The 106,375-nt window shown below is 31.5% G+C and overlaps 17 protein-coding genes, 2 long non-coding RNA genes, 1 other non-coding gene and 4 pseudogenes across 32 annotated transcripts; 11 read left to right on the forward strand and 13 right to left on the reverse strand.

Moving 5' to 3' along the window:
- The first annotated feature begins 1,795 nt into the window (after positions 1 to 1,795).
- On the forward strand, positions 1,796 to 3,318 carry LOC111294609 (uncharacterized). The gene has a single exon (XM_022888035.2). The coding sequence runs from the start codon at positions 2,228 to 2,230 to the stop codon at positions 3,218 to 3,220; it is 993 nt and encodes a 330-aa protein (XP_022743770.2). The 5' UTR covers positions 1,796 to 2,227; the 3' UTR covers positions 3,221 to 3,318.
- Positions 3,319 to 6,492: 3,174 nt separating this feature from the next.
- Positions 6,493 to 7,816, forward strand: LOC111294202 (DNA damage-repair/toleration protein DRT102-like). The gene has a single exon (XM_022887432.2). It carries the CDS (start codon positions 6,681 to 6,683, stop codon positions 7,608 to 7,610), a length of 930 nt encoding a protein of 309 aa, XP_022743167.2. The 5' UTR covers positions 6,493 to 6,680; the 3' UTR covers positions 7,611 to 7,816.
- A 971-nt stretch (positions 7,817 to 8,787) lies between these two features.
- Positions 8,788 to 11,674, forward strand: LOC111295109 (uncharacterized). Its single transcript, XM_022888483.2, has 3 exons — positions 8,788 to 8,968; positions 10,252 to 10,622; positions 10,717 to 11,674. Exons 2-3 carry the CDS (start codon positions 10,263 to 10,265, stop codon positions 11,383 to 11,385), a joined length of 1,029 nt encoding a protein of 342 aa, XP_022744218.1. The 5' UTR covers positions 8,788 to 8,968; positions 10,252 to 10,262; the 3' UTR covers positions 11,386 to 11,674.
- A 4,030-nt stretch (positions 11,675 to 15,704) lies between these two features.
- Positions 15,705 to 17,561, forward strand: LOC111294507 (uncharacterized). Of its 2 annotated transcripts, XM_089743090.1 has the most exons (3): positions 15,705 to 15,974; positions 16,179 to 16,256; positions 16,342 to 17,561. In XM_089743090.1, the coding sequence occupies exon 3, from the start codon at positions 16,419 to 16,421 to the stop codon at positions 17,319 to 17,321; it is 903 nt and encodes a 300-aa protein (XP_089599216.1). In that variant the 5' UTR covers positions 15,705 to 15,974; positions 16,179 to 16,256; positions 16,342 to 16,418; the 3' UTR covers positions 17,322 to 17,561. The 2 variants fall into 2 exon arrangements, with proteins under 2 accessions (XP_089599216.1, XP_022743592.1); XM_022887857.2 differs by lacking the exon at positions 15,705 to 15,974 and having other exon boundaries at positions 16,003 to 16,256.
- A 3,052-nt stretch (positions 17,562 to 20,613) lies between these two features.
- LOC111295706 (protein NDL1-like) lies at positions 20,614 to 25,898 on the forward strand. 4 transcript variants are annotated; one of them, XM_089743092.1, is made up of 13 exons: positions 20,615 to 20,787; positions 20,918 to 21,017; positions 21,372 to 21,469; positions 21,584 to 21,672; positions 22,078 to 22,113; positions 22,320 to 22,380; positions 22,477 to 22,563; positions 22,633 to 22,710; positions 22,784 to 22,840; positions 23,102 to 23,157; positions 23,365 to 23,500; positions 23,666 to 23,911; positions 25,770 to 25,898. In XM_089743092.1, exons 1-12 carry the CDS (start codon positions 20,728 to 20,730, stop codon positions 23,903 to 23,905), a joined length of 1,098 nt encoding a protein of 365 aa, XP_089599218.1. In that variant the 5' UTR covers positions 20,615 to 20,727; the 3' UTR covers positions 23,906 to 23,911; positions 25,770 to 25,898. The 4 variants fall into 4 exon arrangements, with proteins under 4 accessions (XP_022745070.1, XP_089599218.1, XP_022745069.1 ...); XM_022889334.2 differs by lacking the exon at positions 25,770 to 25,898 and adding an exon at positions 23,994 to 24,218; XM_022889333.2 differs by lacking the exon at positions 25,770 to 25,898 and having other exon boundaries at positions 20,616 to 20,787; positions 23,666 to 24,218.
- Positions 24,819 to 30,312, forward strand: LOC111295704 (protein tesmin/TSO1-like CXC 2). 4 transcript variants are annotated; one of them, XM_022889329.2, is made up of 11 exons: positions 24,819 to 24,998; positions 25,770 to 25,933; positions 26,004 to 26,754; positions 27,043 to 27,130; positions 27,222 to 27,372; positions 27,454 to 27,528; positions 28,515 to 28,695; positions 29,047 to 29,142; positions 29,219 to 29,285; positions 29,467 to 29,605; positions 29,690 to 30,312. In XM_022889329.2, exons 1-11 carry the CDS (start codon positions 24,942 to 24,944, stop codon positions 30,015 to 30,017), a joined length of 2,097 nt encoding a protein of 698 aa, XP_022745064.2. In that variant the 5' UTR covers positions 24,819 to 24,941; the 3' UTR covers positions 30,018 to 30,312. The 4 variants fall into 4 exon arrangements, with proteins under 4 accessions (XP_022745064.2, XP_022745067.2, XP_022745065.2 ...); XM_022889332.2 differs by having other exon boundaries at positions 29,808 to 30,312; XM_022889330.2 differs by having other exon boundaries at positions 27,046 to 27,130.
- Positions 30,313 to 30,688: 376 nt separating this feature from the next.
- On the reverse strand, positions 30,689 to 32,569 carry LOC111295708 (small ribosomal subunit protein eS1y-like; annotated as a pseudogene). Its single transcript, XR_016327227.1, has 7 exons — positions 32,442 to 32,569; positions 32,303 to 32,350; positions 32,076 to 32,181; positions 31,476 to 31,613; positions 31,182 to 31,367; positions 30,896 to 31,096; positions 30,689 to 30,768 (listed from the first exon to the last, which is right to left on the reverse strand). The product of XR_016327227.1 is annotated as a small ribosomal subunit protein eS1y-like (transcript).
- Positions 32,570 to 33,259: 690 nt separating this feature from the next.
- LOC111295707 (uncharacterized) lies at positions 33,260 to 37,181 on the reverse strand. Its single transcript, XM_022889337.2, has 9 exons — positions 36,830 to 37,181; positions 35,943 to 36,007; positions 35,394 to 35,442; positions 34,965 to 35,059; positions 34,771 to 34,856; positions 34,604 to 34,663; positions 34,421 to 34,502; positions 33,866 to 33,979; positions 33,260 to 33,690 (listed from the first exon to the last, which is right to left on the reverse strand). Exons 1-9 carry the CDS (start codon positions 37,014 to 37,016, stop codon positions 33,526 to 33,528), a joined length of 903 nt encoding a protein of 300 aa, XP_022745072.1. The 5' UTR covers positions 37,017 to 37,181; the 3' UTR covers positions 33,260 to 33,525.
- Positions 37,182 to 39,046: 1,865 nt separating this feature from the next.
- Positions 39,047 to 39,983, reverse strand: LOC111294218 (uncharacterized). The gene is made up of 3 exons (XM_022887448.2): positions 39,647 to 39,983; positions 39,355 to 39,527; positions 39,047 to 39,271 (listed from the first exon to the last, which is right to left on the reverse strand). Exons 1-3 carry the CDS (start codon positions 39,827 to 39,829, stop codon positions 39,196 to 39,198), a joined length of 432 nt encoding a protein of 143 aa, XP_022743183.1. The 5' UTR covers positions 39,830 to 39,983; the 3' UTR covers positions 39,047 to 39,195.
- A 10,374-nt stretch (positions 39,984 to 50,357) lies between these two features.
- LOC111294960 (uncharacterized) lies at positions 50,358 to 52,236 on the forward strand. Its single transcript, XM_022888267.2, has 6 exons — positions 50,358 to 50,655; positions 50,773 to 50,934; positions 51,031 to 51,111; positions 51,219 to 51,344; positions 51,447 to 51,521; positions 51,894 to 52,236. The coding sequence occupies exons 1-6, from the start codon at positions 50,430 to 50,432 to the stop codon at positions 51,968 to 51,970; spliced, it is 747 nt and encodes a 248-aa protein (XP_022744002.2). The 5' UTR covers positions 50,358 to 50,429; the 3' UTR covers positions 51,971 to 52,236.
- A 1,635-nt stretch (positions 52,237 to 53,871) lies between these two features.
- On the reverse strand, positions 53,872 to 55,333 carry LOC111294259 (putative ribose-5-phosphate isomerase 3, chloroplastic). Its single transcript, XM_089743094.1, has one exon. It carries the CDS (start codon positions 54,767 to 54,769, stop codon positions 54,068 to 54,070), a length of 702 nt encoding a protein of 233 aa, XP_089599220.1. The 5' UTR covers positions 54,770 to 55,333; the 3' UTR covers positions 53,872 to 54,067.
- A 7-nt stretch (positions 55,334 to 55,340) lies between these two features.
- LOC111295011 (PITH domain-containing protein At3g04780-like) lies at positions 55,341 to 58,318 on the forward strand. Its single transcript, XM_089743095.1, has 8 exons — positions 55,341 to 55,561; positions 55,879 to 55,965; positions 56,184 to 56,307; positions 56,506 to 56,554; positions 56,649 to 56,706; positions 56,821 to 56,867; positions 56,962 to 57,039; positions 57,994 to 58,318. The coding sequence occupies exons 1-8, from the start codon at positions 55,520 to 55,522 to the stop codon at positions 58,040 to 58,042; spliced, it is 534 nt and encodes a 177-aa protein (XP_089599221.1). The 5' UTR covers positions 55,341 to 55,519; the 3' UTR covers positions 58,043 to 58,318.
- Positions 58,319 to 60,754: 2,436 nt separating this feature from the next.
- LOC111295541 (acetyl transferase 1-like) lies at positions 60,755 to 63,035 on the forward strand. The gene is made up of 2 exons (XM_022889070.2): positions 60,755 to 61,184; positions 62,043 to 63,035. Exons 1-2 carry the CDS (start codon positions 60,762 to 60,764, stop codon positions 62,970 to 62,972), a joined length of 1,353 nt encoding a protein of 450 aa, XP_022744805.2. The 5' UTR covers positions 60,755 to 60,761; the 3' UTR covers positions 62,973 to 63,035.
- A 564-nt stretch (positions 63,036 to 63,599) lies between these two features.
- TRNAG-GCC (transfer RNA glycine (anticodon GCC)) lies at positions 63,600 to 63,670 on the reverse strand. The gene has a single exon. It is a non-coding gene; the product is annotated as a tRNA-Gly (tRNA).
- A 535-nt stretch (positions 63,671 to 64,205) lies between these two features.
- LOC111294610 (perakine reductase-like) lies at positions 64,206 to 66,642 on the reverse strand (annotated as a pseudogene). The gene is made up of 7 exons (XR_016327209.1): positions 66,319 to 66,642; positions 65,871 to 66,037; positions 65,492 to 65,705; positions 65,155 to 65,327; positions 64,839 to 64,935; positions 64,577 to 64,730; positions 64,206 to 64,377 (listed from the first exon to the last, which is right to left on the reverse strand). The product of XR_016327209.1 is annotated as a perakine reductase-like (transcript).
- A 2,450-nt stretch (positions 66,643 to 69,092) lies between these two features.
- LOC149514930 (uncharacterized) lies at positions 69,093 to 71,199 on the forward strand. The gene is made up of 3 exons (XR_016327334.1): positions 69,093 to 69,256; positions 69,558 to 69,644; positions 70,628 to 71,199. It is a non-coding gene; the product is annotated as an uncharacterized LOC149514930 (long non-coding RNA).
- Positions 69,945 to 73,363, reverse strand: LOC111295328 (perakine reductase-like). Its single transcript, XM_022888780.2, has 7 exons — positions 73,209 to 73,363; positions 72,758 to 72,925; positions 72,390 to 72,596; positions 71,257 to 71,429; positions 70,939 to 71,035; positions 70,677 to 70,830; positions 69,945 to 70,477 (listed from the first exon to the last, which is right to left on the reverse strand). Exons 1-7 carry the CDS (start codon positions 73,269 to 73,271, stop codon positions 70,296 to 70,298), a joined length of 1,044 nt encoding a protein of 347 aa, XP_022744515.1. The 5' UTR covers positions 73,272 to 73,363; the 3' UTR covers positions 69,945 to 70,295.
- A 707-nt stretch (positions 73,364 to 74,070) lies between these two features.
- Positions 74,071 to 77,162, reverse strand: LOC111294068 (putative aldo-keto reductase 1; annotated as a pseudogene). The gene is made up of 7 exons (XR_016327270.1): positions 77,124 to 77,162; positions 76,614 to 76,670; positions 76,376 to 76,549; positions 75,239 to 75,411; positions 74,922 to 75,018; positions 74,663 to 74,813; positions 74,071 to 74,463 (listed from the first exon to the last, which is right to left on the reverse strand). The product of XR_016327270.1 is annotated as a putative aldo-keto reductase 1 (transcript).
- LOC149514931 (perakine reductase-like) lies at positions 76,866 to 79,436 on the reverse strand. The gene is made up of 7 exons (XM_089743096.1): positions 79,265 to 79,436; positions 78,814 to 78,981; positions 78,452 to 78,655; positions 78,116 to 78,288; positions 77,799 to 77,895; positions 77,557 to 77,710; positions 76,866 to 77,398 (listed from the first exon to the last, which is right to left on the reverse strand). Exons 1-7 carry the CDS (start codon positions 79,325 to 79,327, stop codon positions 77,217 to 77,219), a joined length of 1,041 nt encoding a protein of 346 aa, XP_089599222.1. The 5' UTR covers positions 79,328 to 79,436; the 3' UTR covers positions 76,866 to 77,216.
- An 804-nt stretch (positions 79,437 to 80,240) lies between these two features.
- On the reverse strand, positions 80,241 to 83,431 carry LOC149514932 (putative aldo-keto reductase 1; annotated as a pseudogene). Its single transcript, XR_016327335.1, has 5 exons — positions 83,116 to 83,431; positions 81,247 to 81,419; positions 80,930 to 81,026; positions 80,671 to 80,821; positions 80,241 to 80,471 (listed from the first exon to the last, which is right to left on the reverse strand). The product of XR_016327335.1 is annotated as a putative aldo-keto reductase 1 (transcript).
- Positions 83,432 to 83,599: 168 nt separating this feature from the next.
- On the reverse strand, positions 83,600 to 86,204 carry LOC149514933 (putative aldo-keto reductase 1). The gene is made up of 5 exons (XM_089742935.1): positions 85,859 to 86,204; positions 84,852 to 85,044; positions 84,535 to 84,631; positions 84,293 to 84,446; positions 83,600 to 84,134 (listed from the first exon to the last, which is right to left on the reverse strand). The coding sequence occupies exons 1-5, from the start codon at positions 86,202 to 86,204 to the stop codon at positions 83,953 to 83,955; spliced, it is 972 nt and encodes a 323-aa protein (XP_089599061.1). The 3' UTR covers positions 83,600 to 83,952.
- Positions 86,205 to 86,454: 250 nt separating this feature from the next.
- LOC111294067 (perakine reductase-like) lies at positions 86,455 to 88,998 on the reverse strand. Its single transcript, XM_022887235.2, has 7 exons — positions 88,845 to 88,998; positions 88,399 to 88,566; positions 88,041 to 88,244; positions 87,705 to 87,877; positions 87,388 to 87,484; positions 87,146 to 87,299; positions 86,455 to 86,987 (listed from the first exon to the last, which is right to left on the reverse strand). Exons 1-7 carry the CDS (start codon positions 88,905 to 88,907, stop codon positions 86,806 to 86,808), a joined length of 1,041 nt encoding a protein of 346 aa, XP_022742970.2. The 5' UTR covers positions 88,908 to 88,998; the 3' UTR covers positions 86,455 to 86,805.
- A 2,451-nt stretch (positions 88,999 to 91,449) lies between these two features.
- LOC149514934 (uncharacterized) lies at positions 91,450 to 92,568 on the forward strand. Its single transcript, XR_016327210.1, has 2 exons — positions 91,450 to 92,084; positions 92,356 to 92,568. It is a non-coding gene; the product is annotated as an uncharacterized LOC149514934 (long non-coding RNA).
- A 5,732-nt stretch (positions 92,569 to 98,300) lies between these two features.
- Positions 98,301 to 103,160, reverse strand: LOC111294344 (calcium-transporting ATPase 12, plasma membrane-type-like). 2 transcript variants are annotated; one of them, XM_089743097.1, is made up of 3 exons: positions 102,682 to 103,160; positions 98,888 to 101,202; positions 98,301 to 98,673 (listed from the first exon to the last, which is right to left on the reverse strand). In XM_089743097.1, exons 1-3 carry the CDS (start codon positions 103,046 to 103,048, stop codon positions 98,671 to 98,673), a joined length of 2,685 nt encoding a protein of 894 aa, XP_089599223.1. In that variant the 5' UTR covers positions 103,049 to 103,160; the 3' UTR covers positions 98,301 to 98,670. The 2 variants fall into 2 exon arrangements, with proteins under 2 accessions (XP_089599223.1, XP_022743353.2); XM_022887618.2 differs by having other exon boundaries at positions 98,301 to 101,202; positions 102,682 to 103,159.
- Between the last annotated feature and the right edge of the window lie 3,215 nt (positions 103,161 to 106,375).

Below are 106,375 nucleotides of genomic sequence, written 5' to 3' on the forward strand. Positions count from 1 at the left end.
GTTGCAGCAAAAGGATAGTTTTTCTGAACCTGTTTCAACCATTGAGATCTAGCCTAGCTTTTACTTTGTCCCTATTATGGGAGGACACAAGGTTAATTGTTTTGGATTTTTGTGCATATCAATGTCAATATGAATGTGAAAATATTTGTAAATTTGTAAACTAAAATCCGATGAATAATGAATGAAGTTATAACCAAACTCCAATGTTAACATCAACAAAGAAAATCATGAAGTTTTTTGGGTTGATAAATGCACTTTTTCTGAGCCCAAGGTGTTATTTTTTTGGTTTTAGGGTTGTTCAATACTTGGCTAGAAAAATGGGATTTGCTGGACAAATGCAGAACAAACCTGCAATTCAAGCAATAACTTGGGATGGGGGGGGGGGGGGGGGGATTGCATTCACCAAATCATTGTTAAATATTGCTTTGATTTTTGTCTTTGAGTCACTTTCAACAAGCAGGTATCCCTGGGATACAAGAAGAAAAATAGATCATGTCTGTTTCTTAAATACTTTTGACTGTGGTAAATCTTTTCGATCATTTACTGACAAAGAAAAATAATACAAGATCATGATGGTGTGCCTCAATGTCCATGGGCCATTTTTTACTGAAAAAAAAAAAGAAAACCCAAGTCCAAGCAAAGTTTCAGACAGAAAACAGTTATATAAAAGAAAAACGTCATTGGACTATGATGACCCAAAAGATTAGAAAAAAAAAAAAAAAGAAATTAATTTTTTTTATAAAATTTATTAGTCTTTCATCAATGAGCCACAGCTTGGTAATTTTCTTTATCTTTTAATAATGAAAAATGAAGAAAAAGTAGAAAGAGTTGAAAACATGACTTCATCCAAGTTGAGATATTATACTTTATTTTATTAAACTCAAGAAATTTCTTCTTACTTGAACTCCCCATATTTTGTCACGACACATTGATTCCCACCCAATGCTTATCCAACAACAATTTAAACACTCCCCAAAGCCCAAAAGTTCAAATGCTTTGTTCAAATACTTGAAAACCCCAAGTTGGATGACTCAAGTTTGCGAGTCAAAACCATATAAAAGTGGTTGAGCCAACATTTTTCCGAGGACATATCATCTTGTCTTGCATTTAAAAGTAATAATGCTTCGAATTAAATTAAATTTTAATTTTTTTAAATAATAAATAATATTATAAAATTTCAAATTTTAATTTAAATTTAATTTCATATTTTTAAAATTAATTTGAATTAAATTTTATCAATTTGATTTAATTTAATTTATTAAATTTTAAATTTTAATATTTTTATATATTATTTTAATAAAGTTTTTAATATATTTAAATAAATTTATATATAAAATAATAATTTTATTTTTAAAAAAATTTAAAAAATATATAAATTAATAAAAATATATAATTTGATTTGATTTAATTTTTTTATTTTTTACATATAGCTTCAAACTTATATATATTTAATATTTAAATTTAATTTAAATAAAATAAAAATCGATCCAAATTTAATAAAATATTATAATTTTGAATTGAATTTTTATTTATTTATTTATTTTTTCACTCTAGGTGGACCTCGTCTGCCTCTGAGATGGCAAGAAAAGAAAGTATAATAAAGCGGCCTTGAACCTTTAAAAGTATAGAAATAAATAACCAATCCATTATTGGTTGAATGATAAAAAGAGTATGTTTTTAAAAGCCATGAATTCATTAAACTTGATATATAAAAACTTATTTAACTCGGTCCAATATATATATATATATATATATATATATATATATATAGAGAGAGAGAGAGAGAGAGAGAGAGAGAGAGAGAGAGTGGGGATAAAGTTGAAGAACCGTTCGCCCCTCAAAAAAATTCAAAGTTGCGTCTATATTGTGACTGACTGGGAGAGTACTCGGTGCAAACCAGCTAATGAGGGAGAGGTTGAGAAAGACATATAACGAAGACACAGTCTCTGTCTGTGGCGCAATTCAAGGAGGGCAAATTGAACTTTAAGGTAGCTTCGCAACTGCTCCTGATGATTGTGCTATTCCCTCACCCCCACACCTCTTCAAAAGCTTTAACTTTGCACCCAAAAACTACCCCAAAACTTGAAAGACTTGATTATTGATTAACCAGTTGCTTATACAAAGCCTCCATGGTCCCTGAATATTGTTCACTCCCATCTCATCACAATCACCTTCTCTAATCTCTCTCTTTGTCTCTGTTTCGGTGGTTTGATAAAGAACAGAAACCATGATTCCAGCATGCTTCAGCCATGCTAACACACTATCAAGCGGCTCTGAAGTGCCTCAAAACCTCATCACCAGCATTTACCAAACTCAACTTTACAACTCGCCCACTTATCTCACACTTACATGGTCAAAAACCCACTTCTCCCACTCCTTAACAATCTATGCTGCTGATTCCTTCTCCATCACCATTTCCCTTTACCCATCAACCTTCTCGTTCTTCAGAAACCGACCAGGCTCAAAATCCATCTTTTTAGCCCACCATCATTACCAAAGAATCAAGCTATACTGGGACTTTACCAGGGCTGACTTAGCTGAAAACTCAGCTGAGCCAGAGTCTGGTTTTTATATTGCCATTTCATGCAATGCCAGGCTAGAATTCTTCCTTGGTGATCTCCAGGATGAACTGACTAGGCGTTCTGGGTTGGTCATGGATCGCCAAGTACTCCCAGAGCCAACACTATTGTCCAGGAGAGAACATGTGTTTGGACGCAAGAGTTACATTTCAAGGGCTAAGTTCTTGGGGTCCAAACATGAAATAGGCATAGAATGTAGTGGAGGTGTTCTCAAGGTAAAAGTTGATGGTGAAACAAACCTTGTTATAAAAAGATTGGCATGGAAATTTAGAGGGAATGAAAGAATTTATGTTAATGGAACTGAAGTAGAATTTTTCTGGGATGTGTTCAATTGGGTCAACAGTGAAAATAATAGTAATAGCAATGGCCATGGTGTGTTTATTTTTCAAGTTGGTGATGGTGGTGTATGGCCCGAAATGGTAGGGCCAGAGAAGCGATTGATGAGGAAGAGCTTGTCATCGTTAGCAGGACCGAGACCGATGCTACCGACAACTTTATCCCCGTCTCCACCTTGTTCAAGTGTGCTGCAATGGGCAGAAGAGAGCAGTGATGGTGGAAGAAGCTCATGCTCTTCATCTACTAGGTCATATGGGAGCAATGGGGGATTCTCTTTGTTGTTGTATGCTTGGAAGAAGGATTGAATTGAAAATTCTGCTATGTTAAATTGTGAAAATTGATTGATTTTTATGTGAGAAAATATTTGAATTTGAAGATTATATATTCTCCATGGTTTGTGATACATATACTAGTAATAAATAACATTCTATATTATCTTTGTTGTAAATTCAGTCCATTTCTTATGACTATATATGTATAACCTTTATCAACTATTGATTTTTTTTTCTTGGAACATGAAGCAGGTTTCATTTACTTCAATTTACAAAATCAACATGAAGGTTTGGAACAAAAAAAAAAAAAAAAGAGAGAGAGAAAATGCAGCCCATTAAACAAGAAAATAAAAGATAAAAAGGATATGAAAATATAGAATCAACCTTTGCATATTTGGCACTGCCCATCAGGTGGACCATGGCTAATATTAACCATCAAATTTTGATAGTAACATTCTACCAAATTTTGGATTTCACTTCAAAAGAAAAATGTTCTGCTTCTATGAATTTGTTTCTTCTTTTGCTTTTATTTGTGTAAAATTGGAGGAGAATGTGTTTTTTTATTATCATGATCTGGAGGCAAGAGATCATCTGTTTTTAGCATGTCATAATTCTGAAGGTATTTGGAGGCAGATTCTGCAGACTCGTAATGTCCAAAGGGTGATGGGTGACTGGAATTGGCTGGTCAGGAAGTCACCTCAAGAGTTTAAGGCAGTAGATAAAGTGCATTAATCTCGCGTCAGATAAGTAGATAAAGTGCATTAATCTCATGTCAGATAAAAAAAGAATGATATATAAGTATTGATTCTGTACATCTCAATAACTGATTTTACTGATAGAGAACAATGCTCACGTGATAAATGATATTAGATCAACTCTTGACTCATCCGATTCCATGTCACGTGTCTCAGCCTAGAGTTAGGCAGGGTGAACCAGTCTGGCCACTTAACAAGATGCCAAGATATGACACAGTGGCAAAAAATTTGATCACGTCAAGCACTTCAAAGAGAAGTAGATAAGGTGACAAAGACATCACTAGGGGTGAGAGAATGTTACACCAAACATTCAAGGGAGTGAATAATGCGCATTAATCTTACATCAGAAAGAAAAAGTTATTGAATATATAAATATTTACATTGTACATCTTAATGAATCGATTTTGCAAGAAAAAAGTAATAACCACGCGACAAGTAAGCTTAGCCTTAATTTCAGTAATATTGGTTATTGTTTGGAATGCCTGCATCAGTCAGATGCGGGGAGAGAGGAATAGATGGAAGTATAATCTGAATTGAAGACAGTGTTCACAGCATCAGGTTTGCCATAAGATTCAAGAAGCTGATCCTGTTAACAGTTGGTCTGTAGCAGTTTATCTGCTTCTTTGGGTAATGAAATTTCACTAATCCCAAAAAACGAAAAAAAAAAAAAAAGGAAGAGAAACCCATGAAAGATTTCATACAAATGAGATTTTTCTGAAGAGAAAATTCGATGCACTTTGGGTTCAACTCAAAGCAAAGTCAAATACTACAGAGACATTGGCGCATGCATGCTCATTGTCATTGCCCCACCATACGATTCCATCCATCCCCATATCCATCATCACGACCTAGGATTCTCGAATAAACCATCACTTCAAATCCCATACCAGAATTTGAAAATCCTTCTAGCTGTAAGTAGCTACTAGTTGCCTTTTTCTGCATAAACTATGGACCTTCTACGCCACAACATGAGGAATTGAGGAGCTCTTGTTCCTACTTTGCAAGCCATTGATATATCTATCCATAGATTATTGTACTCAATTGTTCTTGATGGCATTGTTAAACACTCTAATCATTACTGTTAAACACTCTAATCATTACAGATTCACAATGCTATGCTTTTGCCAACCATGGCAAGCTTTCTTTCTCTTTTCATTTTCTTTTTCCTTCCTTTGTCTAATTGATTTGATGATTAATGAAAGTTCTATGAGCATTTTACTCTATAATGAATGCATAATCTTATTCAAAAAACAAATCCAGATCTCACTTGCGAGTAAAAGACAATTTTGCCACATTAAACTTGAAGCAGATTTGTCTATATGCATGTGCTTATGTGTTGGCAAAGACCGGGAAGCTTAATGGCTGATGATTTTGTAATTCAGAAATTGCTCCCTACTTGTATTAATCTTTTTGTGATATAATTAATACAAAAACTAAGGGAAACAAGTTAAAAATTGATTGGATTACTATTTTTTAAAATCCGTACAATATTTTTACTTTTTATTTTAATAAACAAAATTCAAAATTTGTTAATCTTAATTAAAAAATAACTTGAAAATTTATTTGTAACTTAAACAAGCAAATGGATACTAAATTTTATAAACTATTTTATAGTAACAGTGATTTGTTGCTTCTTGAATAATAAAATTACAATTTATCTATAAAAAAAAACCCGAAGATCTGAACAATACTGCTACTGAAGAAGCAACCAGATCAAGTAGGAAAATATTTGCTCGACTATATTTTTGCTTACTATTTGCAGGCCTGAAGTGGCTTCTCCCCTTCCCATTTTGTGCCTTCAGGTCGAAGAAAAGTCCCTTCTAACTAGATTTAATAATTTAAAAAATAATATAATGATACTATATAAATAAAAAATATAAAAATAATATGATTTAAATTTTTTTAAAAATTATAAATAAATTTAATAAAATTATATTTTATATTTTTATATTAATATAAATTATAACATATGATATAAATATAATAATTTACATTATACAATAACATGAATTATCAAATTTACTTATAATTTTCAAAATATCCTCGTGGATGGCTAACTGCAGTTGTAAAGCATAACTACTTTCTCTACAGTAGCTAAGGCTTATAGACTTAATAGTGTACCATTAAGTTACAATCTTTCATAATAATCTTAACAATACTACTAACTCGAATTCATATAAGATGAGATCAATATATAATTAACATGATATCAATAATTTTGTAAGATGGAATAATGTACAAATATATAGTTTACGATGAATTATTTAAAGTTTAAATAATCTTAAATTATATTTATTTTAATTGATCCAAATAATCATATTTAAAAATAAATATTTAATAGATTTAAAATTCAATCTCAATGTTTATAATTTATATATCTATATCTATATTACAAATTATTTTGTAAAAAAATTATAATCATTTAAGTTTTGATTATTTTAAAATAAAATATTTTTTTTATTTAGAATATAGTATCGAATTTGGAAACATTTTAAGTTTAAATTATCTCAAATTATTATAGACGTAGATCTCTTTACAAAAATTTAGAAGTGACGTGACAAATCTATAAATAATTCATAATAAAATCAACATAGAAAATGACTTGCCATTTGCCATCTACGTTTCAACGTGTTTATCAAGAATTCCATTGATTCCCACTCTTAACAGCCACTTATTCCTCACTCCTTTGCTTTCTTCCTGAGCTCACTTCACTTCCTCTCTTCCCCCACCACAGCACCATGGCTGATTCCGCCACCACGCCTCCACCCCCTCTGAAAATTATCGCCGGAGCAGACTCCTTCGGAGCCGAGCTAAAAGACGCGATGTTATCCCACCTCCGCTCCCTCAACATCGAAGTCGAAGACCTCGGCACCACCTCTTACTACAACATCGGCGCCGAAGTTGGCCGCCGAGTGTCCTCCTCCACCACTTCCCCCGCCGTTGAAACCCGTGGCCTTCTCGCTTGTGGAACGGGCGTCGGAGTCGGGATCTTCGCCAACAAATTCCCCGGCGTGTTCGCCACCACATGTCTCACTCCGGACGAGGCCCGCAACAACCGCTCTATTAATAACTGCAACGTCTTGGCACTGTCCGGCATGTCAACATCTATAGATACCGCCAAGGAAATCGTCGACACGTGGCTCAACACCACTTTTAAATCGCCGTGTCCGGCCTCTAAGTCTCAGCCTTGGCCCGAGGAAATCTCGAAATTTTTCGATGAATCGATGACTGAGATGCCAAAAATCGGTACTTCTGAAAAAACCCAAGCTGAATCTTGTGCTATTTGTTGTTTGGTTAAGAACAGGGAGTTGAATCCAATCGATATAATCCCCGGTGGGTCGATGAAGATATTGAGAGAAAGTCCCACATCGGCTATTGTTAGATTCAAAGCTGGGAGCGTAGAGCCAGCCCATCACCATACTTTTGGGCATTGTTTGGTGGTGATGGAAGGGAAAAAAAGTGTTTGGAATCTGACTAAAAAGGAAAAATATGATTTGGATATTGGGGATTATTTGTTTACTCCAGCTGGGGATGTTCATAGAGTGAAATACTATGAAGATACTGAGTTTTTCATCAAATGGGATGGGAAGTGGGATATGTTCTTTGATGAAGATCTTGAGACTGCTAAAACCGCTGTTGAGAAAGAATTGGCTAATGGATCTGCTTGAAAGAATAGAGCTTTCCTTCTGCGATCTTTGATAGATGGATGTCATCTATTTCATGTTGTTCCTGTGTTTGATGCTAAAGTTTGTGTAGAAGGATGAGTTTGTATTGTTGTATAATACCCGAACTTGTTGTGTATGAACAATAAAGTTGATGGTTTTATACATCAAGATTGCTACATCAGTTATAAGTTACTGCCATTACTTGATTATTTCTGATGTTTGTTCTGCATTGGATCATATTTATGCTGTTTTGGTTGTTAAATTGTTACATGTTGATTCTCTGTTTTCTGCTATGTCCTCATAGAAGCTCTTCAATTCATTATATGGTGTCTCCTTTTCTTCCAAGCTGACAAAAGCAGACAATCAAGCTACTAAACAATTCACTGGACAGCACTTTCCATTCAAGGCATCCCAAAATCTCATATCCGAGCTATAGTTTACTTGTAAATTCAACTAAACTGATTACAATTCAGTTCACTATGCTATTTACAAAAACACACACACAAAAGATCCCAGAAACCATTAACAATCATGTCAGAAACATCAGTGTCTAAAGAAGACTTCACAGAGAGCCTTGGAGACTTCACCCAATCCACTGAACTCAAATCAGTGTCTGCAAAAAGAGCAGAAGCAGAAGCAGAAGCCATGGATAACACCAAAAAATGGGAACTTTTACCCTATTTCTTTTATGCTATAACAAGTAATAACATCTTTCTTTGATCAACCAAAAATTATATATAAAAAAAAAAGGGAGAGGGAAGGAATCTAGAGATGCTTAAAAGAGGAAGATTTGTCAGATAATTAAGACGTAGTAAAAAAATCAGTTGGAAGTGGAAAACTTAGAAAGTGTAGAAGAAATGAAAAAGGACCTAATGTTGGCTATGTGACATAATGGACCAACTAAAACCAAATTTTTATCTTCAGATTAACGGTACTAAAATATGAATCTTATTCAGTTTCAAAGATGTCTTTAGAATTAAACAAACATTTTATAATTTAATATATGTTTTACACTCAAATTTTTTTATTTTTTATCTCTTAAATTACCAAACAATTAAAGAAAATTATTTTTTTATATACTTTTCCCTCCTTATTTCCTTTTTTTTTTTTTTTTCCAAACATGACTTTAACAGCTCCACGTGGCATAATAGCTTGTTGCGTTCGAACGCAAAACCAAACGAGATTTGCATCGAGGTATTCCATTTCCTAGCCGCGTTTGGGATCAAAACGTCCATCAAAACACGCGTTTGGACAACCGCAAAAAAGTTCTCGTTTGCGATTCATCACGTTCTCAAAGCAAAATCTCTCTTCGGTTTTACCTCATGTATAAACAATAGGATTTGCATCCCATTTCGACCCAGGTATCAATTTCCTTTAATAGATTTTTCTCTTTTTTTCAATTCACCAAATTGATTTCGATTTTCTATTGTAATTAAAAGAAATCGGTTCCTTTGTGATTTTCATTTTTGGGTTTTTTTATTTTAATGCTTTGGGGTTAAGAGGTTTTGCTTATTTTATATTGATCTGCAATTTTTCTCACATGGTTCTGTTAGTTCTATGTTTGTTCTTTCATGGCTTGAACAATTTGACTTTATTATCTAATTATTAATATACTATATTAGGCCTTCAAGGATCTTCATAATGCATTTACAAAGAGCCTTTATAGAGAGCTTAGGATTGTAGTTTCTTCTTATCTTCAAGCTGTTGAGTGATTAGCATATACTCTTTTTTTTTTCCCTTGTTGTGTGTCTGTCTGTATCTATATCTCTCTGTCTGTCTGCATGTATGTATGAATGAGTGTGTATATTTATGTATGAATATTTAGTTGTATGTCTGTCTGCATGTATGTTAGAATGAGTGTATGTTTTTATGTATAAACGTGTGTTTATGTGTGTATATATGCATGTTTCTGCATGTATGTACGAATCTGTGTATGTGCATGCGTGTGTGATGTGTGATTTGTTATATACATATCATTCATATGTTTGTATTTATACGAGTGTTAATTTTTGCAAGAGTATCGAATCCAGTTCAACTCTTTTATCTGATGGTATATACACCTACTGTTGGGCCAAACACACATACACACACACACACATCTGCAAACCTACATGAAATCTCTCTCTCTCTGCTGCATCTTATTGGTAACTCTTGTATTTTGTTAACTGCAATGGAAGAATAAGTGGTGAACTGAAGTTTTATTTGCTTGAAAATACCATGCAGTTATATCAGAAAAAGAGAGTAATTCTGATGGGTTGACTCTTAACAAAGAGAAGAGAGTCCCAAATAGTAGTTCTTTTTTAGTCACAAAACAAAAAACAACTGTCACGTGCAAATGTGATTGACTGATATTAGTATGACTGTATTGACATGACTCTGGAATGTTGTTGGTTTGGACACTGTTATGTTTAGTTGGTTGATATGTGATTTTCTGATTAAGGAATAACTTTTTGTTGGGTTTGTTTTCTTTGAAATATGAACTTTGATGATCTTAACAGAAAGGGAAATGGTGTATATTTGGATGATTTTACCAGAGTTTCTCAGCTTCTGCGTTCTACTTCCCTTATGCCATTTTTTATTATTATTTTTGTATTTTTATTACCGGCAAGTTTAGAAGTGTTTTTTTTTTTTTTTTTTTGAATAGATTTGTTATAGATGAAGAATGCTAGAATTGTTACGACAGAGGTTCCTCGAGGTAAGAGTAATGACAAAACCAAGGCAGTATGGGACAGGAACTTAACAATGATATTCTGTGATCTTTGTATAAAGGAAAAAGATCATAATTGCAGGAGAGGAACTTATTTTAAAAAGGAAGGGTGGTCAAGGTTGGTTGCAAATTTTAACAAAGAAACTGGTAAAGAATATGAAAAGTCACAGCTGAAAAATAGGTGGGATCTATTGAAAAAAGAATGGAAGCTATGGAAGCAGCTCAAAGTGAATCATACCTGTTTGGGGTGGGATCCGAGAAAGAACAATATTGATACTTCAGAGGAATGGTGGGAAAAGAAGTTAAAGGTACATGATTGATGCTCATAACAAAAGGTTTATTGATCTTTTTTTCTAATTTCTCAATATATAAGGTCAATAATGCTCATGTTTAAATGCACAGCTCATGCCTGATGCTACAAAGTTCAAAAATGGTGGTATTGATCCAGAACTGGAAAACAAATTGGATTGGATGTTTCAGGGAATACCAGTCAATGATGACATAACTTTGGCACCAAAATTTGGTTTACCGTCGAGTGATGGAACTGATGATGATGAACCACCTAAAGTAGAAGTAGAGGTTGTTGCTGTAGAGGATATTCAAATGCCAAAAAAGGCAATGGATGAACATCTGAATGAGATAGATAACCATTACATGGAACAGAATCCTCAGCCTCAGTCTGAATCTGAACACCAGTCGGAGCCACCACTGCTGAAGAAGAGGTCCCCAGAGTCAGACTCTTCTCATCTCAACAAGGGTAAAGAGAAAGTACCAAAAATTGTTGGGACAGTTGCAAAACTGTCCAGGCAGATTGATAAATTGTGTAATGCAGCTGAGAGTATGAGCACGGCAACTTCAACCAAGTTGACTTTTGAGCCATACAACATTCCCGAAGCAGTTCGATTGCTGGATAACATGGAGGATGAAGTTCCAAAGAAGAGCCAATTATATTATTTTGCCACAAAACTGTTCCTTAACAAGGACAAACGGACGATGTTTATGTCATTATCGACTGAGACTAGAGCTTGGTGGCTTAGAATGGAGATGGAGGAGAGCTCCAAATTTGCTTAAAGCATTCCAAAAGCAACTGTGGATGCTGGAAGCAATAGCGTTGTATAGCTTTTATTTTAATGTACTCTGATCAAGTGATGATGATGAAGCTAGGAACTTAACTGATGGATGCATAGCATCCAGCTTAATTATCATCTAGGACCCCTTTTGTCTTTAGGTTTGTAAGGAATGGCTTTGTTTGGAGCATAATCATCCTTTTCTGTTTAGTTATTGGATGCTATAAATTGTAGAACACGGGGAATGTATGGGATTGTTTGAGGCCTCTAACAAAGGCTGGATTACACCCTAAGTCCAGAGAGCCTATCTTGGCTTCACCAAACTTGACCAATTTCTGTCAAGTTTGGTCCAATTGAACACCCATTTAAGCCCTTTATGGAATTTTATGCATTTATTTTCTGACCTTGAAATGTTAAATTTGTGGGGTTGAAAATGATGAAAAAAAAAAAGAAAAAAAAAAGAAGAAAAGCTAGCAAAGAGTTTGGAAGTATAATGATAATCTAAACTTTTTAGTGATAATGGCAAATCTTGATCACCACAAAACAAGAAAGGCAGATGATTTGCTTGTCTATAAAGATATCAAAAAAGAAAACAACAAAAAAGAGAATTTAAATTATATTATTGTGTTATATTAATAAAAACAATTAAATTATACAATGGATAATTAGTTTACCCTAATAAAAAAGGATCATCTCTAAACAATACAAAAACTCATAAATTATTTATATGATTTCTTTTTTCATGAAATATATATGATTACTTTGAATAAACCAGAGATTTTTAATTTTTTATGAAATTACACATACAATGAAACTTGAATCCAAATGAAATCGTAGTACAGTACTGTGAGAATGAATCTTTATCGTATTATAAGTGAAAATCGAACAAATCCTAAAACTCAAATCTCTTTCTTTATTTTTTGTTAAATTGTTTTATATTTATTAAAAAAAAAAAACTAAATTCAAACTATAAGAATTATTATGTTTACATTAAATTAAATTAATTTTAACATTTTTAGTTAATTTAAAGTCATTTTTTTATTATTTTTAACTTAAGATATTTGCTAACAACTTTATAGCTGATTAATCAAATATATCTTTGAAAAGTTTTTTAGAAGGTTAGCTGAGATAGTTTGTTAAGAGTCAAACAAAGAGAAAAGATTACCTAACAACTAGTTGTCACTAAAAACCCAATGATTAATTGACACATTAAAAGGCATAATGATCATAAAAACAACAAAATCCTTCAAAATCTTTTAGTTCCCTTCAAAAGGAAGCATTACATTTATTAAAATAAAATTAAAGAATAAGGATCGATATAACATTTGTTACATAAAAAAATCGTAATTTGATAATAAAAAAATGAGTTATAAATGTTTAGATTTGAATTATTAATTTTATTAAAAAATAATTAGATTAAACAATTAAATTTTAGGTCATGGATTTTAACATAGACAACCTTTATCCTCAAGTTTTATCATTATCATTATTAATCATATTAAAGATTCTGCATTATGTCCTAAGTACTTTAGTACTATAATGATTTATTATTACAATAAATAAAGTGACTAACTTTGCTTGTAATTTAATCTAAAGCAGTATTAATGACGGGTTATGGTCAAAGTATATGAATTAAAAGCAAAATTTTATGATTTAGAGGTACTTACATAATTCTTTTTAATAAAGTAAAAATTAGTACTAAGATTAAATTTTTTTTAATGAACTTTTTGACCCGATGATTGCGCCTATGCTAGTCCAATTATTAATCATGGCACATGCAATAAACTAAGGTTTGTACAAATAAAAATGCACATAAAGATTTGGTTAGGGTTTGTAATGGTGTCCCATGCTTGATAAAATTATTGCCCATAAGGCTACCTAAGTGATGGGGTCCTTTTATGTAAATGCTATATTTCATACCATAACCATGTCATGCTCTTTCTCAATTAAAATATTTAATTATATGTATATATATGAGTTTTTTTTTTATATTAGTAATATAATTTTTTAACTTCATTAGATTAAAATAATGTTTAATATTTTAAAATTTTAAAACTTCACTAACACTATATAAAATAATTTCTCATGTATTGCAATATTATTTATTTGTAATAAATTTTGTGATCGATCAAAAATTATGATAATTTTATTAAAAAATTCACATCATAAATCATGACTAAAATTTTTATATTGTAATCGAAAACTTATCCATATAATTAGTGATATTTTTTATAATTAAAAAACCCACAAAATAAAAATAAATTTAATTCATAAAAAAGGAAATAAAAAATTGTTATCACATTTAATTAATTTTTAATTAAAAGAAGAAAAAAAAGAACGGAAGGGAACGGGTTTTTTAGAGGCCCAATATGGAGGATACAAACAAAAAGAGGGCCCCGTTTGGGCTGTAAAGAATGCCAAAGAACCGTGATCAACGGCGCGTGAAATCACGTCTTTATAAAAACTCGAAATTTTAAAATATTTTAATTTTAAACAGAAAATTCAACCCACTTCTGGTTTTCTCACACGCCATAACTGAGCGTGGGCCACACTTTCCTTTTTTTTATTAATTTGAAAAATATTTCTTTCCTTTTCCCTCTGATATTACCATAGTCATTAAAAAATATCTCTTAAAAATAATAATTAAAAAGTGTGACAAAAAAGGAAAAATAAATTAAAAAGATTATTATTTCATAAATTATTGTTATTTTATAAATTATTTTAAAAATTTAAAATTTACAAACGAATGTATTTTATTATACTGATTTTTTAATTTAATGAGTATGTTTCAATCAATCATCTAATTTTATAGGTTTAATTTAAAATTTTCATTTACATATATTAGATAATTTTTCTTAAGAAAATACATGCATGGATCCACTTTATAAACTAAGATATTCAAGAAATTTTTAAAATTTGAAAAGTGAAAAAAAAAATTTTGAAGATAAATTTTTTTGGTTGAAAAATAAAAAAATTTAAAATAATTTTTTTTACTGGACATCCAAAATTTTCTCATAAACATATGTTTTATTTACAAAATTAATAAATTCATCGATAAAATTAATAAATTTATTAATACATTTTTTTTATATATTATAAATTAATATCTCTAAAAAACCATAAATTTGTCATTAATAAAATGTTTTCTTTTATAAATAGAATAAATTGTGAATAAAAAATAAAGCCAAAAAAATTTAGGCTAATAATTTTTGTAGGCTTCTTTTTGGATACAAAATTCAACCTACCAAAAAACACCTACTCATTTGGATTCCACAAACAAAAAAATCTACACATTTTAGGCAAAAGAAAAGGCCACAGAATATGATGATGAGGTCATTGTTGGTATCTAAAATTGGGTCTTTTGGTCTATAAATGTTTTTGTTTTTGTTTTTAAATATATATATATATAAAGAAAGTACAAAAATATTAAAATTTAAATTCATAATATTATTTTTTAAAAAATTTTAATAATTGGTTAACTTTTTAATTAAAAATTATGAAAAAAGTATATTTTTTATTTCTAACCAAAAAAAAAAAAACATAAACATAAACATGGTAATCATCAATCATGAAACTACATCATCATAACATGCTAATCATATCTTCGTGTTAAAGTATCAAAATCAAGCAGATTTTTTTTATTATATCCAAATTCATGCTTGCAACTAGAGAGGAATAAAAGTTGGTTTGAATCAATTAAATTGATCAAAATTAAATAATTTGATTAAATCAATTTAATTTATTTAATTTTGGTTATAATTAAAATTTTAAATTGATTAATTCAATCAATTTTTTATTTTTAAAATTGATAATTAAATTGATTGAATTAATTAAATTTTTAATAAATAAAAAAAGTTTAAGATAAATATTTTTATTTAATTTTTTATTATAAAATATTATTAAAATTATTAAATTTTTTAGTGATTTAATTTGAATGATTTTGAATTTAAATTTTATTGAATTAAATTTATGATTACATAATTATTTATAATAAAAAAATTTAATTATTTAATCGAACTGAAACGATTTGATTAGTTTGATTATAATTAATTATTTTAAAAAATTTTATTAATTTAATTATTTATTGAATGAAAATTAATTAAATTGATTATTAATTATTTCAAATTGATTTGACCGAATCGGTTAATTACTAACCCTTACTTGCAATTTTCATGTTTCGTTGGACCCTACTTTTTGAAACACTTTCTGTCCTTTTCTTTTTTTAATTCTCGAATTTCTTATTTACTTTTAGAAATACTCAATTTTATTTCTTTAGACTCAACATGTATTCTCCACAGTTCAATGAAACTTGTAAAAAACATCAAAGCAAAGCTACCTTAAATATTTTTGCTTAAATTTTGGTTTCACTATTAACATGCTAGCCAAGAAAAAGTTATAAGAGAGGGCTAAGAGAGATTCTTTTTATTTTCCTTAAATTTTTTGGCTTTTCTTTCTTTTCTCAGTGAAGAGTAATCTTTCAAAAACCAACCTTTTCCAGCAATTCCCAGTTGCTAAAATCCTTCACATTTTCATTTTCTTCAAAAAAAAAAAAAAAAAGAAGATAGTTTTTTTTCAAGCTGTCATTTTCTGGTGGTAAAATTTGTTTCTTGAAAAAAAAGTGTTGTAATTTATATTTGTAAATAGCAGAGAGTTTACAGTAAAAGAAACCTGATTTTTGTCTGCTTCTCTCTCTGTTGAAGTTTTTACTTACTTGAACTTGACCCCCACATTCTCTCAATATCTCTTTAAATTTTGAAGCTTTAGAAATTTTTGATGGCTGTTTTCAGTTGCCTGCAGAACAAATACACCACCGCAGATCAAAATCAAGCCTTCACAAGCGGTTTTCGAGGCAGTTTTGTAACTGGTCAGTTTAAGGTAAGGCTCTCTCTCTCTCTCACACTTCTTTACCATTTGTTTTTGCCATTCAAAGTCTAAGTCAGGTTTAATTATGTTTGTGTAGTTTTAGGTTGAAAAAGGTGGGCAGAAACGAGTTTGTGACATTGAATTTTAAGGAATTGCTGTTAGTTTATTAGAAAAATGAGAGATTTTCCATCTTGTTTTGGTGAAAATGGGGTGCAAGTTGCTGATTCTTCATTATCAAATACTAGTAAAAATGCACAGAATTTAGTTACTTGTGTTTATCAATGTCGAATCCGCGGTAGGTCTTGTTTAATAACTGTTTCTTGGAGCAAGAATTTGATGGGGCAAGGCTTAAGTGTATGTGTTGATGATTCTGCAAATCAATGTCTTTGTAAGGTTGATATAAAGCCCTGGTTGTTCTCTAAGAGAAAAGGGTCAAAGAGTTTAGAGGCATATTCTTGTAAAATAGACATATACTGGGACCTTTCTTCGGGGAAATTTGGATCTGGACCTGAACCTTTGGAAGGGTTTTATGTTGGTGTTGTTGCCAATAAGCAAATGGTCTTGCTTCTTGGGGACATGAGGAAAGAAGCTTATAAGAAGACTGGTGCAATTCCTGTTCCTACTACAGCCATTTTTGTGGCCAAGAAGGAGCATGTTTTTGGCAAGAGGGTATTTGGTACCAAGGCACAGTTTTGTGATAATGGTCAAATTCATGATCTGATAATCGCATGTGACATGATTGATGTGAACGACCCCTGCCTGATAATTCGCTTGGATGGAAAGGCTTTGATGCAAGTGAAGCGGCTAAGATGGAAGTTCCGAGGAAACCATACCATTTTGGTTGATGGAATGGCTGTAGAAGTTTACTGGGATGTGCATAATTGGCTCTTTGGAACATCACTTGGAAATGCTGTTTTTATGTTCAAGACATTCCTTGCTGCAGAAGAGAAGTTGTGGGTTAGCCAACCAATCCCTAATCCAACTTCGTTGCAATGGTCTTTCTCACAAAGATTTCAGGACTCCAAGTCACAGAATCTTGGCTTTTCACTGGTTTTGTATGCTTGGAAGAATGAGTAGAGAGATTGTGGAACTCTCTCAACTCTCAAGTGCTAACAAAAACCTTTAGCGAGTGGTGATCTTTATCTACTCTGTGATTACTTAATATAAACCTGATTAAAAATGGGTCCATTTGTTTTTTGTTCCTCTTCAGTTTTTACTCCCTTGAGTAACTTGAGCTATTAATGGATCAAAGACATTTTTTTTGTTTGTAATCAGTTGTATATCCTCAATAAATTCTTCAATGGATGGTTGTTCAAATCTTCTTCCAGCTGCAGTTGAGTTGTTTTAGCAGATGGCGAGTTATTGACTAGCTGATTTGAAATCTCCTCTAAGCATCACCATGTAAGTATGGCTTTCATTTTTTTTAGTTAACTCAGCTGAAATCAACATGAATTGGTTTAGTTCGTTTTTCGTTTCTTTCTTGTTGTAGCTTTTTATGCCGATTTTAAAATTCTTTTGATACTATAATTGTGCTGAGTTACTCTAAACGAATTCATGAAGGCTGAATAGATTACGAAGTATGGTACAAAAAATCTGCTCTGAATTTCACACAATGAAGGCTTTAAGCTTTTGAACTCCTTAGAGCAGTAGCCAAGCAGGCACCCTCCTCAGCATCTTGACTTTTTAAAATTTCCTTTGAACTCTGCAAATAATTGATTTGATTTTTCAGTTGATGTTCCATTGTCATATTCTTACAACTAGGAAATTAAGGTGATATGTTTTGTTTTTCTCATCTGTCAACATATTCAAATGTTTGGTTGTTTTGAACCCGAAACTTAATTCAATTAGTTCATGTAATCACTTTTAAAAGTGATATGTAATATGTTTAAGATTCAAATCTCTGCACTTACAATCACTTTTCATATATTCTCAAATTGTGTCTTCTTTTGTAAAAAAAAAAAAAAAAAAAAAGTTGGATTGATTAGGACTTCCTATCTCCTGCCTGCCATGCATAAAAGTTATTGCAAGTTATATAGCTCTGCAGGAGCATAAGGCTGCGGATCAATGGTCATCTTTCTCATGAGTAACCTGGTTCGATCCTAACTAGAGAATCAGCCATGTACCTTGATTTTTTTTTTTTGTAAGACGAATGATTTCACTTGCCATCAACGACTTCTCCAACTAGCAGCTTGTATCATTATATACCCAATGCAGCATATGTTTGTAAACTGACAACAATTTTGAGTTCTTAAAGTGTTAGAGGACACTTTAATAGCTCTATCTACTAGGGTTTTGATTTTTGTTACCGTAGAAATAACCAAATCATACGAATGATGTTCAAATCGCAACATTTAATAATAATTTTTTATAAAAAAAAATCATCATTAGCCCTACTTTTCTTATCAATTATAATTCATATTTGTAAGAAATATTTGTGAGTAAAATCAAATGGAGATTTTGGAGTGTTCTTAAGATCATTCCAAAAGAAATTAAGGTTAGACAAAATTTTAAAATACCCTTCACGAGATTATTAAAAAAATCATCGTTTCTTTTTTTGGATCTTATAAATTAAAGTAAAATTTTGTTAAAAATATATCTCGAGTTCATGTAAATTGCCCCCTGTTTTTTTCTTTAATTTTTTAAAAAATAAAAACTATAATTTTCATTTCGTTTGCCCTTCTAATCATATTTTTTTTAGGAATATAAAATCCTATTAAAAGGTCAAAAAAGAAAGAAATTAATGAATTGAAAGTCAACGTGGTAGCCGCAGATGATCTGATTGGTGGTGCTGCCATGAAATCCAGAATTAAGGCACAAAACACTTTATATTCCCTCTCTGTTCACGGAGTTTTCTCCATGTGCAATTTCGTCCTTTATGTCCCCGACAAATCCGTTCAATAAAAAATGTTTGCCCTTGTTGGATGTTTCTCTCGTCAAATTTATCTTCTAATTATTTCTGTAAAGCTTTTTTTTTTTTTTTTTAATTCTATTTTATAAAACCTGTTCAGGACTTTAACTCAGCTATAATTTTGGCAGAAAAATCATAACAAATTTTAGAAAAAAATGTGTTTAAGCCAATATTACTATTCATGAATTTATATTATATATATGTTTTATGTTAAATATATATATAATTATTGTATTATAATTCGTGTTGATATATTAAAAATAAAATATATATTTTTTATTTTAATCAAATTTATATACTATTTTTATTAAAATTTTAAATAATAATATTTATTTTTATATTATTTTTATATCATATTTTGTTTTTTTAAATTTAAATATTTTAACATTCTAAAAATAGAATGCAAAATTCTCTAAACTTGTTTATAAATTATAATTTTGTATATTTCCAAATGAATTAATCTGTTAATTTTATAATTTAAAATCTATCAAATAAAAACTGGATTTTCCTTTTTTTTTTTTTCTCAAAATGTTTGTTTCATTTTCCCTCAAACATAGGCTTGGTCTCGTACTTGAACTACATGGATGGGCCATGGATTTTTCTTTTTCTGATAGCGTCCGTGATTAGCGTTTGAAAACGCGTTTTTGGATTCCAAAGCTAACAGCCCATTCAATGATAATGTCCCTAACTCACCTTCCTTTTTATTACTAGTATTTTTTACTTTTTTTTTTATAATAATTACTAGAATTATTATTGGGATAATGTTTTGTATATTTTCATTATTTTTTATTAATAATAGGATTTTATTTGAATTTAAACTATCTTATGTTCTACAATAAAGTTAAAATTATTTTTATAATTTTTTTAAAAAGAAAGAATAAATTTAGTATAAAGTAAAAATATTAAATTGTTGAAGTAATATTATTAATTAACATTTTATTATACATAATATAATGTAAAATCAATATAATTATCAAAATTAAATAATATTTGTGTAAGGTCATAAAAGTAATTTTCAAGGTTAAGATATATTAAAAATAAATAAAAAATTTTTTTAAAAGAAATTGAGCATTATGGGAATATTGATTAAATACATAAAAATGAAAATATGGCCGATGACGAGCTGGCGCACTAGTGATAGGTTCCCTCTGGAGTGTTCCTTTTTTAGGCTTCCAGGTGGCATCCAGCTGTAGGATGCCATTGCGAAATTACTTCAGAACCCTTCAGGCGGCGCCTTTTTACCCTGCTCGCCAGATGCCCTCGCTTCCCTCAAAATTGCCCTCAACTGACCGTTTTATAGCCCCCAACGGTCACTTGCCACAAATAAAGACATAGGAAAAAGACAAGAGAGTCAAAACACTAATGGACCACAAAAGGGTCATTTAAGGGCCAGGTTGAGGGCATTTCCGGTATTTAGCTGTATCTCAATTGAAAATTTTAACTCTACACATAGCCACGGCAGAAGGAAGAAGAAGAAGAAGAAGAAGAAGCTGAGATTCTGCATTCCAACTCATTGGGTTTACTCATTGAGTTCCGTTGCAATTCTTGAAACTGAGTGAACGAAACAAACGAGTCATGGGCGAGTCAAGTGACTCAGTGTCCATTGATATTGATATGGTTCCTTTTAGAGGGAAGGTAAAGTAATTAACTAAAAAAAGGGCCAAGAACAAAGCTTCAATCTTTTTCTCTCTTTTTTCCTTTTCAAGCTTTCTTTTGTTCTTTTATATTTTATAAATATAATAATATTTTTCTCTTTTTTTTTCAGGAGTTTTTGGTGAAAACAAGTAGAGGTTCTTTATCTGTTTTTGTATGTGGTGATCATGAGAAACCTGCTTTGATAACTTACCCAGATGTTGCTCTTAACTGTATGTTTTTATTTTTTGTTCTTTTTTTAATGGAAAGATTGATACTTTCATAGTTTTTGTTTGGTTAGCTTTGATGGGTTTGCTTCTTTTACTTAATACATGTTGAAATTGAATTGAGTTTTGCAGCTTATAGAGTGTTCTATTTCTTGATTAATTGCTGCTAATTGTTTTTATTTTAAGTTGTTTAAGTGGGTTGTCCTTGTTTTTAAGACTTCAATCGATTCTTTTACTGATTTTTGAACTTCTTTGTTTACGCCTTTTCGGGTTTTAATAGATTACTTATTTTGGTTCCAAATGTTGAAGTTGGAATATCTTTTAATATGTGGATGTTTTGTGCTTTTTGGATTTTTATAGACATGTCTTGTTTCCAAGGCCTGTTCGTTTGCCCCGATGCCGCTTCTTTGTTGCTTCAGAACTTTTGCATTTACCACATTGACGCCCCAGGGCATGAGGTCAGTATTAGAAATGGTTTTTGTTTAAACAATGAGTAGTTGGTTCAATTGGGGTTTTCCTAATTTGGTGATACTAATAGAATCTGTATGCCATTTGTTTAAGAGTTCTCGCAGTTGGGAGCTAATGTGATATCTTCAGACGTTCCATTGCTCAGTGTGGATGACTTAGCTGATCAGGTTGCAGAAGTTCTTGATTTCTTTGGGTATGTAAATGCTTGTCAGTTTCTCATGACCCTTAACCCTTTTCTACTCCTAAGCATTATGATTAAAAGGGAAATGATAGGACTACTTTTTTTTTTAATCTTTTAATGAAGTTCATTTGTAAAATTTCCTATTCCAACGCATTCAAAATGATTCTGGGATACTGAGGGTCATTTTACACTAAAGTTATAGCTGTGTTTGCTCAATTGGATTAACTGTGTCCCCCCCACCCCCCCCCCCCCCCAAAAAAAAAAAAAGAAAAAACACACACACACAAACACTTTTTACATATGCTCTCTGTTAAACGTCTGATGTTCATCTGATAAAAGTTTATACCACCTTGGCAACTGTTGGTCTCTGATGTAATATATGTGCTCTTAGATGCTTAATTTTGTTTGGTATTACAGGTGTGCCAAAACTTTCAGCTATATCTTATTTCCTAGGTATTTTTCCCTGTAAAATTATAAAAAGCGTAGCAGATGGATCTGATGGGAATAATAGAATTTGATAGAATTTATTTGCTTTGCACAAGGTCCCATGAATGAGTTTGTATGTACGTTCATGATCCCACCTTGTTGTAGGAAATAGCTCTTCCTTCTTTTTCTCAACCCTTTTTAATGTTATAGCTGATTTTAGTTTTTAATGTCAGGCTGAAAAGAGTTCTATGCTTGGGTGTAACAGCTGGGGCTTACATCCTTACACTATTTGCAGTAAGTTGGCACAAGTTACAAAAGTCAGTAAATATTTTTTTGTGCTGATATTATGATGCTGTGAATGGTCTCATGTGTTTTCTTCCTCTATGGCAGATGAAATATAAAGAGCGAGTGCTTGGATTAATTCTCGTGTCTCCTGTTTGCAAAGCTCCTGCATGGACTGAATGGTTTTACAACAAGGTTCTAATTTGCACCTCATATAATTAAAAGTGTAATGAATTTGCTTTGTTCTAAATTTTCTCCTTTTAGGTGTTGATGAACTTGTTATACTTTTATGGTATGTGTGGTGTATTAAAAGAATGCCTTCTTCAGCGCTACTTCAGTAAGGTAATCCATGTTACCATTTTATTGTCATTTTCTGATATTTGTTAATGTGGTAATTGTGGAATTCTTCATGTAGGAACTCAGGTACGGTGTGCACAGTGCAGAATCTGAGATCATACAAGCTTGCCTAAAAGTAAGGAAAATGATAAGAGACAAACACTGACACTTATTCTTTCTGCAATATTGTTAATGAGATATCTGTATCCTATGGTTATGACTTGGTTAGGTTATTGATGTATGAACCACAAGTTGAATAGATTGCAGTGTAGAGGATGTCAATCTATAAATGAAACAAGAAGTCACATCTAAGCTCAGAGCTGTCACACATCCATATTTTTACTTTAAATGATACAACCTGAAAGTTTTGGTGGTCCTTTTGGTAATGTGATTGCAGTTGCTGGATGAAAGGCAAAGTCCGAATGTTATGCGCTTTCTTCAAGCAATTAATAAGTAAGTTCATGTCACTTATTTGTCTTGCCTGACCTTATTTTCCTTTCTCAAACTCCCTTATCTAAGTAATACTCTCTCTCTAGTTTCTGTGAACTTGTTTCCATGAAAAATGAATGCCCAAACATGTGTGCGGGCACAAACCTCTCTTTCTGCTTTCATATAGCTAAGTAGATTTACCATAGCATTGAAAGTGAAGTATATATGCAGGAGACATGATCTTACAGATGACTTGAAGAAATTGCGGTGTAAGACTCTTATTTTTGTTGGTGAAAGCAGTCCATTCCACTCAGAATCTGTGCATATGAGTACCAAAATAGGAAGAAAGAATTGCACTCTCGTCGAGGTAGAATGCTCTTTGCAGATTTGATTCTTTTCCATTTCTGCTTCTAAGCCAAGTCAACTATGAAAATATTTTCCGTTTAAAATGGGATGTGATGTACCAGCACATGCATAATTTTGGCTGATTATCTTCACCAGGGATTTTGCTTGATTTCTGTTCTTTTATCAGGTTAAAGCATGTGGCTCATTGGTAACAGAAGAGCACCCATTGGCCATGCTAGTCCCAATTGAGTTCTTTCTCATGGGGTTTGGTTTCCATCGACAACCACATTTTGCTACATCATCAAGTAATGGTTCAAACCCTTCCAGCCCGTCAAGCCATTCGTGCATAGCTCCCGAACTTCTCTCCCCAGAGGGCCTAGGGATCAAGCTTAAACCCATCAAAACCCGCGCAGATATTGAAATTTGATGAAGGGTAAACTGTTTCAAAACTATTTGTAGTTTTACACATATCTGATGTAACACTCCATGCTTTGACATTGTGCTCATTCCATCAGTTTGTAGAATAGCTTTGAGGTTTAGCATATTCTTTGATTGTGTTGGTGGGAGAAGGCTTTGCTGTTCTTAAAAGTAGAGTTCATTGATGATATCTTGTACTTGAAGAGGATAGGATCATTCTTTTGAGATGATAGATTCATTTTGTAACTTACATAAGCGTTGTCCACATGAAAACTTTGTAAGTTTAGATATTGAAAAGAAGAATCAACATTGGTTTTTCATTATTTCATTGTAAGAAAATTGCTTTATTATTTTTTTGAGCAATAAAAGATTTTTGAGCTTCGCTCGAACTTAACAAATTCGTAAGTCTTTTATGAGCTGAAGAAATTGCTTTATTGGTTAAAATACTAAAAAACTTTATATATATTTAAAAATTTTCAAATAAGCGTTTATTTTTTAATATACTTATAGAGTCTTTAAAGTATTATTTTTTAATTAAATCTTTATTTTATACGAAAACAATTAAAATTCCTTAGATAATAAGAGTTTAATTAATAAAAATAATGTTTTTAAAACTTAATTAAATAGAAATAGTATTTTAAATAATTTTTTTCTAAAAAGTTAGAAAAATACAAAAATTATTTTAATATTTTAGCCATAATTATTTTGTTTAAAACCAAAATTTGTCAAACTCTAAAGCCCAAATTCAACAAGTCAAAGTTCTTTCTACCATCCCAACCCCAAAAAGGCCCATCCCATTCGGGCCGGACCCAATTTTACTAAGTTATTTTTTTTTAAAGAGAAAAATAAAAAAAATTTGCTTTTATTTTCCCGCCTTCCCGCTTCCTCAATCAAAAAATTTTGTTTGTGCTCAAAGACTTTTGTGGTTTCCACCAAACACAAGGAAAAAAGAAAGGGAGCGTTTGGTTGTTTTCTTGACCTAAGGCTCTGAGCTCTTAAGCTTTCAGCCTTCAAAGAGAGCAGAGGATGTGGAGGCTTTGGTGAAAATGGATACACCAGATAAAACCCAGATCACTCCAACTTCTTCTCTTTCCAAATTTGAGGTCTTTTTTCTCCACAACTCTTAACTTTTTTTTTTTTTTTCAAATTAAGTTTTATGAATTTGGGTTTTGTTAGTTATGTTCGTTTAGTCAGAAAATAAGTTAATACCCTTTATTTGTGTGAAAGCGTTTTGGTCATTTGGGGTTTTAATACTTATTTGTTATGTGGGTTTCTTCCTGTGAAGGTTCTTTTGCTTTATTTTAGTTTAAATTTGCTTGATCTTCTCATTTTAGGTTAATTTTGGATATTTTAGTTTGAATTGTGATGGGTTTTTGACTTCATTCTTGTTAATGCCCTTTACTTTGAGTTTTAGAATAGATTACTGCTATAACTTCAGGCCTTAGGGTAGTTGTTGAATTGAAAAAACAAAGCTCAAAAATCCATGAAGGGAAGGTGGAAATTTCCACTAATTGAACCAGACTTCATGTTGTAGAATGTTGGGATTCTCTACCATTCTAAAATTATTCAATCTCAACCATCTATGGCGTGGAGGTCAACATGGAACTTGTGCAGGGCCATAGGGACTTTATGCTCATGGATGGTTGAGATTTCGTAATTGACTAATTTTATACAAATTATTGCATTTGATGTGCTATTGAAAGTGTTGGCGATATTCGAATTTAGTTTGTATGAAATGATATGAAAATGATACTTTTTTCTGGTTTGGTTTAGATTACTTTATCTTTTGCTTGGTTGTGTTTGTTTTCTGGTGCTACTTGCTCGTTTGTTAATTAGGTTATTGAAGACTTAAATGTTGTGTTCTCCCTTTGCAGGATTCTCCTGTCTTTAAGTACATTGACAGCCTTTCACCTATTGAGCTAGCCAAGTCCAGGCAGAGCGATAATGTTTTCAGTTCACTAGCCTTTTTGTCCCCTTCATCTTTGTTTCCTTCCCCACAGATTAGTTGCCACAGGGAATCCAGGTTTTTGGTTAAAAGGTAAAACTAAATGTCCTTATTGCTATATTTAGTTCATGATTTTAAGTGCTCTGAATGATGTTTGTTTCAGGCATCATTTCTCGGCAGCTTCAAACTCTAGGGTCCTCCAGAGTGGTAATGAATCTAATACGAGTGAGGGAGGTTCAAAAGCTGTTGAGCAATCTGACTTGTATGATGAAAATGTGGGATTTCTCAATAATGACAGTTCATCCAAAGGAATTAGCAGTGATCTACTTGATGAGCAATTGGATTTAGTAACTGAGTTGCCAAGAACCTTGAAATATGATTGTGGGAGTCCTGATGGTAACTTGGAGCCTTGTGATGAGATGTTTAAAAACAGAAGCGTGGAAGTGGCAGGACAAGAGAGATCTCCTTTCCAACGCAATAGGGATGAATGGGAAGAGAGGCAACAGTCATTTCAAAATGAAAGAGATTTGCGTAAAATATGTCGAATTAAGTGGAGTGAAGAATCAGCTGGATGCGACTGGGTGGCAATTGTTTCTGATGTTGCTGATATGTTGACAATGAATTCATCTATCATTCATGAAAATACTGATGGGCAGGATATGAGAACTGCAGACTCAGGGACAACCTCTTTTATATCAACTATGCTGCAGTTCCCACTAGATAATGCCAATAATTTAGAAAATGCAGAATCTGGTGATCCTAGTTGTTCTTGCAAACAAAGTGAATTTGGTGAGCCTGTAACAGACCAGACACCTGGCATCCTATCTACTTGTCTACTGGACAAACTAGTAGTCAGTGATTCAGGTTTGAAAAAGGATGACAAGGGGGAGAAGTGCAACCAGTCCAGCCATCAGGTTAAATTAAAAAACTAGTGAAAATGCTTTTTTGATGCAGACTGCATATTTAAGATAGGATAATATTTTATATATATTGTCGATTACTTTATAGAAAAAGAAAAGATGATAGCATAAATGAGCCAATCATTGTTGTGAAATGTTACCTTAAATTATGTAAGTTCCTTATAATTGTATGTTTATTAAGGATGTTTTCTATAATAGTGTGGTTTCTGAAATGTTTACACTATTTGTCTTGCTCGGTGCGTTGGCACTTTTATATAGTTATATTTTATGTTATTCTCTCAGCAGCGTAGCATACGGAGGCGCTGTCTGGTGTTTGAGAAATCACCTGGTTTTGGTTTGCACTTGAATTCTCTTCCAAACATCCCAAAAGGTAGTTTTTCTTTAATGGGAGACTCTAGCTTCTGAAAAGCAATTGATATGCATGTTGGGCTTCTTGACATTTTTTACTTCTCTGACTGCAGGTCAGAATCCTCTTAGTAAATCAACTCTAAGCTCTATGAAGAGGGGTGAGATTCCTCATGACAAGAGAACTGTGGTTACAGAAAATTCTTCCGAGACACCTGCTACTTTTGGTGGCAATGAGGCTGATGATAATAGTCCTGAAAAGAAGAGGCATGTATAAGATTACTACTTTTTAAGATTTGCATCCAAACAGCTTGATAGACAAATTGATTTGAGCTTAATACTGTGCAGGCAAAAGTTTGAACTTGACGAGGAGAGTGCTGCGTGCAAGCGGTGTAACTGTAAGAGATCAAAATGCTTGAAGCTGTAAGTCTGTCATATTTATTTAAATCAATATTTAGGGTCAGTGTGCATATTCTTCAAGTGTTTCACCAAGTCTATTTTGGGTTAATTCCTCCATTTGTAATACTCAAGACCATCAGGCCTTTAATTTCACGGAATTAGAACTTAGTTGAACCAACAGTTTGTAACTTCATTTCCTACATCTAAAAATATAAGATATTCAGGCCCAACTTTATGGCGCTAAATATTGTGAAACTTGGTTCTTAAAAATCTCTAGCTGCAGTAATACAAGGCTATGCTGATGTTAAGGGTTGTTAGTTCTACCTTTTTAAAGTTATTTGTTTGACTTTGTAATATCATATTAAACTGTTTCAATTGTAATAGTGAAAGTTTTAAAAGCTAGGAAATAGTGCTTCAGCCTGCAAAAGATGGCTCTCCGATTGGAAGCACTAAGTTCTGCTGCTAATATATTGCTTCTATGATTGCTTACTTGCTTAGACCTAAAAAGAAGATTCAAGATTCTCAAAACATACAAGTTTGGAAGTTACAGAACTTAGTCAATCATATTCCAAATATGGCTATAACTGGACTGAGAAGAGTGAAGAAGGTTCTGGGTTTATGGTTAAGCTAAATAAGCAATTACTTTGGAGAGCACACCTCATTTTATCTACCTTGATTAACTGGGGATAAATTACTAGCTCAACCTCATTCTCTTGCACATGACTTGAATGATAGAAGTGTTTCAAATTGCTTTTGATTTCCACAATTACTTAATGAATCAATTTCCAAAAGCCTATTAGAATGAAATGTGATTTAATGATCATGTTTTACTTGTTTTCATCTACTTATTTAGATATTTATATTTGGACTTGGCGTGGTTCTCTGCTGCCTAGTTATTATCGTTACTTATTTTAGTCACTGCCATCAATTTTCATCTGTTTCTTGAACTTGGGATTTAACTGCTTTCCATATTCTTTACCTAGTTCTACTGGCTACATTTTATGATACAGTTATTGTGACTGCTTTGCTGCTGGTCTGTACTGTATTGAGCCTTGTTCATGTCAAGATTGCTTCAATAAGCCAGTTCATGAAAATGTGGTTTTAGAGACTCGCAGACAGATTGAATCTCGCAATCCACTAGCATTTGCTCCCAAAGTGATTAGAAGCACAGACCGTATTTCAGACTCCTGGGTTAGATTCTTTTTTTATGATTAAGCTTCTGGATATTAGAGTAGCATCAAGGTCAGCAAAGTACATTGCTCATCTCTTATTTTGGTGTGTGACTTTATATTTGAATAAGGCCACATGAGAAAGGGGAGTTCAACCTCGGATGTTGACCCTCCTTTGGATGGTTAACAACTAGTTGGCCGTGTTTGGATTCTTAGCATGATCTCATCTGACATGGCTCAGAATGTTGTGATGCTTTGTCAACATAACTATGAGAAGAGTGGGCTTGGATGACAGTTTTGCCAAATTAAAAAAAGTGGTCTCTTCTTTTGGCAATTCTAATTTAATCACATCAAAATGGTGTTGCTTATGCAGGGTGAAACTAACAAAACTCCAGCTTCAGCCAGGCATAAAAGAGGATGCAATTGTAAAAGATCAAGTTGCTTAAAGAAATACTGTGAATGTTTTCAGGTTTGTCAATTCAGTTCATTCTGCATCGAATGTTTTCTTCACCAATCTGATATGGTTGTTTCTTCTGTCAATAAAGGCTGGTGTTGGATGCTCCCCCAGCTGTAGATGTGAAGGTTGTAAAAATAGTTTCGGTCGGAAGGATGGTGAGTCTTACCTGGTGTATTTTTGGTCGAATATAAATCTTAATGACTGGAACTGATATTCATTTTTCTTCCCCTCTCCATTGTAGTTCTTTTCAATTATCTTAATGTGGCAGAATGTCTGACATGGCAAATACATTCCACTTTTCTAGCATTTCCTAATGTGGCCTTTTTTTCCCACTAGGAGGTGATGAATCTGAATCTGATGGGGAGGACTTAGAAGCCTGCGAAAGGAATGCATCGGAGAAAAAATCACACGACATTGTAATCAATAAAGATGAAGAGTATCCAGATCTTTCAGTAGCTTCCTCTGATATTTCCAGGTACTATTTCACCCTTTCTTAGATTAATTAGGCTACCCTCATACTAAGATTCATTCAAGTGGTCAAGTCTACACCATTTCGCAGGCTGCCATTTGCTTATAGTGGGAAGCTTGCCGGATCTTTTTCCCATTCAATTAGATCATCTCCTCAGTTGTGCACCAACCAAGAAAATGGCTCATTATCTGATTCTTCCTTATGTCAGCCCAAGTTCGATTCACATCTCCAGGCAATTCCTGAAGATGAAGCTCCTGAGGTGCTGAAACATAAATGCTTACCTCCTGTTCAGAAACCAACCTCTCCAAACTGTAAGAGGGTTTCACCTCCACATCGTGAGTGCAGTTCATCTGCCGCATGGCGTAGTAGGAAGTTGATACTGAGATCTGTCCCTCTTCCATCATTCTCTCCACCATGAAAGTTGCGACTTTCCAGAACACGTAAAAGTTATCATTTTCTTAATGGTGCTGGTGTTATCCAGCAATGGGATTTTGAGGCAGTTACTTTCCATATATAGTAACAATGTACTTCCACTATGTGTAGTGCTTAATACTCTAGCTCTGGAACTTTGAAATTTCGTATCTTCAGAGTAGGTTCTGTTTATAAAAGTGGAATTCTTGTAATATTATCTTCGTATTTCTTCTTGTCTCCATAAATTGTAGCCAACAATCATAATGATTTTATTGTTTGAGTGTATGATATTTACCCTGGTATGTTGCTTAAATTTTATCCAGAAAAATTGATTAAAGTTTCTGCAAATTTTCAATTATCTTGGAATAGACAAAGATTTTGACAACTAATTCACTGTAAAATGCGCATGTACCACATTCCAACAGCTAAATATGGGAGGCAAACCCAAAATTTAATGAGGGATGATATAAGAACAAAAAGCCCCCATCTAGTCAAAATCATAAAAAAAAAATTGATAAATAAAAACTTTCTAGGCTTGGTAGCCAAGCTAGTGCTTCACATCATTCATGATAATGAAATATAGGGCAAAACTTCCAGAAGATGTATGCTTAACCAAGCTAAAAATGGAAGTATATCACTATGCTAATAATACAAAGCTCTCTTTAGGCGCCAACAACCTCAGTTTCCCCCTCTGCCATTGTCTCTCCAGTTGGCCTCTCCAACTTCACACCAAGATCCTCTGAATAGTCACCGTGAACCTGCAAATATTAATGTTGCATCAAAAAAGAGTTAATGAATCCTACCCATGACAGCCAAGAATTGAAAACTGAATTTTGCACATGATACAACCATTTGATACCAAGTTTACAGAAAACCAGAACATACCTCCATCAACTTGCCAAGATCAAACTTGGGAGCCTTCAGGATCTTGACTTTACGAATGAAAACATTCTGTAGGGGATAGATGCTTGAGGTAGCCTTCTCAATCTCTCTGCCAATTACCTCAGGGATGAACTTTGCAACAAGTTCTTTCAGATCACAGGTTGATGCCTGGTTAACCATAATTTCCCTCATCTTCCGGCGAATCTGACAAAAGAACAGCCAGTATGAAATATTGAAGTTAGGTGAAACTACTGCTTAACTAAACAAGTCTAGAATGAGAAATTTGAACCTGACGGATCTGGCTGGACTGAGCATAACAGGTTCGCTTGACCTGGTTTGCACGTCTCTTGGTAAAAGCGATACAGAACAACCTCAAGCTGTAATTGTCAGTAGTCTTAACATCAACATGGGATTCAATCAAAGTCTGCCACTTGCGCACCAAAGATCGGAGCTTGTCTGTAGTGAAGTCCATTCCCTAAAATTCAGAAAAGAAAAGTTAAAATTCTTCATTCAAACAGGACTGTATAAAGATAACCAAAGCCTATATAATTGTGATAACAAAGTAAACCAAAATGCTACCTACCCAGAAGTTTGTGAGAACATTCCTCCCTTGCACATCCTCAGCTCTAAGTCAGATCTTCCTGTAAGCTTGATCTTCATCCTTCTGAAGGTCAGCCAGAGAAACCTCAAACACTCTATGCTTAAGTCCTTCAGAAGCAATCTGTCATATAAAAGAACCCAGCAAATTAGTCAGCAGCAAACATAAAACAATTAATTGAGCTAAAGTCCCCACATAAGTAGAATTGCCAAAGGTTGAAAGATAAAACCAAAATTTGACAGACACAATTTATACTTTTAACTTCAAAAACACTTAAAACATGTAATTCTCTCAATCCAACTACACAATTCTCTACCAATTAATTAATATAAACCCAAAAATACCATAAGCATTAAAGTAGTAGCTATAATTAATTGCATCAAATGTTTGCAGTATCATTCTTAATTCATGGTAAGCATCAGCTAATTAACTCTATTCCATTGACATTTATTTTCAATTCCCAAGTATGGATTAATTCCATCAGCTCATTTCCAATACAATTAACAGCATCCAAACAATGAAAGAGACAAAACATTTGAGCATTATAAAAAAAAGCAAAAAAAAAAAAAACCCAAAATAGCTAACCTTTGTTCCCTGAGTTCTATTAACAAGAGTTTTGCCAATGTTCCTTTCATTGAACATTGAAGGTGCCTTGATATCATACCAATCCTTCTTTGCAAAAGGATCAACTCTGTTTCCAAAACCCCAAAAATAAGAAAAACCATTAAAATTACAATCCAACAGAAAAGATATAAAAAGATCAGATCTTTAACAAAGAAAAAAAGAAACTTTTTTTTTATTATTATACTCACGCCTTCTTTTTGCCTCCCTTCTTTCCCTTTGATATCCTCTTGTTCTTCCTGAAAAAAATAAAAATTCAAAATTAATCAATCAAAACTCTAATATACCTACATTCTGAAATAAAGTTAGAATTTTGGAGAGAGGGATTACCCGACTGCCATGATTATAAGCAAGGGTGATTACGGTTTCTTGAGAGTGCGGGTGTAAGTGAGAGAGAGCTTAAAATGAAACCCTAGAGTTACAATGGTATTTTTATACTTTATGGTCGGCGGTTTCTGTGAAATGCCAACGTTTTTTGGCGGGGATTTACGGAAATGCCTAAGCGGGTTAAGGCTTGTTTCGGTGTTCTGTTTTCTGTATAAAAACCTGTGAAATTGTCTTAATTCTCCTTTTTTACAAAAAAAAAAAAAAAAAAAAGCCTCTGTTTCTTTATTACTAAAAAACAATGAAATTTTTGAAAAAAAAAAGAAAAAATATATGGCTTAAAAGAAACTATTTGTTGCTATTTTGATGAATAACATAATGAACTTTTTAATCTCCAAATTAACAAATGATGGATTCAATCTCTTAATCAAGCTCGTAAAATTAAAAAATTTCATTATCACTAAATTAAATCTAAAAATAATAATTTGCTATGCCATTGCTCAAATGGAGAAGTAATATCCAACTGTTGCATCCTACTTGTGTTCATAGATAGTGAATGATTGGTTGAAGGACTCTCTTTGTAACAAATACATTTCACAAAAATGTGTAAAAATTGTTTGGAAAAATCATGGTTTACCCTTTTGCTACTGGTAAAAAAGAAATCACAAAACATTACAATCAGCTGCTTTGCTTAAATCATTTTCACATGCATTTTAATCTACTTTCAAGGACTCGTAATATACTGCTGTAAATAGAGTTATTGTATTTGTATCATTCCTTCAAACTCTGCTATCTTATCATTTAGGGTTTCCATCAAAATAAAATTACGGAGGAGGAAGGAAAATTTTTTATCTCATGAAATTTCTAGTTTTTATGGCAGTATCCTGAATAATACATCAAGACCTCAAAATTGAGGACTAGAATGGAAAAAAATAAGGGGAAAACACATGTATGGTGAAACATAACTCAAATGTAGCAAAGACTGAAACATAATGAAAATTTAGAACAGAAAATTATCTTCAAAACCTGCTTTCAATTTTAGAGCATGGGGCAATAATTAAAGCCTTCAATCGATGTCATTGGCGTTAGACTAAATTTTCAAACTTTTTAAAGCAGAAGTAAGCAGACCGAGTTTGTCAGCAGCTTTCTGCTTGTAGTCTTTCTCCAAGGCTGTTGCTGCCAAAGTGTGGAGCTCTGGACTCTCCTTGTCTTCCTTGTTCCTTCCTTTTGAAAGCTGTGCTATGGCCGAGGTGCACTGAATAAGAGGGAAATACTTTATTTCAGAAAGATAAAATCCAAAGGACATGGAGAAGAATGAGCGTGAAACTATTTTTTAATGAGATTTCAGTTAGTGTAAGGATAAAAGCCGATGTATGCGTCTGATAAATACTGATGCATCATAATTCTTAAAACCAAGAAAAGGAGCTTACCAAGCAAATTCCAAGAAGTGCTCTGGTATTCTTTCCCCCAGTCAAATCTATGGTCGATGCATAATATTTCTTGGCGGTCTGAAGATTTTCGAGTCCACCAATTGTGTAAAGCACCTGTTGATGAATGGTATAATAAACGATCATTGCAACAATGTTTCTGAGGAGAATCAAAAGAGTTCCAGCTAGAAGTCTTTTTGCTAAATGCAAGTGGAAAGTAGTATCTTGTACAGACTGAGATCGATTAACACCCATCAAGTAATTCCCTTCTTGGTTAGCTAGGAACCATTGTTGTTCTATGGTGAATTCATGGTCCTCACATTCTTGCATAACAACACCAACTATGAAAGTGGTTCTTTGTTTTATGGTCTTTATATTCTTACAGAAACATAATTACTACGGAACCAGTTCTTTGTTTGGAAGATTAATCATGAAAGAAGAAACTAAAAGAAGAGCATTTGCAAAGAGAAGTAGAACATTATTCTCCAGAAAACTTGGAATTTGAGAGAACTAATGAAATTGCATTCTAGATTCTTAATATATAATAAAGTAACTTACATCAGCATAGGCCAAATGATACAATGGAACCGTAGATTGAGATAAAATAAGCTCCTCATAGCAAAATGCTGCTTGCTTGTACCTGATTTATCAACAAAAATACAAAAAAGATTAAGCTACTGCTATGTTACAAATTGGCAACAAAAAGGGAGATAATATCAAGCCACATAAATTAACACTCACATTTGTAGGGACACATATATCTCTGCAAGTTCTCTCCAAGCATCATGATCTGCCATAAATCTAGCAAAAGAAAAAGGAAATTGAATGAAGTTTGCTCTTCTGAAACACAAAGATGTGTGAATTGAGGAAAGGGAGAAAGAGATCGGCAGTTTTCCGAGATATTTTACATTTCAAGATATTTATTAAGCCACTCAATAGCCCCTGAAATATTTCCTTGAGCCTTTGCCATGGCTACTTTCCTCTTATGTACTACCTGCAAAGGAATTGTTGGTCCTTTTTTATTTATAAGAGTAATAGCCCATAATATTTATCAATAAAAAAAGAAGACCATTAAGATTGATTCAGTGGTTGCAGAATTTACTTGATCGAGCGGATTGTCCTCTAAAAGGCTTGAGTACACTTTTTCTGCCTCAGCCCAGGATCCCTTTGCTTCAAGCAACATGCCCTCCAGCCTACCTGTAGACCATGACAAAACAAAATCACTAGGCCATCCAATGTTAAGAGCAAACGAATCCAGCCACGAGCATCCCTTCGAACCCAAAAGAACCCAAACTAATATAAGAACAAATTCATCATTCTTTTTCATGCCATAATAACACTAGTGTGTAAGCCAATAAGGTTTGGGGTAGAATATTGGCCAAGATATTCAGAAGAAGCTTAATTCAGGTGTGTCAACTATCAAAAGGTAGGCCATCAATGTATGATTCACAAATCACTGAATAGAAGCATACATTTTTAGTCATACAAACTGAAAACATAGAGCACACATTTAATTGTCATATATACTTACCAACCCTTTTGCTCTCTGGAAATTTCTTCTGTAAAACCTTTATGCAATCCTGCAATATTAAATTGCACCAATTTAAGACATGTAACTTCATAAAGCCTGCTATCAACAAGTAATTAGAAGCATCTAAGATAAAGAGCACTGCAGTTCAAGAAACAATGCAGGACACTAACAGATAAGCATAAGAACTTATGCCAATGAAGCCTAAACCAACAATATTGAATGAGAGTTACACCATCAGAACATGCCACAGACTAAAGCCAGATCTTTATAACTAATGCCTTCGAAGAGCATGAGAAAACTGTACAACAAGCACCACTTTGAAGAACTCTTAACTAGTTCAAAGGAGAAACCGGATTAACAATGAAGGTGGTCAATCCAGTGGGGCAATCACTAATTAAATAGGTAAAATAATAGAATAAGTTTTTTACAAAAATGCAAGTCTCAATCTCAAAATGAATTCTTTAATGTGGAAATTACCTTACAATAATAAAGAAACAAAAAGCTTAAAAGCAATCCAAAATGGACAAACTTCACGAACAAGATTTGTACCTTTGCAACATCGAGACATTGGCAATCCATAGCAGCAATAGCTACCTGCTCATATAGAGTCCATTCTGTATCAAGAAATAAGTAGTTGTTAGTAATTATTACTGATCAAAAGAAGTGGGCTATAAATTAACAGCAGTAAGCAACAAGTAACATAAGTCTGACAACCAGTCATAAACAGACAACAATTTTTTAAAAATTTGAACCCACCACTTAAAATCACATTCTGACAGATCAAAGGGCAACGGCTCACAGATGCAAATTGCCCTTCAGGGCATATGAAATTCAATACCAACAGTAGTCCCGTAGGCACACGAGAAAACATATAAAACTAACATAAAGTCTCACATCTAAATGAGGTTATATAACGAGATGTCTCAAAAGTATAAGGTGCTACAAATTGTGCTTCACCAAGTTTACCTAACTATTTCTGATTACTTCCCAAAACCTCAGCTGAGATATCAATATAGTGAAAACTTCACCTGACTAGCTAATTCTTATTTTAATACATACCACCAATTCAAATCAAGTTAAAACTTTCGAAGTTAAACAAAAGCCAATTATACCACTTCAAAGTTCTCATCACACCCGATTTAAATCAAATCTTCAATCTTTCTTTTTAATCATAAAGCTTCAAGTTTTAAATTCAATAACAGGGGCAGCAATCCATAAAGCTGCAAGTTGTGAAATTCAAGCAAAACCCAAGTGAGCAAATCAATAAAATAACTCAAAGTGTAAAACTCTAAAACCAAAACAAACCCAATTATAAAAACCAGTAAAAAACTCAAAATTCAAATCAAACACTTTGAAATCATTGAATTCAAGCAAAACCCAATTTCACAAATCGACCAAACAAGCTAGAAAAAAGAAAGTAAAAAAAATAAAGTAACCTTCATGGCCAAGAGCAGATCTTTTTTTGTGGTCATTTAGGATCGATAAGCCATGCTTCAACACTTTCTCTGAACGCCTAACGTTGAGCTTCCTGACAAGGCAAAGATACTCCCAAACACCTCCTCCTCCATTGTCTACCTGGTTTTCAAGCCTGTTCAATTGGGTCTCCTCTGTTTTGCTCACCATCTCTCTTTTTCTGTCAATGTAGACGTTTTTCTTGGTATATATCTTAGAGCTTCTATCTAGTCTCTGGCCGGTGGCCCGTATATTGGATCCCTGGGTTGATTAATTGACTTTTTGGAGCACTTTCCTTCTTTGTCTTGTTGTGTTCGGTTCCAACTCCCAATTGTTGAAACGCAATTGGTTCTATCTCTGTTTTTATTTTTTTTCCATCAAATCTATTTCTGGATCCAGTATCCAAACTATGAGAGGCCCAAAGGCCCAAAACAATGCACAAGATAGAAGACCCCATTAAAGCAACAAAACGCAGCGTATTGATCTCTAAGTTTCCTTTGAACTATCTGGGAGTATACTTAACAATTTTAGACACGATACAGGAATATAACACAAAAATAATATTAAAAAATTTATATATATTTTTAAAAAAAGTGTTTTATATTTATTTGTATCAACGTAAATTTTAATATGACACAATTCATATTGTATATGTGTTAATTTATTTAAACATGTGACATGATAAGAATAATATATTTTATTTAATTTTGTTATATAAGTATACATTTAATGTATTTAATACGTTTAATATTTTTTTTATATTTATTTAAATTTAATATAAACAAATAAATATTATTTTAATTTTTAATTTTTTAATTATGATATTTAATTTGCTATTTAATTTTATATAAAAATTATTTTAAACATTTATTTATGACACTCATTTAATAATTATTATAAAATTATTTTTTATATTAGTAATATAAATATTAATATTAGTCTTATACATTATTATTTTATTATTTAATTTTTAATAATTTATTATTTTAAAATTGATACTAAAAATTAATATAATTATGTAATATAAATTAAATTTAAATATATATATTAAATACATATTAAATGAGTATTAAAAATTTTTTTTTAATATGTAAGTACATTTTTATATTATTAATATGTTAAATTTATTAATTTGTAAATGATGAATAATTTATAATTATTTATTATTTTAATCGTATTATTGTATATATCAGTGTTAGTCGTGTCTATTTATTTATATCCATATTAATCGTGTTTATTCATGTATGTTTGTATTATTCGTATTTATTCATATCGTGTTTAAATGAATTAATTATACATGTATTAATCGTATTATATCGTGTATAATGTATATATTAAATATATTATATTCGTGTTTAAAATTTTAACATGTTTTATAATTAGTATTATGTTTATATTTTAATAATTCATGTCATTATATATATCAAATAAAAATCGAGATATGGCATAAAAACACATATGATTCTCGTCTAATACACGTGACCAAGGATTAACTTTAAATTTGTACAATATACGTATGATTCTCGTGCGATGCACATGACCGAGAATTTATTTATATATAAATAAATATAAAATTTTTAAATTATAATATATAATTTTATGTTTAAGATTTATGGAGGCTGATTCGATGTTAAGGCTTATTTGGTCAATGAAAAAAAAACTTACATTATAAATTTTATTACAGATGTTTATTCGAAATAAAAACATGTCAACATTTGTAATAAAAATTTTTATTTAAAAATAAATATATAAATTTATTAAAATCCTTTTAAATTTTACATGATCTATATAATAAAACTTTTCATTCTATCATACTATCAATTTTAATTTTTATCATTTTTAATTAAAAATTTAACAAATTTAATCTAAAAAATTTAATAATTTTAATTTTTATCATTTTTAGTTAAAAATTTCATCTTAAAAATTTAATCTAAAAACTTTTTCACCTAATCAGAGGTTATCTTTTAGTTCGTCTTTATGTCTCGTGCCAATTCGTCAAGTTAATTTTAGGAAGTCTACTAAGTTGAAAAAAAAAAAAAAATCAAAGTCAATCCCTTAGTTGGATATTAATAACCATTATTACATTATTCCTGAATATTTAATTGATTGAAACAAATCATTATTGGGAAATAATTGGGAAGTGGATTGGAGAGCAAGAAATTGATACATGAATGTCAACAACATCAGACGTCAACCAAAAGTGAAAACGTCAAAGATCGAACATAAATAATAACTCATCAGATCAGTACAGAAAACCAAAGACCAAAGATTAAAGACTCGTTTATTTATTTTTTTGGCATGAATGACAGTAATTCAAAAGAAAAATGGTCAGTGCAAGCGAGCATCTCGATCATCGTCGAAGCAGATTCATTCCGAATGAAAGATTGCAAATCACAAGGCCCAGCAATGCCAAGTACCCGTATTCCCTGCACATCATTTTTTTTTTTTGAAGGATTATTAATAATTATAAAAAAACAAAATATAAAAATAAAAGAAAAAGAAGAAATACCCAATTTTGAGACGGTTCTGGGGATCTCCGGTGGCATAGCCAGTAAAGTAGAAATAACGGGTAACGATGTAGAGAAGCCCCAGCGCAGCGCAGACGCAAGGATGGCCCATCCCTCCCAATACCATCAGGACGAAGAACATGGGCATCATCTCCAGCGAGTTCTGGTGCCCTCTCTGCGGTTTTTTATTTTTTAATTCAATTAAACTTATTATAATTATTAACAAGACAAAGCCAAAGCCAAATCCAAATCCAAATCCAAAATGACCAAAGCAAAAGCAAAATAAGAAAATACCTGAACACAGTTGAAGAGCTTGGCATCTTTGTTTTCAGATTCGAGAGCGTAGAGGGTTGGGTAATTAACCTTATACTTCTTGCGCGCTTTCCCCACTTGGAACCCCATCCAAAGGTTGAGAAAGCAGTAAAGAACCACCACTATCACCACATATCCGTATTCTTTTCCCAAAAACTCCACCATTTCTCCAAACCCTAAATCGAATACGAACAAGAATCTTCTTATTTATTTCTCTTGCTTTTCTTTCCTTCTTTTTTAACATAATTTCTAATACCCATCCTCTATTTATCAGCCATCCAAACGCCAATGCTTTCTAGATTCTTCTATTCTATTCCATGGGATTCCCGACTTTCTCACCAAGTTTAAACCCCACCCCTCCACGTGCGCCCTTTTTTTTTTTTTTTTAATTGCACATTGTAAAATAAGTTCAAGCCGCCGATTTGCTATTTGTCTTTGAGTTTACTGAAAGCCACATGGTAATTTGTGGTTGGTGATAAAATATTAATTTTTATACCAAAATTATATTACTAATTTTTTTATTTTTTAAAATGAAAAAAGAATTAAAAAAGAAATTTGGAAGAAAAATGCAGGCATAGAAAGGGGACGGAAAAAAAAGACAATGAAACAAGTGATAATATTTAAATGTCACTAATGAAATTAAAAAATTTTATGGAGTATATATATATAAATTCATAAAAAGAAATAAATTTTTATTACATGTGAAAATTTTAAACAAAATCAGGAAAAATAATTTAAGAAGATTATCTTATATTTATATCTTTAATTTGTATTTCTTTTTATAATTTCAATAAATATAATAGTGTGGCTCAGCAATTAGCACTCACATTATCTTTTAAAAAAATATCATTTTCTCCAACTTGGTTACACCAAAACAAATCACTACAAAAAAAAAATTTTATTTTAAAAATTTTTTTGGTGTCCGATAATTATTTTTAGCCTCAAGTAATATGAAATCGAGATGGATGAAACTCTATACAAAAAATAAGCTTTCTCAACATTTATTTTCTCTATTTATAAAATTAAAAATCAAAATTTTATTTTAAAAAAATCGATCTCCTTAACTACTCGAACTAACATGCGTTGGTAAACCTGCAAAAGTTGTTCAGAAGCATTGGAGTGGAGGTTGTAATTATATCGGAATGTTGTTCATAACATGTCTCGCATTAGGGGCAATTTCACAATCTGTCGAAGCCTGCCTAATTGTATAAGCATCGATATTCAGTTTCACAACGCACATCCAAGCTAAGTACAAAATCAGCTGACAATCAAAAGGATGAAATAATCTTCTGGATCCTTGTCTGTGCTCGCTCCTTCTCGTCTGCTCCATCCAAGCTAAATACGTAACCTCTTGATCCAATCCATCTTCCCTTGTGTTCCCAACGCACCCGGCCTTAACACAAAATAAACCTTCCCCATAGAGAAGAGATCAAAAGCCTCAATATGCCTCATCATCTAGCCAAGCAGGTTATAAATATTTATGTTGTTTTCAACTTCAGCAGTTCCCTCTAGTATTTCTTTGGTGTGATTCAATAATATTTTAACTTCATTCGTTTATATATCAGACTTTCTATCCAAGGTGTGTTCCTCCATTTTACAGCTGTTATGCTCTCTTTAGGATGGTGTGAAGAAATTTATAATCCCGTGTTAATTATATCACTGTTCACAGCAGCCAGAAGCTATTGGTTATTTGCTTTTCCACGCTCAAAGCCAAGCTAGAACGAACAAATAAGACTGAAATATTGCAATGCCTTTTTATCAATTCTCGATATTTCCTCTATAAAACAAGCCTTAATGATGTTTTTTTACCAACAAGCTGGCATGTAACTCATGTCTGTCTAGAAATTCTAAAACTGGAGTACAGTTTTGAGGGGAAAAAGTACCTCAAGTATGTCCTTGATATCTTTCTTAGTAAGCTTCTGCTGCTTGAGTAGTAATTCCATTCTTGCTCTCATTTGAGGGTGTCTGCATAGTATTCAATAAACTCAATTGAACAAAGTTCAAAAAGATCAAAGACTGCAAATTATGCAACATAATAAATAGACATGAACAAGAAAAAGGTGCAAAAAACTTGAGAGCACCAAAGATGACCCGGAATAACAGCAATCAACTGCAATTTGAAAAACAGGTCGAAACAGATAACATCTAAACACATTGGTTAATTACATTGGTTAATAAGATGTCTACTAAAAAATATAATTAATTTAGAATAGGGGATTACAGCTATGTTTGTTTGACTAATAGAAACTGAAAATTTCTATTCAAATCAAATATTAGAAAAATTAGACATAAAAGAGTTATCTGTCAATAGGATCATCTTTAGTCTTAAGCATAGATAAATCAATGTAGTACACTGTTAATCTCACTGTAGCCACCCTGCTGTTTTTGCTGTTTTTGCAGTATTTATGTTGATTCTCCAATATATTATGCTGGTTCTGTGCGATAACATAGTGTTAAGTACCCATGAACTCATTTTGTTTGTTCACTCTTAAGATATCGAAGGACCTTTCTTAAAACTTTTAACAAATTTCAACTCCAATAGTATAACACCAATGATACAAATAGGGACTAATGTCATCAGAATTACTTGAGAGAAACCAATTAAACCATTAGTATATTATCAGGAAAAACGTACAAGAGAGCTAGGTGATTAGGGTTTATGACAGTTTTTGCATTTGAATTCTTGAGAAACCAGAGAAGTTTGAATAAGATAAGGAAGAGGTCCCCAGGCTTACCACTTAGACTTTCTCCACAATGTCGAATATCTAGAACCCTAATAAAGTATTATTCTTCAAATACCTCATCACCCATCTCCAAAGCCTCCAAATCGCTATTTCAATTTTAAACCTGTTTTCATAAGATTTTCAGATTATTAGTATCATAAACCTTAGTCTTCCGAGCTGTCTTACATCAATGGCTACCAAAAGAATGGAAACCAAAAGGAAGAAAACCAGGTAGTTTATCTGTTGGACATTTAATGTTAACCCACCGTTACTACAAAATATTATATAAATAAGAATTTAGGAAGTCAAAGCAATATAATTTTGGCTTGATAACTTGAAGTTTATACACAATTCCTGAGGTGTAAAAAAATACAATTAGGAGTTAGGGCTTCTTGTATTCTACAACTTTGACAAGAAAAGAGGTTAGACGGCAAGCCACCAAGAAATAATAGTAATAATTTAAGGGATTATATTCCTCATCAAGAAAAACAAATAAATAGTAAAAACAAGTGAAACAAAAAATTATACAATCTTGGATAACTATGTCAAACATGTATGACGCTAGCAGACGACTTGTCCAGGCCTGTTTAATGGCCAAATTCATGATAAATATACAGTCTTTAAAGCATTAAATAAATCACACACGCAAACCATTTATGCAGGCTCAGCTAATTCCACTGCAAACATCCGCAAAAAGTCAAAAACAAACCTGAAGAGCTCTCAAAAACCTCCCCTAGCCTCCTCAGGCACGCAAAAATACAGAGAAAAAGACAGTGAGTGAGAAAGAGAGACACCCGAAGAGTGTAAAGTCCAGATTCAAGTTTCCTGTTGCACTTTTCCTTTTCATCCGTCTGCAAAACGCAAGCCATATTGTAGAGGAAGTCTTCTCAAAGTTGAATGCAGACTAGAAAAGTAAGGCACATGGATTACCTCCAAATCATCAAGTTCAAGTTGCTCCAGTCTTTGTGTCTCTGTTCTAACTCTATCACAATATCTGCATCATGTTAAAAACCATAATATGTGAACATTTGTTATAGAAGAACATCTCTACGCAAGCCTTCATTAATGTGGCACACACAACTGTAGCCCATCTTCACGATAAGAAGAAAAATAGTATTTTTAATTTCTTGTAGGTTGGATCAAAGTGTTCTATAGGTTCATCTTACTTTCAAATCTTTTGATAATTTATCATTCGCAATTTTGAGAAAAGTGTGACAAGTTCTTCATTTGAGATCTACTTTGAAATGTGAACATGTTTAAAAGTCTTATCTGCTGCTTTCATCTTTACAAAAATAATATCACTGTAATGAAAAAGAGATAAATTAATAGCATGATCTTGAACTCTATATATATCATCTGATATTGAAAAATTACCTGAAGTCTTTCATCTTAGTACCTACAATCTTAAACTTTAACGTTTAAAATATCTAACATTGTTGAATCATAAAGAAATATATTTTAATTTGAAAAGACTATACAAAGACAATTTTTGCATTTAGCGTCGCCCTTGCATAAACAAGAATTGCTTTGCATATTCATGTAAACAGTAGAAGAAATTAACTCAAGACTCTAATCATGTAATTTTGTGGAGTTAAAGGAACAAAACAAGAGCTTATATATAATTCCATAAGGCGGTCTATCTTCTCACACTCGTTCTCAACAAACTTACTTAACAACCTTTCCCTTCTAGAACCTCTCAAAATTCCACCTGGAAAGAGAACAAGAAGCATGAAAATGAAGCTTAGTAATGCATATGATCTATATGCTTCAGAAGTTGAGAAACGAGTAATGCTATTTCCTTATGTAGCTAAAAATTATTTGCAATTAACTATTTTATTCTTTTTTTATCTTTAATTTGGAGAAAAATAAATATTTTAAATCTTAACTATTTTAATTAAAAATAAAAAAAATGTAATTTATATTTTGTAACTTAATCGCCACTCATCAAGAGATATTATGAGCTTATTTGAATGTAATTTAAAAACAAAATGTATATGTTAATTATTATATATGTAGTCTAATAATGATCCATACCTTTCAACGAGAACCTAAATTTTAATGAATGTGAAAGTGAACATAAAATATTGATAAAATTGAAGTTATATGTTAAATCCTAAATTCAATTTGTGTATATATTTGATAATATTTATAATTTAAATGGATCGACTAGAGGCTGAACAGTTTATCAAGCGAACCTAAACCATATCAATCTTATCCATGACCACCAACTCTATTATTTTCCAAGTAGATAATCTACAATAGAAAATGCTGGAGTCAATGCAAGGCAATATCCAGTGAGAGGAGATGCTATGAGAAGGGAGAAGGACTGTGAACATAAGTAGCTATTGTACATATACTTCGATCTTCCAAATGAACAAATTGCATTAAAAATATGAACCATGAACATAAATGACTCAGTTAATTTTGCAGATTCAAGTGCCTCTCTATTCATGATCATGAGGTCCCCTCACTGCTCCAATGAACATAATACAGATTTGGAGTAAATATTACAGAGGCTACTCCTGTTTCTGGAGTTTCCACACTTGAAAAAAAAATCTAGGACGTATTTCTCCCAAGCAAAATGCTTAATATTTACAATACTTTGGTAGTTAAAGGTCAAGATAACGTCGGTTAACAAATTAATGTAACTTGTGAGGTACAGCAATTATTAGTAAACAATCAAGTTAGAGCTGTAGCTATGAGCGCCACAGATGGTCTAATGACAGGAAGTGATTGACATGGTTGCTCCTCTAAGTGTTCCAGTCAGCGGAGTGACCCTAGGATGAATTTTTGCCGTCTGTATGTTAGGGTTTCTCTGTTGAAAGGAAATAGACTGAAACAAATGCAGATTAATTGGGCTTCTTTAGATTTTTTGCTTATGGTTAGCCAATTTTAGAAATATGGTCACAAAATTTATAACAGAAATGGCATAACCCTAATTTCTTTAAAAGAAAAAATTGATTAAAACTTTTTAAGTTTAATATTTCAAAAATAATAGGATTTTAATATGTAAAAAGCTTTTAATCAATAATTTTAAAACTCAATTTGATTAATGCGTTTCATATATTAAATATCAATTTCAAAACTTGAAAATAGAGAATTTGAATTGTTGAATTTTTTTTTAAAATCAGAAAACAAAAAATTAATAAACTGAAAGTGAAATAAAAAATGAAGTTGTAGATAAAAAATTAATAAAAAATGGTCTATGTTAGTGAAATTTTATTTTTTTTGTTTCATTATTGCAAATTAAAATTATTTATTTTTTTTGACAATAGAAATTTGAGGATTTAAAGAAATTCAAATTCTAAAAAAATCTGATGAATTAAAATTGTTTTATATCAGCTGTTGTTTCACTTATTTAATATTATATTGTTGTTCCATATCAATTTAACTCTAAAAAAAAATTATCTATTTTTCACTTGTTTGAGCATTTTTATTTTAATTTTGATTCTCCTTGAAATTTTTAACTCTAAATTTTCCTATTGAGGCATGATTTTGATTCATATGGTTTTGGCATGATAAAATAATTTCTTATTGCACAGATTGTTATGCTTGGCCTAAGTTAGGTGCTGGAATTGAATTTTTTTTTTAATTGCTGGTTTTTTGTTGGCCTTATGCTAGTGCTAGTGCTAGTTGAAGAAAAGGTGCCCATTAATAACATAGGTTCCACTGCGCCTCCAGTCTTAAGCCTCATGATGTTTATTATTACGATACTATTCACCCTGAACATGGTAGCAAAGCACCTGCTTTGTTGGCAGGTAGGCTCTCCCTTGTAGTCTTTTCTTTAGATGCCAAAAATTTGTCTTTGGGGGAGCCTTTACTCCTGATGCTTATGCTGAGGTTTATGATCCTCTCAAAAACTCGTAGGAGGCCTTGCCTGGACTACCTGATGATGATGATGAAGATGATTCTGACATTTATAACCACTTTGAATCCCCTTCATGCCATCGTTACCGATAATAATGGTCGCAACAAGAGGGTTCTGCTGCAGAAGTGTTCTAGTAAATCCCTCTATACTTATCATTTCGTTGATGAATCATGGGCCCTTGCTAACCCCATATTTGGTAATCGCTGTTCTCGGTCTGCACTAGTGGATGATGTGTTCTACTTTATTTCAAATTGTCAGATATCACTACCTATTCGACCATCACTCTGCGCCAATGATTTGCAACATAACAAAGGGCTGCGGGACAACATGCTATTATTACCTCGAAATGTTCCTCTGGAAAGCCTATTTCTACTTAATTGGGGCAATGGCAAGTTATGTTTGTCTTGGAGTTACAGGAAATGGAGTAACTTGTATTTTGTGACTCATGACAGTAAGAGTTGAAAGGATGAATGTTGGAGTGGTTCCTTGCCATATTAATACAACTACAGAGCCTGTGACTGGTTTTGCTCTTGAAGGGTATTTCTCCCCCGCGGATATGAGTAATGACTGTGCTGCTATGCCAGGGATATTAGGCCACACTTGTGGAATTTATGTTCTTCGGGAAACTGAATCTGGACAATGTTTTTTTTTTTTTTTTTCAGGGAATTCTGGATCGGCGGCTAGTGAAATTGATGAGGGGTTTTTTTTTTTTAATTATTATTTTAGTTTCCTTTTTTATTTTTAAAGAATGTGAAACCTTATTTTTATCTATATTTGTCATTTTTCCTTCGAATTAAATTTGGTGAAAGTTGAGTGTTAGTTGTCATTCTCAATGACAATGCCTGAAAACATTTATCTGAATTAATTGGGTAAACCAAATCCCACTAAGGTTTTTAATCAATATATAGTTCAATATAATAGTATTAAAAATATTGCTGATATTTATGTTATGCATGGGTGCCCTTATTTTATAAGGCCAATGGTCCTAAAAGACAACATAAAATGTGTTTGACTTTGAATTTAATGTTATTCTTCCATTGTTTTCTCCCCTAATTATTTATATACATATACCAAATCTTGCTCCCATACCTAACTTTTAATTTTGAACCAAAAAAAAAAATGTGATGCGGTGACTTTTTGTGACTTCGAGTTGTGTATTCAAGAAAATATATTGGAAAGAAAATTTATCGATCCCGGTTCAACTAACTTTTATTTCTGTCAAATCAAATAATAAAGTAAAACACAATTTTTTGAATAAAAAATGAATAAAAAAAAAGGACAAATAATAAAAAATCAAAGGCAAAATTATCAAGCGATCTAATGTATAATATAATAACATAACACAAATATAATTCATAAATATGATACAAATGTGATTTAAAATTTTAACAATAATTATATAAAAATTTAACAAAATTAAAAATATATTTTATATTTTTGTGTCAACATGAATTATGATATATAATTTTTATGTAAAATATAATATAAATACATAAATTTTAATATTTTACATGATATAAATATATGAATCGCTAAATCTAAAAACATCTATGAGATGAAAGTTAAGCCCTAATGTTCAAATCTAAAACTAGCAATTTCCAAGTTAAAACAAATAGTAGTTTATGTATGTCCTATTATATCTTTAAAAATTACATTGATAATTTAAATTATATAAATTTTAAAAAATAATAATTTTGGTTAATAAATAAAATTATTATATATATCCTAATCTTAGTATATTGAAATATAAGATAAGATAATATTATTTAATATAATTATATTCATAATAGCATTTTATCTTACCTTACTATAATGTTGTGCATCAACACACCCTACTTCGATCTTAAATTATTAATATAATTTTTATAGATATAATATAATATATAAATTCAATATGATAAATTAAAAATAATCTTTTTTACTTTAGAAGGATTGAATTATTATATACCATGATAAATCATCCTTTCAATTATATTTATATTTAAATACAAATCAAATATAATATATAATAATATTATCTATACATCAAATATGATCAAACATCTTCTCTAATAAGGGTAATTTGATATTTTTTTTTAAGTTATTTGATTTTGTTTCTCCATTAATATTATATTCTAAAGTTTACATTTTTGACTATGTTTACTAAAGGCAAATTGAGGTAACTACAGACAAAGTTTGCAAATGGTGAATGAGATTTTGATTTTTTTTTTCAAAAATTATTTATTTAATTTAAGGTCCAAACTATTTTTTTAACCTTTTTTTTTTAATGTAATTAGAAAAAAAAAGTTTCAGAACTCGAATTTAAGATTTGTATTCTAAGTTTTAACACCCTTATCACTCAAGCTAAACCCATGTTGCTTTTAAAACAATTATTTTATTTTTTTGACTTATTCATTAAAACTCGTAGAAAATCTACCCTCCACAATTTGAGATTTAATTATCATGTTTGCTTCGTAACTATTGGTGTCGTAAGGAAAATTTGACTTTCTAGGCTCAAAGAGGATTGATTAGGCAGGCTACTTCTAGAATAGAACATCAGTTTTGAAAATTTGTGTTAAAAACCTGAGTTTTTCTAGACGGTGGCTATTTGTGCTAAGTAGGTTTCAATCCATTTCATCAATTACAATGGATTGAATTCACTTACATCAGTTCGTCTTGTTTGATTTTGATAATGATCAGTTTAATAAAATGGTTTAATCGATTAATTTGATTGGTTTTTAATTTTTAAAATTAATAATCCAATTGCTCTTAATAAATTTTTAAATATATTACATGTATAATATTTTTATTTATATTTTTAAAAATGACAAATATGAAATTGATGATAAAAAAGGGAAACAAAAGTAAACATGCTGGATTTGTTTTGTTTTTTGTTTGTAAAATTAAAAATAAAATATTGAAATTTTTTTAAAAATTATTGAAAACAGAAAAATGAAAATTTCAAAATTAAAAAAAAAAAAAGGCTTATAACCGCATTGATACTGTTTACCTGCTCGGTTATAGTAGAGATATAGTTTAACAATTTTAATTATTACATGAATCCAATCTTTTTCTTTTAAGATTTTAAAATTTTAACTATATTTTTTTACATATTTTTGTTTTTATATTTTTTTAAAAAATTTATTCAAACATGTTTTTAAATTTAATAAATTAAAAATAAAATAAAATATAAAATTTTAAAATATAAAATATACAATAATATTTAACGACCTCTTCATTTTTATTTTTAAAAATCCAACAGATTGAATTAACCTATCGCACACCGCTAGGCGTGACATCAAAACTTATTCGGGCTCTGTCCCCTTCTTTAAATAGAAAGCTCTATACGATGTTGATAAAACAATTTTTTTTAAATGATCAAAATAACCCCAGAAAAAAGAAAAAAAAAAAAGGAAAAAGGCTGGTAATTATATCTCTAATCCATTTTTTTTTTTAATTCTTTATTGTGAATTTGTCATGTTTTGGAAGCTTCTAGCTTGTATTCTACAAATGCCAATTGGGACCGCAATCTCTTTGTTGACATTTGGTTGCAAAAAATTTCCCATCACCAACTAATTTTAGGTTACGCCAAAAGGAACGTGTGTGAAAAGCTTGCTAATTCAAGGTAAATTTTCTATAATTAAAAAAATCAACAAATAGACGTATAATTTAAAATATGATATTATAATAAAAAATGAATATGATGCAAAATTAAAATATAAAAAAATATAATTTAAAATTTTAATAATAATAATATATAAAATTAATAAAATTAAAAAATATATTTTATATTTTTATATTGATACGAATTATTATATATAATTTTTTTATAAAATATAATATAAATATATAAATTTTAATATTTTATATTATACGAATATACAAATCGCGAGATTTACTAACAAATGCAACATTGCAAAGAAACTAGATCATATTGATAGTGATTTATAAAAAAGAAATAAAACCCAATAAAATGAAATTGAGAGACCTATTCAAAACTAAAATTAGTTAAAAAAAAATTGGTGCACTATTTCAAGTCTGTATCTTGAATTGATCTTTAGCCTGCAGAAGCTTCTACTTAGTAAAAAAATGAAAATTTTCTTTGACTTAACCATAACAAGAATTCTTTAATAATATACTGATTTTACAACTTCAAATTTTCGTTCTCATTTCCTTGTTTTTTATTTTTATTTTTATGGTGTTTGGTGGCAAAGAAAATTCAATCTTTGTTAACTTATATAAGAATCCTTTTACCAACACTAGCTTCAGTTTCTCCAGTTGTAGTTCAATCTCTCATTCACTTTCGGAGAAAATGGAATCATACAAAATTTTAGCTATTGCAGCTTTGCTTCTCGTCTTTTTGCCTAACGCTGCTATAGGTGATCTTGGTGACTTATCACCTGCCCTGGCTCCTTTCTATGGTACCTTCCTCCTCTCCTCTCTTTTGTCAATCTTACACGGATAAATATGGAGTTTTCAATGAAAATATGGCATCTGATACACTAACTGGTATAGTTTTTTTTCTGGGTGAAAAACAGAAAAGGTGTGTGATGATGTTGAGTGTGGAAAGGGAACATGCAAAGCAGACATAAGGTACCCTTTGAACTACATCTGTGAGTGTGATGCTGGTTGGAAGAGAACTAGATATGACGACGACAGTGATGATGATTTCAAGTTTCTACCATGTGTGATTCCAAACTGTAAGTTCTTTTTCCTCTTTTATCTGTTTCTTCTAAACATAGCAGAATATGATTCAATATAGGAAGTTGATCAACCGAGCTTTTGGTTTGTTGCAGGTACTCTTGATTACTCTTGCCAGCCAGCTCCTCCTCCAGTACCCGAGAAAGAAGTTCCTCACAATTCATCTTTCTTTGATCGTAATCATCTTGACAGCAACTATCATTTATTCAGTTTTTCCCCAAATCTGTCATAGCTTTCAGCTTCTTACTTTTTTTTTTTTTTTAATTTGTGGTTGGCTTGATAGCTTGCTACTGGATTTACTGTGGAGAAGGAACATGCAACAAAACTGCAACATACAAGCACATATGTGAATGCAACCCTGGGTATTCCAATCTTCTCAACAGAACATACTTTCCTTGCTACAGTCAATGTAAGAACTCGAACTCGAAATTTCAGTGAAGAATTATTGAAGTTTAATTAAGAGCAACAAACTGAAAGAAACTGATCAAACTCATGGTTATTGATTTCTAAGGTACACTTGGATCGGATTGCTCCCGCCTTGGGATTACAGTTTCAAATCAGCAATCAACACCAGCTGGTGGAAAAGGTGATGCAAACTTTCTTAATAAAATATGAGTATTAAGGCACACATACCATCTGTGTTAGAAATATTCAACTTCTCACTAGAAATTTATCAAAACCAAGTTGCCCGATGAATGAAGGTGCTCCTTTCCTGTACTGCCAAGCGTTGCTTGAGAAAATAAGTCAAACCCAGGATCAGTTTTCAACTCCTTATCCTTATTCTAAGCTCTAGCTCTCTTTTCAACTTGAGATTACTTGTCTTTTAAATGCTTACATTTGTACAAAATTGACTAAAAGGCTCACATATATAACTTCATGTGACAGCCAAAAACGCATTAGTTTGACATTTTTTCTGTTTCAAACTCTGATCCTTCTTGCTCTGTATCTTGTTTTTCAGCTAGCACATTCCTGCCAGGGAAGCTTCATTGGGCGGCTATTTTGGTGATGTCCATGGTTATGGTTCTATGGAAGTAGGAAGTCAAGTAAATCAGACCCTCAGCTCACCAGCCTTTGTGTCATCATACGAGAGTCGATTATACTTAGATATTTGATGTATCGTGTTGATTTTATCATTCGATGTATTGTGTTGATTTGATTATTCAGTCAGATTCTTCCATGTTGTTTCAGTCCATACATGTAAGTAAAAGAAGTCGGGCGTAGTGAGGGATGATTGCTGTGTAGAGAACTCTATTATAGTTCTTTTTGAATATAAAATAAAGTAGCTTTATTATTTTTTGTTATTTGCCAATAAACTAGTTTGTCTCAAGCACAAAAAGTTATATCCCCAATCAAAACCTGCCCTATACGCCCCATCCCAAGTCACTAACTTTTTTTTTTCTCTTGTAATTCAAGCTAAGACTAAGAACAAAAAAGGCACAACTAAACTGCACCATGATACAAATTTGCTTAGTAAACATAACTGATTCTGAGCTAGATGTTTCTTGTATGACTGATAATCAACATTAATTTATGTCCATTCAAATGAAAATGACTTCAAATGTAAGATCAACCCTACATATTATGTCCATCCCAAGGATTTAGGATATGACGAACACGATAGGACGTATAAGCACGTAAAGAGATAGATATCATACTAAAATCCTATTGCCATCTAAATTTCTAGTTGTCTCATTCCATACTTTACAGTAAGGCAATAATAAATTCTTTTATTCCATAGCCATCTTTGAAAACCATATCTTCACATTCATGATTCAGTAAACAATATGTCAATGCCTTAACAAAAGTGGTTGTATGAACAAATAAGTTGATCAGTTCAAAGTTCAAACAAATTAGTATGCATCTTTGACAAATTATTTATAAAAAACAACAGAAAAAAAAAGAAGAGAAAGCATCTTTGCCAAATTTCAGAAACTTAATAAAGGTTGTAGCTCCTATTCTACCAATCCCACTTCTCACAGAAGTTCAATTAGATGCCTACTTAGAACATGAAATTTTACCTGACATTTATTTATACTGAACCATGAAATAAATATCAAAGTCATGAAGTTTTCCATCCAAACTAAAGGGAGAAGCTGCAATTGAAGGAATAAGATGACAATAAAACTTTAAAGCATCATGAAAATTGTCTTTGAAACATCATAGTTCACATCTTTTCACTGATTTTCTGAGTTCAGACTACAGTCACTAACCTGGACATTTCTGAAAGATGTTCATGAGGAACAGGTTACCTTGTTGGATAAAAGTGCATAACAACGCTGAGACGTTTAGGCAAAGTGGCTAAGTGACTGCACCATGGTACTCTAAAATCCAGTTGGGACAAAGCCATATGAAGGGATAAATCATTTACTGTTTGAATGAGACTTATAAACAGTAGATACCAAAGAACCTATTACAAACCCAAAGCAGAGTATTTAAGACTATCAGGTCAGGCTTCTTAATGTACAGATTCACCCTGTCTTCAGTTCTACAATCTTAGATGATTAATGGAAAGGCAGGCACAAACAACAAATCTCAGGCATGATGCTAACAGATTCACTCTGAAAATGTCCTCCTATATGCTACAGGGTTCATATGGCTGCTTACAAGTTCAATGTTTCATTACTTCTATTTATAAGAAATTAGGAAACAAATTGAAACCACCACAATTTAACATGAAAACCAATGTAGGCCATTCCCAAAACCACGTTACTATACAAGCATTAAGCAACTCAGGCCGTTTCCAAATGCCAATTATTCCACATTCTACAATTGGTCTATACAATATCAAAATCCAAACTTTTGCAACAAATTATCCCACAAATTACTCAAACCATAACAAACAACATAATAAACCCTTAAATGAATCTGACCCAAGAACTTCAGAAACAACCACAGCAGCATGGAAACTAAATAGACCATTGCTAAGAATAAAAAAACTACATAATCATTGACCAATTCATTTTAATTTCCGAAATCACAAAATTCCAAATTGTTCAATTACTCCACACAACATCAAAATCCAAAATTTTTGCAACAAATTACCCCCCACATAAATTAAAATCCCCTCAAACATCAAGTAGCAGACAACAAAAAATAAAACTTCCACCTCACCTCTGTCTCACTTTTCTTTTATCACTTAGTCATAACCTCCATACCGGTCTTCCCAGCAATAATAACAGAGGTGGCCATCCCTAAAAACAACCCATGTTCTACTACTCCTTCCAAGGCAGAAATCTCTTTCCCAGCTCCAAATCCATCTTTTATTGGATTCTTAAAATACAAATCCACAATATAATTCCCATTATCAGTTACATAAGGCTTTTCACTACCATCCCCTACTAACCTCAACTCTGCTTCACAACCCAACTCTTTAAACAACCCTTCAAGTCTAACTAAATTATATTTCCAACAAAACTGCACAACTTCAACAGGCATAGCTAAACCACTTCCTCCAAGCCCTGAAACAAGCTTACTATCATCAGCTACAACAATGAAGGAAGATGAAGCTGCTTCAACCATTTTTTCACGCAAAAGGGCGCCACCTCGGCCTTTAACTAAGTCAAGGTTAGAATCAACTTCATCAGCACCATCAATAGCAAGGTCAATATGGGGATGCATGTCAAGGGTAGATAGGGGGATGTTAAGTGATGCAGCTTGTTCTTGTGTTCTTTTTGAGGTTGGGATTCCTATGATGTTAGAAAGTTGACCAGTAGAAAGGAGTTGGCCAAGTTTGTCAACCACAAAAGCTGCTGTTGAGCCTGTTCCTAGTCCTAGGATCATGCCCGACTTAACTGACTCAACTTGCTTTGTCAGCTGCAAGTTTTTTGAGATCATCTTGGGAAAGGACAGGGGCGGATTGGGACCTGATGGAGAATGGTTTCTGGGTTGGGGTACGTAGGTTAAGAGGGGCGATGCGTAGGGTAAGAGGGGCGGTGGAGGTGTAGTGGAGGGAGGAGAATTGCAGGGATAAGGAAGCCATTGGTTTTTGGTGAATGGGGCTTTTGGAATTTGGAGTGTTTCGGGATGTTTTATTTTTCGCTTTTCTATCTAGTTTTTGTAGGGTTTTGATTTGATCAGGGGTTGTGGCCAGTGGCCAGTGGCCAATGGCTGGTTTTTGCTTAGGTTTGATCTGTGTTGTTCTATTCTGAGGTTATAGATGGAAGGAAGGATAGGAAAAGGGATTTCTGAGGTTTGGTTGGTAAATGGGGTGGCTGATTTTGTTGGCTGGTTGGTGCATAATCTTGTTTGTTTAAGAGACATCTTCCCTCTTCACTACACATAAGAAACAGAGGTCTTGGGCCATTGGGGTTGGGGAGTTTGGATTAGATTTGTACTTTAGTAGTCCAACCAAAACATGTCTTTGTAATTAACGGCCACGTTTCAGATTGTTGCAGACTGGGTAAGTTTTTCTTCGTTTCCTAGGATTCAGTTTTCACCCATGACGGTGGCACTATATAAGTGTTGTCTTAACGTCTTTTTTCCGCTATAACTTTCTCTCCAATTGTTCTCTCTCCGCACGTTCTTTTTCCTTCTCATAACAAAATTTATTTCTCAGCAATCTCATTAACCTCTTAAACTTAAACCATGTCTGCTACTGGATCAGCTTCTGCAATGCAAAGAAACCAAGTGAGTCTTCCAATCTTCCAAGTTTCTTCCTTTCTGGATACCCTTTGTTTGGTTTCTGAGAAACCTTAGAGAAATTTGGTGGGAAAACAAGGAATCTGGAAAGTGGGTATTTTTGGATTTTTTTTTTTTTTAACTTAAAAAGATTCGTTTTTTATTCTTTTTAAGTGAGTTTTTTTTTTTTTTTTTTTTTTTTCTGGGTAATTTAAAAGATTCGACTTTTGTTTTAAAATTTTTTCAACACAGTTTTTTGGGTAATTCAAATGAGGATTCTTTAAAATTTTGTTTACTTGATTGGGAACTTTTTTTTGGATGATTAGGTTGATCTCTTGGACTTTATTGATTGGTCTGGAGTGGAATGCCTTAATCAAAGCTCCACTCACTCTCTGTCCAATGCTCTCAAGCAGGTAACTCTCTTCAAGCAATTCTTGTTTCTCTGTTTTCATTTTTCCCTTGATAGTAGCTGATTGTAATTTGTTATTAAATTATTTAGGCAGACATGTTTTCTTTTGTGTGTGCAAAAATAATGGTTTTAGTGAAGTTCTTTTCAAACATTCGCTTTTTAAGGTTTGCTTCATTGTTCAATGTAAAGGTCACGTGTTTATCTTTTATGCTCATGAATTAGGGTTATAGAGAAGATGAAGGCTTGAACCTTGAGAGTGATGCAGATGAACAACTTCTGATTTATATCCCTTTCACTCAAGTCATTAAACTTCATTCCATTGTCATCAAGGGATCTGAAGAGGAAGGTAAAATTTTGTGTATATTTTCCTTTTCATATATCTTTATTAATACTTATGCATCTGAGCTTGAATTCAATCACATTGAAGCCAAGTCCTATTGACTTATTCCACTGATGAAATGCTTGTTTCAAATTTTACCCTAGTAGAATTACCTTTGAGGTTGTGGATTGTTGTAGTATTTTAACATGAAGGTTGTCTTTTAAGGTCCAAAGACGGTGAAACTTTTTACGAACAAGGAACATATGGGGTTTAGGTAATGCCGATGGAATTATTACATTCTCGCAATTGGTTTATTAATTTTAAGCACTTATTATTTCACTGATGATATTTCACTGTGCTTTATGCAGTAATGTCGGTGACTTCCCTCCAAGTGACACTTCTGTTTTATCCCCAGATAATCTAAAGGTAGCTCTTCTTTGTCCGTCTTTCCATTGTCAGGAAACTATTCTGTAACAAGTGTATATTAAGAAATCACTGTAAACTGGTAAATCTTATAACATTCACTCTCTGTTTTTGTAGGGGAAACCAGTAGTCTTGAAGTATGTCAAGTTTCAGAATGTTCGAAGGTATGTTTATGGTTTGTGCACTGATGCGCTGCATTTAGTCTTTATCATGTGATTAAGAAAATTATTATTAATCTTAATTTATTATGTTTACCAGCTTGATAATATTTATCGAAGACAATCAGTTGGGTTCTGAAATCACAAAAGTTCAGAAGATTGCTTTATACGGATCAACGTAAGTTTTAGTAGTTATAGCTCCTAGTTCTCTACACTATATTATGTCATTTGCTACAATTTTCACTGCAGCACAATATGTCCCTTCAACTAGTAATTTTAATTTCCTAGTTCCTTCCTACTATACGATAGATATGTTTATGATTTACATCTTGTTCAAGGCATGAGCTTATGCTTTGGTCACTTGTGAACTCATTTTTAAAGTACTGTGATGCTTATTACTTACTAGTAAGGAAAAAGAGCAATACTTGTGAGTATCAAATTGTCGTTGTGCTCTTTTTCGCACCTAACAATTCTGGAACTACTTGAAGCAAGAACTTGTTTGCATTACCTAAAACTATTGATGTAGCAAACAAGAGCATTGAATGAACATAATTTGGTTTTGTTTTTCTGTCCATATGTAACTACGGGTTTCTAGATCACTTTAGAGGCAACGATATCTACATTCCTGAGGATTTGTTCACTTCATTTCTTCTGTTGGCTGTTATGTTAGTTGGGTTTATACATATTTCCAATTAGTTCTAGGACTAGGCTTTGGGTAAGCATGTTCTCATCTTTACTGCCATTGCATGGGTGACATACTTTTACCTTCAGCATTGTGGCTAGAGAAGGCTCAACATGATATGTTGAATCCCCCTTTGAATATAAGTTTGTCATTAGTGAATGCCCTGTCAAAGTTATATGTTGACTTTAAATATAGATTTCCATGCATTTCCTGCTTGAAGAAACAATAATTTATATCTACCAAGTTCATTTCATCATGCCAACTTTGGGTCCTAAAGGAGTATCACTACTTGTATACGGGAACTATTTTCCCCAAATTTTCAACAAGCCTAGATGCATATAGCATTTGCACTTCCTCTCACAATTGCAGTAGCCAGACAGTCCGGCTTCCATTATACATACGTACGTTGATATTTACGGTAAACTCTATGATATTTTGTCTGTAATGCAGGGTGGAAACGACAGACATGAAGGGGTTGAAGAAGATTGAGGATCATTGACCCTGAAAGGAGCTGAATGGAAAGCAAGAAAGATGGATGAACTCCTTATGGCTTTTGACACTATAACATTGTTTATCTTTTCTTCTTTCATTCTTTTTTCTAATTTTGATCATTTTGCCTTCTAAAATACTTTGATAACAAAAATAGAGCTTTCTATTTAGCTGAATTATGTTTGTGACTGCATCAGCTGCTACATCCAACTGTTGTCTTAGTTTTTCAGTTTATCTGATTGTTTTCATGATATTCATTATTGAAACATGTTACCTGCTTGCAGCCCTGAAGTTGATTGAACTTCTCTCACCGCCAAAAACCGAAATCTGCCATCCATTATATTGTTCAGTAAAGGTTTTAATTGCATTTCAACTAACTATGAACAAAAATAGTTTACCTGAAAATATTCGATGAGAAACCTGTTGACCTTATCTTATATGTGTTCTTGGTTGAAAACGTTTATCAAACACTGGAGAAGTTCGTTCATCCAAAACATGCCAGCTAGATCCTCCATTGTTGCTTCCCTCCACTACCCTGTTAGGATGAAGACTAAATGCTAAGTAAGATCAAATATCTACATGGTCTGCATAAATGTTTTTATTTGGTTGAAAAAGACATTACGCATATAAATTTTTTCGAATTCATATTCTCTAAGCATCAGCTTTAATAACATATCAATTAATTTAAAGATCAATCGGTAATGGAACTGATTATCTTGAATTAATGATTTTCAGTGTATTAATGTAAATCATTCTTAAAAGAGTCATCTGATCTTGTGACACAACATGGGCAAAGGTAGGCCCATGATAAAGGGATTGATTTACCCTTCTTTTTTGCTTCTTCTCAGTATGGGCCATGCCTGGATTCCATGGGTAGGTCTAGGCTAATGGATTGGGTCGGATTGACTCTTTTTTTTTTTTTTGACAGTTTAATTTTTTGAGAGAAAAACCTAAAACATTAATATTATTATACGTGATTATGATGATTAAGCATTTCAAGGTAATTAGATTGAAGCTTTAATACAATAACAAAGAAAAAAGTATAAGATATAAGGGTTTGATTAACGACAACTTATAATATAAATACTGTTTGAAAATAGTTCAAATATCATTTGAATGAAAGTTCTCTGAATTTAAACCCCATTAATTTCAAGTATTTGGAACAGTTGATTGAATAATATCTAATTCTATTCAAAGGTTTTCACAGCTTTTTACCTTTTTTTTTTATAATTTTGGAGTGGTCAATTAGTTCATACTCCATCAAGAATGAAGGCAGTTGAAAAATCCCTGCAATATGGATTTAAAACTTCTGTCTAAGGTTATCAACGAGGTGTGGGTTAGTGCTAAGCAATTTGACCCCAAATGGATTTTACTCGTCAAAAGGTATGGGTTTGAAATTTGGAGAATACTTCATTAGGAAGGAAATAATTTAGGTGATCACTATTTTTGGATCACTGATACTTCACTCTCTGAAACGATGACATTATTTTCGCCATCATTTTCTTACCAAAAAGCAAAAAGCCTCCTGTCTAAGGTATTTATTTTCTTCTTACTTTCTTTTTACATAAAAATGGTGCAGCCAGCTGAAGACTGTTTGGTTTAGGCCAAAACAAGAAACTTGAAGACTGTTAGGAATCACCTTAATTTGGATTCCATATATATGTTCTTTATACAATTATACAATTTGATAATATATATAATTTCCCACCATTAGGCCAAAAAAGTCTTTGAAATTTATAACAGCCCTTTGTTCTTCTGCCATGCCTGCAAGCCAGGAATGAATGATCTGCAATCTGCATTTATTTCAAACTCAAAGCTCAACCAACACCAGCTTCCCTCTTTAATTCCCATCTTCCCTGCAACCCTGAACCACATTATATGGATAAATAATAAAGCATCCAATACTTTGTCAAACCAAAGAATATATATATACATCTATAGAATTATTATTTATTTTTTATATATTTAAGATTATCAGGTCTTAATACAGATCATTAAAATTAAAAATTCAGCAATAAACAAGTCACATGGTTGCTGACATCCATGTTTTTTTGTAAGAAATAGGATTGTTGAAAGTAGAACAAAATCGCATAATGTAAATAATTCTATAGTTGTTGTTAAAGTAGGATATCTTACATCTAATAAATTTATAATATTTTATAATTTTATTTTCAAGTTGGTCTTTTTCATCTATTATTAATTAAGCTTAAGTTGTATACTTAACATGATATTAAAACTAAGACTTTTATTATGTTGCTTATTTACGATAAAAGGCTTATTTTATCTTTGCCTACATATGATAGGAGTCACGTAGAAACTTATTAAAGTAAGTTATTTGACATCTGATCAATTGATTTTCAGTTGAATATTTAATTATGTAGAAAGTTTCTTTCATCTTCGTCTATACATGATGAAAATCATGTGAAATCTTATTGAAGTGAGTTATGTAATATATGATCAATTGATTTTAAATTAAATACTTAACAGTGTCAATGTGCAATAAATGTAGAATGGAAATCTCCAACTGTGTTAGATTTTGTTTTATAAATTTGTTGGCCTTTCCACCTACTATTAATTGATTTTAAGATGAATGTTTAACTGTTGTTAATGTGGTTGTGTAATAAATGCGGAAATCTTTACCCACTTTAGTTTTTGTTCTATAAATTTTAGCTAGTCTCATAAATTTGCAAGTATCCAAACTATTTCTTCTCCCTCTGAATTTTTTGACAATGAGTGAGCAAAGGAGCAAGGTTCTCGTGTGCTCCAAGTTAACCGCAGTGTCCAGCCACCAGGTAGAGCCAGGTAAGACTCACCTGTTAACTCCATTGGACCAAGCCATGGGGCAGCACAGCTTGCATCTTGTCTTTTACTATGAGAAAAATCCATTCCGGTCATTTGACTGGGACCCGTTAAGGGTGTCATTATCTGAGACCCTTTCGTTGTACTCGCCTGTTACGGGTCGGTTGACCCGAGGGGAGGCAGGTAATTGGGAAGTGAAGTGTAATGATGCTGGTGTTAGAGTTGTAAGGGCTAAAGTGAGTGTCAGGATTGATGAATGGTTGAAATATGCCAATGGAATTGAGGAAAAAGATTTGGCTTTTTGGGAGGAGATGCCTGAAAATCCAAATACATGGTCACCTTTTCGAATTCAGGTATTTTATGTAAATAAAGTTAAGAATTCTTTTAAATTTTCTATTGATTTACTTACACACACGCGCGTGTATATACATATATATATATATATGTATGAAATGATTCATGCATGCATGTAAAATACGTTGACATTTGGGATTGCAAGCTTGTTGGATTGCTCTTTAATCTGGACAAAGAGGTTGTAACCTGAGGATAGGAGTTATAGGCATTAAGATTTGAATTTCAAATCTATTGATAGAGTGACATTAAAAATTAAAAAATAAGAAAGTTTAAAGGAGAATTTCCTTTGGAATATCTTCAAATTTTGTTCTGAACATTTCTAAAAATTAAAAAATAAAAAAATTTGAAGGAAAATTTCTCCTAACACTCTCAAAACTTTTTTAATACCTTTTTTATTGATAAAATTAGTAAATTTATAGATAGTGTTTTATATATATTTTAAGTGAATACCTCAAAAACAATTTGGATTCGTCGCTATTTATTATATATTATCTCTTAATAATGATTGATGTGATTTATTTGTTTTAACGTTTGAATTGATTAGCTTTCATATATATATATATATATATAAAAGAACTTGAGTATATTTTGGAATTCTTTGTCATGGAAGTTGTTTAGACATTTGGTTTTCTTAATTATTGGCATTGGTTAAAATTTAAACTTTCTATTGGTCAGGTTTTTCGGATTAGTATAATTCAACTTTTAGTTTTCTAGTACTACTTTCTTAATTCTTGGCTGAAGCAATGAGTAATTCTGTAATAATTGTATATTGATTGAGGTTGGTAATTGGTAAGAAAGTCTACAGCCAACTTTAATGGCAGTGTTAAGGCACCAATTTTTTCCTTCTGGTTTTGCAGGTCAGTGAATTTGAAGGAGGGGGTATAGCAATTGGCATAAACTGCTCCCACATGAACGCTGACCTAACGTCTTTAATCCTATTCTTTAAGACTTGGACTGAGGTTCACCAGCAGCAAGCCATTGCAAATCCACCGGTCTTCTCATCTGCTCTCCATGGTCGACCACTTCCCAAAGCTAATACTAAATCAGCTAAGTATTATGTAACCAAGTCTATTGCAGAAGCTCCCTCGGTGAAAATGGCCTCAACTACCTTCAAGTTCTCTAATTCAGTAATCAAACAATGCCTATCAGAAATTCGTGTTAACTGCCCTGATGCTACACCATTTGATCTGCTAGCTGCAATCTTTTGGATGAGCGTTGCGCGTTTAAAGGGATCTAAAGATGAACATACACACTCCCTCTCAATCTGTATAGACTTCAGGAGGCTGTTGAAAGAACCACTTCCTTGCGGCTATTTTGGAAATGCATTGCATTTTTCACTGCTGTCATTGAGGGAGAAAGATATGATTCCTGGTGAGTTAGGACATGTGGTGGATGCAGTGCATGGCCACTTGGTAGGGATCAAGGAAGAAGAGATTTTGTCCGCTGTGGGTTGGCTTGAATCACAAAAGGGAGAGGGAGGGAAGTTTGCACCACCCTTTAGGATGTATGGCCCTGAACTAACCTGTGTAAACACGGAACATATGGTTGACGGGGATCAATCCTTGATGTATACTGCTATGTTTGAAGAAAATGTCAAGCCTGCTCATGTGGCATACCATGTCGGGAATGTAGCCGGTGAAGGGTTGATTATGGTGATGCCTTCTCCAGAAGAAGGGCTTGCACGGACGGTAATGGTAACCTTGCCAGAGGATGAAATGGTCAAGCTATGTGAAGATGAGTCTATCTTGCGCTTGGAGCCAACAAGGCTCCTAAGTGGTGGACTGTAGTTTGTATCTAATGCTGATTGAAGAAAAAGTTAGTGATATGAGTGCTGCTTATTTCTAGTTTTCAATTCTGAGGCTGAAACCTGAACAAGTGGAACAGGAAGCTTTGCAAATAATTCTTTCTCATGTCATGTTTAGCTGCAATGCTACAAAGGGTAGGCCCAAAATTGGTTATTTTTAACATAAAATTTGGACATCTGCCATTTCAAGTAATTACTGAGGATACAAGGTTACCCCTTGATCAAAACCTGCCATTTCTCAAATCCCACCTTAATCTCAAATAAATTGTACACTTAATTACCTGAAAAGCTTAGCACTGAAAAATAAAAAAATAAATCTCCGTTCACGGTTTACTTACCATCTGTGTAAAAAAAGTTTAAAATTTTCATGAACAATAGAATAGTAATGTTCAATCCAAATTAATTTTAATCTACAGGTTCAGCCATAAGATGGGTTTTAAGATATACACCAATCCAACCAAATGAAACTAAGATTTTTCGACAAAAACTGAAATGGGTGCTCAAGGAATTTAAAGAAAACAAAAAGAGATTCTTAGCTACCACAATTCCCAGGCTGCCCAGTTTCACTCTGGGAATTTGTAACAAGTTTTCTTATAGGAAAAATGAAGAATGCACCAGCCGGGAATCGAACCCGGGTCTGTACCGTGGCAGGGTACTATTCTACCACTAGACCACTGGTGCTTTATGAAATAGGTTATATATACTATAAAATGGAATCTTCTTATCATTTTCATCCCATTCCACACATAATTTGTATGTTTATTGTGTTTGTTCTTTGAGTTTAATTTATTACAGAATTCACCTATGTAAATGTGAATATATCGGTAAGTTAAAATTGGAGAAAAAAAAGAGATCAAGAAGAAGTATATTATTAGAGCAATAAAAACATATGCTTCTGAATTAACAACTTAAGCAGTGCCATTATCAACTGTAACCATTGGGAGATTACTAGCTACAAATCACTGACAGAAAAACCATACAAGCTTTTCCTGATGAGCATTCAACAGCAAAGTTACTACTACTAGCCTGCTTATTTGTTTATTTTGGTAATGCAGACTTCTGCTCTCACTGAACCCTTCACTAATGTATCTCAATGTTAGTAACTCAGAAATTCAAATTTCCAGTCTTTCAATAACTTCAGTTGCTGGGGAGTCCATCTACCAAACCATCATGTTTTGCTGCAGGCTTTGCAGCCATAGTAATTTTAAGTTGAAAACTAGGTTTTTTTTGGTGGTGTATTACCAACTTCCATGTCAATTGACTTAAACCATCCGGTATAGCATTGCCTGCTACCTCATTTATTGGAATCACATCACAAATTTCTTTCAAATCTTCTTCTGTAAGCTTCACTTTCAGTGAATCAATAAGATTTTTGATCTTGGTTGTTCCTACAAAAAGTGGAAGAAAGGGTCAAAAGTTGTGGTCTTAATGCAATTTTCTACATAAGGCAAATTTTAGTATATGCATTGGTATTTGGTACAATATTTTCAGGCCAATTATGCTACTTCTGCAGTGACTTTTAGTTGAAATATCTGCAGGTTATCAAGAATAGAAAGTGGACGTTGAAAATTACAGAAGGTGACTCACCAGGAATAGGTGCAACATCATCTCCTTGGTGAAGAACCCAGGCAAGTGCAAGTTGTGCAGGGGTACATCCATACTTCTCAGCCAACTTCTCTATTTTCAAATACAAGATCTTGTTTCTGTCCAAGTTTTCTCCTTGAAACCTTGGGAGAAGTGACTTAAAATTAGAAGTTGGTAACCAGTAAACCAATCTATCTTTTAAAAGGCTTGTTACTATACAAAGATTAAGGATAGGTTAACGCCATAAATAAGTTAGTTCCCATACCAGAAAAGTATTTGCAGGCAAACTTTCCACAACTGCTTTGCCACCAAAGAAACCACGACCAAGAGGGCTATATGGAACAATCCCAATTCCATGTTCCCTACATATAGATGAAAACATTTAAATAGGCATTTCTCATGCTTTCGCTTGCTGCAGTACAACGAGTAATTGTTGATAGACTCAGTTAATTGAGTCTCAAGACTGACTACTTAAACAACTTGTAACTTAAGAAATTAAAGAAACTATCAAGATTAGGGCTTTTATTTCAAGTAGCCTTAAGCTTTGTTAAGTTTTAATGATTCAGGATACAAGAAGAAACCTGCAAAGGGGGACTATTTCTTCCTCAATATCACGAGTCCAGAGTGACCACTCCATCTGTAAAGCAGTTATGGGATGAACTGCATGTGCTCTCTTTATAGTATCAGGGCTAGGTTGAGATAAACCAATGTACTTTATTTTGCCCTCTTCCACCAACTTCTTGAGTTCACCCATCTAAGAAAAAAAGTCAAATGCAAATAGCTTAACTTTAAGTTCAACCAGCTAAACGTCATAGCCTCAAAATGAGAGTATGTATGAAATAAGGCAAATCTATCACTTTGTAATTTTATTGTGTATGGAAGAAATGATGTTATGATGCTTTCTACTGCATCACTTACCGTATCCTCTATTGGAGTCTTGGTGTCGACTCCGTGCTGATAATAGAGATCAATGTATTCCACATCAAGGCGATTCAGGCTAGCCTCAACAGAGGAGCGGACATATTCAGGCGTACCATTTACTATGATACCAGTAGAATCCCATTTTTCAATTTTTCAATAACCAAATTTTGTGGCCAACTGTACCTTCTCTCGCGGTAGCTGCTTCAGTGCCAGGAAAAAGATATTGGTTGCACAGATTCATGAATTCCTTTAACAATAATAACAAACATAAATCATATCAAATATGATAAACAAAAAAAGTCATTTGTTTAAGAATTGGAGTCCCATTTAAAAGCAAAATCATGAAGCTGTAGCAATTCAACATGAAAGACTTACCTTTCCAACTAATATTTCATTAGTTTTGGGTCCATAGATATCTGATGTATCGAAGAAAGTGATTCCTCTATCAAAGGCGTGTTTGATGATCGATATTCCAACATCATCAGGGACAGGATCATTGTATGTTCCAGAAAGGCTCATACAGCCAAACCCCAACTTCGAAACCTACAAAAGTTATGGATTTCACAACAGAAATGAGATAGGTAAATTCTGTCCTAGAAACGGAAATGGGATGAATTTGATTAAAAGTTAAATTATGATTTGAGTTAAAAAAAGTTGAGTCCAAGCATATTTTTAAGAGAATAGAATCCGAATAGGAGGACTTAGAAATGAAAATCAAACATTTTAATGCACAGTCTGTATATCTTCAGTTCAACCAAAACTGAAGAACAGTTATTATAAACACCCTTTCTCTTGACTACTCTCAGAAGAACAAAGAATCTTACTTCAAGCCCTTGAGTTCCCAGTTTCACTCTAGGAATCTGAATTCTCTGCTGCTCCTCAGCCATCTTTTGCTCCTCTGCGTTCCTGTTGTTGAACTGAGGCTTCTTCGCTTCTTTTTGGCTAATTTTGTTGGAAACATTGAAAATTATTTTTCAGGAAGTGTTGATATCAAGAGGTAAAGAATTAAGATGAATTTAGATGAACGGAAAGATTAATTTTGATGAAATTAAAAATAAATAATAAATATTATCGTAGTTGCGATTTAAAAAAAAAAATTATTAGATTTTTTTTATATTTGATGAAAATTTTATACTATATTTAATGAAATTCACCTCATTAATTTTAATGTTTGGATTTCATTAAAAGCTTTTAAAATTTAATTGTACTTCATTGGAGCTGCAGCTAGATTCAATTCCACCCTTAATCGAAGAGGCAGAATGGTCATGTTGTCCGATGGAAATAAACAATCCTGCATTGCCAAGAGAAATGGGCTGTTATATTTCCTACTTTGTTCCCTCAAACCATGAAAGTCCAAATTTTGATTACGTTTGTTTTACAAAAAATAATTTTTTAATAAATTAATTTTTATATTTTTAAGTATTTATTTGATAAAAAATTTATTGGTCAATACAAAATAATCTATTGATCAATAAAAAATAAGATAAATTTTTTGATAATTATTCTTTTTCTTTTCAAAAGGAAAAGATAATTTTTGAAAAAAAAAATTATTTATAAGCATAACTATTTTATCAATATGTTTGAATATAATTTTACTTTAATCAGATCTTATACATGATTCTTTTATGTTTAAACTTAATTTGACCCTACTCAATATATTATTATATTGATATATAATGTTTTTATTTAATTTTGCTACAAAAATTAAAATGTTAATATTAAAATCTTTTAATATTTTTAATTTTAAATATTGTTATAATTCTACTCAATTAAGACCTTGAATATAATATTTTTAATTAAAACTTGATTTGATTCGACTTGAAATATTATTGTATTAATAAATATATTTTATTTAATTTTAATTAAAAAATTAAAAAATTAACATTAAAATTTTTTTTATATTTCAATTTTAAATATTTTATTTTGTATATTATTGAACATAAATATTTTTATTATTTTAATACTAAATAGTATTATACTATTATTTTAATAATAACATATATAATAATATTTTTATTATTTTAATAATTAATGTTAAATAATATAATAATATTATTTTCTTAATATAAATATTTTTAATAATTTCTTATTTTTTTTAGCTTAAAATATATAATTTTATATTTTATTTATTAAGGTATTTATGTTACTATTTTAATAATAAATATAAATAAAAAAATTTTTGTTATGATTTAATAATAGATACTTTTAATATAAAATATAAATATTTTAATATTATAAATACTTTAATAGCAAATATTATTATTTTAATATTAATAAAAATAGTAATACTCTTTTAAATGTTTTAAAATATTAATATAAAGAATAATAAATAGTTTTATTTTAAGTATTTTTTATATTAATATAATAATATTATTAAAATATAATTATTCTTGAATATTAATAATTTTAATAATAAATAATTTCAATATATTTTAATAATAAATTATTTTTAAAATTTTAATAGTTATATTAATATTATTTGAAAAAAGAAATTTCAAAAAACAAGCAAGCAACAAAAAATATTTTCATTAACTCATCTAAATAATAAAAAATCTTTATTTTTTCAAAAAATATAAATATTTTCTAAAAATTATTTTTTGAGAGTCAAACTTTACAAAATAAACGGAGCCTTTGTTAGTAACAAAATTCTTCAACAAAATGAAATGTGTATGGTTGATTTAAGTTCCTAATTTTTTAAAACAATCATTTTTTAAAATACAGATTTCGTCTTTAATTTTTTTTTTTAACAAAGAAAGCTACAATTTAAGGTTAAAAGAAAAATTATAAATGTTGAAAATTTAAAATATAAATTTATTAAACGTTAGAGTAACGATATGAATCAATTAAATTAAATTTAAAATTTATTTAATCTTTAATTTGTTTATATACTTTTATCGTATGAATATAATTGAAAAAAAATAATAAAATATCGGTATTGGATTAGATTACATATCATGTGAAAATATTTATGTGCAAGTTTTCTTCCATTAGATGCAATTATTTGAGAATAAGGGGATTCCAATTTTCGTATCTACAAAATCATATATAAACAAAAAATTTCAATCTAATTCTTTGAATAAAAAATACATGCATTTATAATTGAGTTAAAGGCTACAAATTAAATTTAAAAAAAAAACCATTAATAAGATACAAGATTGTAACATATGAAACATTACTTCCCTTATGAATATTATTTATCATCACTGCCGCCAAAGGCAATCATTTTTTTTTATTGTATTTGAGATTATTTAATTATGTATTAAAAATATAATATTTTATCAATAAATCATGTGGCTATGTTGGCAGGGCAATAAGTTTTGATTAATCTATAGATTATATGTAATCTATAATAAAACAAAGTTTTATAACCAAGTTCAATGGGTTCAGTTGGTGTGATGATTTCCATACCATATGCATTGTTGTGTGAATCTGCCTATACAACCTAATCAACAGAACAAATTCATTTACAAAAACAAGCTGAAAATCCAAATCGGAGCAACTATCACCACTAATTTAATAATTTTCATAAAACCATAAAGGTTTTCTTCTTTTCCTAGGATTCAGTTTTCACACATAATAGTGGCACTGTAAAAGTCTCGTCTTAGTATCTTCTTTTCCGCTTTAACTCTCTCCCCAATTATTCTCTCTCTGCAGCTTGTTTGTCCTTCTTAAAACAAAATTTGTATCTCAGCAATGTCATTAACCTCTTAAACTTAAACCATGTCTGCTACTGAATCAGCTACTGCAATTCAAAGAAACCAAGTGAGTCTTCCAATCTTCAAAGTTTCTTCCTTTCTGGATACCCTTCGTTTGGTTTATGAGAAAACTTGAGAAATTTGGTGGGAGAACAAGGAATCTGGAAATTGGGTATTTTTGGATGGTGTTTGTTTTTTAGTTGAAAAGATTCGTTTTTTATTCTTTTCCAATAAGTTTTTGTTTTCTGCGTAATTTAAAAGATTGGACTTTTGTTTTACAATTTCCTCAACTCAGTTTTTTGGGTAATTCAAATGAGGATACTTTAAAATTTTGCTTACTTGATTGGGAACTTTTTTTGGATGTTTAGGTTGATCTCTTGGACATTATTGACTGTTCTGGAGTGGAATGCCTTAATCAAAGCGCCACTCACTCTCTGTCCAATGCTCTCAAGCAGGTAACTCTCTTCAAGCAATTCTTGTTTCTCTGTTTTCTTTTTTCCCTTGATAATAGCTGATTGTCATTTGTTACTGTAGTTTTACCAATATCTGCGGGTTCTTTAATTTTCTTTCTTCCCCATAGAGGAAATAAGCTAATTAAGTGGTATACTATGTGTATATGCATATTTACTTAACTATAAAATGAAATGTTCTCTTTTCCTTCCCTTGAGTATTTTTTTTATGCGTTTGTTCTTTGAGTTTAATTTACTACGTAAATGTGAATCCATCAGTAAGTTAAAATTAGAGAAAACAAGAGATCAAGAAGAAGTATATTATTAGAGCAATAAAAACATATACTTCTGAAATAACATCTTAACCAGTGCCAACTATAACCATCGTGAGATTGCTAGCCACAAATCACTGACAGAAGAACCATACAAGGAAATGCATCCTTTTTCTGATAAGCAATCAACAGCAAAACAGCTACTACTAGCCTGCTTATTTGTTTACTTTGGTAATGCAGACTTCTGCTATCACTGAACCATTCATTTATGTATTGCACTCTTAGTACAAACTTCTAATCTTTCAATAGCTTCAGTTGCTGGGGAGTCCATTCACCAAAACCATTTGCTTCATACTTTGCATCCATAGTTATTTTAAGTTGAAATCTAGTTCTTCTTTGGTGGTGTATTGGCAAACTTCCATGTGAATTGACTTAAACTATCCGGCACAGCATCGCCTGCTACCTCATTTATTGGAATCACATCACAAATTTCTTTCAAATCTTCTTCTGTAAGCTTCACTTTCAGTGAATCAATGTTGCTATCAAGATTTTTTATCTTGGTTGTTCCTACAAAAAGTGAAAGAAAGGGTCAAAAGTTGTGCTCTTAATGCAATTGTCTAAACCAGGCAAATTTTAGTATATGCATTGGTATTTGGTGCAAGATTTTCAGGCCAATTATGCTACTTCCGTAATGACTTTTAGTTGAAATATCAACAGGTTATCAAGAATAGAAAGTGGATGTTGAAAATTACAGAAGGTGACTCACCAGGAATGGGTGCAACATCATCTCCTTGGTGAAGAACCCAGGCAAGTGCAAGTTGTGCAGGGGTACATCCATGCTTCTCAGCCAACTTCTCTATTTTCAAATACAAGATCTTGTTTCTGTCCAAGTTTTCTCCTTGAAACCTTGGGAGAAGTGACTTAAAAGTAGAAGTTGGCAATCAGTAAACCAATCTATCTTTTAAAAGGCTTGTTACTGTACAAAGATCAAGGATAGGTTAAGGCCATAAATAAGTTAGTTCCCATACCAGAACGGTATTTGCAGGCAAACTTTCCACAACTGCTTTGCCGCCAAAGAAACCACGACCAAGAGGGCTATATGGAACAATCCCAATTCCAAGTTCCCTACATATGGATGAAAACATTTAAATAGGCATTTCTCATGTTTTGGCTTGCTGTAATACAACGAGTAATTGTCGATAGACTCAGTTAATTGAGTCTCAAGACTGACTACTCAAACAACACGTAACTTAAGGAAATGAAACAAACTATCAAGATTAGAGCTTGAATTTCAAGTAGCCTTAAACTTTGTTCAAGTTTTCATGATTAAAGATACAAGAAGAAACCTGCAAAGGGGGACTATTTCTTCCTCAATGTCACGAGTCCAAAGTGACCACTCCATCTGTAAAGCAGTTATGGGATGAACTGCATGTGCTCTCTTTATGGTATCAGGGCTAGCTTCAGATAAACCAATGTACTTTATCTTCCCCTCTTTCACCAACTTCTTGAGTTCACCCATCTAAGAGAGAAAGTCAAATGCAAATAGCTTAACTTTAAGTTCAACCAGCTAAAGATCATAGCATAGTTGTTAATTTCGTTGTGGTACCAGTCGTATCAATCGGTATGTTCTAGTTATATCAAAAAACGGTATATCTAAAAATGATTTTTTGCATCGAATTTAGTATCGGATAATGTCGATTGTTTTCGTTAGTTTTGATTTGTTTTGGTAAATTTTGGTGGAATAATATATTTCGATGGTATATGAATGTGAAATATATTTTGTAATTTTTAACTTATTTTTTGTTATTTAATTATTTTTAATTTAATAAAAATAAAATTAATTGACAAAATAATCTTTAAAAGTTGAGTTTCTTAATTTTTTATTTTAACTCTTTTTTTTTCATACTTTATTTTTTCAAACCAAAATTTATAATTTTATATTTTATTTTTTCAAATTAAAGTTTATAAGTATTTCAGTTTTTTTCAAGACAACAATTATACTTATTTTATAAAGTTTAACAATCATAAAGCTTTGATTATTTTTTTTTATCTCTTTATTTTTATTTTAATAGTTATATAAAAAATATTTATTTAAATATTATATGATCATATTAAGTGTTTTAAAATATCATAAAAATTTTACGATATTATTTCTTATGTTTTTAAACTAATTTATTTGATTTGAATATATTACATATTTATTTTGTGGCGTATTAATAATATTATAATATATAAGTTTATGTATATTTACAAATATATTTGTATTAAATCAAAAAATTTAAAATAATATATTGAAACAATTAGTATTAATATATATCATATTTTTAAAAAAAATTAAAATATTATCCGATATGATATTAATAACTTTGGATCATAGCCTTAAAATGAAAGTATGCATGAAATAAGGCAGATCTTTGACTTGTAATTTTATTGTTTATGGAAGAAATGATGTTACGATGCTTTCCACTGCAGCACTTACAGTATCCTCTATTGGAGTCCTGGTGTCAACTCTATGCTGATAGTAGAGATCAATGTATTCCACGTCAAGGCGCTTCAGGCTAGCCTCAACAGAGGTGCGGACATATTCAGGAGTGCCATTTATTATTATGACACCATTAGAATACCTTTTTTCAATACCAAATTTTGTGGCTAACTGTACCTTCTCTCGCGGTAGTTGCTTCAATGCCTGGAAAAAGATATTGGTTTCATAGATTCATGAATGCCTTTAACAAGCCAATAAGAATAATAACAAACATAAATCATATCAATGTGATAAACAAAAAAAGTCATTTGTTTAAGAATCGGAGTCCTATTTAAAAGAAACAAAAGTTTGTTGAGTCATGTTACCTTTCCAACCAATATTTCATTAGTTTTGGGTCCATAGATATCTGATGTATCGAAGAAAGTAATTCCTCTATCAAATGCGTGCTTGATGATTGATATTCCAACATCATCGGGTACAGGATCATTGTATGCTCCAGAGAGGTTCATACAGCCAAACCCCAACTTTGAAACCTACAAAAATTATGGATTTTACAACAGAAATGAGACAGATAGATTCTGTCTTCAAAACAAAAATGGGGTGAATTTGATTAGAAGTTAAATTATGATTTGAGTTAAAGAGTTGAGTCCAAGCATGTTTTTAAGAAAATAGAGTCCGAATTTGATTTTGACAAGTAAATCAAACATCCTAATACACAGTCTGTATATCATCAGTTCAACCACAAACCGAAGAACAGTTGTAAAAAATATAAACACCCTTTCTCTTGACTACTCTCAGAAGAACAAAGAATCTTACTTCAAGCCCTTGAGTTCCGAGTTTCAGTCTAGGAATCTGAATTCTCTGCTGCTCCTCAGCCATCTTTTATTCCTCTGTGTTCCTGTTGAACTGAGGCTTCTTCGATTCTTATCGTACAGCTCAAAATACACTAACTAAAAGACGGGGCTGAGTGTAATTAAAAATATTAGCCGCCCTATATCCAGAACCAAGGATTAGTTGACTTGTCAACTTGTTGATGCCACCAAATATGTCATCAATTCTGAATATGTCATCCCATAGGTAATCATTTTTACTCTTTTTGTTAAATACATTTCCAAGACATGGGTTGGTAATTTTTAAATTCCTAATTTTTTAAAACAATTATTTTTTAAAATAGGAATTTCAAACTTAATTTTTTTTAAACAAAGAAAGCTGCAATTTAAGGTTAAAAGAAAAATTATAAGTGATAAAATTTAAAATATAAATTTATTAAATATTAAAGTAATTATATAAATCGATTTAATTGAGTTTCAAATTTATTTAAATCTCAATTTGTATATAAATTTTTATTATATGAATATTATTGGGAAAAAATAGTAAAATATCGATATTAAATTAAATTACACATTATTTGAAAATTAAATTTAATAATTTAAAATATGATTTGATGATATGATATAAATGTGATACAAATATAAAATACAAAAGCGTCACAATATAAAATTTTAACAATAATTATATATAAATTTAATAAAATAAAAAATATATATTTCATATTTTTATATCGGCATAATTATAATATAATTTTTATATAAAATATGATAAAAATACATAAATTTTAATATTTTATAATATAAATATATATATCGCCGACTCTATATGAAATATTTATACTGCAAGTTTTTTTTCCATTAGATGCAATGGTTTGTAATATATGGTAGCAGCAACTTTCTGGAAATGGCATCTTAACCACTGCTCTTAACAACTGTAGCCATTGGAATATTGCTGGCAACTAAGCACAGACCCAAAAAAAAAAAAGAAGGAAAATAGTAATTGCAAACCATTTCGATTCAAATTGAAGATACTTAATTACTGATAAAAAACTATAGCCCAGGTGACCCAAACAGCCATTTATTGGCAAACTTCCATGTGAATTGACTTAAACTATCCGGCATAACATCGCCAGCTACCTCATTTATCGGAATCACGTCACAAATTTCTTTCAAATCTTCTTCTGTAAGCTTCACTTTCAGTGAATCAATGTTGCTATCAAGATTTTTTATCTTGGTTGTTCCTACAAAAAGTGAAAGAAAGGGTCAAAAGTTGTGCTCTTAATGCAATTGTCTAAACAAGGCAAATTTTAGTATATGCATTGGTATTTGGTACAAGATTTTCAGGCCAATTATGCTATTTCTGTAATAACTTTTAGTTGAAATATCAACAGGTTATCAGGAATAGAAAGTGGATGTTGAAAATTACAGAAGGTGACTCACCAGGAATAGGTGCAACATCATCTCCTTGAAGAACCCAGGCAAGTGCAAGTTGTGCAGGGGTACATCCATGCTTCTCAGCCTACTTCTCTATTTTCAAATACAAGATCTTGTTTCTGTCCGAGTTTTCTCCCTGAAACCTTGGGAGAAGTGACTTAAAAGTAGAAGTTGGCAATCAGTAAACCAATCTATCGTTTAAAAGGCTTGTTACTGTACAAAGATCATGGATAGGTTAAGGCCATAAATAAGTTAGTTCCCATACCAGAAAAGTATTTGCAGGCAAACTTTCCACAACTGCTTTGCCGCCAAAGAAACCACGACCAAGAGGGCTATATGGAACAATCCCAATTCCAAGTTCCCTACATATGGATGAAAACATTTAAATAGGCATTTCTCATGTTTTGGCTTGCTGCAATACAACGAGTAATTGTTGATAGACTCAGTTAATTGAGTCTCAAGACTGACTACTCAAACAACACATAACTTAAGGAAATGAAAGAAACTATCAAGATTAGAGCTTGAATTTCAAGTAGCCTTAAACTTTGTTAAGTTTTAATGATTAAAGATACAAGAAGAAACCTGCAAAGGGGGACTATTTCTTCCTCAATGTCACGAGTCCAAAGTGACCACTCCATCTGTAAAGCAGTTATGGGATGAACTGCATGTGCTCTCTTTATGGTATCAGGGCTAGCTTCAGATAAACCAATGTACTTTATCTTCCCCTCTTCCACCAACTTATTGAGTTCACCCATCTAAGAAAGAAAGTCAAATGCAAATAGCTTAACTTTAAGTTCAACCAGCTAAAGATCACAGCATAGTTGTTAATTTCGTTTTGGTATTAGTTGTATCAATCAGTATATTTTAATTATATTAAAATATGATATATCTAAATATAATTTTTTATATCGAATTTAGTATCGGATAATACTGATTGCTTTCATTAGTTTTGACCTACTTCGATAAATTTCGGTGGAATAATATGTTTTAGTTGATATGTGAATGTAAAATATATTTTGTAATTTTTAACTTATCTTTTGTTATTTAACTATTTTTAACCTAATAAAAATAAAATTAATTGGCAAAATAATCTTTAAAAGTTGAGTTTCTTTTTTTTTATTTTAACTTGTTTTTTTATACTTTATTTTTTCAAACCAAAATTTATTATTTTATATTTTATTTTTTCAAATCAAAATTTATAAATATTTCAGTTTTTTTCAAGAAAACAATTATACTCCTTTTATAAAGTTTAACAATCATAAAGTTTTGATTAATTTTTTTCATCTCTTTATTTTTATCTTAATATTTATATGAAAAAAAATATTTATTTAAATATCATATGATTAGATTAAGTGTTTTAAAATATCATAAAAATTTTATGATATTATTTCTTATGTTTTTAAACTTATTAATTTGATTTGAATATATTACATATTTATTTTGTGGCTTATTAATAATATTATAATATACAAGTTAATGCATATTTATAAATATATTTATACTAAACCAAAAAATATAAAATAGTATATCCAAACAATTGGTATCGATGTATATCACTTTTTTTAAAAAAAATAAAAATATTATTCGGTACGATATTAACAACTTTGGATCATAGCCTCAAAGAGAGAGTATGTATGAAAAAAAGGCAGATCTTTGACTTTGTAATTTTATTGTGTATGGAAGGAATGATGTTATGATGCTTTCCACTGCAGTACTTACAGTATCCTCTATTGGAGTCTTGGTGTCAACTCTGTGCTGATAGTAGAGATCAATGTATTCCACATCAAGGCCCTTCAGACTAGCCTCAACGGAGGTTACTCTGGAGTGGAATGCCTTAATCAAAGCTTCAGTCACTCTCTGTCCAATGCTCTCAAGCAGGAAACTCTCTTCAAGCTATTCTATTCTTGTTTCTCTGTTTTCTTTTTTCCCTTGATAATAGCTGATTGTCATTTGTTACTGTAGTTTTACCAATATCTGCAGGTTCTTTTGTTTTCTTCCTCATAAAGGAAATAAGCTAATTAAGTGGTATACTATGTGTATATGTATATTTACTTGACTACAAAATAAAATGTTCTCTTTTCCTTCCCTTGACATATGTACTTTGTATTTTTTTTTTTTTATGTGTTTGTTCTTTGAGTTTAATTTATTACAGAATTCACCTATGTAAATGTGAATACATCGGTGAGTTAAAATTAAAGAAAACAAGAGATCAAGAAGAAGTATATTATTAGAGCAATAAAAACATATACTTCTGAAATAACATCTTAACCAGTTCCAACTATAACCATTGGGAGATTGCTAGCCACAAATCACTGACAGAAAAACCATACGAGGAAATGCATCCTTTTTCTTATAAGCAATCAACAGCAAACCAGCTACTACTAGCCTGCTGATTTGTTTATTTTGGTAATGCGAGCTTCTGCTCTCACTGAACCGTTCATTTATGTATTGCAATCCTAGTACAAACTGCTAATCTTTCAATAGCTTCAGTTGCTGGGGAGTCCATTCACCAAAACCATTTGCTGCATACTTTGCATCCATAGTTATTTTAAGTTGAAATCTAGTTCTTCTTTGGTGGTGTATTACCAAACTTCCATGTGAATTGACTGAAAAAATCCGGCAAAAGATCGCCCGCCACCTCATTTATCGGAATCACTTCACAAATTTCTTTCAAATCTTCTTCTGTAAGCTTCACTTTCAGTGAATCAATGTTGCTATCAAGATTTTTTAACTTGGTTGTTCCTACAAAAAGTGAAAGAAAGGGTCAAAAGTTGTGCTCTTAATGCAATTATCTAAACAAAGGCAAATTATGCTACTTCTGCTGTGACTTTTAGTTGAAATATCTGCAGGCTATCAAGAATATAGAAAGTGGATGTTGAAAACTACGGAAGTTGACTCACCAGGAATAGGTGCGACATCATCTCCTTGGTGAAGAACCCAGGCAAGTGCAAGTTGTGCAGGGGTACATCCATGCTTCTCAGCCAACTTCTCTATTTTCAAATACAAAATCTCGTTTCTGTTCAAGTTCTCTCCTTGAAACCTTGGGAAAAGTGACTTAAAAGTAGAAGTTGGAAATCAGTTAGAAGGCTTGTTACTACACAAAGATTAAGGATAGGTTAAAGACATAAATAAGTTCCAATACCAGAACACTATTTGCAGGCAAACTTTCCACAACTCCTTTGCCCCCAAAGAAACCACGACCAAGAGGGCTATATGGAACAATCCCAATTCCAAGTTCCCTGCATATAGATGAAAACATTTCAGAAGGTATTTCTCATGTTTTCGCTTGCTGCAGTACAAGGAGTGATTGTTGATAGTTTCAGTTTATTGAGTCTCAAGATTGAGTACTCAAACAACATGTAACTTAAGGAAATGAAAGAAACTATCAAGAGTAGAGCTTGAATTTCAAGTAACCTTAAGCTTTTTTATGTTTTAATGATTCAAGATACAAGAAGAAACCTGCAAAGGGGGACTATTTCTTCCTCAATATCACGGCTCCAAAGTGACCACTCCATCTGTAAAGCAGTTATGGGATGAACTGCATGTGCTCTCTTTATAGTATCAGGGCTAGGTTCAGATAAACCAATGTACTTTATTTTTCCCTCTTCCACCAACTTCTTAAGTTCACCCATCTAAGAAAGAAAGTCAAATTCAAATAGCTTAACTTTAAGTTCAACCAGCTAAACATCATAGCCTCAAAATGAGAGTATGTATAAAATAAGGCAAATCTATCACTTTGTAATTTTATTATGTATGGAATAAATGATGTTATAATCTTTCTGCTGCAGCACTTACAGTATCCTCTATTGGAGTCTTGGTGTCGACTCTGTGCTGATAGTAGAGATCAATATATTCCACATCAAGGCGCTTCAGGCTAGCCTCAATAGAGGTGCGAACATATTCAGGGGTACCTTTTATTTCGATACCAGTCAAATCCATTTTTTCAAAACCAAATTTTGTGGCTAACTGTACCTTCTCTCGTGGTAGCTGCTTCAATGCCTGGAAAAAGATATTGGTTTCACAGATTCACGAATTCCTTTAACAAGCTAATAAGAATAATAACAAACATAAATCTTATCAATGTGATAAACAAAAAAGTCATTTGTTTAAGAATTGGAATCCCATTTAAAAGAAAAATGTTTGTCTAAGGACGTTACCTTTCCAACCAATATTTCATTAGTTTTGGGTCCATAGATATCTGATGTATCGAAGAAAGTAATTCCTCTATCAAATGCGTGCTTGATGATTGATATTCCAACATCATCAGGTACAGGATCATTGTATAGTCCAGAGAGGTTCATACAGCCAAACCCCAACTTTGAAACCTACAAAAATTATGGATTTTACAACAGAAATGAGACAGATAGATTCTGTCTTCAAAACAAAAATGGGGTGAATTTGATTAGAAGTTAAATTATGATTTGAGTTAAAGAGTTGAGTCCAAGCATGTTTTTAAGAAAATAGAGTCCGAATTTGATTTTGACAAGTAAATCAAACATCTTAATACACAGTCTGTATATCATCAGTTCAACCACAAACCGAAGAACAGTTGTAAAAAATATAAACACCCTTTCTCTTGACTACTCTCAGAAGAACAAAGAATCTTACTTCAAGCCCTTGAGTTCCGAGTTTCAGTCTAGGAATCTGAATTCTCTGCTGCTCCTCAGCCATCTTTTATTCCTCTGTGTTCCTGTTGAACTGAGGCTTCTTCGATTCTTATCGTGCAGCTCAAAATACACTAACTAAAAGACGGGGCTGAGTGTAATTAAGAATATTAGCCGCCCTATATCCAGAATCAAGGCTTAGTTAACTTGTCAACTTGTTGATGCCACCAAATATGTCACCAATTCTGAACATGTCACCCCATAGGTAATCATTTTTACTCTTTTTGTTCAATACATTTTCAAGACATGGGTTGGTAATTTTTAAATTCCTAATTTTTTAAAACAATTATTTTTTAAAATAGGAATTTCAACCTTAATTTTTTTTTAAACAAAGAAAGCTGCAATTTAAGGTTAAAAGAAAAATTATAAGCAATGAAATTTAAAATCCAAATTTATTAAATATTAGAGTAATTATATGAATCGATTTAATTGAGTTTCGAATTTATTTAAATCTCAATTTGTATATAAATTTTTATTATATTGATATAATTAAAAAAAATAATACAATATTAATATTAAATTAGATTATACATCATGTAAAAATTAAATTTAATAATTTAAAATATGATTCGATGATATGATATAAATGGATATAAATATAAAATATGAAAACGTCACAATATAAAATTTTAACAATAATTATATATAAATTTAATAAAATAAAAAAATATATTTCATATTTTATATCGACATGAATTGTAATATAATTTTTATATAAAATATAATAAAAATACATAAATATTTATACTGCAAGTTTTTTTTTCCATTAGATGTAATGGTTTGTAATATATGGTAGCAGCAACTTTCTGGAAATGGCATCTTAACCACTGCTCTTAACAAAATGTAGCCATTGGAATATTGCTGGCAACTAAGCACAGACCCCAAAAAAAAAAAAAAAGGAAAATAGTAATTGCAAACCATTTCGATTCAAATTGAAGATACTTAATTACTGATAAAAAACTATAGCCCAGGTGACCCAAACAGCCATGTATTGGCAAACTTCCATGTGAATTGACTTAAACTATCGGGCATAACATCGCCTGCTACCTCATTTATCGGAATCACGTCACAAATTTCTTTCAAATCTTCTTCTGTAAGCTTCACTTTCAGTGAATCAATGTTGCTATCAAGATTTTTTATCTTGGTTGTACCTACAAAAAGTGAAAGAAAGGGTCAAAAGTTGTGCTCTTAATGCAATTGTCTAAACAAGGCAAATTTTAGTATATGCATTGGTATTTGGTACAAGATTTTCAGGCCAATTATGCTATTTCTGTAATGACTTTTAGTTGAAATATCAACAGGTTATCAGGAATAGAAAGTGGATGTTGAAAATTACAGAAGGTGACTCACCAGGAATAGGTGCAACATCATCTCCTTGAAGAACCCAGGCAAGTGCAAGTTGTGCAGGGGTACATCCATGCTTCTCGGCCAACTTCTCTATTTTCAAATACAAGATCTTGTTTCTGTCCAAGTTTTCTCCCTGAAACCTTGGGAGAAGTGACTTAAAAGTAGAAGTTGGCAATCAGTAAACCAATCTATCGTTTAAAAGGCTTGTTACTGTACAAAGATCAAGGATAGGTTAAGGCCATAAATAAGTTAGTTCCCATACCAGAAAAGTATTTGCAGGCAAACTTTCCACAACTGCTTTGCCGCCAAAGAAACCACGACCAAGAGGGCTATATGGAACAATCCCAATTCCAAGTTCCCTACATATGGATGAAAACATTTAAATAGGCATTTCTCATGTTTTGGCTTGCTGCAATACAACGAGTAATTGTTGATAGACTCAGTTAATTGAGTCTCAAGACTGACTACTCAAACAACACGTAACTTAAGGAAATGAAAGAAACTATCAAGATTAGAGCTTGAATTTCAAGTAGCCTTACACTTTGTTAAGTTTTAATGATTCAGGATACAAGAAGAAACCTGCAAAGGGGGACTATTTCTCCCTCAATGTCACGAGTTCAAAGTGACCACTCCATCTGTAAAAGAGTTACGGGATGAACTGCATGTGCTCTCTTTATGGTATCAGGGCTAGCTTCAGATAAACCAATGTACTTTATCTTCCCCTCCTCCACCAACTTATTGAGTTCACCCATCTAAGAAAGAAAGTCAAATGCAAATAGCTTAACTTTAAGTTCAACCAGCTAAAGATCACAGCATAGTTGTTAATTTCATTTTGGTATTAGTCGTATCAATTAGTATGTTTTAGTTATATTAAAATATGATATACTTAAAGATGATTTTTTATATCGAATTTAATATTGGATAATACTAATTGCTTTCATTAATTTTGATCTACTTCAATGAATTTTAATGGAATAATATGTTTTAGTCAATATGTGAAAATGAAATATATTTTGTAATTTTTAACTTATCTTTTGTTATTTAATTATTTTTAACCTAATAAAAATAAAATTAATTGACAAAATAATCTTTAAAAGTTGAGTTTCTTTATTTTTATTTTAACTTGTTTTTTTATACTTTATTTTTTCAAACCAAAATTTTATATTTTATTTTTTCAAATCAAAGTTTATAAGTATTTTAGTTTTTTTCAAGAAAACAATTATACTCATTTTATAAAGTTTAACAATCATAAAGTTTTAATTAATTTTTTTCATATCTTTATTTTTATCTTAATATTTATATGAAAAAAATATTTATTTAAATATCATATGATCAGATTAAGTATTTTAAAATATCATGAAAATTTTATGATATTATTTCTTATATTTTTAAACTTATTAGTTTGATTTGAATATATTACATATTTAGTTTGTGGCTTATTAATAATATTATAATATACAAATTCATGCACATTTATAAATATATTTATACTAAACCAAAAAATATAAAATAATATATCCAAATAATTAGTATCGATGTATATCACATTTTTTTAAAAAAATAAAAATATTATCCGATACAATATTAACAACTTTGGATTATAGCCTCAAAGTGAAAGTATGTATGAAATAAGACAGATCTTTGACTTTGTAATTTTATTGTGTATGGTGTTGGGCTAAAATATATTATTTCAATCACACCAGCGGAAACAAAATCAAACAATAAGTCAAACACACAAAAGATAAAAATTTAACGTGCTTCGGTGCAATTAACCTACGTCCATGGATGAGAAACAAGATCCACTAGTTGTAAAGAATTATAAATATACATCAAATCATCAACCTCACTCAACAATCAATTTTTTAACCAAAACAAATAAAAACCCAAACCCTTGTGCACCCTTTCAACATAACCAAACATATATCTATATGCTCCCATACATCATACCTATGTGAACCCTCTTAATCTCCTTTAGTTCACTCACAAACAAACATATCTCAGTCTCCTTTAGTCTACTCATAAACAAACATACACACCCATAAGACATAGAGCCTTAATACTCCTATGAGGTGTTTATCCCATAAAATCTTATAATTTTCTTGCATCTTTTTCTCATACCTAATTCTGTATAGACTTCACCTAGTTATAACCATACAAACTTGCACATTAAAAATCTCTCTCCTCTTAAAATTCTTCTCCTGTAAGTCAAACTTGTTTATTAAAAATCTCTTTTCTTTTAGAATTCTTCTCTTGCAAGTCAAACTTACTTATTAAGAATTCTTTTTATCTTAAAATTCTTCTTTTGTAAATTTTTTTGTCCGTCTAGTAATATTTGATAAATTTTAAATAAATCTCTAACAAATCTCAAATAAATCTCTTATGAGATTTGAGTTATTAGTTCTTATATACGGGGAATGATGTTACGATGCTTTCCACTGCAGCACTTACAGTATCCTCTATTGGAGACTTGGTGTCAACTCTGTGCTGATAGTAGAGATCAATGTATTCCACGTCAAGGCGCTTCAGACTAGCCTCAACGGAGGTTACTCTGGAGTGGAATGCCCTAATCAAAGCTTCAGTCACTCTCTGTCCAATGCTCTCAAGCAGGTAACTCTCTTCAAGCAATTCTGTTCTTGTTTCTCTGTTTTCTTTTTTCCCTTGATAATAGCTGATTGTCATTTGTTACTGTAGTTTTACCAATATCTGCAGGTTCTTTTATTTTCTTCCTCATAAAGGAATTAAGCTAATTAAGTGGTATACTATGTGTATATGTATATTTACTTAACTATAAAATAAAATGTTCTCTTTTCCTTCCCTTGACATATGTACTTTGTTTTTTTTTTTGTGTGTTTGTTCTTTGAGTTTAATTTATTACAGAATTCATCTTGTAAATGTTAATACATCGGTGAGTTAAAAATTAAAGAAAACAAGAGATCAAGAAGAAGTATATTATTAGAGCAATAAAAACATATACTTCTGAAATAACATCTTAACCAGTGCCAACTATAACCGTTGGGAGATTGCTAGCCACAAATCACTGACAGAAAAACCATACAAGGAAATGCATCCTTTTTCTGATAAGCAATCAACAGCAAACCAGCTACTACTAGCCTGCTGATTTGTTTATTTTGGTAATGTGAGCTTCTACTCTCACTGAACCGTTCGTTTATGTATTGCAATCTTAGTACAAACTGCTAATCTTTCAATAGCTTCAGTTGCTGGGGAGTCCATTCACCAAAACCATTTGCTGCATACTTTGCATTCATAGTTATTTTAAGTTGAAATCTAGTTCTTCTTTGGTGGTGTATTACCAAACTTCCATGTGAATTGGCGGAAAAAATCCGGCAAAAGATCGCCTGCCACCTCATTTATCGGAATCACTTCACAAATTTCTTTCAAATCTTCTTCTGTAAGCTTCACTTTCAGTGAATCAATGTTGCTATCAAGATTTTTTATCTTGGTTGTTCCTACAAAAAGTGAAAGAAAGGGTCAAAAGTTGTGCTCTTAATGCAATTATCTAAACAAAGGCAAATTATGCTACTTCTGCTGTGACTTTTAGTTGAAATATCTGCAGGCTATCAAGAATATAGAAAGTGGATGTTGAAAATTACAGAAGTTGACTCACCAGGAATAGGTGCGACATCATCTCCTTGGTGAAGAACCCAGGCAAGTGCAAGTTGTGCAGGGGTACATCCATGCTTCTCAGCCAACTTCTCTATTTTCAAATACAAGATCTTGTTTCTGTCCAAGTTTTCTCCTTGAAACCTTGGGAGATGTGACTTAAAAGTAGAAGTTGGAAATCAGTTAGAAGGCTTGTTACTACACAAAGATTAAGGATAGGTTAAAGACATAAATAAGTTCCAATACCAGAACACTATTTGCAGGCAAACTTTCCACAACTCCTTTGCCGCCAAAGAAACCACGACCAAGAGGGCTATACGGAACAATCCCAATTCCAAGTTCCCTGCATATAGATGAAAACATTTAAGAAGGCATTTCTCATGCTTTCGCTTGCTGCAGTACAAGGAGTGATTGTTGATAGTTTCAGTTTATTGAGTCTCAAGATTGAGTACTCAAACAACATGTAACTTAAGGAAATGAAAGAAACTATCAAGATTAGAGCTTGAATTTCAAGTAACCTTACGCTTTTTTATGTTTTAATGATTCAAGATACAAGAAGAAACCTGCAAAGGGGGACTATTTCTTCCTCAATATCACGGCTCCAAAGTGACCACTCCATCTGTAAAGCAGTTATGGGATGAACTGCATGTGCTCTCTTTATAGTATCAGGGCTAGGTTCAGATAAACCAATGTACTTTATTTTTCCCTCTTCCACCAACTTCTTAAGTTCACCCAGGTCAAATTCAAATAGCTTAACTTTAAGTTCAACCAGCTAAAGATCACAGCATAGTTGTTAATTTCGTTTTGGTATTAGTCGTATCAATCAGTATGTTCTAATTATATTAAAATACGATATACCTAAAGATGATTTTTTATATTGAATTAGTATCGGATAATGTTGATTACTTTCATTAGTTTTGACCTACTTCGATGAATATCGGTGGAATAATATGTTTTAGTCGATACGTAAATGTGAAATATATTTTGTAATTTTTAATTTATTTTTTGTTATTTAACTATTTTTAACCTAATAAAAATAAAATTAATTGACAAAATAATCTTTAAAAGTTGAGTTTCTTTAGTTTTATTTTAACTTGTTTTTCTATATTTTATTTTTTCAAACCAAAATTTATAATTTTATATTTTATTTTTTCAAATCAAAGTTTATAAGTATTTCAATTTTTTTTAAGAAAACAATTATACTCTTTTTATAAAGTTTAACAATCATAAAGTTTTGATTAATTTTTTTCATCTTTTATTTTTATCTTAATATTTATATGAAAAAAATATTTATTTAAATATCATATGATCAGATTAAATGTTTAAAAATATCATGAAAATTTTATGATATTATTTCTTATGTTTTTAAACTTATTAATTTGATTTGAATATATTATATATTTATTTTGTGGCCTATTAATAATATTATAATATACAAAGTTCATGCATATTTATAAATATATTTGTACTAAACCAAAAAATATAAAATAATATATCCAAACAATTGGTATCGATGTATATTACAATTTTTTTAAAAAATAAAAATGTTATCCGATACCATATTAACAACTTTGGATCATAGCCTCAAAGTGAGAGTATGTATGAAATAAGGCAGATCTCTGACTTTGTAATTTTATTGTGTATGGAAGGAATGATGTTATGATGCTTTCCACTGCAGCACTTACAGTATCCTCTATCGGAGTCTTGGTGTCAACTCTGTGCTGATAGTGGAGATCAATGTATTCCACATCAAGGCGCTTCAGACTAGCCTCAACGGAGGTTACTCTGGAGTGGAATGCCTTAATCAAAGCTTCAGTCACTCTCTGTCCAATGCTCTCAAGCAGGTAACTCTCTTCAAGCAATTCTATTCTTGTTTCTCTGTTTTCTTTTTTCCCTTGATAATAGCTGATTGTCATTTGTTACTGTAGTTTTACCAATATCTGCAGGTTCTTTTATTTTCTTCCTCATAAAGGAAATAAGCTAATTAAGTGGTATACTATGTGTATATGTATATTTACTTAACTATAAAATAAAATGTTCTCTTTTGCTTTGACATATGTACTTTGTATTTTTTTTTTGTGTTTGTTCTTTGAGTTTAATTTATTACAGAATTCACCTACGTAAATGTGAATACATCAGTAAGTTAAAATTAGAGAAAACAAGAGATCAAGAAGAAGTATATTATTAGAGCAATAAAAACATATACTTCTGAAATAACATCTTAACCAGTGCCAACTATAACCATCGTGAGATTGCTAGCCACAAATCACTGACAGAAGAACCATACAAGGAAATGCATCCTTTTTCTGATAAGCAATCAACAGCAAAACAGCTACTACTAGCCTGCTTATTTGTTTACTTTGGTAATGCAGACTTCTGCTATCACTGACCCATTCATTTATGTATTGCACTCTTAGTACAAACTTCTAATCTTTCAATAGCTTCAGTTGCTGGGGAGTCCATTCACCAAAACCATTTGCTGCATACTTTGCATCCATAGTTATTTTAAGTTGAAATCTAGTTCTTCTTTGGTGGTGTATTACCAAACTTCCATGTGAATTGGCTGAAAAAATCCGGCAAAAGATCGCCTGCCACCTCATTTATCGGAATCACTTCACAAATTTCTTTCAAATCTTCTTTTGTAAGCTTCACTTTCAGTGAATCAATGTTGCTATCAAGATTTTTTATCTTGGTTGTTCCTACAAAAAGTGAAAGAAAGGGTCAAAAGTTGTGCTCTTAATGCAATTATCTAAACAAAGGCAAATTATGCTACTTCTGCTGTGACTTTTAGTTGAAATATCTGCAGGCTATCAAGAATATAGAAAGTGGATGTTGAAAATTACAGAAGTTGACTCACCAGGAATAGGTGCGACATCATCTCCTTGGTGAAGAACCCAGGCAAGTGCAAGTTGTGCAGGGGTACATCCATGCTTCTCAGCCAACTTCTCTATTTTCAAATACAAAATCTCGTTTCTGTCCAAGTTTTCTCCTTGAAACCTTGGGAAAAGTGACTTAAAAGTAGAAGTTGGAAATCAGTTAGAAGGCTTGTTACTACACAAAGATTAAGGATAGGTTAAAGACATAAATAAGTTCCAATACCAGAACACTATTTGCAGGCAAACTTTCCACAACTCCTTTGCCGCCAAAGAAACCACGACCAAGAGGGCTATATGGAACAATCCCAATTCCAAGTTCCCTGCATATAGATGAAAACATTTAAGAAGGCATTTCTCATGCTTTCGCCTGCTGCAGTACAAGGAGTGATTGATGATAGTTTCAGTTTATTGAGTCTCAAGATTGAGTACTCAAACAACATGTAACTCAAGGACATGAAAGAAACTATCAAGAGTAGAGCTTGAATTTCAAGTAACGTTAAGCTTTTTTATGTTTTAATGATTCAAGATACAAGAAGAAACCTGCAAAGGGGGACTATTTCTTCCTCAATATCACGGCTCCAAAGTGACCACTCCATCTGTAAAGCAGTTATGGGATGAACTGCATGTGCTCTCTTTATAGTATCAGGGCTAGGTTCAGATAAACCAATGTACTTTATTTTTCCCTCTTCCACCAACTTCTTAAGTTCACCCATCTAAGAAAGAAGGTCAAATTCAAATAGCTTAACTTTAAGTTCAACCAGCTAAACATCATAGCCTCAAAATGAGAGTATGTATAAAATAAGGCAAATCTATCACTTTGTAATTTTGTTATGTATGGAATAAATGATGTTATAATCTTTCTGCTGCAGCACTTACAGTATCCTCTATTGGAGTCTTGGTGTCGACTCTGTGCTGATAGTAGAGATCAATATATTCCACATCAAGGCGCTTCAGGCTAGCCTCAATAGAGGTGCGAACATATTCAGGGGTACCTTTTATTTCGATACCAGTCAAATCCATTTTTTCAAAACCAAATTTTGTGGCTAACTGTACCTTCTGTCGTGGTAGCTGCTTCAATGCCTGGAAAAAGATATTGGTTTCACAGATTCAGGAATTCCTTTAACAAGCTAATAAGAATAATAACAAACATAAATCATATCAATGTGATAAAAAATTCATTTGTTTAAGAATTGGAATCCCATTTAAAAGAAAAATGTTTGTCTAAGGGCGTTACCTTTCCAACCAATATTTCATTAGTTTTTGGTCCATAGATATCTGATGTATCGAAGAAAGTGATTCCTCTATCAAATGCATGTTTGATGATCGATATTCCAACATCATCAGGGACAGGATCATTGTATGCTCCAGAGAGGTTCATACAGCCAAACCCCAACTTTGAAACCTACAAAAGTTATGGATTTTAAAACAGAAATGAGATAGGTAGATTCTAGAAAGCAAATGGGGTGAATTTGATTAGAAGTTACATTATGATTTTAGTTAAAAAAGTTGAGTCCAAGCATGATTTTAAGAGAATAGAATCCGATTAGGACTTAGAATAGAAAATCAAACATCTTAATCCACAGTCTGTATATCATCAGTTCAAACAAAAACTGAAAAACAGTTGTACAAATTATAAACACCCTTTCTCTTGACTACTCTCAGAAGAACAAAGAATCTTACTTCAAGCCCTTGAGTTCCCAATTTCACTCTAGGAATCTGAATTCTCTGCTGCTCCTCAGCCATCTTTTGTTTTTCTGTTTGTATTCCTGTTGTTGATCTGAGGCTTCTTCGTTCCTTATCGTACAGCTCAAAACACACTAACGAAAAGACAGGCGGCTGAGTGTAAGAATGTTAGCTGCCCTATATCCAGAAACCACGCTTAGTTTACTTGTCAACTTGGTGACGCCACGGAACATGTCACCAATTCTGAATATGTCACCCCATAGGTAATCTTTTTGACTCTTTTTGTTGACAACATTTCCAAGACATGGGCTGCTATATTTCCTAGCTTTTTCCTTCAGATCATGAAACTCAAATTTTGCTTAGTAACATAATTTACTAAAACAACATTCTAGAAATGGCATCTTAACCACTGTCTTAACAAGTATAACCATTGGACTATTGCTGGCAACTAAGAACAGACAAAGAAAGAATAGTAATTGCTAACCATTTTGAATCAAATTGAAGAAATTGAAATATTCATAAAACTATAGCCCATATATTGGGGACCCAAACGGCCCTTTTGGAATGACAAGACCAAGGGCCTAGAAACATCAATAGAACCCACAAATAAAACCCATGAAAAAACTAAATCCAAATAATTTAGAAAATGAACTCTTCTTTTCACATTGGTTTAAATTAATTTCATAGCTTAATTGACCTAATTAAAATCAGATTAGTGCAAATTAAATAAAAAAATCATTAATAGGACGATCAAGGATGTGATAGATGAAACATTGGTACCTCGTGAATACCATGCATCATCACCTGGCCGCCGAGGGCAATGTTTTTTTTTTTTTTAATTTAATCGTATTTAAAATTGTTAGTAATTGATTCTAAATTAAAAATCTAATATTCTATCAATAAATTACGTGATTAAGTTGGTGGTATAATGTATTTTGATTAATTATCTATAATTTTTTTATTATATTTAAAATTATTAGCAATTGATTATAGATTAAAAATCTAACATTCTATCAATAAATCATGTGATTATATTTTTTAGGGCAATGGATTTTGATTAGTTATCTATAAATTATATGTAATCCAATAATGAAACAAAGTTTTATTTAATGGGTTCAGTTGGTGTGATGATTCCCCTTACCATATGCATTCTTGTGTGAATCTGCCTACACAACCTGATCAAAAGAATAAATTCATTTGAAAAACAAGCAGAAAGTCCAAATCAGAGCAACTATCACCATTCATTTAATAATTTTCTTAAAACCCCTTATAGTCGGTTGCATCACTTTACAGACTATATAATCTTCCAATTAATGTTACCTAATCTCTGGTAATCACTTCTTTAATTGCTTTTGATGGACAACCGGCCGCCATCACTCAAAAGCAACAGTTCGATGCTTCATTTGGATCGTCCAATGCCGAAACGACACTGCGATGCAGTGGAAATCTTTCCATCGATCCATCCGAATGAAATGTCACCGCTACAGCAGCGGCATACATTAATTTTAATTGATAAGTTGGAAGGCCTTTCGTTTTATAAACCTAATTTCCATCACATACTCGCATTGAAGGGTATTGATTATTGCTCACTCTTACTAAGGGGTTTCTCTTTCTTTTCTTTCTTTGTTTTTTTAATAATCATTCATAATAGGATAAAATTTACATAAAATTTAATAGGTGAAGTTCTTGAAAAAATTTTTTAAAAATGATAAATAAAAATTTTAATAAAAAATGATATATTAATAGAATTTAATGTGAAAATCAATAATATGTTAAAAAAAATTATTAAAAATATTGAAATGAAGATGAATTTTTATAAAATGAAGTAAATGCACTGGCTGGCTCACAAAACCACAAAATTGAAAGAGAGATGTTGATTTTGATAGGCTGAGATGTTCTTTCTTTCTTTCTTTCTTTCTTTCTTTCCCAGCTGCTATGCCTTCCTTTTGCTTTATTGTGTGAACCTTATTCAACACCTATGAAGCCATGGAAAGCTGGTCCCCCATTACACCTCCTTCTGTTTTATACTCTTTTTGTTTCATCTTTCATGGTTGATGCTTACCTTACATAAAACGGAAACACAGAGAAAACGAGAGAGAGAGAGGGGATGAAAGGGTCATCCAACTAAAGTTATAAAAGCCTCTTAGGAAAATTTTAGAAACTCTCACTAGCCTGTCTGCATGCATGTGGTCATGGCCAGGCGTGAACCAATATTCAATTTGCTTATCTCTTTTGGGACCACTTTGACGTCTTTTCTCTCCTAGCCCTCCTTGCCCTTTCTACTTTTCATTTTTCAATGCTATCCTTCACCTGTTTCTTACTGTCTTCAATCTCTTATGATATTTCCTCTCAACACTTCATATAGGGTCATATATAATTTTATTATAAAAAAAAATAGATATGTTGATTTTAATATTTGTGTCTATTTATTTTGTATTTAATATGTGTAAAATTTAAAAATTATTTATTATAATTTATATACATCAAAGACAAAAAATTTTTTTTTTTTTGTCAAATTCATACATATTTTTGCTAAAACTTTTAAATTATATCACTTTATTTTTTTCATATCATATTTATAATGTTCATGTATAAAAAAAACTTCACCTCCGATTATAGGATAATTTTGTTTTTGCACTACATATTTCCATTCAAACTAACAACTATAATTAATTACCACCAGGCTTGAAATGCTACTTCCAGCTTAAGTTTAATGTACAATAAAACATTAGATGACCATGCCAGCCTAGCCAATCACATGTAGGACAAAAGATAATTAGACTGGAAGTATCAAGAAAACTATACCTAACAAAAAGTAGAGAGCAAGGTCATCATGAAAATCCCTCCCTATTTATATCCTCCTCTCATTCCCTCTCTTATCAAAGAAGTCTTCAAAGGAGGGGAAACAAAGAAGTCTTCATAGTAGGGGAAACAAAGAAGAGAAAGGGTTTCAGGTTTCAGCCAATTCATATATCTGTATATAAGGCAGCAGCAACAGACCACATCTGCAGCAGCAGTGTCTATAGTCTTTATATATCATGCACCACTGATTGTTAAAGCTGCCAGCATGATCTAGCCCTCCTTTTATTTACCTTTCAGGGAGAGACTAGATCATATGGCAGCTTCATCTGTCCATGGTAGCATGAAGAAAACCCTAATAAAACCATAAAACCCTAATCTCCAACAACCTTATTAATTAGGGATTTTCTTTTCTCACTGGAAAACCTCTTGAAAAAGGTGTGTTCAATTTCTTGATTTCTTCTTGTTTTTGATTTTTTTCTTTAAATTCTTATCTGGGTATTTCAGCTTTCAACTTTTCCTATCTTGCTTGCGAATTTTACATTCACATGCTTCATTTATAGCCTTTGTCAATAAACAATAATAAGTTTTGGTTGTAGTAATAAGTATGGTATTGTTTTCTTTCATGTGTCAAGATTTATTTGAAAGATCTTATATTAGGATGTTTGTTAGGGTTTTAAGTGACATGATTTCTCTGTCTTTCATGCAGTTTTGGTGCTTTTGAGATCCCCTCCCTCCTTCTCTTCTCTTGAAATTAGAACTTTTTTTTTTTTAATTTGTATTCCTTAATGTACTGTGTCTTGTGTCAATTTTATGTATGGTTTTACTGCACTGTTTTGTACTCATGTGTTCTGAATCTATTCAGAATTAAATGTTCTTTCTGTTATATATATGTATATGGACAAATATTTTATGGTTGGAATGATTGAGTACTCACTCATAGATCTATGAAAAGTACAAATTGAAAATTTTTTCCCATATTCTGATTTTTGTAGAAATTTCAAGACCATTCTTTAATTCTTGGATGTAACATTCTCTTTGAAAGAACTACACATGAATTTTGTTCAGAAATCCCTTTGATTTTAAGAAAGCATATGCTTTAGATCATATATTTTAGAAAAAAATTAAGGTCTTTTGGAAATTAGATCTCCACCCAATTTTATACCCTCTTTATTAAACAAGCATAGAGAAGATAAAGACAAGTTGCTCCACCCCTTCTACAGCCTAGCCTTTGATCTGGCTCTCATTAATTTTTCAAGCAAATAGGGCAACTGGCACCACCCTGCAGCCTATGTTCTTAATTATTATAATCCGAAAAATTATCTCATCATATTAAGTGAAATTTTAATTATGTTCGTAAAGTTAAAATTTCATTGATTCCGTTTTATTAAAATTAAATTTTTATACCAAGAGGTGCAAAACAGACACTTTGGACAATTGTTCAATCTCAATTCTCCCATACAAACAAAATTGGTCAAACATTTACTGCTTTTAATTTGAAGAAAAATTTCATAGAATTTGTAAACATTATCTCTTCTGAAGTGTGTGTGTGTGTATATATATATATATTTATTTATTTGTTTATTTATTTATGATTTCAAGGTCAAAGTGAACGATAGTTCCTAAGGGTCAACCCTGTTCTGTAAAATTCATGAATAAATTACAGTAACTCTCTCATTCTCTTTGTGGTCCTACAATACGCTTTTCTGGAGAAAACATGAAATGCTATAGATTTTTTTTTTCTTTTTATCTCCTTAAGTTCCGCAAAATGTTGCTGTATATATATATATATATATATATATATATATATATATGTGTGTGTGTGTGTGTGTGTGTGTGTATGTGAATTATGAACTCATGTGCATGTGCATGTGCATATAATAAGGCATGAATCTAGTAGGATAGCATTGAAGTTCAACAAAAATGGCAGAAACATAATTGTTTTCGACTCAGTTTGTTGGACTTGAATGTTGTCACTATTTTTTTTTCTTTGTTTTGAAGCTGGATTTTACTAGAATACTCCATGAAGCATTAATTATGAGTCTCTACAAAGCAAGCAGTCTACGTAACTAAAACCGTTTCCAGTTTCTCACAAACTCTAGTTAGGGTTTTTGTCTTATAGTCTTTGAATTTAAGTCCAAAACTATTGTTTCTTCCATCTCAAAATATTTGTTATTAAATAATTTTTACGGAGTTTAAAAAAAAAAATTTAACTTTAATATACTTAATATTAAATTTTAATTTTTTAAAAAAATTCAAGTTCCATGATTATTAATAACAAAAAGTAAAAAAAAAAATCATAAAAAATAATTTTGAAACGTCTCAAAAAAAGATACAGACGGTCAGGAAAGTTTGCTACCATTGGATCTTATTGAAAACCTCAGTTTCACCTCTTTTTCTTCTTCCTCTAGTCCTTTCATTTGACTCTCCTCAACGCTGATCTCTTCAGATTGCACTTTGGTTTCATTTTGATCCTCTAATTCTTCAGCAATTTCCCCAACTTTTTTTTTTCGATAACAATATCATCAGGCTTCACACCAACTTTAGATATCTGTTAAAAGCCAACAAAAAAACCCAATTTAGAGAGATTTAAGTCACAAATACTCTTTACTTGAGAAAAACAAAGTTGATAAAAGCTTTAGAGCAAAGAGGGTGACATGTTTCACTTGCTTTTCCAATCATGATGGTGATTGATGCAACCAATTCCATGCTCTAAATAGGGAGAAATTCTCAAAATTGAAACATATTTAACATGTTATTAGGCAAAGAGTAAATGAGCCCACTTGTTTGATTCAATTTCTTACCACACGGTTTCATTTTTAAAAAATTGTTTTCAAATATTGAATTCAATATATCGAATTGAAAACAAACTACTATAAAAGCAGCTTAAAGATTTGAACAGACCTCCAAATATTCATCAGTTACATGCCTAGTTTCTTGATAATTTGTGAAATAATCGTTACTTAATCACATTCAAATAATAAATTTTAATTTAAAAACAACACTATAATCAAAAATTGAAAATTTAATCTCTAAAAAAGGAATTTAAATGTATGAGGGCAAGAGAAGAAGATCCCTAAAAAAGTAGCAATTGGGGAAATTGGTGGAAAGATGGGACAAGACTTGATCCATGTGCTTAGAAGTCTCGCACTAGTAAGCCCAAAAGTGAAGGACAATCTGTGCTCCACTGCCACAGGCTATCAAAATTAAAAAATTAATAATAATAAAGTTTAATTATTAAAAAAAAGCAATCGGTTAAACCTTTAAAATTGAAAAAAAGAAAGACTTACGATGCTTCTCATACAGAATCATCAGCTTTTTGGTGATTACTTCTCTACAAACAAAACAGATAAAGAGAAAAAAGCATTACTACATTTTAGTTTGGAAATTAAAAGAAAAAAGGAAAAAAAGAAAAGAATAAAACGAAATTATTACTCCTAAGTAAAGATTGATGAGATCAGTAATGACAGGTCAGGGATGGTGGAACTAATAAGTTTGAGAATTTACAATTACTGCCAGTGATTCGTTCAACACAATAGACACCATTGATCTACATACTCCAATGAAAACTTTTGGAGAAGATTTTTTCAAAATTAACCTTTATTTCCATAAAATTTTCCCAAAATATAACCTTCCATTGTTTTGAGTTACATTGCTTAATTAACTATCCCCATCTCATCTTAAAGGGATAGCTTTAATATATAATTATAGATTTTAGTGGAAAACTTTTACTAATTCCTCTGAAAATTGGAATGATAAGTTTTAGGCGATGGCCCATTGGGTTTACAAAAGGGACAGCGCCTTCTCAGCCAATTGGGCTGCAAATACAAGGACAAGTATTTTTGCTGGTTTAGACAAACGGCCATTTTTCCTGCCCATCAGGCCTTTATCCCCTTTTTTTTCCTATATTTTTTTCTTTTTTTACTATATAATATACTAAAATTTTGAGAAAATACATTTTAAGCAGCAAAATTAAGAATCATTCTAATTATCAATAATTTTTTTATTGAATAGGATATCATTGAATGAATGACATCAACTCATTATACTAGGATAAAAAAAAAAACTCATTATATAAAGATAAAATAAAATTATTTTATGAATATAAAATTAAAATATTTTTATATTTTCTTTCAAAAAATTATTCATTTTTTTTAAAATCTACCTATTTTTTCACATAATTATTTTTTCTAAAACAAAAAATTTTCCACCTAAAGCAAATGTCTCAAATCCTAATTATATTGCTTTTTCTTTCTTTTTTAAAATATTATTTCCCCACTTTTTTAATGAGAAATTTATTGATTTTGCTCACAGGAAAAAAAGGAAAAAAAGTGAAGGACTCCTTTGGCCTTTACCCCCCACAAGAAGAGACAGTCCTACAACGTTTACACAGCAGTCTTTTGTCGTCAAGGTCAGTCCCACTTCAAACTCTCTCTCTCTTTTTTTGCCTTTTCCTTTGATTTTTTGTTGATTACATAATTGGTTTTGGACCCCATTCGTTTACTTGTTTTTAAAGCTGTCTTTCAACAACCAGTCAAATTTAACATTTTCACAAACTACCCATTTCGACTGTTGCATCCTAGGTTCTGTTTTTGTGTTTTTTTTTATTTATTGAAATTTCGTTTCTTTTGCTGACCCATTTCAACTTTTCTTCGTAAAAATGCCCCCTTGCTTAATGGGGTGACCTTTTTTGTCATTAAAATAGTAAATTTAAATATTTAATGGTAAAACATGATTTTCCCACTTTAATTATAATTATTGGATGTTGATATTGATAACCTGGAGCAAGTTTCAGTCTTTGCATGCTTATAATATACTAAGGTTGAAGTAATTTATTATGCCACTTGCTGTCTGCGCCTTGGTTATGTTTTGCTGTATGTATAATTACAAATGAAAGTGTTAAAACGTTCAATTTTTTTGGTGTTTAAAGTTATTCTCAAGAAGCAAAAAATAAACAGAACTGAGATCAGATATCTGTTTGGATTGTATGTTTTGTTTGAGAACATTTTACATTGAAAGAATTAAAATTGATTAACAAGTGTTGTGAGTTGTTTTGTAGTAAAATTATGGTGGCAAGGACATTTAGGTTGTCCCCTTATGTTGTTGTATTATCCTGTTTGAGATCAGATTCATCTAGCTCAATAACTGACATTGATACTGGTGTGAAACTAGACATAGTCGTTCCATTCCTATGTTACATATGGTTTCTTGACTCTAGTAGAAAGGAGCTTAGTTGAGAAGTAGGAAGTATGAAGCACTTGGTAATTTGAGGAGGGTGTTAGAATACTTGTTTGAGCAAAGGTTTTAGAATTTTCCAATATTGGAGAAAGCAAATATGTGACGACAAATTATCAAATTTACCTTTTTCTTTCTGTTAGTAATGGGCCCCAAACATGTTTTTATACCAACAACCTAGGACGCCAATAATTGTGTTTCACTTTCAAGTGATAGAATGTGTATGAGGTGGTGCGCACTTTGCGCTGATAGAATTTCTAGCTTTATTTTGTAAATTGCAACGTACTTGTTTTGCATCTGTTACGTAAAAAATTTCTTTGAAGGTTATGCTATGTTGTGACTTGTGAGAAGGGTCAAAGCACAAGAGAGAGTAGAAGCCTTAAAAAGTTATTGATTGATCAATTAATTGGATTTCATTGTTGACAGTCTTGCAATAAAGCAATAAAAATTAAAGATTGACACTGATTATAAATAGATCGTAGCAACTTAGGAGTGAAGTTCACTATATTGCTGTTGAGATAGCTGGAGCTTATACGAGGATGGTGGTGTTAAGCTTCTTATAGACCTTTTTTCTTTCAATGCTTGAAGTTTATAGCACCATAAGTCACTGTGGATTATGCAGTTTCTCTTTTGTTTCCCTTAAAATTTAAATTTAAGGGAATTTCATGATAATTACATCTTCTAAACATGTGCTTGGTTCCTTGTAGTCCCAATCTTTAAAGCTCTCTACAAGGAGGAATAGTTTGGATGCCTAAAGCATAAACGGTGAGATGGTTTCATTCAGCATAGATGTACATTACTAAGAAATGACCCTAGAACCCACCTCCCATCTTAGCCCTTTTGTTTCCTTTCTTTTTGTCTTCCATAGTTTGGTTAGTTAAAAGAGAGTTTGTTATGTCTTGAAATTCTCAGATTGAAAGGAATCATTAAGTTAGGAAAGACTGAGTAGCCAATCTGTTGATTACTATGCTGCTTACCATTTGACACTTGGTTACACCAACGAATCAGGAGCTTAGTTTTTTTTTTTTTTTAATATATCTATCTCATTTTATATATCCTTACTAGTTTCTAGGTACAACTTTTGATTCCACTCATGTATATATTTGTTTAAAGATCTTGCTTTTGTTTAACTTTCTGCGATGCTTTTCATGATGTTTGGTTGCCAATTTCTTCAAGTCAAGCCACTAGCACACAGTTTTTTTCATACAAAGGAGGCTGCTGCATGGGAATAAGGGAATGGGTTGCAGGTGCTGGGATTTGAGCTCTAGACCTACTAGATGCCATGTCACCTCTTAAGAAATGGTTGCATGAAGCAATTGAGCTTTGTACTTTCCTTTTGAGTTATAATCTACATGTTCCTAACAAGGACAAACTCCGTCAAAGCACATTTTCATGTATTTTTCTGTAAGTATGAGAGTATTTAAAGTCACCCCAAAATTCTGGAGAAAGTTCCATTCATATATATAACCAAAAGATGTGATAACTAGGAGCTATAGACATACATGAAACATTACAGGAATGTTCTATAAAACAAATTGTTCTAGAACGAAATCTATGACTAATGATGAAGCTAAAAATTAATTGTCAATAAAACAAAAAGAAAAAAAAAACACATAATTCTATGTATTTCATGAAGCAGAAGCCCTTTGCTTTTGAAGCTGCTTGTCAACGGGAATACACTTAACAATCCATCCAATCGGCCAAGATAGAGCAGCAATGCCGATGCAAGCCCCCCATTGCTTCCAATCCAGCCTCTCAGTATTGGCAAACCTCTGAAGAAATTCCACCATTACTGCTTGTACAATCAAGGTAACTCCGATTATTGCCAAAAACAACTTGTTCTTATGTATCCCCTTGAATATGTTCTTCTTATCCAGATTTCTTGCATTAAACTCATTAAAAATTTGACAGAGAACAAATGTATTGAATATCAGGGTGTCTTTAACCTTCTCTGTCACACTGAAAATGGATTTACCTTTAAATTGAAAGATCAGTAGGATAGCTACCTGATAGAGGGCTTGAGCAATGAGGTTCCTCCACATAACTTTGGTTATAAGTGGCTCAGTTCTACCCACTGGTGGTTTGTCCATGAGATCGTTGGTAGGTTGCTCAGTGGCCAAGGCTAGTGCCCCCAAAGTGTCCATTATGAGGTTCACCCACAATAGCTGGGCTGTAGTTAGTGGGACTTCTCCAGAAGATACAGCAGCAATAAAGTTGATGACCAAGGCAGTAATGTTAACTGTGAGCTGAAATTGAATAAACTTTTGGATGTTGTTGTAGACACATCGACCCCACCTCAAAACTGTTGCTACAGAGGTGAAGTTATCATCCAAAATGACAATATCTGAGCTCTCCTTTGCCACTTCAGTTCCTTGAATGCCCATGGAAAGCCCAATATCTGCTTCTTTTAAAGCAGGAGCATCATTTGTACCATCTCCAGTGACTGCTACTACATGGCCCTTCTGCTTCAAGCTTTGTACCATTAGGAGTTTGTCAAAAGGTGATGATCTTGCCATTACTTGGATAATTTCAATCTTTTGCATTCTTTCTTCAAGTGAGTAATTTCTGAATTGTACACCTTCCACCACAGCTTCATTGTGCAAATTGTTATCAGAATCAAGAATTCCACATTCAAAAGCAATGGCCCTTGCTGTATGCATGTTGTCTCCAGTGATCATTTTGATGCTTACGCCTGCCTTTTTGCACGATTCTACTGCTTCTTTGATGCCTGGCCGACATGGATCTTTCAGGCCAACGAGGCCCAACCAGGTCAGTCCTGTTTCTTCAAGCTTTGTATGAATCTGTTCGTTTCCATCTGTTACATTTGCATGTGCAAAGGCAATACATCTCAGGCTTTTAGCTGCCATACTCTCAATAATTGTTCCAATATGTGCTCTTTCATCGTTATTCATGGCCTTTGATATCCCTTTTTTTTCATAATAAAATGAACACATTGCTAGTATCATTTCAGCAGCTCCCTTCCAGTGAGTTGCTAAAACTCTCTCATTGCTTCTCCTTATCAGAACTCCGCTTCGCTTTTTCTCTGAATTGAAGGCCTCGACGTGGATTATTTCACAACTTTGTTTTGGTTCATCAATACTCAAGCCCAAATCAATCACAGCCCAGGAAAGTATCGCTTTCTCAGTTGGACTACCAGAAATTTCAGGAATTGATGTGGAATTATGTTTATAAACAGTACCAGTAGTGTTTAAACCAACCCCTTCACTTAGTAATTGGAGGATGTTAGCTGCTATTTCTGATCTCATAGAATTATCAATAGGTTCTTTTCCAAGCCAAAATTCTATAACCTTCATCTCGTTTAATGTAAGGGTGCCAGTTTTATCAGTGCAGATTATGGTGGCTGAGCCCATGGTTTCACAAGCAGAGAGTTTCCGAACCATGGCATGATCCCTCATCATCCTCTTCATTGAATAAGCCAAAGTTAGAGTGACAGCTAGAGGCAAACCCTCTGGAATTGCCACAACTACAATCGTGACTGCTGCTGCAATTATACCAACGACTGAGTTCATCACATCATCAAACTTGGCCTTGCTCCCATTATATTCACTTTTTCCATTCTTGTCTTTGGTGTGTCCTGTAAAGTAGCGGATAAGCAAAACCAAAAGAACAAGTACTGCTACCGACAATCCAATCTTCCCAATATAAGAAGTAAGCTTGCTAAGGCGGGCTTGTAACGGGGTCTCCTCATTCAATTCACGCCTTATAGAACTCATCATCTCACCCCATGCTGTGTTCATGCCAACAGAAGTGACTAGCATGTAACCGAAGCCATCTGTGACCTTTGTACCGGAAAGCAAAAAGGGATTGTTCTTTTCATCAACTTCTACATGGTTACTTTCTCCAGTCATACTGGACTCATCAACCTTCAAGGAATGGCCCTCAACAAACAAACCATCAGCTGGAATCTGATCACCAATCTTCAAAGACACGATATCGCCCACCACAAGTTCAAATATTGATACAGTTTGGTGTCTTCCCCCTCTCACCACTTGCACGTGTATGTCGCTGCTTTCAATAGAAATCTCTTCAAACTGTTTACTTTGCCTATAATTACTCACAGCAGACACAACAACAACCAGAAAGATAGCTACAATGATGCTTCCACCATCATACCACCCCTCTTTCAGGCCATGCTGTTTGATTCCAAAGGCTAAAGAGAGGACAGCACAGACCAGTAGTATGATGATGATGGTATCTTTGAATGCTTCCAGAACAAAGCTAAGGAAACTTTTCGCAGGTTGTTTCTGGTACTTATTTGCACCAAAAACTTTAGTTCGAAACACAAGGTCAACATCATCACCTGTGATTACCAGTAGTTACCAAGAAATAAAAATTGCATAATGTCAGCCAAGTTTTTGTTCAAAAAATAAATAAAATCTCTTGCTAAATTTTTTTTTTTGCCTTTTGCTTTTATTAGAAATAAATGTTTTAAATTACAATGAAAATAATATTATCTTATCATTTAAGTCATAATTAAATAAATGTAAATGAGATAAGATTAACATGCATTTTCATACTTGTAGGTGTCTAGAAATATTGACTCATGGATCAATTTACATAGTATAAAACTAAAAATATTTTACACATTTTTCTAATGATTAATTTCAATAGATCTAAGATATGAGATTGATAAGTAAAAAATTAAAAAAAAATGGTTTATTTTCATCTTTTGAATATATGGAAATCAATAGTTAAAAAATATGTTAAACTTTTTTAGTTTTATATTGTGTAAGTTGATTCTTTCATATATATATATATATATATATAGACATGATCAACTTGCATCGGTATAAAATTTTTTAGTTTTACATTTTTTTGTAACTATTAATTTCAATAAAAGTAAAGAATGAGAGAGATAAAAAAAAAATTAATACCATTTTTTAGATCTATTGAAATCATGATTAGAAAAATATGTAAAATTAAAAAGTTTTACACTAAATTGATCTCTCCCCCCATGCGTGTATATATATATATATATATATATATATATTATTTTAAGGCTATTTACATTAGGATAAGAATATTTTTTTAACCCTTAGATCAAAGTTCATAATACTTACATTTAATCATCTAAGTGTAAATATATATATAATTCTTACATTAATATAAATAGATCCCTCTTCATATATACATGTTTACATGCACGCAATTGAGATATTTGAGTTTAACTCATAAAAATGATATGTGAATAGTTTAGTTCTAATTCTACTAGGGATGTTGGTCTTATGGCTGAGCTAAGTAAAACTCATGTTCTTAATTTCTTATATTTTGTTGATAATTCTTTTATAATTGAAATTTAATTAGTATGGAACCTTGGATTTCATTGCTGATTGTGAAGCCTAGAGGCTTTGTATATATTGGCCTCAGGTCCTCAAATTTTCTCATACTTGAAAATCCTTTGTTCTTTGTTCTATAAGATAATAGAATTTATACTGACACAAGCAATTTATAATGGAATTATAATCTTTCATGCATGCTTTTTTAGGGATCATATGAGAGATGGATATATTACATTAAAATGAAATTAAGCTTATCATATAATCTAAACATTAAATTGATATACAAATCAAATATTAATATTTAAATTAGAGTATGGTGTAGGTTGAGAATCTCGAATTTAAATATCGGTGTAGAATTAGTATTTGATGTCAAGTCTTAATTAGTTTTTACTTAATTTTAATCAAATACAGTTTTATTTTTTATTATTAACTTTTACTTTAAGAGCAACTTATATATATATATATATATACTTTTTTGAGAAAATAAAGAAATTAATTACCGGGAATTCCATTTTTCAAATCACTTTGAAGGAGCCTAGCAACCCGCTTAACTCCCCCGTACCGATCACTCAAACTTTTCAAGCTCTTTTCTTTAACCACCTTGGCAAGATCCTGAGGATCGATGTGGAGAGTAGGGGCAGGTTCATCACCACTTCCTTCAATGTCGATGGTAACAAAAGAAAGGGATTGCAGGAGCTCAGCATTTTTCTCAACAACCTTCGTGGTCAAGGCAACGAGAAACCTAGTGACGGTTATGGCAGTAAGCGCCATTCGCCACCTTCGTACATAGCGTTTTGAAGGTGGTGGAGGCTCTTCTTGGCAGAGCATGGAGGAGTAGTCGCTCGGTTTTAGCAACCTCAAAGACATGGGAGGATAAAAAACTCGGATGAGCAAACAAGATCAGTTCTTGGGTAGGAATAGGAGGAAAAGAAAAACAAAAGAGAGGGTTTTGTGGAGAAAGAATATATGAGGAATGAGGAAACGGTAGGTTTCAACTTATAGTGATATATGATTCTCTTCGTCTGATGACGAAGTAAACGCGTTTGTTTGAGGAGGTATAGCTGATCTATGGATAAACAATCAGATAAAACGTGAGACTTTACAAACAAAAAAAAAAATCTTCATTTTTAAAGCTAAATTTAATTTAATTGGCTTATGCAATTACGACATTTTTTTACCAAAAAAGAAAACGACTTGCTAAATGTACATTTATATCTAAAATACATGCAATTGAGATGAGACAACTTCCAAAGGCAGTACCATTTATATCTTAATTACAGAGTACAAGACGAATATTGGTTTAATAACACATTTATTAAGTCTTAACATAGATAGCTATATTTAAGATATTTATGTTTAATATATAAAATTATGATAAAATAATATTAAATTAAATAATGTCATCATATTTTGTATTCGATGAATACAAATATTAGAACAAGATAATTTATTTATTTATTAAAATTATTTTTAAAAATTTATCCAATTTAAATTATTAATATAAATTTTAAGGATATAATTAAACATAAAAATTTAATTTCATAGACTAAACATAATCATTTTCACTTGAAGAGATTTGAATAATTTATATCAACAAGATATTAATCTTTTTTATAATCTCTATCTTCTCTATATATAAATTAAACATGATATAAAATTATTATTATTTTATCTTATTAATAATTTTATCTATTAAACATGATTTTAATAAAAACTTTTCTATTTTAAATGATGAGAAAAAAAGTGAGATTTATTAAACGAAGACGATTATATATATAAATATATATATATATATATATTATTTTCCTCCTACCTTTTACTAAATTCTTTTCTACTTTATTCTTCCCCTCTTTTATCTTGTTCTCATATTCTAGTACAAGGTCTTGACTTTGCTGCTTGCAATGTCATCTTTGTTGTTTGTGTCGAGCAGCCTTCTAAAGATAAAATTCTGAAAAAAAAAAAAAAAAAAAAGAGAACAGTTAGAAATAAAAGTTGAGAGTGATTTTAATACTTGTATTTTGATACTTAAATTAAAAAATAATCAAAATATATATAGGAAAGAGAATATAAGAAAACATAAAAAGATTAGATGCATCAAATAGTACTTAGTGATGCTATTTATACTTATATTATGAGAATTTTGGGTAGTCTAGACTGTTTCAAATCAACTTTAACGATAAAAATGTTTTGTTAGGTTAAGTTGAGTTGGACATTAATTATTCAATTAGAGGATGACAAATCAATATTTAAAAAATTTTAATAAATAAATTAATAATATGATCGAATTGATGTGATATTGTAAAATTAAATTAATTTATTAATTTAATTAAAAAATAAAAAATATTTTTAATTGTTTGTTAATTATTTTTAATGAGAAAAAAATTACTATTTTAGACTCAAAAATACCACCGACACTTGTGTTTCAAGATTTCCAAAGAGTGAGACAGGATGATTAATATTGAGTGAGGTTGGCAGGAAATTTCCAAACAATTAGACATTGGAAAACCTTTTACAAGTGAAGTGATATTTTTGTCTTCATAGTAATTTCTTGTCAAAGAAGTATCACCACAATGACGGTATACAACTTTTTTCCAAGAAGTTGTTAAAGACTTCCTGGTCATGAAAATTTAAAAAATAAATGAGATTTAGAAGGAAAAAAAATTATCTTAAAATAAATTATATTAATTATTAATATCATATTCCTATTTCCTATTTTAATTTTCTTATAGAAATTGATAGGATTGTTCTTATCCGTTGCATAAAAGTATTCAACTAAATTCCAATAAGAAAAAAGGAATTCCAATTATTTATCAATGACTCGAAATTGAAATTAGTAAAAACACAATATCTCATATATGCTTGTGACAGATTTTGATTTAATTTTTTATATTTAAATTATGAGAAATTAAATCTTAATTTTTAAAATTAAAAATCACACAATCATTCATCCTAGAATTGATATTTACTCATTTGCGTATACTAAGGGGAAAAAGAATACATTCCCCTTTATGGATAATTTAGTGTTAGTGATAGAATCTTAGGCTTTAAAGAGAATTTTACATCTCGACAAGATTTTATAGAATCAAATATTTTGACTAAGAAGCAAGTGGGTTAAAATATTCACCAGAGAAATTTCCCAGTTATTTCGTTTTTCTTTGTGGCAGAATCCATTTTCTAAAACAAAAAAAAAAAAAAAGGTACCGAAAGGAAAGAAGAATAAAAAGGTCAATACGTTAGTCAAATTTGCAAGTGTATATACATTTTTCATGCACTAAACACGCTTTTGGCTTTTGTAAAGATTAACTTTGCTTTGTTAGGAAAAGCATCTTAATTCACCTTCAAAGCAAGTATTTTATTAAATTTTAATTTTAATTTAATTGATTAATCAATTATTTTTAAAAAATAAAATTTAATATTCTTTCCTATCTTCATATTGTGATTTCTTATGTAAAAAAAAAAAAAAAAAAAAGTATCCCATCTTTAGGTTTTTTTTTTTTTATATAAAAAAGATTTCAACTTTGAGATATTAAAATAAATTGTGAGTATCAAGATTTAAAGTTTAATCTATTAAATGTTATCTTTTAAGATAATTATAAAAATTAATTAAATTAAATTTAAAATTTTTATTATTTTTTTATTATTTAATCTAAAGATTTTTCAATTAGATTAAAAAAAAATTGTTTCTCCAACAATGTTGGGTTTGCCACTATTTCATTTTGGCTACAATTTTAGTTCTTAATAGGGAATATATTGTTGCTGCAAATTATTCTGCACTGTCGTCCGTTGTGTGAAAGAATATTGGTAGCTGGTAAGCATCCACTTTAATTAAGCATGAATGCGTCAGTGCCATGTGCTTTGGGAAAAGGAAAATTCTTGGGGTTGGGAGAGTCGCATGCCGATTTCAATTTATCCGTAAAACTTTATCAAATTAAAAATAAATAAATTTAATAATTTAAAATATAATATAATAATATAATATTAATAAAAAATATAAAAATGATATGATTATGATATATAATTTTTATGTAAAATATATTATAAATATATAAAATTTAATATTTTATTTGATATAAATACATGAATCATTAAATTTAAAAAAAAATATTAAATAAAAATCTTTATTAATTTAAATTTAATTCAAATAATTCATCACAAAATTTTAAAAAATAAATTATAATAAAATTTAGAATTTTA

This window comes from Durio zibethinus, chromosome 14 (assembly GCF_047325235.1).
Source record: "Durio zibethinus cultivar Kanyao isolate XHJ-2024 chromosome 14, ASM4732523v1, whole genome shotgun sequence".
NCBI lineage: Eukaryota > Viridiplantae > Streptophyta > Magnoliopsida > Malvales > Malvaceae > Durio > Durio zibethinus.

What these genes read in the sequence shown, in the direction of transcription:
- LOC111294609 (XM_022888035.2), top strand. Translation starts at nt 2,228, where the DNA reads ATGATTCCAGCATGCTTCAGCCATGCTAACACACTATCAAGCGGCTCT.
- LOC111294202 (XM_022887432.2), top strand. Translation starts at nt 6,681, where the DNA reads ATGGCTGATTCCGCCACCACGCCTCCACCCCCTCTGAAAATTATCGCC.
- LOC111295109 (XM_022888483.2), top strand. Translation starts at nt 10,263, where the DNA reads ATGAAGAATGCTAGAATTGTTACGACAGAGGTTCCTCGAGGTAAGAGT. An exon ending in GGTGGGAAAAGAAGTTAAAG is followed by an intron (nt 10,623 to 10,716) that starts GTACATGATTGA and finishes TTAAATGCACAG; the next exon opens with CTCATGCCTGATGCTACAAA.
- LOC111294507 (XM_089743090.1), top strand. Translation starts at nt 16,419, where the DNA reads ATGAGAGATTTTCCATCTTGTTTTGGTGAAAATGGGGTGCAAGTTGCT.
- LOC111295706 (XM_089743092.1), top strand. Translation starts at nt 20,728, where the DNA reads ATGGGCGAGTCAAGTGACTCAGTGTCCATTGATATTGATATGGTTCCT. An exon ending in AGCTATATCTTATTTCCTAG is followed by an intron (nt 22,114 to 22,319) that starts GTATTTTTCCCT and finishes TTTTAATGTCAG; the next exon opens with GCTGAAAAGAGTTCTATGCT. An exon ending in TCATACAAGCTTGCCTAAAA is followed by an intron (nt 22,841 to 23,101) that starts GTAAGGAAAATG and finishes ATGTGATTGCAG; the next exon opens with TTGCTGGATGAAAGGCAAAG.
- LOC111295704 (XM_022889329.2), top strand. Translation starts at nt 24,942, where the DNA reads ATGGATACACCAGATAAAACCCAGATCACTCCAACTTCTTCTCTTTCC. An exon ending in CTTCTCTTTCCAAATTTGAG is followed by an intron (nt 24,999 to 25,769) that starts GTCTTTTTTCTC and finishes CTCCCTTTGCAG; the next exon opens with GATTCTCCTGTCTTTAAGTA. An exon ending in AGATCAAAATGCTTGAAGCT is followed by an intron (nt 27,529 to 28,514) that starts GTAAGTCTGTCA and finishes TTTATGATACAG; the next exon opens with TTATTGTGACTGCTTTGCTG.
- LOC111295707 (XM_022889337.2), bottom strand. Translation starts at nt 37,016, where the DNA reads ATGGTGAGCAAAACAGAGGAGACCCAATTGAACAGGCTTGAAAACCAG. An exon ending in TCCAGAGAGCAAAAGGGTTG is followed by an intron (nt 35,060 to 35,393) that starts GTAAGTATATAT and finishes CATGGTCTACAG; the next exon opens with GTAGGCTGGAGGGCATGTTG. An exon ending in ATATATGTGTCCCTACAAAT is followed by an intron (nt 34,503 to 34,603) that starts GTGAGTGTTAAT and finishes TTGATAAATCAG; the next exon opens with GTACAAGCAAGCAGCATTTT.
- LOC111294218 (XM_022887448.2), bottom strand. Translation starts at nt 39,829, where the DNA reads ATGGTGGAGTTTTTGGGAAAAGAATACGGATATGTGGTGATAGTGGTG. An exon ending in AGCTCTTCAACTGTGTTCAG is followed by an intron (nt 39,528 to 39,646) that starts GTATTTTCTTAT and finishes AAAAAACCGCAG; the next exon opens with AGAGGGCACCAGAACTCGCT. An exon ending in CAGAACCGTCTCAAAATTGG is followed by an intron (nt 39,272 to 39,354) that starts GTATTTCTTCTT and finishes AATGATGTGCAG; the next exon opens with GGAATACGGGTACTTGGCAT.
- LOC111294960 (XM_022888267.2), top strand. Translation starts at nt 50,430, where the DNA reads ATGGTGTTTGGTGGCAAAGAAAATTCAATCTTTGTTAACTTATATAAG. An exon ending in TGCCCTGGCTCCTTTCTATG is followed by an intron (nt 50,656 to 50,772) that starts GTACCTTCCTCC and finishes GGTGAAAAACAG; the next exon opens with AAAAGGTGTGTGATGATGTT. An exon ending in AACACCAGCTGGTGGAAAAG is followed by an intron (nt 51,522 to 51,893) that starts GTGATGCAAACT and finishes CTTGTTTTTCAG; the next exon opens with CTAGCACATTCCTGCCAGGG.
- LOC111294259 (XM_089743094.1), bottom strand. Translation starts at nt 54,769, where the DNA reads ATGATCTCAAAAAACTTGCAGCTGACAAAGCAAGTTGAGTCAGTTAAG.
- LOC111295011 (XM_089743095.1), top strand. Translation starts at nt 55,520, where the DNA reads ATGTCTGCTACTGGATCAGCTTCTGCAATGCAAAGAAACCAA. An exon ending in CAAGGGATCTGAAGAGGAAG is followed by an intron (nt 56,308 to 56,505) that starts GTAAAATTTTGT and finishes TTGTCTTTTAAG; the next exon opens with GTCCAAAGACGGTGAAACTT. An exon ending in ATTGCTTTATACGGATCAAC is followed by an intron (nt 57,040 to 57,993) that starts GTAAGTTTTAGT and finishes TCTGTAATGCAG; the next exon opens with GGTGGAAACGACAGACATGA.
- LOC111295541 (XM_022889070.2), top strand. Translation starts at nt 60,762, where the DNA reads ATGAGTGAGCAAAGGAGCAAGGTTCTCGTGTGCTCCAAGTTAACCGCA. An exon ending in GGTCACCTTTTCGAATTCAG is followed by an intron (nt 61,185 to 62,042) that starts GTATTTTATGTA and finishes CTGGTTTTGCAG; the next exon opens with GTCAGTGAATTTGAAGGAGG.
- LOC111295328 (XM_022888780.2), bottom strand. Translation starts at nt 73,271, where the DNA reads ATGGCTGAGGAGCAGCAGAGAATTCAGATTCCTAGACTGAAACTCGGA. An exon ending in TCGGAACTCAAGGGCTTGAA is followed by an intron (nt 72,926 to 73,208) that starts GTAAGATTCTTT and finishes TAATTTTTGTAG; the next exon opens with GTTTCAAAGTTGGGGTTTGG. An exon ending in TGCCTGCAAATACCGTTCTG is followed by an intron (nt 70,831 to 70,938) that starts GTATGGGAACTA and finishes TCTACTTTTAAG; the next exon opens with TCACTTCTCCCAAGGTTTCA.
- LOC149514931 (XM_089743096.1), bottom strand. Translation starts at nt 79,327, where the DNA reads ATGGCTGAGGAGCAGCAGAGAATTCAGATTCCTAGACTGAAACTCGGA. An exon ending in GAAATAGTCCCCCTTTGCAG is followed by an intron (nt 77,896 to 78,115) that starts GTTTCTTCTTGT and finishes ATCTATATGCAG; the next exon opens with GGAACTTGGAATTGGGATTG. An exon ending in TGATGTCGCACCTATTCCTG is followed by an intron (nt 77,399 to 77,556) that starts GTGAGTCAACTT and finishes CACTTTTTGTAG; the next exon opens with GAACAACCAAGTTAAAAAAT.
- LOC149514933 (XM_089742935.1), bottom strand. Translation starts at nt 86,204, where the DNA reads ATGACAATCAGCTATTATCAAGGGAAAAAAGAAAACAGAGAAACAAGA. An exon ending in TGCCTGCAAATAGTGTTCTG is followed by an intron (nt 84,447 to 84,534) that starts GTATTGGAACTT and finishes TCTACTTTTAAG; the next exon opens with TCACATCTCCCAAGGTTTCA. An exon ending in TGATGTCGCACCTATTCCTG is followed by an intron (nt 84,135 to 84,292) that starts GTGAGTCAACTT and finishes CACTTTTTGTAG; the next exon opens with GAACAACCAAGATAAAAAAT.
- LOC111294067 (XM_022887235.2), bottom strand. Translation starts at nt 88,907, where the DNA reads ATGGCTGAGGAGCAGCAGAGAATTCAGATTCCTAGAGTGAAATTGGGA. An exon ending in GAAATAGTCCCCCTTTGCAG is followed by an intron (nt 87,485 to 87,704) that starts GTTTCTTCTTGT and finishes ATCTATATGCAG; the next exon opens with GGAACTTGGAATTGGGATTG. An exon ending in TGCCTGCAAATAGTGTTCTG is followed by an intron (nt 87,300 to 87,387) that starts GTATTGGAACTT and finishes TCTACTTTTAAG; the next exon opens with TCACTTTTCCCAAGGTTTCA.
- LOC111294344 (XM_022887618.2), bottom strand. Translation starts at nt 103,048, where the DNA reads ATGTCTTTGAGGTTGCTAAAACCGAGCGACTACTCCTCCATGCTCTGC. An exon ending in TTTGAAAAATGGAATTCCCG is followed by an intron (nt 101,203 to 102,681) that starts GTAATTAATTTC and finishes TGGTAATCACAG; the next exon opens with GTGATGATGTTGACCTTGTG.